This window comes from Pelmatolapia mariae, linkage group LG22 (genome assembly GCF_036321145.2).
Source record: "Pelmatolapia mariae isolate MD_Pm_ZW linkage group LG22, Pm_UMD_F_2, whole genome shotgun sequence".
NCBI classification, from domain to species: Eukaryota; Metazoa; Chordata; class Actinopteri; order Cichliformes; family Cichlidae; genus Pelmatolapia; species Pelmatolapia mariae.
In genome coordinates, this window is record NC_086245.2 from 9093799 (window position 1) to 9214763 (window position 120965).

At 40.6% G+C, this 120965-nt stretch overlaps 7 protein-coding genes across 9 annotated transcripts; 5 read left to right on the top strand and 2 right to left on the bottom strand.

Moving 5' to 3' along the window:
- The first annotated feature begins 6726 nt into the window (after positions 1-6726).
- Positions 6727-10229, top strand: LOC135933746 (plectin-like). Its single transcript, XM_065471912.1, has 2 exons — positions 6727-10116; positions 10221-10229. The coding sequence occupies exons 1-2, from the start codon at positions 6727-6729 to the stop codon at positions 10227-10229; spliced, it is 3399 nt and encodes a 1132-aa protein (XP_065327984.1).
- LOC135932810 (epiplakin-like) lies at positions 10162-20277 on the top strand. Its single transcript, XM_065470480.1, has one exon. It carries the CDS (start codon positions 10297-10299, stop codon positions 19549-19551), a length of 9255 nt encoding a protein of 3084 aa, XP_065326552.1. The 5' UTR covers positions 10162-10296; the 3' UTR covers positions 19552-20277.
- Positions 20278-20415: 138 nt separating this feature from the next.
- On the bottom strand, positions 20416-28158 carry fbxl6 (F-box and leucine-rich repeat protein 6). Its single transcript, XM_065471741.1, has 10 exons — positions 28104-28158; positions 24909-25508; positions 24141-24299; positions 23989-24052; positions 23172-23303; positions 22678-22785; positions 22465-22578; positions 21666-21897; positions 21210-21450; positions 20416-21081 (listed from the first exon to the last, which is right to left on the bottom strand). Exons 2-10 carry the CDS (start codon positions 25424-25426, stop codon positions 20952-20954), a joined length of 1698 nt encoding a protein of 565 aa, XP_065327813.1. The 5' UTR covers positions 25427-25508; positions 28104-28158; the 3' UTR covers positions 20416-20951.
- Positions 28159-28647: 489 nt separating this feature from the next.
- On the top strand, positions 28648-34736 carry LOC135933627 (uncharacterized). Of its 3 annotated transcripts, none has more exons than XM_065471743.1 (3): positions 28648-28692; positions 31721-31787; positions 31949-34736. In XM_065471743.1, the coding sequence occupies exons 2-3, from the start codon at positions 31727-31729 to the stop codon at positions 34504-34506; spliced, it is 2619 nt and encodes an 872-aa protein (XP_065327815.1). In that variant the 5' UTR covers positions 28648-28692; positions 31721-31726; the 3' UTR covers positions 34507-34736. The 3 variants fall into 3 exon arrangements, with proteins under 3 accessions (XP_065327815.1, XP_065327818.1, XP_065327820.1); XM_065471746.1 differs by having other exon boundaries at positions 28675-28786; XM_065471748.1 differs by lacking the exon at positions 28648-28692 and adding an exon at positions 29919-30020.
- A 1123-nt stretch (positions 34737-35859) lies between these two features.
- Positions 35860-43092, top strand: slc52a2 (solute carrier family 52 member 2). The gene is made up of 4 exons (XM_065471750.1): positions 35860-36061; positions 38812-39676; positions 39760-39883; positions 41693-43092. The coding sequence occupies exons 1-4, from the start codon at positions 35932-35934 to the stop codon at positions 41900-41902; spliced, it is 1329 nt and encodes a 442-aa protein (XP_065327822.1). The 5' UTR covers positions 35860-35931; the 3' UTR covers positions 41903-43092.
- A 1431-nt stretch (positions 43093-44523) lies between these two features.
- slc52a3-2a (solute carrier family 52 member 3-2a) lies at positions 44524-49877 on the top strand. The gene is made up of 4 exons (XM_065471751.1): positions 44524-44722; positions 46958-47983; positions 48098-48221; positions 48356-49877. The coding sequence occupies exons 2-4, from the start codon at positions 46974-46976 to the stop codon at positions 48563-48565; spliced, it is 1344 nt and encodes a 447-aa protein (XP_065327823.1). The 5' UTR covers positions 44524-44722; positions 46958-46973; the 3' UTR covers positions 48566-49877.
- Positions 49878-56464: 6587 nt separating this feature from the next.
- Positions 56465-104207, bottom strand: nfatc1 (nuclear factor of activated T cells 1). The gene is made up of 10 exons (XM_065470481.1): positions 103819-104207; positions 101342-102389; positions 100878-101037; positions 95643-95845; positions 93405-93577; positions 91076-91216; positions 80447-80502; positions 77041-77173; positions 72332-72949; positions 56465-59380 (listed from the first exon to the last, which is right to left on the bottom strand). The coding sequence occupies exons 1-10, from the start codon at positions 103835-103837 to the stop codon at positions 59325-59327; spliced, it is 2607 nt and encodes an 868-aa protein (XP_065326553.1). The 5' UTR covers positions 103838-104207; the 3' UTR covers positions 56465-59324.
- Between the last annotated feature and the right edge of the window lie 16758 nt (positions 104208-120965).

Below are 120965 nucleotides of genomic sequence, written 5' to 3' on the forward strand. Positions count from 1 at the left end.
AGGGTTAACACAGAGAGACAGACAACCATTCGCACTCACATTTACTCCCCCATTCACACCTATGTGGCAATTTAGACAAATCAATTAACCTATCTCCACAAGCTGCATGTCTTTGGACGGTGGGAGGAAGCCGGAGTACCCGGAGGGAACCCACGGGAATCATGCAACATAAATGACATATTACTCTGAAGGCCGAGATGACAGAAATAAGCTGTTAAAACAACAGTGACATAATTTTCATCTTGTATAGATAAAAGTTTTTTTAAATAGTTGCCTACTCACACATTCACCTGACACAAATCAACACTGGAACTAAACTTGGATTGTTTCTCCTCACCAGCTCAAGATTTACTCTTTTATGTCATTTTGGTTGCTTGTTATGACTTATTAAATGTCTGAGGGATACATATCTCTTTATCGCTTAATGCTCCACATTGTTTAACCTTATTTACCTCTCATTGTCCCTCCCATGTGTTGGACTCTGTCTTCTTTGGTTTTGGTCTTTAAATCCTTGTTTATTTGGCATTCTCTGTCTGTGCATTTCTCACTTTGTAGGTTTTCCTTCAGGCTGCTGGTTTTGGAGTAATAGCGTGAGGAATATATGGCTGTGGCGGGGCGTGGCTTGCGGTGCCGTGCAGGTAAGGGGGACGCACCTGCACGGCATTCACAATCATGCCCCGCCGACTTAAACATGGTACTGGGTCCTGCAGTAGGGGGTTGCTGTCAGTGTGTGTGACTGGCAGTGAGAGTGAGCTGCAGCCAACAGTGTGTGAACAAACAACCATTAATAAAGAGACGCTGCAAAGCATGAACGTGCACCCGGGTCTGCTGTGGGTTTGTTACAGTGGTGCCGAAACCCAGGATGGGGACACAGCAGACCTGCGACTGGGCCAGCCGGGGAAGGAGCTGACCCAAATGGCGGCCGAGATGGTGGCCACACAGCAGGAGCAGGCGGTAGTGATGCGGTGCCGGCAGGAAGAACTGGAGGGTCTGGTTAAGCGCCGCACATAGAGGATCGCGAGTCTGGCGGCTCACATCCAGTCCTGTCCAACATCGCCGCCACCCCCACCGGCATCCCTCGAATGCATGGGAGTGGCCGACGTCCGGCCCGTTCCGGCGTCCGTGCCGGCCCCCAGGTTGCGAGCGGCCAGGACGCAACCTGCCACCGCATTCATCCCCACTCCTCGGCTGGGAGCGGCTGGTACCCGGCCGGGGCCTGCGCCTGTCCCTGCTCCCTGGAGGATGGCCACTTAGCAACCACTGGGTCCACCAACAGCTCACCCACCTATTCACTAATTTGTATTTGCTTTGAATCCTTTACAAACATTATGTTGCTTGAACAAAGTTAAATAAATCTGTTTTGTAATTTCAGTAAATTGTTCTGACTAATTATGAATGACATTTTAATAACTGGGTGTCCCTGCCTGGCTCACAAACCAAGTTTCAAGCACATTCTTGTTGATATAACTGTGATTCTTTGCCAATCTAAATGTCAGCAAAGCAAAGCTATTATTATGTACTGATCTCTCTCTTAGCCTACGGCAGAAATTCCAATTTGTTCTACGACAACGTCAGTGTCTGAGATTTCAAGTCAGGCAGAGGGAGTCTGTAATCTTTAAATCCAACTTCTTGCACATTTTTGACACATCTTGATCTTGAGAAACTTGACCCCGCCACACCTGACTTTTGCCACTCGACAATGACAGTGATAAATGTGAGAACACTCAAAACATTTCATTTTAATCTTTGTTGTCTGTTTGTCAGGTTTTTGTTGGCCTGGAAAATCCATACAGCTTCCTTGTATACTCATTTGACATTAATTGGTAATTACATGTGAAACTTTGCACACAATGTTCCGTCCCTTTAAAAGATATGCAATATTTTCTCTTGTAGAAGCTAAGCTGTGTGTATTTGTTTTTTTTAAGGATATAGATAAGGTTAAAGTATAAACAGGGCAACACTGTAGTTTTAACAACAACCTTCTTTAAAACGCCCATAACACGGGACATGGAGTTTCCAAATTTATCAAATCATTTTGGAGCTTGCTTGTAAAATTTGTCAAACAAACCCATTTACTTACCCATAACATGATCTTACATACATTTGTGGAATTTGATTTATCGCAAGGTTTTCAGACAGTTAGTCATAAGATATTGACGTTATCATTTTTATGTGACTAATGTCTTTGCATCTGGTTTACAACAAACAACAGGTGTTTTCCGTACAGTCTGTTTTGTGACACACTTTTTTTGTTAGTAAGACAGAAAAGCCAATCACGCCTGTCGGGTTTCTGCTTTCCACACTTGAAAACCTGCCAAACCTGAGGGAAGCTGTAATACAAGGACAAAGCTCGGTGTAATCAGAGGCCATCCGGCTCTGCATGTCACAACCTGGCTGGCTTGATAAGAAAGATTCGCACCCAGTCAAGTTTATACATTGTGAAAAGTAAAAAATATTGACTATACATTAGTAAAGGACAAAGAAAGTGAATGAGACCTCTGTGAAGAATCTTCACAACACTTAAGAATTTGTACAGTCAACAAAGCTTACTTTATCTTATGCATACATTTAATAAATCTCCTTACCTTTTGTACAGTTAGGAAGAATCAATTTGCTTACCCTTATTGTTTTAGAGCACAATAGACATGCTCCGAGGAAGTGTGCAGGAATTCCTGGCATCCTGAGCTCAGTGCAAAGGATCCCCGGCTGTCTCACTCTCACAGCCCGAGGCGAGGAGGCTGAACCTCAACAGGGGAGGGGCTTAGTTGGGCCTGCCTTATATCTGACCACTGAGGAGTGAACACCTCTGAGATGCTGGGAGCACTTCAGGGTTGTGGTGTCTTTCATACCAGCTGAAGCTGAAAGCTCGCCAGTGCAGAGCTGGGATATCATCCAAGCACACTTGGGTAAGAGCAATCTTTTTTTAGTTTGGTTGTGTAAAAATCAGTAGTTTCTTTGGTTGTTTTTTTCTAAAGAAAAAAACTTTTCTTCGACTAGCATTTACATAAAACTAGAGCCATATATAGACAGTCTTTTCCTCAGAAAGTGGGAGTGAGACTGTGTTGCCAAATCAAAATGAGAGGAAACAGAAAGTGTCTCTATCCTGTGCTGTTAGCCAACACCCTGAGATAAAAAGGGAATGCACAAATTCCTCACTGATCACCTTTGACCGCCGCTGGTAAAATAAATATGCCCGTACGTTGCTAATGAGGCTTTCAACAAGTCTAAACACTGTGCTGACATCACCCTTGGATCTATTTACACAATGACTCCAAGATTTTCCGCAGTTACAGCTACAAAAACTGTTGTGCAACACCTGCATCAGTGATACTATATTGTCTCATTCATTCCTAGCCAATAAGTTGTATTTTATTGCTGGTGTGGCATCAAAAATGCACCACAAAGGCTGAAGTGTACATATGATGTAACTGGGCTTGTTGCTACAGAATATGTAACCCACAAGTGAGAGAAGTCGTGAGTAATTTGTAGTTAGGTGTCAATCTTAAAACTGCTTGACTGATTCTCCATAAAAGTATACTAAGTTTGCTGGTTATCAATGCCAACATCTTGTCATTCAGACAGATCCTTGGCTCAACCTAAAGATTTACAGTTAGAAGCATCATAACTCATTCATGTCATGTGATTATATATATATGTATGTAATCCGTGGGAAATCTTTGGTCCACTTTCTTACTAAACTGGTGCTATTTTATATCAGTTATTACTTGTGGTTCTTAAAGTTCTTGACTAGAGCTGCAGCGGTTAAGAGGCTTATTGTTAACTTTTCATTATTGAAGTCGGTTTTTGTGTAAAACTCGACTCTGTTTTTGCTCCTCTAATATAAGAGATTCACAAGTGACCAATTTAACTCCAAATAACAGTTTCGAACTGTTAATCTGACAAAATAAGATTTAAAAAAAGACATCATTTAGTGATACAAAGACCCTTTTTACTGTTTTCTGATTTTTAATGGACCATGAAGAATAAACAACATCAATACAACATTATATTTTAATCAGAGCCCCCAAAGTGGTTCCTTTTATACGGTACTACTGGATAATCTAATGTAAGCGAATGCTCTTTAGACTTTAGGTCTACATTTTTGATGCCTCTAATCAGTTCTCCTTAGCACCATCACACAACTGTGAAGTCCATTATGTGTTTTAGCACTAAGGTTATAGAGTTGTTTGCTGGACTCTGTTATGTTCAGGGGTGTGTCATGCATGCTGGTGGCCTCAATATAGCCCAGACACACCTCTGCACACCAGGTCTGAATAAGATCAACTGTAACTAAGAGTAGTGGATAATTTTATTACGCATAAAGTTCACTAAAAATGTAACTTTATGAGTAAATGCACATATGTGGCAGATGATACCTAATAAAGAAGCCACTGAATATACAGTTAGTTGTGCTTAGAGATCTTGTAAAGGTGAAAATGGAAGCAAAATGTAGTTTTTAAAATAAATTTCTTGTATATTTGGCTCTTGCATTTAACGGACAGTGCTTCCCTGTCCGTTAAACAGTGAAGCGGTGTTAGCCCAGTTAGGTAACTCTTTAACTTTGTGCAGGAAGTGTATTTGCCTTTATGATATGACAAGCAAATTCACATGGTGCCATAAATGTAAAGTGAATGCTTGAAAGCTTCAAAAACATTCAAATATTTACAAAGTGGGTGACAAACTCGAGATGTAAATTGAGCACTTGCAGGTAGAGATACTGAACTGCCACAGAGCTGCTGCTCTTATACAAATAGAAAGTTAAGCGGACTTCAGATCCACATCTGTTTGTGTTACTTTGCTTATCTATGCATCTTTCTGCCACTGACATTATCAATAACAGCTGCTTAATACACATCTCAGGTAGTGCAGCTCACACAGCCTAAACTCCTATTAACGTTTATCACAGTAAACATATGAAAACAATCATGCACACAGTAGAGCTCTATCTATGACTTAACACTTAACATGTTTCTGAGTAGATTGGCTGAGTTTCAGTTCACGCCCTGTTTTTCAGAGTCTTATTGTGTTGACTCCTACAGGTGTTATGACATCATTTGTGACAGTTAGAAACCCCCACAAGGCTGAAAGACCCACTGGTTCTCAGAAAATTGTGAAATCACTACATTTTTTTGTGATAGTAATTACTAACTGTAACAATAATTAACTGAGATGTGATCTTTGCAAAGCCTTTTCAGTACAGTAACTTCTCATGCACCATATAAAGAATATGCTTAAAAATTATGCATTTGCTTTTATTATTCCCTGTTTTTCGATGTTAAATTTAGTACCTTAAGTACAAGTGGATGTGTATAAATGTGGGTTAAGTTGTAGAATTTCTAAACAAAAAGCTCTTCATAAGCTTTAAATCATATTGGATTGGAGTGCAAATTGATTACATTTTTTAAAAAGTCAAATATTTTTTTTTCTTGAAGCTGATATTTTAATGCCATCGTGAATTTAGCTCTTTTGTGGCTTTTTCTGGCTAGACATAAAAAATGAGGGTCTAACAAGCAAACAAAACTCAGCCACAAGTTTATAAACCTTTCGATCTCCACTGGAACCCAAAATAAAGCTCTGCAAATTTAGACTTTGGTGCACAGGATTGCAATAGACATGAACTCTTGTATTTGCAGTTGTTGTTTTTTCCCTTGCATGTTATTACAAAACAGGGCATGTGGCTGTTCCAGTTTGACACGCTGTTATTACTGCCAAAAGCAAATGGGGGATGTGTGTGAAAAGTGCTCAGACACTGATACGTAATTAATCGTTTTTTTTTTTTTCTTGAATCTGTGCATGGACATGATGAAATGATAAGAAAAACTATTAGAAAAAACAAAAACAAAACAGTATTTCTGCAGTACAAACTTGCCCACATGGGCATCTGGGACATCTGTGAAGGACAGTAGCTGTTTGTAAAGGAGCCACACAGACTTGGATAATTGTCATGGTAACAGCAAGTGTTAATAACATAGTAGAAAAAAAAACTCTAAATGCTGTATGGACATTTTCACATTTTACCTACATTCTAGGTCAGTGATGAAATGGTGTGTATTTTACCCATATGTGATTTAGAAACTTCATGCGAAATGGCATAAAAAAGTTTCAATATCAAATCATAAACTAATAAAGTTTAAGCTCAAACTTATTACGACCATCTTATCTCTCCAGGGACGGAGTTTCAAAGCTCTGAGATCATAAAAATAAGGGAGCCATTGGCGTTGGATCTTGGATTTTGGAGCAACAGGAAGCATCCAAGGCTGTCCACGTACTCAAAAAGGAAATTGAAAGGTTTGATATTACAGTTGGAAGATAATAAATTCCAAAACTTAGAGTACAATTAATGGAAACAAAATCAATTACCATGTATTTCTATTTCAATTACTCCAGACTAGTTATTATGTTATTTAAGGAGTCAGAGTTATGTTGGATACTATAATGTGTTTATTTTACTTTCTTAAAAAAACCCTCTAGGAGCCAGACTTAAATACAATTTGTCATTGCAATCTGCAATGTCTATTCAGTCTGAATAATTTGCGTATGAGAAATAACTGTATAAAAACCTGCCAAGTTATTTTGTCCATCCAAATCAATACATGTGTATTTTATAATCAGTGTGTCCAAATGTGTCTCAGATCTGTGCTTTACTATTACTTATGAATCATAAGATACCACATACAAAACAAGCTCTGTAACGGTTTCTGTGTTAACACAGCCCTTTAGGTCAAGATGGACTCCAACCTTAAGGACGGCGATGCGAAGCAAAATGGCTACACAAAAGTCCATGAACCTGTGGCTGGTATATTTCTGGAAAAGACAAAAACAAAGATAACAATCTATGAAGCCATGAAGAAGCGTATGCTTAAGCCAGGAACAGCACTGGCTCTGCTTGAAGCACAAGCTGCCACAGTAGGTATTGTAGACCCAATAAACAACCGAAAGCTTCCTGTAGAGGATGCTGTTAAAGAGGGAATAGTTGGATCAGAGATGAAAGAGAAACTCCTTAAAGCAGGGAAAGCCATCACTGGGTATGTAGACCCCTACACCAACCAAATGATATCTGTATTCCAAGCTATGCAAAAAGATTTAGTTCCAAGAGATTATGGATTGAGGCTGCTGGAAGCACAGATAGCCACACAGGGCCTGTTTGATCCTGTCGATAAGACATATATTTCAGTTGACTCTGCAATTCAGAAGGGCTACTATCAAAAAGATTTGCTGAAGGACCAGATGTCAGAGCTCAAAGTGTTTTATCATCCAACTTTGCAACAAAATCTTAACTACAGAAGCCTCCAAGAGCAATGCATTGTGGAGCCCGATACAGGCCTGTTGCTTCTTCCTGTCTGCATCACCTTCAAAGGTCTGCGCAAAGGCATTTCCTCCACCCAGCTCCTTGAATCAAAGATCATTGACAAAGAAACATATGATGACCTGCAGAAGGGGAAAACCACAACACAGGATGTGATGTTGATTGAAACAGTGAAAGAATACCTGGAAGGCAAAGGCAGCATTGCAGGCATTGCTATACTCTCAACCAATCAGAGAATGAGCATTTATAAAGCCATGAAGCAAGGCATACTGATGCCTGGGACATCGCTTGTTCTCCTGGAGGCACAAGCTGCTACTGGATTCATGATTGATCCTGTAGAAAATAAGAGGTACACTGTGGATGACGCTGTCAAAAACAAACTTATTGGCCCAGAATATCATGCAAAGCTGCTCTCTGCTGAGCGGGCAGTGACCGGATACAAAGACCCATACAACGGTGAAACTATCTCCCTGTTTCAAGCACTCTCAAAAGACCTCATCGTCAAAGAACATGGAATCCGCCTGCTTGAAGCACAAATTGCTACAGGTGGAATAATTGATCCAATCAACAGTCATAGACTTCCTACAGAAGTGGCCTTCAAGAGAGGTTATTTTGATGAACAAATGAATGCAATATTGGAGGATTCAGGAGATGACACAAAAGGCTTTTTTGATCCAAACACAGAAGAAAATCTAACCTATCTTCAGTTGATGGAAAGGTGTGTCACTGATCCCACTACTGGACTGTGCCTCCTCCCTTTACGTGATAAATCAGACGGGGTAAATTTCAGTTTCATTGACTACCAAACTAAAACGGCTTTCAAGGCAGAGAAAGTGAAAGTGACATATGGCAAATACATGGGAATGACAGTATCTCTGTGGGAACTGCTGATGTCAGAATACTTTGATGAAAACCAGAGGCAAGACATCTTTAAAAAATACAGAGAGGGGAAGCTCACCATCAAGATGATCATTACAACAGTTCTGGAAGTGATAGAAAAGTCAGTGAAAACAACTGACGTCATCTTTGAAGGCATCAGAGACACTGTTACAGCCAAACAGCTTGTGGAAGCAGATATCATTAGTCAGGAGGTCTTAGAGGACCTCAAGAAGGGAAAGAAATCTGTGCAGGAAGTCATTGAAGATGAAAATGTAAATGTGTACTTAAAAGGGAAAGACAGCATTGCAGGTATTCTGCTTCCTGATTCTCAAATTATGACCATCTACCAGGCCAAACAGAAAGGAAAGCTGATGCCGGGAACTGCTCTGATTCTACTGGAGGCACAGGCAGCAACAGGGTTCATTATTGACCCTATTGGAAATAGAAAGTTTTCAGTGGATGATGCTGTCAAAGCAAAGATTGTGGGGCCTGATGTCTGTCAAAAGCTGCGATCAGCAGAGAAAGCAGTTACTGGATACAAAGATCCATACACTGGAGAAATAATTTCTTTGTTCCAAGCAATGCAAAAAGACCTGATCTTAAAAGACCATGGCATTAGGCTCCTGGAGGCACAGATTGCCACTGGTGGGATCATTGACCCAGTGAACAGCCATCGCATACCTGTCCATGTGGCCTATAAGAAGGGGTACTTTAATGAAGAAATGAATCAGATCCTGGATGATCCAAGTGATGACACCAAGGGATTCTTTGACCCCAACACCCACGAGAACCTGACATACTTGCAGCTCATGGCCAGATGTGTAACAGATCCTAGTACAGGCCTATGCCTCTTACCTCTCAAAGGCAAGAGCAACAAAATAAAGATAGATGACAACATTAGGGAACTGTTCAAAACAACAATAGTTACTGTCAAGTACGGTAGGTTCAAGGGCAAACATACAACACTGTGGGATCTTATCAACTCAGAATATCTTTCTGAAGACAAACGACAGGAGTTTTTCAAGCTCTTCAGGTCAAGGAAAATCACAATTCAGCAACTCACTGAGACCATTGTAGAGATCATTGAGAGCAAGGAGATACGACAGCAAGAAGGACTGAAGTTTGAAGGTCTCAGAGGAGAAGTCTCTGCTGTGGACCTTTTGGATCTTGAAATTGTGGATGAAAACACCTACAACAGTTTGCTTGCTGGGAACATGAACAGCACTGATGTGATGAAAATGGACAGTGTGAGAGCCTACCTACAAGGAAAAAGTTGTGTAGCTGGGTTGATACTACAACCCTCAAATAAAAAAATAAGTATTCATGAGGCACAGAGAATTGGGATTCTTGCACCTGGCACTGCCCTTTGCCTCCTCGAAGCACAAGCAGCTACAGGATTTGTTGTTGATCCTTTAAATAACAAAAAACTTACAGTTGAACAAGCTCTCAAAGAGAAGTTGATTAGTCCACAAATGTATGAAAAACTTTTGTCTGCAGAGAGAGCTGTCACTGGTTACAAAGATCCATACACAGGTCAAAAGATCTCTCTCTTCCAAGCATTGAAAAAAGATCTTATTGTCAAGCAGCATGGCATTCGTTTACTTGAGGCCCAGATTGCTACAGGTGGTATCATCGATCCCTTAAAGTGTCTCCACTTACCCCTTGAAGTTGCATACAAGAAGGGATATTTTGATGAAGAACTTAATCAAATCCTAACAGACCCAACTGATGACACAAAGGGCTTTTTTGACCCAAAGACAAAAGAAAATCTGACATACATGGAGATGTTGGGCAGATGTGTGAAAGATAAGGAAACTGGACTGTTTCTCCTACCACTGAATGACACACCAAAAGCTACAGCAACAAAGCAGAAGATTTATACTGACACGGAGATTAAGGAAGAGTTTGAAAAGACAAGTGTCAGCATATCTGTAGGACACTATTCTGGAAAATCAGTTACACTGTGGGACCTGATTCATTCTGGCTACTTTACTGAGGATCAGCGACTTGAACTGATTGAAAAATACCGAACAAGGCAGATTAGTGTCCAAACCATAATCACATTAGTGATTACCACAATAGAAAAACTGGAGAAGACTGAAACTCCCCAAATGATAATGGGTCTGAGAAAGCATGTCACTGCAAAACAACTACTGGATTCTGAAATCATTGATGCAGAAACATTCAAACGGGTGAAAGAAGGAAACCTCACCTTAGAAACAATAACGCAAGGTGAACCCGTGAGAGGATACCTGAAAGGAACTGGAAGCATTGCTGGAGTTAAGGTTTATCCATCCCAGAAAGTGATGAGCATATATGAAGCAAAAAATGAAGGCCTCTTGACACCTGGCATTGCACTTCTACTACTTGAAGCTCAAGCTGCAACAGGATGGATCATTGATCCCCTCAAAAACGAGTTCTATGCTGTGGAAGAGGCTGTAAAAGAGAGAGTGATTGGGCCAGATGTACGTGAGCAACTTCTTTCAGCTGAACGAGCTGTCACTGGGTATAAAGATCCATATACAGATGTGACAATATCACTGTTTGAAGCCATGCAAAAAAAGCTGAGAGAAAGAAGCTATGGCCTTCGGGTTCTTGATGTGCAGATAGCAACAGGAGGAATTATTGACCCAAATCAAAGTCACAGACTGCCAATTCATATTGCCATCAAAAAGGGATGTCTGGATGAAGAAACTCACAAAATTCTGTTGAACCCCAAAGATGATGCAAAAGGATTCTTTGACCCAAATACCAATGAAAAAATGTCATATGGTCAGCTGATGAATAGATGTGAGAAAGATGCTAAAACTGGGCTACTTCTCCTACCGCTGCATGAAGAAAAAGAGTTTCACACAGATGAGCAAATTGAACTTGCACTGAAAAACAAAATGATGACCTTGAATGTAGGAAAATTTAAAAACAAAACGGTCACACTGTGGGAAGTACTGTTATCTGAATACATATCAGAACAAAAAAGGGAACAGCTTATACAGCAATACCGGACAGGAGTGACCAAAATTGAGGAGATGATTGAAATACTCACAGTTATAATCACAGAGGTATCATCCAAGGAAAGAAAGTTCAAAGGATTACGAAAACAAGTCTCAGCCAGTGAATTATTTGAGTCAAAGATTATCTCAAAGGACCTTTTCACCCAAATTATACAAGGTGAAGTAACTGAAGAAAATGTTGTCAAAATGGAATCAATTCAAAAGTATCTTGGAGCTACAAACTGTATAGCAGGTGTCAGAGTTGAGTCCACAAAAAAGGTGATGAGCATCTATGAAGCAAAATGCAAAGGTCTGCTCACTCCTGGTACCTCTCTGGTTCTGTTGGAAGCCCAAGCTGCCACAGGCTTTGTAATTGACCCAGTCAACAACAAAAAGCTTTCTGTAGAGGAAGCTGTGGCTCAAGGAGTGGTTGGGAAAGAGTGGGGGAAAAAACTGCTGTCAGCAGAAAGGGCAGTGACAGGATACAAAGATCCTTACACTGGAGAAACAATTTCTTTGTTCCAGGCCTTGAAAAAAGATCTTATTGTCAAAGATCATGGCATCCGTCTCCTTGAAGCTCAAATTGCAACTGGAGGCATAATTGATCCAGTCCATAGCCATCGAGTTCCCATACAAGTGGCATATCAGAGAGGTTACTTTGATGAAGAAATGAACCAGATTTTATCTGATCCTGATGATGACACCAAGGGCTTCTTTGACCCCAACACTCAGGAGAACCTCACATATCTCCAGCTGATTGAGAGGTGCTTCAGAGATCCAAATACAGAGCTAAACTTTCTGTCTATTGTCAAGAAAGGAGAGTATTACTTCTTTGTCGATGAGGCAACTAAACTTATTCTGAAGTCTAAAACAACAACCAAAGCTGGAGGAAAATACAAAGGACAAACAGTGTCTCTGTGGGATCTGCTGTACTCCAAATATATCACTGAGGAGAAGCGGAGAGACCTTGTCCAACAGTACAAGGCTGGCTCAATCACAATAGAGCGCTTTTTGGAAATCATCCTGACAATCATTGAGCAGCATACACAAGACACAACTTCATCATCTTCATCAATCGTCATGTCCCAACCACCAGAAACTAAAGTGGACAGTAGCACAACAGAAACTACCATCACCACAACAATCACAGAGACTACTGAAGTTGAAAAGTTCCATGGAATCAGAAAGGATGTCTCTGCTACTGAGCTACTTGAGTCCAAAATCATTGATGAGAAACTCTACAAAGATCTTAGTGCTGGAAAAGTTACAGTAACAGAAGTAAGTGAAATGGACTCAGTGCGCAAATACCTTGAGGGGACCAACAGCATTGCAGGAGTTTATCTTCAGTCCACTCAAGAGACCTTGACTATCTATGAAGCAAAAAGCAAAGGTCTGTTGACTCCTGGTACCTCTCTGGTTCTGCTGGAGGCCCAAGCTGCCACAGGGTTCATCATTGACCCAATCAACAATAAAAAGCTTTCTGTAGAGGAAGCTGTGGCCCAAGGAGTTATTGGCAAAGACTGGGAAAAAAAATTAATTTCAGCAGAAAGGGCAGTGACAGGGTACAAAGATCCTTATACTGGACAAACAATTTCTTTGTTCCAGGCCTTGAAAAAAGATCTAATTGTGAAAGATCATGGAATTCGTCTGCTTGAAGCTCAAATTGCAACTGGAGGCATAATTGACCCAGTCCACAGTCACAGAGTGCCTGTACAGGTAGCATACAAAAGAGGTTACTTTGATGAAGAAATGAACCAGATTTTATCTGATCCTGATGATGACACCAAGGGCTTCTTTGACCCCAACACTCAGCAGAACCTCACATATCTCCAGTTGGTTGAGAGGTGCATTACAGATCCCATCACAGGTCTCAGTTTACTTGTCATTGTCAAGAAAGGAGAGTATTACTTCTTTGTCGATGAAGCAACTAAACTTATTCTGAAGTCTACAATAACAACCAAAGCTGGAGGAAAATACAGAGGACAAACAGTGTCTCTGTGGGATCTGCTGTACTCCAAATATATCACTGAGGAGAAGCGGAGAGACCTTGTCCAACAATACAAGGCTGGCTCAATCACAATAGAGCGCCTTTTGGAAATCATCCTGACAATCATTGAGCAGCATACACAAGACACAACTTCATCATCTTCATCAATCGTCATGTCCCAACCACCAGAAACTAAAGTGGACAGTAGCACAACAAAAAGTACCATCACCACAACAATCACAGAGACTACTGAAGTTGAAAAGTTCCATGGAATCAGAAAGGATGTCTCTGTAACTGAGCTGCTTGAGTCCAAAATCATTGATGAGAAACTCTACAAAGATCTTAGTGCTGGAAAAGTTACAGTAACAGAAGTAAGTGAAATGGACTCAGTGCGCAAGTACCTTGAGGGGACCAACAGCATTGCAGGAGTTTATCTTCAGTCCACCAAAAAGACAATGAGTATCTATGAAGCAAAAAGCAAAGGTCTGCTCACTCCTGGTACTTCTCTGGTTCTGCTGGAGGCCCAAGCTGCCACAGGCTTTGTAATTGACCCAATCAAGAACAAAAAGCTTTCTGTAGAGGAAGCTGTGGCTCAAGGAGTTATTGGCAAAGAGTGGAAAAACAAACTGATTTCAGCAGAAAGGGCAGTGACAGGGTACAAAGATCCTTATACTGGACAAACAATTTCTTTGTTCCAGGCCTTGAAAAAAGATCTAATTGTGAAAGATCATGGAATTCGTCTGCTTGAAGCTCAAATTGCAACTGGAGGCATAATTGACCCGGTGCACAGTCACAGAGTGCCTGTACAGGTAGCATACAAAAGAGGTTACTTTGATGAAGAAATGAACCAGATTTTATCTGATCCTGATGATGACACCAAGGGCTTCTTTGACCCCAACACTCAGGAGAACCTCACATATCTCCATTTGGTTGAGAGGTGCATTACAGATCCCATCACAGGCCTCAGTTTACTTGTCATTGTCAAGAAAGGAGAGTATTACTTCTTTGTCGATGAAGCAACTAAACTTATTCTGAAGTCTACAATAACAACCAAAGCTGGAGGAAAATACAGAGGACAAACAGTGTCTCTGTGGGATCTGCTGTACTCCAAATATATCACTGAGGAGAAGCGGAGAGACCTTGTCCAACAATACAAGGCTGGCTCAATCACAATAGAGCGCCTTTTGGAAATCATCCTGACAATCATTGAGCAGCATACACAAGACACAACTTCATCATCTTCATCAATCGTCATGTCCCAACCACCAGAAACTAAAGTGGACAGTAGCACAACAAAAAGTACCATCACCACAACAATCACAGAGACTACTGAAGTTGAAAAGTTCCATGGAATCAGAAAGGATGTCTCTGTAACTGAGCTGCTTGAGTCCAAAATCATTGATGAGAAACTCTACAAAGATCTTAGTGCTGGAAAAGTTACAGTAACAGAAGTAAGTGAAATGGACTCAGTGCGCAAGTACCTTGAGGGGACCAACAGCATTGCAGGGGTGTATCTCCAGTCCACCAAAAAGACAATGAGTATCTATGAAGCAAAAAGCAAAGGTCTGCTCACTCCTGGTACTTCTCTGGTTCTGCTGGAGGCCCAAGCTGCCACAGGCTTTGTAATTGACCCAATCAAGAACAAAAAGCTTTCTGTAGAGGAAGCTGTGGCTCAAGGAGTTATTGGCAAAGAGTGGAAAAACAAACTGATTTCAGCAGAAAGGGCAGTGACAGGGTACAAAGATCCTTATACTGGACAAACAATTTCTTTGTTCCAGGCCTTGAAAAAAGATCTAATTGTGAAAGATCATGGAATTCGTCTGCTTGAAGCTCAAATTGCAACTGGAGGCATAATTGACCCGGTGCACAGTCACAGAGTACCTGTACAGGTAGCATACAAAAGAGGTTACTTTGATGAAGAAATGAACCAGATTTTATCTGATCCTGATGATGACACCAAGGGCTTCTTTGACCCCAACACTCAGCAGAACCTCACATATCTCCAGTTGGTTGAGAGGTGCATTACAGATCCCATCACAGGTCTCAGTTTACTTGTCATTGTCAAGAAAGGAGAGTATTACTTCTTTGTTGATGAAGCAACTAAACTAATTCTGAAGTCTAAAACAACAACCAGAGCCGGAGGAAAATACAGAGGACAAACAGTGTCTCTGTGGGATCTGCTGTACTCCAAATATATCACTGAGGAGAAGCGGAGAGACCTTGTCCAACAGTACAAGGCTGGCTCAATCACAATAGAGCGCTTTTTGGAAATCATCCTGACAATCATTGAGCAGCATACACAAGACACAACTTCATCATCTTCATCAATCGTCATGTCCCAACCACCAGAAACTAAAGTGGACAGTAGCACAACAGAAACTACCATCACCACAACAATCACAGAGACTACTGAAGTTGAAAAGTTCCATGGAATCAGAAAGGATGTCTCTGTAACTGAGCTACTTGAGTCCAAAATCATTGATGAGAAACTCTACAAAGATCTTAGTGCTGGAAAAGTTACAGTAACAGAAGTAAGTGAAATGGACTCAGTGCGCAAATACCTTGAGGGGACCAACAGCATTGCAGGAGTTTATCTTCAGTCCACTCAAGAGACCTTGACTATCTATGAAGCAAAAAGCAAAGGTCTGTTGACTCCTGGTACCTCTCTGGTTCTGCTGGAGGCCCAAGCTGCCACAGGGTTCATCATTGACCCAATCAACAATAAAAAGCTTTCTGTAGAGGAAGCTGTGGCTCAAGGAGTTATTGGCAAAGACTGGGAAAAAAAATTAATTTCAGCAGAAAAGGCAGTGACAGGGTACAAAGATCCTTATACTGGACAAACAATTTCTTTGTTCCAGGCCTTGAAAAAAGATCTAATTGTGAAAGATCATGGAATTCGTCTGCTTGAAGCTCAAATTGCAACTGGAGGCATAATTGACCCGGTGCACAGTCACAGAGTGCCTGTACAGGTAGCATACAAAAGAGGTTACTTTGATGAAGAAATGAACCAGATTTTATCTGATCCTGATGATGACACCAAGGGCTTCTTTGACCCCAACACTCAGGAGAACCTCACATATCTCCATTTGGTTGAGAGGTGCATTACAGATCCCATCACAGGCCTCAGTTTACTTGTCATTGTCAAGAAAGGAGAGTATTACTTCTTTGTCGATGAAGCAACTAAACTTATTCTGAAGTCTACAATAACAACCAAAGCTGGAGGAAAATACAGAGGACAAACAGTGTCTCTGTGGGATCTGCTGTACTCCAAATATATCACTGAGGAGAAGCGGAGAGACCTTGTCCAACAGTACAAGGCTGGCTCAATCACAATAGAGCGCCTTTTGGAAATCATCCTGACAATCATTGAGCAGCATACACAAGACACAACTTCATCATCTTCATCAATCGTCATGTCCCAACCACCAGAAACTAAAGTGGACAGTAGCACAACAGAAACTACCATCACCACAACAATCACAGAGACTACTGAAGTTGAAAAGTTCCATGGAATCAGAAAGGATGTCTCTGCTACTGAGCTACTTGAGTCCAAAATTATTGATGAGAAACTCTACAAAGATCTTAGTGCTGGAAAAGTTACAGTAACAGAAGTAAGTGAAATGGACTCAGTGCGCAAATACCTTGAGGGGACCAACAGCATTGCAGGAGTGTATCTCCAGTCCACCAAAAAGACAATGAGTATCTATGAAGCAAAAAGCAAACGTCTGCTCACTCCTGGTACTTCTCTGGTTCTGCTGGAGGCCCAAGCTGCCACAGGCTTTATCATTGACCCAATCAAGAACAAAAAGCTTTCTGTAGAAGAAGCTGTGGCTCAAGGAGTTATTGGCAAAGAGTGGAAAAACAAACTGATTTCAGCAGAAAGGGCAGTGACAGGGTACAAAGATCCATACACTGGGCAAACAATTTCTTTGTTCCAGGCCTTGAAAAAAGATCTAATTGTGAAAGATCATGGAATTCGTCTGCTTGAAGCTCAAATTGCAACTGGAGGCATAATTGACCCGGTGCACAGTCACAGAGTGCCTGTACAGGTAGCATACAAAAGAGGTTACTTTGATGAAGAAATGAACCAGATTTTATCTGATCCTGATGATGACACCAAGGGCTTCTTTGACCCCAACACTCAGGAGAACCTCACATATCTCCATTTGGTTGAGAGGTGCATTACAGATCCCATCACAGGCCTCAGTTTACTTGTCATTGTCAAGAAAGGAGAGTATTACTTCTTTGTCGATGAAGCAACTAAACTTATTCTGAAGTCTAAAACAACAACCAGAGCTGGAGGAAAATACAGAGGACAAACAGTGTCTCTGTGGGATCTGCTGTACTCCAAATATATCACTGAGGAGAAGCGGAGAGACCTTGTCCAACAGTACAAGGCTGGCTCAATCACAATAGAGCGCCTTTTGGAAATCATCCTGACAATCATTGAGCAGCATACACAAGACACAACTTCATCATCTTCATCAATCGTCATGTCCCAACCACCAGAAACTAAAGTGGACAGTAGCACAACAAAAAGTACCATCACCACAACAATCACAGAGACTACTGAAGTTGAAAAGTTCCATGGAATCAGAAAGGATGTCTCTGTAACTGAGCTGCTTGAGTCCAAAATCATTGATGAGAAACTCTACAAAGATCTTAGTGCTGGAAAAGTTACAGTAACAGAAGTAAGTGAAATGGACTCAGTGCGGAAGTACCTTGAGGGGACCAACAGCATTGCAGGAGTTTATCTTCAGTCCACTCAAGAGACCTTGACTATCTATGAAGCAAAAAGCAAAGGTCTGTTGACTCCTGGTACCTCTCTGGTTCTGCTGGAGGCCCAAGCTGCCACAGGGTTCATCATTGACCCAATCAACAATAAAAAGCTTTCTGTAGAGGAAGCTGTGGCCCAAGGAGTTATTGGCAAAGACTGGGAAAAAAAATTAATTTCAGCAGAAAAGGCAGTGACAGGGTACAAAGATCCTTATACTGGACAAACAATTTCTTTGTTCCAGGCCTTGAAAAAAGATCTAATTGTCAAAGATCATGGAATTCGTCTGCTTGAAGCTCAAATTGCAACTGGAGGCATAATTGACCCGGTGCACAGTCACAGAGTACCTGTACAGGTAGCATACAAAAGAGGTTACTTTGATGAAGAAATGAACCAGATTTTATCTGATCCTGATGATGACACCAAGGGCTTCTTTGACCCCAACACTCAGGAGAACCTCACATATCTCCATTTGGTTGAGAGGTGCATTACAGATCCCATCACAGGCCTCAGTTTACTTGTCATTGTCAAGAAAGGAGAGTATTACTTCTTTGTCGATGAAGCAACTAAACTTATTCTGAAGTCTACAATAACAACCAAAGCTGGAGGAAAATACAAAGGACAAACAGTGTCTCTGTGGGATCTGCTGTACTCCAAATACATCACTGAGGAGAAGCGGAGAGACCTTGTCCAACAGTACAAGGCTGGCTCAATCACAATAGAGCGCCTTTTGGAAATCATCCTGACAATCATTGAGCAGCATACACAAGACACAACTTCATCATCTTCATCAATCGTCATGTCCCAACCACCAGAAACTAAAGTGGACAGTAGCACAGCAAAAACTACCATCACCACAACAATCACAGAGACTACTGAAGTTGAAAAGTTCCATGGAATCAGAAAGGATGTCTCTGCTACTGAGCTGCTTGAGTCCAAAATTATTGATGAGAAACTCTACAAAGATCTTAGTGCTGGAAAAGTTACAGTAACAGAAGTAAGTGAAATGGACTCAGTGCGCAAATACCTTGAGGGGACCAACAGCATTGCAGGAGTGTATCTCCAGTCCACCAAAAAGACAATGAGTATCTATGAAGCAAAAAGCAAACGTCTGCTCACTCCTGGTACTTCTCTGGTTCTGTTGGAAGCCCAAGCTGCCACAGGCTTTATCATTGACCCAATCAAGAACAAAAAGCTTTCTGTAGAGGAAGCTGTGGCTCAAGGAGTTATTGGCAAAGAGTGGAAAAACAAACTGATCTCAGCAGAAAGGGCAGTGACAGGATACAAAGATCCTTATACTGGACAAACAATTTCTTTGTTCCAGGCCTTGAAAAAAGATCTAATTGTGAAAGATCATGGAATTCGTCTGCTTGAAGCTCAAATTGCAACCGGAGGCATAATTGACCCGGTGCACAGTCACAGAGTACCTGTACAGGTAGCATACGAAAGAGGTTACTTTGATGAAGAAATGAACCAGATTTTATCTGATCCTGATGATGACACCAAGGGCTTCTTTGACCCCAACACTCAGGAGAACCTCACATATCTCCATTTGGTTGAGAGGTGCATTACAGATCCCATCACAGGCCTCAGTTTACTCCCACTGCAGAAGTGAATGCTATTTCAATTTTACTGTATTAACTGAGTACAACATAAAATAATACCTTCATTGTTGATTACAAAATACTTTGCAAGCTGTGCTGAAAGAAATGTGGAGAAAACATAGTGTAATCTTATCATAACTAAAAAACGAGCCATTAGATTGATTACACAACACCTTTGCTAATTGCTTTTATTGTACAATGTTGGCATGTTTGTTTTGTTGAAAACCTATTTTATTACTAAAGAAAATTTAAGAATTGGTTTTATTGTAGAATGAGGTCATAGTATTGACATACTCAACTGGAATGTATACATTTTTATTCCAAAGATATAAACCGAAAAATATGTTGAAAACCACTAAAAACCAAATACAACCTAATGTCAGCATTTACACTCAATTTGCACTTAATAAAGGTGAAAAATCATTTAAAACCCTCTCTTTTATATGCATCAAAACATATAGCAAATGTTGCCAGAAGTTGCCCCATGTCTTTGTTTTTTAACATTTTGGATTTTTAATGTTGTTTCTATGGTTTACCATTTTTCCTGCTGGATATTTGAGTTTCTCTTTTTTACGCTCTTGTAAGTAGCTTTAGCTGAGCCAGACTCAAGTCTTAATTTACCTAAATGGGCAGTGCTGTTTCACATTTGGGCAAAGGTTGAATGTGGGTACATGTAATATACCTTTGCTGTCTTTTTTCTCCGTTTTTTTGCTTACTTTGCCATTTGGACCAATAAACAAGTGAGTTATGAACACTATATTGTGTCTTTTATTATCAAACACTCTTGTTGGAACATGTTTACATTTTTGGAAAAATCATATACGCATTTATATCCATTCATTTGTTTACATTTATTTGCTATATTTAAACATGTTACTACAAGCAAGGTATGAATCCAGTATGACCAGTCCCAGTAGATAAAATTTATCTTGACAGGACAGCACTCTCTAGTGGAAATAAAGACAAATACAACCCTAACTTTATCGTGACATGTTGAACATTTATTTTTGATCAAAAAATGATTTTTTGACACGATTGTTATGATTGTTAAAAAAGTGTACAAAAAGAGGCAGGAATAACAGAAATGAATCGACAAATAAGATGATCTATTTACAGTACTAGGTGTCACACATAGTGTGAGTTGGTCATTGTTTAAAAAAAAAAAACGACAACAAAAAAAAAAAACAACCCACCTGACATTAATACAGTAATTTTTCTTTTCTTTTTCCAAACAACTGCTTTTTGCATTCAAACATGGAAACAGCCAGAAAAAATGTCTACCAAAAAAATCCTGAGGGCAAACTATCCACAACAATTAGACAATATAATCCACAAAGAGGCCTGCATTAAGATATTCAAGTCTGCCTTGTAAATTTGGTTTCTGATTTCTGGAAACACATGAATGTGAGAGCTACTCCAGTTTGTCCAGCAGCTGGCGGATGTCTTCTTGGCCACGATAAATCCTCTTCACTCCTCTTGGAAGATAGCGGCAGGACGAAAGGTTGAGGTAGTCTAGAGCAGTCATTTGTCCAATGACTGGCCTGCAAAACAAAGCACAGATGTGAACGGGAACGGCTGACTAATTCTTGGTTCTTTTTGCTTGCACTTTGTCTCATAAAGAAGTTATTTAGGATTGGTGGTGTTAATGAGGAAACTACAAACTAACTACCTGAGTGCACGTGGTGTAATTCTGGTCCCACTCAAGTTTAGTGAGCGCAGTGTGTCTGCCTCAGTTTGACAAAGGTAACTCATTGCTAACTCCAAGTCTTCCTCAGTGAAGAGCTGATGTGCAATGTCCAGCTGTTGCAAAGTTCGACTCCATTTTTGGGTCACCATGTGAAGTCCTTTCTTAAGCGATGACAACCCAACATGGCTGCTGAAATATTGTCCCCAGAACAAACACTCAAGCTCTGCCAAATACAAGATAGTAACATAAAGCAAATTAATGTTTGAAATGGTTTTAAAATGTGAAGTCTTCAAATAATTCTGATACATTTTGTGTACAGTCTAAACATTTTCCGACTCCGACTTCCAGGTCATCATGGATTCATTCTGAAAAAGCCAAACTGAGCTTCTCGGTATTGGTGACATAAAGCAAAAAGCATTAATTTCCTGACGAACATACCAAGACAGGGTAAAGCTGCAAGACCAGACGCTGTGATTCGAGAACAGCCTCGCAGGTCCAGCACTCGCAGTTTGGTGGAATCAAAGAGAATGTCCCTCAAATCTCTGTCGGTCAAGTAGGAAAAAGATGTGGTTGCGATACAAAGCTCCTCCAGTAACGGGAAGCCCGATGTTGAGTCGACACCGGTACGCATTGTCTTATGAAGAGGTCGGACGTTGAGCATTCGGAAGGTCTGATGGGAAGCAGTACATAAGCCTCACAGGAGAACAAGTAATGGATAGCAAAGTGCAACCTGAATCAGTAGATAAGAAATTACAGCTACTGGCTTTAGTGCTACTTGGACTTTTCCTTATTTTCTGTCACATAAATGCTGCACAGTAGCCAAGTATAAGAGGAATAAGAATTACTTTAGACTGTCAATGACATAAAGTCATTCTAGTAGAGTCCAAGAATAAAAGGTGGGGCAGGAATTCCACAGAACATGTTCACTTAAATAACTGTTCTTTAGCATTTCAAAAAATACAAAAAAAATCTAATTATATACAACCAGGGTTCGTGATAACATTTTCAAACGTCTTGTTTTTGTTTTTTCAACCAGCAGTTAAGAACCAGGAGATCCAAAAAGGCTTTGAAAAGCTGGAATTTAAATATTAACATTAAACAACCAAACAATAATCAATAAAACATCTGCTTTCCTGGATCTTCTTGATTAGAGTTTCAACTTTAATGTATACATTTTGAGCAGCTATAACAAAAAGCTAATGTAGTCACTTTAAAACAAAGAAGACCTTTGTTTTACCTTGAGTTTAGGGCATGCCATCTGTAGTGCTTGGATGCAAACAGGAAGTTCACAGTCTTTACTGTCAAGCTTGGTGTTGACCTCCAGCATCTCCAAATCGGGACAGCATCCCCGCTGGAAAAACAAAAAGCAATGCTTTGCATTTATTAAGTCCATTTGTAGTGTTGACTTTGTGTAGCATGTGTTTCACAAACAAGGACACAAAAGTCTTACAGTGATTGCAGCCAGAAGTCTGTCATTCTTTAGTCCATGAGTGAACAATATTTGCCTGATCTGGCTCCCATGGTTTTCAAGATACTCAAGGAGTCCTTCAACCTGGAACTACAGCAAAAGCAAGTTATCCTGCAAATTCTCTACAATGCAATCATGCCTGGATGAAAAAAGGTCTCCTTATGATATATCACCTATATAAAGTGGATGAAAAAAATGGTAATCTGCATTGAGAAAATATCCCTTAAAGATCATACAGATAAATATAAGACAAGTAAAAACAGTTGACATATTTTTAATCATAAATACCTGTTTATCTTGTTTAAAGTGCTTAACATGAAATCCTTAACAAACCCTTAAAGTTGTACTGTAAACCCAGTACTGTAAATCACTGCACATTCATTGCACTGTGTAACCTCATTACGGAGTGAAGCTCAAATAAAGCAAAAGATCTTTGCATGGCTTCTATTAGAAAATCTCTACACAAGTCCACGTACCTCTGAATACTGGAGATTTAAGCTGTGCAGGGAGCGGCTGTGCAGACCGAGGCTGCGGAAGGCCGCAGCTGTCACTCCTGTGCAGTAAGAAAGCTTGAGGGAGCAAAGATGATGGCAGTACTGCGACACAACCTGATGATGATTTCAAAACAAGTCACATAATAAGTATTACATAAACCAAAATTTAATTCAAATATTTATATATTTCTTTTAAGTGAACTGTAATTTATGTATGAGCAGGATCCAAAATGAACAAACACCAGTGTGTGAAGGGGAGTTTTCAGGTTAAGACATATTTTGTATTCAGGCTTGTTAAATTTTGCCTGGTCTTGTCAGGCTGGGAAGAAAATATTTGTGACCGGTGTAATTTTTTAATGTATCAGATCAATATGCTGGAAAATCAAAAATACACTCTGGACAAAAAAAAATAAAATAGAAATTTGTCCTATTGGGATATGGGGCTTATGGGATCATATTATATGTAATGATGGATCTTTTAGTTCATTTTTAACTACAGGTTTTCATCAATATGTTCACCATAAAATATAAAAGCCAAAGGGAGTAACTTCAAATTGCCTCCAACAGACACCAGAAATATTCTTTAACTTTACACTCTCTAAGCTTGAGAAGCTGAAACCAGCAATTACTAAGTAAAGAAAAATAATCAATGATTATCAAAACACTTGCCAAGAAAACTTGTATCTTTTCTTTGAACTTGTATGAGGAGAGCTTGTTTGTGGATTTGTATGTGTATGAATGTACTAATCATTTCAGATGAGAAGAGCTTTCAAATAATGTTTAATTCTTGATGACTTACCTCTAATGCATAGTCAACATTCTTTGTCCAGTGACACAAAGAAAAGTCTCGGAGCTGAGAGAATCTAGAAAACAACGCAGTTTAGAATTCGTTTACATGAATAATATTTTGAATACATAATAGTTAAGTAAAAAACTAAATAAAGCACAAACCTGCTGTGTGCCAGCCAGTCCAAAGTGTCCTTAATCTTCTTCTCCGTTTTTGGTAACTGGCTCCTCCCTGGTGCAATCCAGCAGTGACCGACAGTCACTCTGCGCCACAGGATCGGACTGGAGGCAGCAGCGTTCCACAGACGACAAACTCTCCCCACCCTACACCGAAAACACACCAGGAAGAATTAAGCGGTGCGGTGCTTAAGACTGTCACTTCACTTCGAGAAGGTCCTTTCTGGGTTCTCTGGGTCGGTATGCTGGCTTCCTCACACTGAGTCACTGGGCTATATGTTAGCCCAGTGACTCACTATTGACACTTCTAGGGTGTGCCCTGCCTCTCACCCTATCATTTGTGAATTGAATTAAATGGAAGAAGATGGATTCACTGACTTTTACTTCCCTAAGTAGAGCTGAAAAAAATGCATATCCAACACAGCTTCAGTTTAGTCAACTCAGCTTTTTAAATATGAGTACCTGCTTGTGAATGCTTTAAACTGTTCAATCACATAAATTTCCGTGAAGGGAGTTTTTTCAGTTTTCCTAAATGTTATACATAAAATTAAATAGTTTACAGTCTTAATAATAATAATAATAAAGGTTATGTAGAGAGTTTCAGACTTCAAGTTATGAGATTGATATCCAAGGTAATGAAGTAAGTGAAAGATGATTAACTTGCTTGCAATGATTTTGATTAAAATAGTTTATGCAACATTTCAGTCTTAATCTCATAAGTTTAATTACAAATAAATCACATGTACGATACAATACCTGCATAAAAAGGGCACTGCTCCCTCTTGAATGACCACAATCTGAAAAATATTAATTAGCACCTCCTCAGGCAGGCTTTGGCCCCATCTGTGGTCGTCTTCTTCCTGAGTTATAAACAAATTTGCGACTTTTTCTTCTTTTTCAATAACTGGTTTACTTTCCAGTTTGGGCTTGGCATTGACTGTCTTCTTTTTCTTGACCTGACTGGCTTTTCCTTTTCCTTTTGCCAACGTCTTCTTTTTGCTCCCCTTCTTTTTTTTAAGAGTCCACACTGACCCGTCATACTGAGAGGTGGAACTCGATATAACGAGAAGCATATCTTCCCCTTGATGGACAGTATAACCAGGCCGGGCAGGTCTGGACACTCGAGCCTTTTTGTGCTTCTTTTTTGCTTTGGCATCTGCAGCTCTTTTCAAAGATGCCTTTTTTGGTTTTGCTCCAGCATCTCCTTGACCTGATGATGCACCTTCCTCTTTTCCCTGATTCTGCGTTAAGGCTTCTGCTTCAGATGCATCCATAGTTGCTGCTATCTTGAGTTTACAGTAAGATTAAATCCAGGAAAACCAGATATCAGCATGGTAGCCTCATAGGTGGTAATGTCTGGAATGAGAAGCAGATCAAGATAAGTCTGTGAGAGTAATCTGATCTCCACTGGGGGTAAAACAAAACGCACATAGTGAAGTGAGCAAAGTGGACACAAAAACAAAACTGTAAAAGTCGCGTCTAAATTATGGTTAGATAAAGTGAACGACGATGTATCAACATGACTTTAAATTGACCTCCCTATTTGCATATTGTAGACTGCTCATAAATACGCAGATTGCTTAAGAATTGATTGTTCAGAACTCCCAATATTTAGGCACAAAATTCCCAATCAGCTGTACAGATGCAAAACATCCTGCACCAGGTCTTTATCTGCAAATAAGTAATGAGGAGTTTTGATACACAGAAATTAAAAGGGAAAATTGTCTCCTAATACAGAACATTTGTAACTATTCACAATAGGTAATCTCATTAAAGTAAAAGTTAGAATAACTACACAGTTGGCATGCTCAGAGTTTAACAGGTTTGTTGATAAAAGTCTTTCTTGAAGAGCTTGGGTGTGTCAGTAGATTGGGAAAGAGATTTGGTGTGAAAATATGTTGCTTTCCTCTGCAGAGGATACATTTTTGTGACATACTGCTCCATCTGTGAACTTTATTTAGACAGACTACAGACATCTTTTTTTAAACTAAGACATTTGATGTATTTCGATAACAAAGGCTAAGCAAATCACAGCTGCAGGGTTCAAAATAACTAGTGGCCCACTGGGGCCAGTTTCCATGTATCAATTCACTGGCCAAAATGAACCCACAAATTAGTATTTTTTCATGCAGGTAGTATTTACAAAGCGCGACTAAATAAAGCAGAGCTGTCTGTATGCAGTTGGTTTATTCAGTTTGAAATGGCCATTAAAAAAGGCAGATTTTGTAGCCGAAGGCTAACAGCTGTGGTTCCTGCAGGGAAAGAGGGGTAGATAATGTTATACATGACAATTATTTTACAGCTTTAGCTACCATTTATTTGGGAGATGTAACTTTATAAAATATAAGTCTACTATTAGTGTATACTACATTATTAAAGATAGAGCTTCCAGTATTGAAAACAATTAAATTGGCTTTTTTGGGTCATTAAAAATACTGTAGAGGTCAGTGAAAGTTTGTTATACAGGCCAGTAAGTCAAAACGTGGTATTGTGAACAGTGAACATTAAGAGGCTTTTTTTCTGATTTTTTAATTAATTCTACACCAGCTGAAATATTCAAATCCAATATATGATAGTTAGAACTGGGATAACATATAAATACAAAAATCTACTGTGGTATGACCAAACATCCAGAAAATTGCTATTTTTGTTAGTCACCTTCTTTACCTGCTTCCATCTGCCTCCATCTCACCCTCTCCCTACCATCGTCTGTCACACCCACCCTTCAGTATGCCCTACTTCAATACATCCATGGATCTCTGCAGTCTTCCTCCTGTCTGGCATTTCCATATTCAGCATCCCTTGTAAAATATATTCACTATCCCTCCGCTGCACATGCCCAAACCATTTTTAGCTTTGCCTATCAAACTTGTTCTCCAAATGACTGTCCCTCTGATATATATCTGATATATATCCTAGTCCCTTCCAAAGAAAATCTTCAACTCTAACACCTTCAGCTCCAACATCTTCAAACCATAAATCCTAGGTCTCACTACCATCTTGTAGACCTTCCATTTAAGTCTTGCTGCTATGCTTCTGTTACAAATCACCCCGTCTCCACCCACTCCATCTTCTTCATCTCTCTTGTGCACTGTCCTTCGGATGATTGACCCCAGGTATTTAAACTGCCTACCTTCACTAACTCTATGCCTTGCAGCTTCTCTATCACACCAGTCTCCATCTCATTCACAAACGTGCATATGTCTCGCATCTACTGACTTTTATTTTTCTTCTCTTAAGAGCATACCTCCACCTCTCCAAACTCACTTACACCTTCTACCTACCTTCACTACATCTCACATTGTCCTCTGCAAATATCAGAGTCCACGGAGACTTCTGCATGACCACATCTATAACAATGCCGAGTTGCACAGCCACATGAAGCCAAGGATCCAATATTTCGCTGCAGAACTGTAATTTATTTAATTTGTCCCTGTTTTCTATTGTTTGGGGTTTCAATGTGGAGTAAAGTAACTGCTGAAAGAGGCTATTGTGGATTTTACTGAATGCATTTGTAGTTTTGTTGATTCACTTTATGTAAAGATATGAGGCATATTAACAGAAATTTGTTGCTCACGTTTGCTAACAAGCCGTTTTCCACTTCAAAGCTGCGCGCGCATGTTCATTGTTTGCAAACAGAAAACGGCTCTACCGACGACTTTATGTGAAGTACGAGAAATGACGATCAAATACTTTACAAACGCAATATATTAACATTTTATTATTACTAAGCTCTTACCTACCTAGCCATCGTTTAGAGAGTTAGCTAACGCTAGCTGGCACCAGTTAACTGAGCTAGTTCCCACAAATCGCCCTGGAGCATAATATGACAAAATACGGCATGGAAATCGTTGCATTAAGCATTATCAGAGCCTGTCGATAATTAAACAAATGTTATTAACAGAAATGCTTTTTAAAACAATACATTTATACATTGCTGTTTTACATTACCTGTCGCTAGATCACGAAGACAACTGCAATAAATGGACCCATAATGCACTTCGCATTGTTGGTATTTTTTTTTTTTACAAAAAACTTTATTAAATGTCTTCAAGTAACAAAATATTACCGTCGTTATAACACATTCAGCTGCAATTCCACGCAGACTAAATATAAATATATATTTAAAAAAAACTTTAAATCATTTATTTACTTTTAGAGTTGCATTTCCCACAAAACTGAGAGCATTTAAAAAATCCACCTACTCATTATGAAAAAATAAATAAAAATTTAAAATCATTCATTTGCATAGAAACACGCAATTTAACAATAAATATATAAAAGTGCAGTCTTTAAATGAAAACTAACATCTTATAAGATAAAACGTTAACCTACAACACAGTTAAAGTTGAAAATCTGTCGTTCCCAGTTTCTTCTTCTGTGGGGCTTCACGGCCGTTTCGCAGCAATGATTCGTTGAGACCTCGACAAATGCCCGCCTTCTGTAAAACCAGCCAATCGTTGCAGCGCACGGTCTCCACCCCTTCATGGTGTATTCTGAGAGGGAGCGTGTCCCAGGCGCCTGGTGTTTTTGTTTCTGGGTAAGAACTTGTACTACTAAATCATAAATTTACAGCGCATACAGTTCAAATTATTTGGGAACGCTACAGAACCCAGCACATCTTTTCTGCTCAGGTATTAATCACGGATTATTGCACTTTTGCATGTTTAGTTTTGTGCTAGTAAAGTAGGTGCTAATAGTAGCATGTTGCTCAGAAGGCTAGCATTAGCATGTAGATTTAGTCCAGCATTAGCATTCACTTAGAGATGTAGCTACAATCCTTTTTTTCTGAAAAACCTGCTTATAACGCCATTAAATCACAGGAATAGTCACATATTTCGATGTATTTATACATGTTAGGAATTAATTATGCATGTTTACTGATAATAAAACACACATAGTATCCAATAAGGATTCTTTACATAGCTTAGCCCCTCTCACAAGATAAATTAGTATGTGATGTACATGTTCGTCATACAAGTGTACTTAAATATATTATTTCTGCAGAATGTTTAGTTGTCGTTTTGTACTTTTGATCTGCTATGACATGCACCCCTGTGGTATTTAACAGCCATAGATATGGTAATTTTATTTATTCATCTATTTTTTGACTAGTTATAATTACAGACCAACTTTTTAGAAATTCACTTTGATAAGTAACATCTATAATTAGATACCCAGAGATCTTTTTTTTTTTTTTAATTTGTCAACATGTTATTAATAAGTTTGTCTTTGCATAAGTTTAATAGCTAGTCAAAAACTTATAACTGACATGTATTCAAACACCATTGCAGGCATTTAGATTTAATATTTTTATTTTATAATTTACATGTTTGTTACCTACTTTAGACTAGTTGTAGTTCTCTTTAATTCAGTTTTAATCAGTTAAAAATAATTATGATGATCACTTAAGTTGCTCCTGAAAACAGTGTTTACTGTAGATCATTAAATGTTATTTGAGAAGTAAAAATTAAACTATGAATATGTCTTTTTGGAAGTTTGACTAGTTAGAATATATGTCACACACTTTTGTAACATTACATTTTTTTTACTAGTACCAGCTATATTTAGAAAAATGGGTAATGGGTACAACAAATCACTGTAACATATGTAAACATATGTGGAAATGTAATATACAAGGTAAAAACAGAGTTTCTACAATTCTAACAAGTTTGAAAGTCAATGTTTGATAGGACCATCTATATTCTTCAATGCAGCCTTGATTGTTTTAGACATGCTTTATTGTCATTTCTTTAAGAAATCTTCTCCAGGCTTCTTGAAGGGCATTCAAAGGTTTTCTTTGGAAGTTGCTTGCTCTTTGTTCCTTTCTCTGCCAATATCATCCCACACTGCTTCAGTGATGTTGAGGTCAGCCTGTGATTGATAGTGTTCAGTTGTGTGCTTTTCTATCCAGGTGTGCTTTTACTACATTGACAGGGATCATTGGGATCACTGTCATGCTGAAAAATGAAGTTGTAGTAAATCAGATGCTTTTCAAATTGTATTGCATTGTGGTAAAAATCTGTGTGCATTCTATCAGTTTTGACAAGATCCAGCTTCCTCAGATTTATTGAAGACACACCGCACACCATGCTGACATATACTATATCAGGTCTTTGGGAATCACCTTGTTCATCCAAAAATACTATTATATGTCTGTCAGACTGTGCTATCATTGGCATTTTTCATAAGCTCAAACAAACTAAAACTAAATGACAACACATGTGTTTTGTGACAGGCTGCTAATAAGTAGTCTGATATGTATAAACACAATGTTGTCATCGCTTGACTTAGGTTTGTTTTTATACTCAATTCAATAATTAAGCTAAATGGCTTAAAAACTCCACAAACAAAAATACTCTGAAAGTGGTACAGAAATGGATGAAAACACTCCCAGTGTCCAAAGAAACACTTTGAGAGAGCTTCAGAAAGCCTGGTAGTGTTGAAAACCACTTTAAAAATTACAGGAAAATCTGGCTGAGACAACATACAAAGAGATGGGAGGGTGGGGGATTGAATTACAGATGAACACATGAACTGGGCATATGCTTGATAAAATAGAGACATATTAGAAATATACTTGCTGATATATGCAATTCTTACAAGTGAAAAGTAAACTGTTTCTCTGTGTGAAAATGTAATTTTGTAAAAACAAAAAATTTAATGTGTTTTGTTTGAAAGTCAGATTGTTAGTAATCAGTCTGATTGATTAACTGAAAAGATTCAATTTAGTAACATGAAATTTTATTATAATGAGAATAAAATATAAACAACTTGTTTTCTTTTTTAGGGAATACAGAGTGTCAGTGTTGTTTCTTTGCAGATGCTTAAAGCAAAGTCTCACATTTGTCTGAAAAAACTCAGGCCAAATATTTTCATCTTTATGAGAGTTATGTCAAATTTCAGGTCCCTTCTGAAAAAATAGTTTTCTGAAAAAAGTATTTTAATGGATGAAGGTAGTGGTGTTGAGCCATAGTACTTTAAATATTTGAAGGGCCGTGCTCAAGTAGTTTTCCAGATAGTGAAATGTCAAATTCCCTCTGAAAAGATGAAAACTAATGACAGTAGGGACCTGAAATTTTTAACACTAATGTGATTTTTTTCAGAGAAATTTGAAGTGGTCAGGATCCAAGACATTTTATGAAAATACAAAACATAAAATAAAACGACATGACGCGATAAGGAAATGGTTGTTACTTGTTGTTTGTGCCATGATGCACTTTTTCTCACTGTGATGTATTAGAACTATTACTCTTTATGAGTTTTAGTAGGGGAAGATAAAAAATGTACAAGAAAAACAGCAATAATTATTATTAAGATCATAACATTTTGAAATATCAGCTACAGTTTTAACTGTTTAGTTTCACCCGTTCATCTTCATACAAATTTAAGACAAATTTGTCATTGTAAAAGCAGGTAAATGTTCTCGTCCACTGTTATTTTGTTTGGTCTGTCAGATCTTAATCATGCTGATTTGTCATGCATTATCCATCCAGTTTTTGTCTTGAAAGCGTCGTCTTCTGTAGGCTGAGGACTGAAGAATTTCATCTCTGTCTCTTTTAAAACAGCATACAATGGAGGAGGGTCAAGATTTTTCTCTTTGTGGGAAAGCAGCTGTGACTGAAGCCAATCTAAGTAAGTCTGAATGCATTGCAAGTAAACAGCTACTTAGTAAAGCTTGTCACTTTTGCTGATAAATCTTCACATAGTGACTGTGCCTAATACCAGTTCATTTAAAAAGCCTTACCTCTTCTTAAAGGATTACGTTTGTAATTACTTTGATTTCTATTTTTCAGGAGATGAGTACTACTGGAAGCTCGTTGCAGACTTCATTGGTCCTCAATCAGGAGAAGAATTAGAGCTTGAAAAGGGCCCCTGCAAGAACAGACTTATGATCCAAGTAGGACTTCTGAGAGAGGACAATAATTTTCCGTGGATCGCCATTGTGGATTGGCTCAAGAGGATCTTCCCCGCACATCAGTCAGCAGATTTTCGCCGTTTGATTGAAAGAGGCATTGCCACAACACTGAGTCTTGGATATGATGCAAGGCTGGTCTTCCTGGAATCAGATGTCAATTTTAATTTTGTTGGACCAATATGTGATAGCATTGGAGTCGAGCGGCAAGATCTTTTGGAAATGAGGGATTTTTCAGATCGGGCAACGTCGATCGAAGTCACAAACGGCTTGATTCTTGAACTGAGCAACTTTGTGAGCAGGGAGAAAATTTCCCCAATTGTTCTAGTAAGCTGGCTTAGAAACTTCAACTCACAGTACTGTAAGAATGGCAATGTTCAAAAGGCATATCAAGTCCTCAAAGCCAAAATAAAAAAGTTAAAGGCGTTTTGCTCCAATTCAGAAACAAGAAGTAACAGGAGGAATGCATTGGTTGAAAGTATGCTTCAAAGTCCGTTTGAACTGGTTCAGATAAAAGAGCCAAAGCTTATTGTAAAGAAACGCATGAGAAGAGATGAGAGCATAGATTATGAAAAAGTTATAATCAAAGAGGAAGACGAGATTTTTGAAATCATGGAAAGTGAGGAGCCTGAGATGGACAGAGATGAAATAAGAGGACAAAACGATCATGCTGCTGTACATAGAAATTATGAGGATATGGATGTTTCGAACAGTGGAGACGAAACCTCGGGTAACACAGCAGAGTCTATGACTGTGCTTGACATCGCAATGCTGACTGTCCATAAACTGTCCAGCGTGTACAGTGGGAAAACGGAAGTGTGCAAGCAGGTTTCCCTGGATCTCCTTAAAAATCAGTACGCTCTGACATTCAAAGACAATCCGGCTATGGCAGTGTTTGAGAAGAAGCTCGAGGCAATGCATGAACACATTTCCCTTGTCTCTCCTGTCATGTTTCTAAACTACAATGCCAATTTCCTCGTTGATGTGCACGATGTTGTTGAACAGCACATATTTGACTTTGAAAAGGAGATCATTGAGTCAGCGGGAGAGAAACTAGGCCGCGATAAGCTCCCTAAATTCAAGAACTTTGTCAATTTTCCAGAAAGCGCCACCTCACGCTACATTCACATGGCTTGTGATATCCTGAGCCCTCGCACCCCCGAGAAGAAAAACTACAGGAAATACTGGGTGGCTTTCTGTGAGGAAAAGAATAATCCCTCCAGACTTGCTGTAAATCAGTCAAACAGATTCAACACCTACTTTGAAGCTGCTGCGGGTCTTATTCACCACCATAAAGAGATCGCTCTCTTCTTCTCGGATTTGCTGTCGCTGAACAACGATAAATGCCCGAACATTATTCTGGAGAGTGTTGCCGCAGATGCGAACGACCCTGTGATTCAGAGCCTCGTATGTGTTCTGGCAATTGTGTACTGCAAAATCCTCGGTCCTTACTGGCAGCTTCTGAAGAGTGGAGGAGAGTACGCGCTCTACAGCCAGTACTTACTCTATCTCTACCAAAAATTTCTCGATTGGTCCAAAGATCCTTCAACTCTGCTGGAACCAGAGGAGGCTACGGATGTCTTTCTGCAGTACCCGCTGCAAGAGAAAACCTTTGACAGAGTGTTTCACTACTGTGGCCAGTGGCACACGAATCGAGATCTGATCAGAGCTTGCTTGAAGAGGACGATAAAGGTGATTGCTTCAGTCACTGAAGAACACCTCAAGGATTTTCTGCCAGGAGGAAAATTTTCCCAAATTCCTTCCACCAATTTGAGCTTGCAGTTGGTCAGTTGCACGTTCTCTGTTTTGATGGCGGAGTACCCCTTTGGCCACACATACCCCTACAAGAGGAAAAGGCCTGAGAAGTCATCAAAGTACTCTGTAGACGAGAACTTGTCATCAGGCAGCTCCCAAGAAGACAAATACCAATCTGTTTCATCTGATGAGAGCTCTGATGACTCTGACTCTTCCATTTTGGAAGTTAGAAGGAGGACCTCAAAAGAAACCCGCAGTCCACAGATGAGAAAAGGTTATGCCAGCAAAATAGAAAAGGCAATAAAGGTGTACGAGGAGATAGAGGAGAACATGGACAGGGATTACATAATAGCTCAAGTGAATAGAAACGGAGGGCCATGCAAAACTCAGCAGGATGTCGATAAAATGATGCTGCGTTTCGATGGAAAATCCCGAGTTGAGAAACGGGAGGCGCTGCGCTGCGAGATCGTGTATCAGAAAATGATTCTGAACAATGCAAACTCTCACCTGGATATGGTTTTCCACAACAGCACACAAATGGCACTGAAGCTGAAGCTTGCACTTCCGCGCGTAAAGCCTGGCTACTCTATCGTTTTGGCGCCTAGAAGGACAAAAAAGAAGCCGGTGCTCCAGGACACGACGGAAGCTGCGACCGGTCCGAGTCAAAGCAGCAGCGGCACATGAGTGCTTTAACTGTATGATATCTAGAGAAGAGGTCAAGAGGATGAAATCTTATCATGTGACTTCCTCATGTGACTGCGTGGCTTCGGACTAAGCAAAAATGCATACAGTAACCTCAACCTTTCAACACATTTAGCACATAATGTATTATTTTGTACATGCCATTAGTTGGGAAGACTGGATATTTTTATAAGTATTATTATTTTTTGTGATAATGTCAATCAGTTTGTAACTAATCCTCACATAAAAGATGTAAAATTGACCACTGTCAAATTATTTTACTTATCAACCAAACGAGAAAATGTCTGGATGTTGCTGTTGATGACCTCGTGTTTGTCAGATCTGAAGGGCATTTGTGGTTGTATCACAAGCCTCAGTGTGAGTGAGTTAATCAGCAATGTCAACGAGTTCATGATCTTAAACTCTTGCGCCTCCTTGTCCTTTAACCCTTGTGTGGTGTTTGGGTCTGCTGGATCCATTTTCTGAATTCACTATAAAGAAAATTATTGTGTTTATTGTTTTAACCTTAAACTCAGAACACAAAACAACATAAAGGGTTAAATTAATCTAAATTATTTAAAGCTAAATAAACACCACACAAAGGTAAAAAAAACAAAAATAGGGTGGCAGTGGGATTGCTGTAGTCATGGTATTGGGATCTTGTCTTTTTTTTTTTTAATTATTAAAATGCTAGAGAAGAGCAGCAAAGCCCATTGTTTGGCTATAATTAATCTAATTAGCTGTTAAAGTAGAGGGAGATAGTGTCGCAATTTAAGCAACAATCAGTGTTAACTTACCACAAAAACAAAAAAACAAGCAACCCCCCTTTAATTATTTTAAAGGTAACAGTTGTTTACAATGAGCCGTCTGTGAGTTGCCCGCTGGATCGCAAACGACAGAACTCCAAGGCTATTCAAGATGGTGCCTTCACTGTTGTCGGAATGTAGAGAATTCCTTTTCGAGTATGAAAACGCTCCAACTGAGTTAATGTCCAAACGTGTTATATTAAACGCTGCTTTAAAAATTTGGAGCTTGTATGTGTCAGAGAACCATTGTAAGAATAGGGAAAACACGCGGTGCTGTAGGAAATGGCAGCATACCAGAGAGCAGTAATTAAAACTGATTTAGAGGTCATAAACCGCCTTTACAATTCACGATACAACTTGGCAGCGAACCTAGTGCGTAATGTGTGCTTTGCTTAAGTAGAAAAAATGCAAAATTGAAACACGTAAAAGCCGAAATAAAATTTTTTAAACCGAGTATTAAAGTTCTGAGCGGTTTCGAAGGCAGCCGAAAGGGCGGAACTTTGCGTAAGCGTCCTCTGTTTCGAGTCCCAGATAGGGAGGTATGGAGGAACACGCTGGACACGAGCTGAGGCAAGCGTTTTATTAGCGTTTCTCTGTTGAATTAGCCGGACTAAGCGCGACCATGTCCGGTGGGTGGTGGAGCAGTGCCGCGGTGAGCCACGGGCTCATGGCTCTGTTCGCCATGGGTTCCTGGATTTCTGTCAACAGTCTGTGGGTCGAGCTCCCGGTGATTGTCGGCGTGCTGCCCGAAGGTAGGTTGTAGGAAGCTCCACCAACAACCCCACGCTTCCCCGCTTTGACCTTTCCCCTACTAATCCCTTGCGTGTATCACAGCGTTTTCACATTATTTGAGTTCATTGGTTTTATTTTATAGGCTATGGAGGCGGTGGTGAACAGTAACAGCTAGTTCCACCTTATTGTTACATTATCAGTCTTTGCATTCAAAATTGGTTAGGTGGAGCGTTCAGATGTAGTTGTGTTTTCGAGTTTTTTAAGAGATGGCGCTCTTACTTTGTTCCTGAGCTGTTGTTAATGGCAGGTTTAGACTTTACATACTAAACTGCTAAACCTGTCATCATTATCTGCAGTATAGTTTATAGGCTGTTATATCCGATGTTATGTAGTTATAACTCCTGCATTAACATTGAAATGCTTCAGTGTTATATATTTACAATATTATTTCTGAGGCCCAACATTTACTCCATGGTCTCTATAATTTCATTTGTTTTGGAACTTTTCACCACCAAAATTGAAAATTAACTATAACAGATGATCTGTACAACAGCTGTGGCCGTGCACAGTTACCAGTTTAGAGATTACTGTGCACATTTTAACTATGTTTTACCAAATTGCTTCTTTATACCTTTGTCAGGTAAATGATAAAATAATGATAGATTGAAAGGTAACCTTTATTATTCCATTGTTTTTCTGAAGCCACGCTGTACATATTTAGATGTTTGTTTACTTATAACTTCAATTTTGCATACTTTACTATTTTTTCACATTGCTTGGTGCAAACCAAATGCTTCCTATAGATTTACTCATTTACCTATGTACACTCAGTGGTTACTTTGTTAGGTACACCTGTTCAGCTGCCAGTTACATAGCAACAACTCATTGGATTCAGGTATGTAAACATGGCAAAAATTGATGTTGAAGTTCAAACTGAGAATCACAATGGAAGGAAAAAAGATGATTTAAGTGCCTTTGTTGGTGTCACTGAATTGAAACTGCTTATCTACTGGAAGTTTCCCCATGAACATCTCTGGAGTTTCCAGAGAATTGTTCAAAAGTGAAAAGCTGTCCACTGTGTAGCTCAGCAGCTGCACAACACTTGAAACCTTAGCAGCCAAAACAACATTGGATGACAGTCCTGTTGTCTAAGAACAGGAAACTTAGTCTACAGTTCACACAGGCTAAAAAAAAACCTGGACAACAGACGACTGGAAAATGTTTCTTCATCTGATGAGTCTCAATTTATGCTGCAAAATTTAGATGATAGGGTCTGACTTAGGCGTAAAAACATGACAGCATGGATCAATTCTGCCTTGCATCAATGAGGCTGCTGGTGTAATAAGGTTGGGGATATTTACTTGGCAAAGTTTGGGTCTCTTAGTACCAACTGAGCATCATTTAAATGCCACAGTCTGAGTATTGCTGCTCACCGTGTCCATCACTTTATGACCACAGTGTACCCATCTTCTGATGAGTCATGCGTCATGTCACAGTGCTTAAATGATCTCAAACTGGTTACTTGAACATGACAGTGAGTTCACTGTACTCTAATGGCCTCCAGTCACCAGATCCCAGTGCAATAGATTCCATCTGGGATGTGGTGGAGATTCTCATCATGGATGTGCAGCTGACAAATCTGCATTATCTGTGTGATCCTATCATGTCAATATGGACCAAAACTCTGAGAAATGTTTCCAGCATGTTGCTGAATCTATGCCATGAAGAATTAAAGTAATTCTGAGGGCAATAAGGGATCCAACCCAGTATTTGCATGGTGTACCAATTGAAGTTACTGGTGAATGTATAATATCAGTATTGATATACGATATACTGTCAGAATTAAGTGCTTCATCATGGGGTGATATTTATAGGAAAACTTGAGTGGGTGCATGGCATATTTATAGGGGTGTTATGACCCAATCATGACCAGTCATGATCAAGAGACAAGGTGTATGTTTGTTTAGGGTTGTTGTTTTTTTTTTTTAAACTATTTTTTTAATTATTCATCCACTCAAAGTCAAAACTGAGGTGTGAACATAACCGTGGTTTTCCATAAATGTTACACAGCTGCATATTAGTTATAACTAAACTTTATTACAGCCTAAGTGTCATCTTGATCTAAAACTCAAAGTTCTCAATCATCATTGGGTAAAATTTTTACTAAATGCATTCCTCTGTTTGACACATATTGGGGACAATCTGAAAAACAAACAGAAAAACACAAACTAAGAATTTCCTGTGTTGCAGTTGTGTTTGAAAATGGCTAATATTCTGTCAGACTGGCTCACATCCAGCTTTCTTACACTTTCACTGGTCAGAGGTTTGCTGTTTATAGGCATTTAATGTCTTTGTGGTTATCCAAAGGACACCTTTTATGCAGGTGAATAGTAGTCATTAACAAGAAACCACAGACAAACACAGTGAATACTAGTTATTTTATTATGAGTTTACTGCCTGATGAGGGCAGCAAACTCACAATATTGAACTTACTGTGTACTCAGGGAGTAGGTCGCAGCATCACTCTATAACAAAATAACTCTCTAAGCAATAAAAACAGATTAGCATTGTTTAATAAAAACATACATGCACAAAATTGTTTTTAAAAAGCACCTTAAGATCAACAGAATAATGTGGTATCCTTATTTTTTTTAAAGGAACACAAATGTAAATTCAAAAGAATCAAAACACATTTATTAAACAAAATTGTAAAAATGTGTTCTTATTGAGATCTTATTACTTTAACTTGTTTGTTTTGCTTCCCTTTTAGGCTGGAACCTGCCTGCTTACCTCTCAGTGCTTATAGCATTTGGGAACCTGGGACCAATAGCAGTGACCATCATACACCACTGTGCCCCTGGGCGCTTAAACGAACGCCTCGCCATCCACTGCATCCAGATACTGGCAGTGGTGGCGTCCGCTTTTCTGGCCGTCTTCTGGTGCCACACTGTCATGGTGGCAGGAGAGCAGAGATCCGTACCGTTCCTGGTCTTGACTTTCGTGTTATCGTTTGTTTGCTGTACGTCCAACGTGACCTTTCTGCCTTTCATGTTCCGGTACCCACCTCAGTATATCCGCACTTTCTTCATTGGTCAGGGTTTCAGCGCCTTGTTCCCTTGTATTGTGGCGTTGGGACAAGGTGTTGGCAAGCTGCAGTGTAAAACTGTGAACGGCACAGTGCAACCAGAGTATTTGAAAGAGAACTTTCCCGCCCAGAATTTCTTCTGGTTCTTGTTTGTGATGCTCTCGATCTCTGCTCTGAGTTTCCTGGCTTTGACGCGAAGACCGTCAGAGTCACAGCAGGGTTCACCGCCACCTCCACCGCAGGAGTCTGACAGTGGTGCAGCAGCAAAGGATGAAGAAGAGACGCACCGGCTGTACAACGGAGGGACGCCAGTGTCTGAGGAGCAGGTGCGGGTGGAGGAGCAGCCACCGGCTCAGACATTTTGGACACCACGAAACATCTTCCTGCTTGTGCTGCTCGCCGTCTCCAACGCCCTCACCAATGGAGTCCTCCCATCTGTGCAGAGCTTCTCCTGCCTGCCCTATGGCACCATGACCTTCCACCTCTCTGTGGTTCTTGGGAACATAGCGAATCCCGTAGCGTGTTTTCTGGCCATGTTCGTTGTCCTCAGGTGAGAACACAGAAATAAAGACTTATTTGTGAGATTTCATTGTTATATTTAGACTTCTTCTCATGAAAACTTGTCTTTTCCAGATCCTCTACACCTCTGGGATTTTTGGCTTTGGTGGGTGGCGTATTTGCTGCTTATCTCATGGCGTTAGCGGCCCTCAGCCCCTGCCCGCCGCTCCTAGGAAGCCATGCTGGTGTGGCTTTAGTGGTGAGTGGGTTCATTTATTTCTGGGCTGGGGTGTTACATCCCGTCAAGGAGGCTGAGACACATCCTGAAAATGTCGTACGCAGGCATAAAAACAACTTTGAACAAAGAGTAGATGTTGTGTTTATTATTTCAGCAGAAATAATCTGGCCTTTAAGCCAAGGCCAGAAATAACAAGCAAACAAAGCTGTTTATAGATGCAACAAATGTTGGTTGGGTGATGGGGAAGGGAATGATCCTCTGGATGTGGTGGCCATCTTGGCTCCTTACGTAGCTGTGGTTCTCAGTTAGGAGCTGTAAACTTTATTTATTTAAACATAAATAAATGAATCAAAATTACTATTTTTAAGATTGTTTAAATAAAATTAGTTAATATCTATAGTATAAAAACAATGGATAAATATTTCTAAATGGGCATGATAAATAAAAATAAAGCTGATTTTATATAAAGAAAGAAAACAAATTCCCACATTTATACTAGTATACAAGCTCTTCCTGATTCAACGCTCAAAGGGATTTGTGTCTCCTCCCTGAGGATCTTTTCCTTTTTAGGTGAATGTACAAAGTGCTACATCAGAGCAAACTAGGAACTAGAAATTTTAAGGTTAAAGAGTGCCTTCATAGAGCCTTTGATTATGCAGGTCTGCAAAAAAAAAAAAAAAAATTTCAGTTGCATGAGATATTTTTGTTAAATTTTATGTTTTTTTTATGGTGCTGAATCCAAAAATGATCTCCACTTCCCTCTATCATGTACAGTTTTGCAAAACATGAGGAGTTTACATTAAAAAAAAGCACAACAGCGATGAAAAAAATCAATATTTTATTTAAATTAACCATGCATAATTTTTCTGAGATTTCTTACCTTTCGCTATGAACAAAATAAACGTGTTGGGACGTGATCATCTGAGCTCCTTGCACCGCCAAACCCACCGTACCCTCCCCCTCCTACTGACCCCCCTCAATTCCTCACATTTTCTACTTGCATTTCTCTTGAGTCTCACGCTTAGAAATATTAAATTAATGTAAGAAATCATTATTGGATATGTTTTTTTGACTCAAGTATAAGACACCAGATTTCAGTTTAAAAAGGGAAATTGTACACGTGATTAAACTAAAAAACTGATGTGATGGAATTTTAAAGATATTTTTCCTGGTTTCAGTGAAAATCTATAAGAAACAGTCAAAAAATCCTATGCAGTTTTTTGGTTGCAGACCTGCATTATTTAGTACTGGATGATCAGTTGTCTTTGTGTTTAAGAATCAAAAATTCCAAGAGATTTTTTTCACTTCATATTTAACATTTCTGCATGTTTTTATTTATTTAAACATTTTTCCTATATATAGTCATCACATTGCATTTTTTGCTGTGATGCATCTTGTATAAAAATTGTTTTAAATTTTACCCCTGAACTTGTACTGAATACTTTTCTGACCTTTAATAATCATGATTAAGAAGTCTAAATATAGCCTGCTAGCTGCTTTAGTGTCATAAAACCTCACAATCAGTGAAATCTTGTTGCTTGCTCAGTAATGATACTTGGAGCAGGTTCTATTGATGTGCCGATTGGTTATTATAGGAGTGTAAATTACACTCACGTGCACCCAGTTCCTCAGTCAGTGTAATTTATGAAGCAAAACAGTACATTGGTATAACTTTACCTCTGAAAATGAATCCAAATGCCTTTATAAGCAGACAGAATTGCAGACAGGAGTCTACATGAGTTACAACGGACCTTGGTGGTCCACACGTTTTCTTCTGTTTTTAAATAATATCCTTCACTGATTTCACCTGCCCATTTGTGCCCCCTACAGGTCATCTCCTGGATTGTTTTCACTGGTGCCTTTTCCTATCTGAAGGTGGTGATCGGGACGTTGCTTCACGAGGCGGGTCACGCCGCTCTGCTGTGGTGCGGCATCTCCATCCAGGCCGGCTCTCTTATCGGAGCTCTCGTCATGTTTCCTCTGGTGAACGTCTACAACGTGTTCACCAGAGGCCAAGAATGTGTCCAAGAATGCAGTTAGCAGGAGTGAAATCAGTGCAGTTTTTCTGTAAGCACACACACCTCTCGTTCCTTCCCCATGGGAAATGGCCAAATGAATTCTGTTTTTGTGGTTCCTGAAAGATGTAATGTGTATTTCTTGCAGCTACTTCTTCTTGAGGATCATGCCTCACATGAGGCAACCTCTCCTGATTCAGAGGTCTCAAGTCTGTGGAAGTAAAAACATTCCCAAATAATGGGAGCATTGTGTTGCAGGATTGGCCATGGGGGATGTAAAATGCATATGATGCTGTAAAACCTCTAAAGTGCTTTGTGTTTTTTATAATGAACCTTTGTAGTTCAGGTTGTTTATCGCAGCAGAGGAGCTGCTGATGGACTTTTTCCATCACAAATATCACGTGAAAGGTTATTTGCATTCAGACACAACTGCTAACTTGTTCGTCCTCATGTACTGATGCTGAACCGAATGGTTCAATAACTACAGTCTTTCACTGTAGAAAGGCAGCATTAATTTTTTATTTTATATTCAGATGTGTTGCTACCTCCTTTTTATGCCATGAATTGATTTTTTTAAACAGATTCTGATTTTCTGTTAAGCTCCTCATGAAAATGGTAGAATTTATATTGAAGTAACTTTTTGCAGTCAGATCCATTCACAGTTCTTGATCTCTCGGCTGAACTGGGAACACCTTGGTGTTCTCCTGGGCAAGCTGGAGGCAGCGGCTGGGGAGAGGGAGGTCTGGGCTTCTCTGCTTAGGCGGCTGCCTCTGCAACCTGGCCCTGGATAAGTGGAAGAAATGGATGGAAAGTTTTCTTTAGATTTAAGTTTACTTGACATTTGGGATAATTTTATCTTAAGGGAACGGTACATGCCTGACAGTCACTAATCAGTGAACAAGGAATTTTTTTCTTAAAGTCCTTAAAGTAATGATTTTGCATCTTTGATATGCAGTTAATGTCATTTTACTAACCATGCTGCTACACTGCATCAGCTTTATTAAACTCTTCAGCTTACACAGGAAGAACATCTGTTAAGCTGCTTTGAGGATTTCGATGTAATACTGGGCTTTTTGTTTTAATACCAATGAAATGTTATTTGGTCATTTCAAATGGACTGAATTTGTCATTTATGTAATTCATGGATCTTGTTTTATTTTGTTTTTTTTCTTCTTTTTACATTGTCTTGTATAACACTGTTATGAATAAAACTGTTCATGGGTAAAACTGCTCTTTGTTGTTTTAAAATATCAGTATTGAGGATAGTTTGGTTTTTGTGTTTTGTATTTTTGAGCTTGCAGTTTATTCTGGAAAGGGTTTTTTTTAAACATAAGTCATCATATGTTGTGTGACTATGAAGCAGTCAACTTTTAAAATGTTAAATGTCTTTGTGCCATATATAAACATCATTTCCAAAATAATTTGCACATCTGGCATAGTTGTAGAGACAGTAGCTAACATTAGGCTTTAGTCACAAAGGGTTTGAGACAATCACCAGTTGCCAAGGGAAAAATGTGTGTATGTGTGTGAAAAAGGTGTGTAACCTCTTTGGCTGCTACAGATTTGCAGCGCTCGCCTGTGGAAGCTGCCATCCTGTCCGCAGATACTTGCAGAACAGTAGTGTAAACAAAAATACAAGACAGACTGTAAAGTAGAACACTGGATAACTGCAATGAAACATTTATTTTAACAATGTAAGAATACTAAAGTGACTTGAAATTTATTTCCATATTTTATAGGCACACAGCTGATGGCTTTGAGCTTTTATCCACATTCACTTTGCCAAATACGTTGGTCAAATTCAGTAAATTAGGTGTCCAGTTATACAATGTTGCATTTTGCTCCTTTGGTCAGTAAACTGCTGCAGTGGTGTGGAGGGATTATCCCTTTTCCCCACCAGGTTTGGACATATAACATCCATCCAGTGTCAATTCATGAACCTGCCACGCACTTAATTCACATGCAGCTTCTAGCTATCGTCTGACCATCCATCTTTAATAATTTATCTAATTCAACTCCTGTTGATGCCACCACCAGCTGCTTGGGAAAGATGAGAACCGTAACAATACTAACCACTGAAATGATTTCATTTCAAAATGTGAAATTAACCTGAAGCTACTAAAAAAGGCAGATTGTGGTTTTTACAGCTGAAGGATGAGAGGCATTCACGTTCGTGTGTGCAAATGTAAAGCCGTTCCTTTAAAGCAGGGTTTAAAGGCTCCCTTCTCATCCTCCAGTGCTTTGTAATGCATGACTTGTAGATAAATGAAATGAGTGTACAGTAGAGTGCATTCTTCCCTTGCTTTTGCCAAAGACCACATAAAGTGTTGCCATGGGCCACCTTTTTCTCATGGGCCCCACTTTGAGAACCCTGGCTTTATATTAATATCAGAAAACCAGCTGATGAATAAAATTAGCAAACACCGCCTTATTACATAAAGTTACAGCACTCGTTTTTCAAGCAGTTTTTGTAACTCAGCCGCGTAAACACCCATTTTCCTCTCTGCTCCCATGATCCCCTTAAGCAGAATTAATGAATTCTGTAGATTCTTGAGTGCCGACTCAATGATTGCTTCAAGGCAAAAGAAACAGTTGCTGTGACTTGAAATCCTAACATGTGATGATGCAAAAGCCCTGACAGTGAAGATATGTAAAGTTAGGACAATGATCAGTTAACCCAACGTGTGTTGTGGTTGGTTACATGCTCGCACACCCACTCGCCCCAAGCAGGATTTAATCCTTTGGCGCACACACACGCACACACACACAGTTTACTGAGCAGGACTTTGGCTTCTCCTTTCCTTTGTGTCTGCAGATTTCTTCAAACAACTTCACCAAACTGAATGTGAGTATCTGCAACGATGCATATTCTGAGTTTAACGATGAAAGTATTTAAAAATTGTTAAAAAATGGTTTTGTTTTTTTTTAAAAAAATTTTCATTATGCTCATAGCCATTTATTCAGAATAGTTTATTTTGAGACTATTTGACTTTTTTTTTATAATAATAATGTGTTCATAAGGTAAAGGAACAAATTCAGGGACTTGGAGAACTGTCTGTTGTAGCACTTAGCACTGGTTTCAAACTGTTATTTTACAGTTTCTTTGATCAGTGTCTCCACTGCATGAAGTTTCTGTTTAAATAAACAATGCGATGGTCAGATGTTTTCTCAGGTTATGTAATAGATCACAGTGCAGTAGGTGGTCGTGTTTTCTTTGCTGTATGTTTCATATCTGATGCAGATTTAAGCCAGACTATTTAAACATCTTATACGCTGCACTTTGCATGTAACTTGTTCCATCTCACAGAAGTGACTGTCTGAATAAAACAATGGCTTATACCACAGCATGATAAGATCCTTAAAATAGGAGTAAACATTAGCCCAGTAGTTAAGTGCTGGACCTTTACTGGGATGCTTCGTGATGGTGACACATTATCAGATCTGGGATCTTATGGTTTTATTCAGTTTAATTATTTCCAGTTCTTTGCAGATGGAATGACACATCTAAGCCAATAAAGTATTTTCTCCATGAGAGCTATCAGAACAGTCAAATAAACATAAAAGGCCATGCATTACTTTAACTGGAAGCACTGCTTGCCAAGTTTGATCCTAATCATAACCTTAAACCAAGTCTTAATACTTTATGGTTAAACTTTTTGTCCCCACCATATAATAAACTAATAATTGCCTCTGATGGTTTTAGACATCATCTGCACAACTGAGTTCAAATGCATTTAGTTTATGAACCTCAACACCTTAAAGCTTGCCTGTGAAAAACAGCAAAACCTCTTTTTCGCAAAGCCAGGCGACAAATAAAAGGAAATGTATGACATTTACAGTAAGACTTTATTGTAGCTCTGTTATGCTGAGGGAGGCATCTGCATCTTTAAATGTAAGGCAGGGGTTTATCCATGAGGGTGCATCACAAAGACCACAGAAGCCTACTAATTAGTGCTAAGTAACAAACTAAAATACAAGACTTACCAAAAAGGCATACATGTATTAGTCCATATTATATTAACTTAATGAAAAATGTTCTAAAAGACACAAAAACATTCAACAGGTCCAGCTCAATGAGCGCAATACACCAGTTCGGTCAAGAAAGCAAAGGTCCCAGTTTCAGACTTCATCAATCTCCAAATAAATAGGTTATTCAAAAATCACCACTGTTATAGTTGTTATGACGAGGAAAATTACGCACAGAGGCCAAAATCACTGTGTCTTTAAAAATAAAAAAAAGTCTTGGGTCATTTCTCTGTATTTTGCTTCCAAGCAGTCAGACTTGTAATTTTTAAAGTGGTCTTGAGCAACAATTCTCCAGGTTTTCTGCAGGTCTTTCAAAGTTTGTTTCTCTGGACATTGGCTGGTTTTACACTAATCTTCAGTACAGTCCTAGACCTATGATGCATTCATGCATTAAAAAAAAACACATCAAAGGATGAACCAGTGATTTGGCTTTGCAAAACAGCCAAGTTAGCAAAGGACCATTTTAGCTTGTATCTTTAGGCACTTTATTATTAGCCTGTCGCAAAAACACATCATCTGTTCTCGTTTCTTTACTTGAATCTATGAAATATCAACAACACAACAGAGATAAAATAGAATTATGGTACCAAAGAGCAATTAGATGATCAGTGCAACTTTGCCCATTTTTCAAGCAAAACTTTTGCACAATACTGCATGACACTGTATAAGAGCTATAGTTTAACATTAGAGGATATGGGGACAATTCTGAGCTAGGCTGAGGTGTCACTATGGTAACTCTAGTTTTTGAGAGGTTCCTTCCTTATTTTTTTTTCATTAATAATGTTCTTTGTGTAGAGTAAATCATCTATATATTATATGGTATCTATATAATTTATAATATGAGTGATCACAGATATCCTTACAAAATTTCAGAATTTTAGGTGCTGAACCCAGAAAACATTTAAGAGCAATTTGAGGTCTATTTGTTAAATAAGCTAGAATGAAACACAACAGCTAATGTTCTGTGTCATCAAATTTTATTGTTAAATATGAGATTTCATTATAAATAAAATAAGTAAGGTCTACTTTAAACATCTTGTTTGCCTCATTCTAGAAACCCACCTAGCAACATGTCCCTTCTCACTCACCTGTTGGCATGTTTGTTCGGTATGGGCTCCTGGGTCTCCATCAACGGTCTGTGGGTGGAGCTGCCTCTGATTGTCCCCCAGATCCCAGAGGCTTGGTACCTGCCCTCCTACCTCTCAGTCATCATCCAGATGGCCAACATCGGGCCTCTCTTCGTCACTCTGATGCATCGTTTCCGACCAGGTGCTCTGAACGAGACAGCTGTCATATATGTGATCATCGGCCTGGGCACTGTAGCAACTTTCCTGCTGGGATTCTTCTGGAAGGAGACTGTGGTTGTAGCAGGTGTGGCTCGCAGCGTGCCTCTGCTTGTTTTAACTTTCTTCCTCGCTGCTGTTGACTGCACTTCCTCCGTCACCTTCCTGCCCTTCATGATGCGTCTCAAATCTCAGTATCTGACCACCTACTACATCGGGGAGGGTGTGAGTGGCCTGCTGCCGTCTCTTGTGGCTTTGATCCAAGGTGTAGGGGTTGTCCACTGCATAAACAGCACACAGTCTGTGAACTACACCCTCAACATTTCCAACGGTTCTGTGACCTCTGACCTCCAGGCCCAGTATCAGTCTGCAAACTTCTCGACTGAGGTGTTTTTCTTCTTCCTCAGCGCAATGATGCTAGTGTGCCTGGGGGCTTTCCTGCTCCTGAACTACCATCCATCTGTGGCCAGGGAGCAGCCAAACAGCAGATACACCAACGGAGTGAAACAAAAAACAAAAAACAGGGAGTTGGTCGAGCAGAAGCCAATGATGGATCCTTACAGACCAGAAAACCAGAAGCCCAGAAGCAGCTTTGGCACCGGCTCTTACAGCTGGATGGAGGTATTTTATATCTTTGGGATTCTGGCCTGGGTGAACGCTCTGAGCAACACGGTTCTTCCCTCGGTGCAGTCCTACTCGTGCATGCCATACGGGAACAACGCCTACCACCTGTCGGCCAGTTTAGCTGCGTTGTCCAACCCTCTGGCATGCTTCATCGCCATGTTCTTACCAATCAGGTAAGTGTGCCATTGGCAATTTTAACAAGGTAAATGCTAAAATAATAATAAAGTTTCAGCACTCTTTCATATTCTCCATAGTTTTTAATGCAATTAATTTGTTTCATTTCACAGATCCCTGCTGTTCATGGGAGCCCTCACAGTGATTGGCACTGGAGTTGGAGTTTATATAATGATCATGGCAGTGCTGAGTCCATGCCCACTGCTGGTTAATGATACCTCAGGCGGTGTTATCATTGTGAGTGCACTGGTAGACTTCTGTTACTCAAACAACTCACAGTGTTTCCTGTTGGGAGACAAGTTGCACTTCTTTACCTTGTGATAAGCAGAAAAGTTTAAACACAGCAGCACTCACCTACTTCTGTTCCACAGGTGTTGGCCTGGGTCCTCTTTATTCTCTCTCTGTCCTATGTGAAGGTGATCATTGGGGTGATCCTCCGTGATGAAGGCCACAGCGCCCTCGTGTGGTGTGGAGCTGTAGTGCAGCTGGGCTCTCTGCTGGGAGCTGTGACCATGTTTCCTCTGGTCAGTGTGTACGACTACTTTTCATCCGGAGACCCATGCAACACAAAATGCTCCTGAAGTCACAAAGAAGACACTGGAAACAGACTCAGTAATGACTCGCATGTTTGTGAGTGAAATGAGGAAAATCAGTTTATACATTCCTGCTTTTGCTGTCCAACGAGTACAAGTATGCATGTATTGATCCAGATAAGTATGATGTTCATGTAATTTGAACAGCTTTAGGTCAACGTGGGACAGGTCAACAGTGCTAGTTAGTCCGAGTTAGTCTGAATGCCAGAATCTTATTTCAGTTAGTTTGGCTGATCTTCTGTCTGATAACAGTTTTGGGATTTTCACTGTTCTGGAGCATGAGCAGTGCACTATAAATGATGTTTAAAAGTGGGGATAATAACAAACTTTGAGCCATATTAAATGGGGCAACTTAGCCACAATCACACAGAAGTGCGTACGGGTGTTCTGCACGTGATCCATGCACTAATTTAAATAATAACCATTATTTTGCCGACTGCAGCGCAAATTAGCAACCAAAAGCCAGCAGACCTGATGTGTGAGCTACTTATCTGCGAACCATCTCGGTGAACTCTTCTGCTAGAAACTGCTGGGCCTGTGTGGTCCTGGCCGTGTGTACTGTAACAGCTGATCTGAATGCTGTGTACATACATCATGCAGATGACGTATGATCAGGTACTTATTAAAGTCACTGTTAGATACCGTAACCCACAGACAATCTATCACACTGACCCAGCTCTATTACCAGCAGCATTTTGAGAGACATTTCAATTTTGCATGTGAGCGGTGTGACACGAGAAAGAAGTCAAATAAAATGTGTGGGAAGTGCGGAAACAAGAAACACAGAGAATTTCTTATTGTACACTGATTTTTTTGTGGGTCAAAACCAAAAACATTGCAAATCCACTGGTTGTAAAGACCAACTTAGCTGTCTCTGAAACAAAATGCATCTGTTGTAGGTGTTTGGGATCCTCCTGTTTCCCCCTCTGACTCTCCACATTAAGTTCTGCTCTGTTTCATCAAAATACCAGCGTTTATTATGAAGCAGAAATGTGTGGGGCTCGGCATATACACTGAGGAGGACAGGGAAGAGTTACAGGGCAGAGCCAAACAGCTGTAAACCATTCAGTCATGCCAGTTATAAACACCTTTTAACAATGAAGGAGGGTTTTTTTGCAGGAGCAGAGCACCAATAGAACTGCTCCTGTGTAATTAAAGGAGGAAAGTTAGTCCCAAAGAGATGGAAGCACATTTACGGTTTCAGTTTGTGGTTTTAGTGTAGTGACTACTGTAATGATTAAGCAATGTAATATTTTTATTGGTTTTTAATAACATGTTTTAATCATGCTGTGTACAATATTACATAATAACATATAATTATTACATTAAAGCAATTTCTTTTTTTAAAACAACTTTGCTTTCACCTCTTTTCTCAGCAACCTGCACACGACCTGATTTTTATTTATTTTAAGTACACAACTTATAAATACAACATGATTCTGACAGCCTACACTTAAATATCGGCTCCTCTAAATTTACATGATATTCTCAAAACAGCAAGCAAAGCAGAAGGAATCTCAACACACACTTACTTGTGGCCATTTTCATGTGAATGTACAGGAACAGCACAATATTACTTCTGTCCTATTAAATATTATACTACTGAACAAAGTCATTTATGAATATAGATAGTACTGAAATCTGATCATTCAGCTTTCCCCCTCTACTTGTCAAAGTCAGCAACACAGGTGAGTATTAGTACAGATCAGACTGTGACATAATCAAATCAAAAAAAGAACATTTATGGTAAACAGCAACTCTGAAATTCATCCTGTGTTACTAACAGACAAAATATTTTACCCCACATGGTGTATTGTGTATTATAATATATAAAAAACAATTAAACAGCACACAGTTCATTAAATAGTTTAAAGAAGGCTTCCTATTGAAAACAAATCTCTGCATTTGCTAACAGACATTTCTAAATAAGGAGCTGAGACTATTTCTTACAGCTTCTTGCTTTAGCTAACCTCTGCCTTCATCTTACTCTATCCTTAGCATCCTCCTCTGTAACAGCCTTCTCCATGTCCTTTTTCAATACACTGAATCTTCAGAGGTCTTCCTATTTTTCTCCTGCCTGGAAGCTCCATACTCAACATCCTTTGGCCAGTATATCCACTCTCTCTCCTCTGATAGATAGATAGATAGATAGATAGATAGATAGATAGATAGATAGATAGATAGATAGATAGATAGATAGATAGATAGATAGATAGATAGATAGATAGATAGATAGATAGATAGATAGATAGACCTTTATTAATCCCTCGGGTAGGTTCCTCCGGGAAACAGCCTCTCTAACATTGTCTCCAAAGCACTCAAACTGAGTTGTCCCTCTGAAATAATTATTAATCTTTTCCATTCTGCTTACTCCTGTAAACCAAACCATAGCAGGTCTCACGACCATCTTTTAAACCTCTTTCACTCTTGAAAGATTCCTCTTTCACCCCTAACACTCATTTCCACCCACTCCACGCTACCTGCACTCCCATCTTCATCCATCTAGTGCCCATTGCTTTGGATGGTTGACCTCAGGTATTTAAATGTATCTACTTTCACTATTTCTGCTCCTTGCATCTTTACTGTTATACCTATCTCCCTCCCACACAGCTACCTGTCTATCAATCTATCTAAATGCCCTTAACTTGAGTTTAAATGACAAGAATGGACTGATAGACAGTCATCTGGCTTTCATTTCTTTCTTTAAGCAGAGACGCAGCTTCCTTTGGGTTGACAGGTAAAACAATGGATGTCCAAGACTTGCAATAGACAATAAAGTTATACACAGAGGTATTAGTGAACAGTCATATGCAGGTTGGTGCAGATAGATGAACATTTGCAATATGGTTGTTGGAATATAACATGACAAGTTGATGAATGTGGTAGCCCGGATGGTTAGGAAGGCTCTTTTCTTGGCAGGATGCAGCTCATCTTTTTGTGGTGCTGATTTCATCAGCGTTATCAAGATGTTTCTGTTGTAGTAGATCATCATTGTGCAACTGAGTAACATCAGAAAACGTGGGATAGCTCTTAATACCACATCTGTCCGAGAGGGGATATTAACTAGATTACTTATGAAAACAGTAACTGCAGTAAGGAGCCACACTGTCAGAGCACACATCTCCCTGAATTTGTATTTATTCAGCAGATGGTAAGATGTGGGGTAAACCACAGCAATGTATCTCTCCATGCATATGAAAACCAAACTTGATGCGCCTCCTGTTTGTGTGTAGGTAAGCAAAATCTTGAGCAGTATTATCTGGTACTGTGGCAGCAAAAACAGGAAAATTAAATGAACGAAGGATGTAAAATAATGCACAGTGTGGAAGATAGCTAAATTACAATTGAGGATATCTATAGCCTTCTTGGATGTGAAGATGATCCACAGCAGTTTCCCTACCACTGCTTCCCCGATGATAAAAGTAAAGATGTCAATCACTGAGAGAATCGCTATGTGAGTTGGTCCAAAAACACATTGGTCAGCTTTGCTGGAGTTGAATGTGGCATTGCTGGATAAATTCTCCATCTTACCAGACTGTAGTTGAAAACAGAGAGAAGAAAAATCAGTGAAAAGCTGCCAATAGAGGTTTAAAGATCCAAATGTTTTACATCTCCACTCACCAAACACTATTAGGTACACTATGCAGTTGAAACCTCCTCCCTCTTCTCCTTCCCTTTAGCACTGCCTTAATTATTATAACAATTATTATAACAAGGCATTTTTGCCCAGAGAACTGCCGCTCATTGGATATATTTTCATTTTCTAACCATTCTCTGTAAATTCCAGAAATGTTCATGGGGAAAGACCAGCAGACCAGCGTGTCTGGCACCAACAGCCATGCATTGTTCAGAGTCTTTTTAAATCACCTTTCTTCTCAACTTCAGCAGATGGTCTTGATCATTTCGACATGCCTAAATGTATTGAGTTGCTGGCATGTGATTGGCTGATTAGATATCTGCATCAAAGAACAGTTAAACAGGTGTACCTAATAAAGAGACCAATAAGTGTATATGTTGTAATATAAATGCTAGGGTTTTATATAAATACAGAAATGCCTACTGTATAATAAAATGTGTTTTAATCATTTAAATTTTTATATTTTTTGATAGCGTTTCAACTTAGTTGTCCTACCAGGAAATAAAAAAAAACATATGCAACTTTATTCATTGACTTTGATCTTCAAAAAGATTAAAAAAAAAGAGAATCTTCACTGAACTAACAGAGTTTTCAAAACACAAGCATTTTTGAGAATCAGGTGTAACATTGTGACCTTAAACATCTGTGTATTATTAACTTGACATGAAATGACATTTATGAATATAATCAGACAACAAAATAACACTGAAACTCAAAGTCTGTGCTTACCAGGTGTGTAAAGCTGCTGCTTGAAGGCCAACAAAAATGACAGACTTTACAGCGCACTCAGTACAAATGACACCTGATTTCCCTAAAAGGCGACAAGTAGGTTAAAGGCAGCCAAGCAAAACACGTCCTGATTTTCCTACTGGCAGAGTGTGAAGGATGTTCGTGACGGTACAGGCTGTGACATTTTCAAACATAAAGGAAAAACAAATTTAAAGAAACCAGCAGCTGAGCGCTGAGATGTATTGTGTTAGGCAAAGCAGAAATCCCACAGACCACAAGGTGTCAGTGTGGACCATAACTGAGAAAGAAATCCTCCGCTCACTGCAGTGAAAGCACTATAAGGAGCACACAGGTTATCACACAAGACTCAGAACAGTACTTTTATTTTTCTTTCTGAATATACATTTTATGTTGCTGCATCACAAATGTTTCAGAATGGTTATGTTATTTATTTATTTATTTATTTTTAGCTCCAATCAAACACATTTGTTAATGAAGAGCAGATACTGGTTAACACTGCAACGAGTCAGGGAGTTAATGGTTGCAGGATTGATTTCTGCTTCCATGCAATAGCTCTGATAATTCCAAGAACATTTAGTTGTTGTAAAAAGTATCAATATTTTTCTTTCCCTCCGCTGATATCCTCTTTTTTCTGGTTATATCATGTCACTTTATATTAATGACGTTTCTCTGTTAGTGCGATAAATGTAGCCTATATGAGAGACGTAGCCACTGTGATTTTAACATCGCTGTTTCCATATCAGACGAAATCATGTTTGGATGGTTATTCTAGTATTTTATGTCCCCATTACTTTGCAGGTATCTGTTAATGTGCATCGCAAACCAAGCTCACTAAAGTTAGGGGGTAATTTCCCTCTGGCTTCTCTTCTGCCTCCACAAAAATACCACACTCGCACACTTCCATTCACTACATGATTTGTTCTTTTATTGTGTACATGTGAAAAAAAGAGGAACACTGTGTATTTCACTGTCTTGGCTAGGTAGTGGAAAGAAAGGAGGCACTGGTTCATTTTGAGCCAGTAGGACACATCACAAAAGACACATAAAAGATGGTCACAGCCACCATAACATCAGTATTGGCATTTCAAAACTGGATGTCAATCAGTGAAGGTGGCATTGACTGTGAAACCATATATGAATAGCTTGTTAGCTGTGGATAATCCTCATTTTTGACACTTAGAATCACCATAATTCACAAAAGGGACTTATTGTTTTATTCACTGTCTTGAAGCTAGTCCATAAACTCATCGGGAAAGTGCTTGCTGGCCTCAGGGCAGTTTTCCCATAGACATATATAGGACTATAAGATTTTTGCAGCCACATTGGATTGTCCCTAATGGCCATTAAAAATGTGGGTTTTGGGTACTTTTAGACACCAAAGCTCCATATATCTTTAGTACTGTAAATGATCTCAGCACCAGCTAGCTATAGAGCTTCTTCAAGCTACACAGTTGTGTTGTGATGTTGTTAAAGTTCATGCATACTGAATTTTGTTTTTTACAGTTGAAGAATTCAGCAGCTAGAACAACAATCACAGTCAAATGGTGCAAATATGTCTGTGTGTTGAATTTAACACACCAAATTACATATATAATGTACATAGCATACTAGTGAACATGTCATGGTCACTTGTGGATCAAGAAAATGAATGAAGATACATCAGCTATAAACTGAAAGTTCAGACTTCAAAATGGACAAAGTAATGACTTCACAGTGCCAGCATCTACCTTTTTATACAGTCAATGGTCAGGTTTCCCAAAGTGTGGCTGAAGGACGAAGGAGCTTTTCTCTTTATTTTCACCTTTATTTCCATCTTTATAGTCCCTATAGCTGTTTAACCATTTTTGCCACCGCAAAAATGGTTAAACAGCTATGAACCACTACATCGATGATGCAGACATTAATCTGGAACATTTTCCTTGTGAAATAACAAAAAAAAAGGTCCTCAGTCATACGTTGGCTTCCTAAACTGGCACTCTCAAAACTTAAGAAGCCAAGGTCTAAATGTTAACTCACTGAGGGCTAAAATCATCCAGGCTTCCACCCCACACTACAAACACTTTCCCCCCCTGAATTTTGGATTCAGTATGTAAAATAAACATTGCATTTGGTTGTTAGAACTAAAATAAATACAATAAAAAATACTGCGAGTTGGCAAAAGTACTCGTTTGAATCACGAACGCCCCAATTTATATATAAGTGTGTGTTTATCACGAACGCGTAAAATAAACACACTGACAACTATAGTAAGACTCAGTATAAAGAACTTATAAACACTGTCACTCACTATTTCACTCCTTAAATTTAATTCTGACTTAGGAAAAAAACACACATGCAATCTATCAAGGTTTGAGAAGTCTTTTTTTTAACAGATATTTTTACTGAGAATTTTTCTTTAGAGTTCATATTTTACTTTTACCATAATAAAAGGCACCCTTTGCCCTCCATTCATTTCAATGCATTCATAACATACGTAAATGAATACACTCTTGGAAGCTGATTTGTATATGATGTGTAACATGGAACATGACTGACATGACCTAGTTACCTTCAACAACAACATTTGACCCAGTGCTTTAAAGCAAATATCAGCTGAGGTTGATCTTTATGCACAAACCGAGGTGAAGAGAGCAACACAAGTGGAGCCTGACTTGATCTTCTCACGATTCAGAGGATGTTTTAGAGCAAGGAAACTCTGATTACAGCCCCTCCCATGTAGATAACTCTGAGCCAGCAAGCGAGACATTTATCCTGAAGGCTTTTGTGACTCCTTGCATGCAAAAAGTGACACCACCTTCTTACAGCAGCTTTAACGACACTGGTAAAAGGATCACAGCGTGTGTCTGGCCTTAATCAAGAAGTCACAAAAGAAGCCAACATAAGAGGACAGGAAAGGTGGAGATGCAACTTCTGCTCTGCAGAAATACAGCAAAACAGGGACAAATGCGGGAAACACATGCAGAACTTCAAGGTTTCCTACCACTGCTATGAATCCACAAATTGACAATTGAAGTCGAGTTAGAATTGATAATTATAAATGACAGTTATGAAAAGTTTTCTAAAAAAGATATAGCAGTGAGGGCAGCATTTAATGGTTGCAATGATTATACACGGTTATCTAATGAATCCCAACAGCTGGCTGTTATGTTTTCATATCTTTGGTAAAAGAGGAGAGGATATTGTGTGCTGTGAAACCTAAAATAACACACTCTCTATGCTCTTTAAACATTAATTGAGGATTAATAATAAATGTATTTATGCCAGATATTATAAATTCTGAACAGATCTGTAGTTCAAAGTTCAGTATAACAAACTTATTACGAGGGAACTTTTGGTCCATTACCATTACCATATTACCACTATGTAAATTAATTATTTCTTTTAGTCTTTTTTCTAACCTAAGGCGATGAGACAAATTGCCGCCTTTGTTGTGACAACACACATAATGTACATATAAAACTGCTGATTTCATTCCTACAGTAAAACTGAGACAACGCAGATCAAAGAGATGAAGGCATATTTATTGACAAGTACACAAAATATGACAAAGGAGAGTTATGAGTTACTGACAAAGAGTAACCTTCTCCTCTGAAACATTTCAGTATGGCTTCTCTCATGCTCTTCAGTTACACAGATTAAGACTCATAAATACATATAAAACTGGGAACAAGTGTGCGAGCGCTGACAAATTAGCAGGTAAACCACATTATGCAGTATGTAATCGTCTAAAACAAGCTGTATGATAAACGTGAATAAACGTTGAGCTCATGCTAAGAGAATAAATATGAAAATACAAAAACAAAAACGTGTGTATATTCGTATTGCTGTTCACCGCTGCAAAGTAATCTTTGGATTAGAGATATGACGGTGAATGTTTACATTCTCTCAGAGATTAATGCTACCTGCATGTTGCATAGCTTCCAGGGAGTAATAAAAGTCAAGCTTCCTCAAAACTGAGATGATTTTTTTAAAAAGTCGAACCAGTATTACTGCAGCTAACAGTTTATTTGTTACTTTTCAAGTCTGTATGTATTCTTTTTTTTATTAAAAATGACTAAAAAAGGTGTAAAAAGCAGTTAACGGCTGGGTTGGGGGAACATCTGAACATTTTTTAGAAATGACTTGTCAACTTAATGCAGTGGCTGAGCCAGACAAGTTTATGGGGTGGCCAGGCTGAAACCATTATTTACACAGGGGTGCCAAAGTAACAGATGACTATTTATTTTTCCAGCTTAGCATTTTTTTTATGTCACTTATCATTTGCTTATGCAGGCATGTAGTAGCACATTATGAGGGCTCATTTAACACTCAGTTACAAGTAGAAAGTCTTATGCTGCTAAATTGAAGCTAAAGTTCATAAGATAATTACAATTTCAACTGATGGATGAGCTGTTAAAATGGTCATGGTGTTTACAAAAAAAGTTCTGCTAGAAAAATAGAGGTTACTAAATGTAACTCCAGTTCTGTGATTATTTGCATCCCTCTTAAACAAGCTGAGAGCCATTCAAAGAGAAGTATTCCACTTCCTATTAATGCTATTGCACAAAAACTGGATTTCAGCCGGGCTTGCAACAGATAGTCATCACTGATTAGGATTCAGTGGATGGCTAAGATAATTATTTATACAAGCTTTCTAGACAAAACCCCCATTTTTACTTTGCTTTTTGCTGATACAGTACCGATAATGGATGAAAGTATTGGGACACAGCTCTCAATCGTTCAGGTGTTTTCAGTCTCATTGCCACAGGTGTATAAAATTAAGCACCTAGCCATGCAGTCTGCCTTTGCAAACATTCGTGAATAATGCGTTGTTCTAAAGAGCTCACTGAATTTGAGTGTGGTACTATAAGGGGATGCCACTCTTACAAACAAGTCAGTTGCTTTCTTCCCTCCACGATCAACTATAAGTGTTATTACTGCAAAGCGGAGGTGTGTCAGACCACGTGAAGCTACAGAGCAGGTTTGCCGTGCATTCTGGGTACAAGTCGCCAATGCATAACTGCAGAGCTCCAAACCTCCTCTCACATTAACAGCACAAAAACTGTGTACCAGGAGTTTCGTGGTGTGGGTTTTAATGGCTGAGCAGCTCCTGTAAGTGTAATGTGTAGGTCCAGTGCTTTTGTGCATAAGGTGTATGCCCAAATTGAAATAAAATGACACTCATGCTAATTTTGCCCAAAACACTAGCCATTTGCTAGTTGTCTGTTAAGGATTTAAGTCAGGACACCGCTGCTGCCAACTTCATGGCTTGAAATAAATACAGCAGTTGCCATAATGTGCCAAATAGTGCTGACACACAGAAAGGTATTTAACTACAACATACAAACTGAACTACATCTATAGTCTGTCAGGAAAAGCTTTACCCCGCAAACTTTCATTTTTGGGATATGGCTTCAGTTCATCCTGGACTATGATGCTAGAGACATTTTTTTTTTTATAGTTTTTCGAAGTCCTGGTTGGCTTCACCTTTGGCTGTCCTTGGCTCCACCCCTGCATTAATGTAACATTGACAGGAAATGCCACTAGTTTAGTGGATAAGTGCTTGTTGTTGGTTCTCTGCAAGCAAATTATGTCTGAACAGTATGATGATGGGGAAAAACCCAACTTTCCATTTCCAAAATGAAAGGCTGAACTCCAGACAGACATCACAGTATAACAGACAACATAGTTTGCTGACTACATGCAAGTTACACTGCATGTACTCTATCTTCTTGCATTCGCCATAATCCCTTAATTGTCACTTTTGCCCACAGTATCCACTGTTCAGGAAAATGTAAGTTAAGTTGCCCCTAAAATATATTTAATTTGAAATTTTGAGGTTGAATATGTGAAGCCAAGGCCATGTCTTTTTGCTTCCAGTCAAAAAGGCACTTGTCTTTTAAATGGTTTCTCTGTAAAGCCAGATATGCAAACTGGAGCACTACACATCCAAATTTATATACAAATGACACAACTCATGGGCGCTGACTCATTTACAAACCGCAGCCATACAAACAAAAACCCCAAAACAACAAAAAAAACCCAAAGAAAACAACAACAACAAAGCAAATCTTGGTCCTCTAAAAGCACACTTTCTTGTAAAGGCTGGAAATGGCAGGTTTGGTTGCTACATACTTAACTTACATGTCAGTCATGTAATCTATACCTTGGATAGTTTCTATGTAACGTTATTATATATGAAAAACAAGGCACACGTTGGACCCTGGTCATCTGGACAATACATTTAGAATTGTTCTCCTTGCGTTTCCTTTTGCTGCTTCCTGCATGCCTTAGTCCAAACATGTGGAGCATAATGTCAAATTCATTTGGTGCTTCCCTTTTTAAAAAAAATTTCCTGTCACTTTTGGTGGTGACGGGAAACTACGCGTGGCTGTGGACGGAGATGCTCGACAGGTCGTTCCTGATGATCTCGTTTACTGCAAAAGGAAAAGAGAGAAAAGGACGATCAGTACTTCAGGTTTCCTCCAAAATACCTAAAAAGGCCCGTTCTAAGTCTCTTTTTCACTTCTTATTCAGTCCGAACTTGAAACATTGATGCAATGTTTTTTTCTGTCACTTTTCAGTTCTTTTCACAGTTTTGTCTCAGAGTGTTTTCATCAAAGTGGGCAGTGTGTCACCTTTATGCACACAGTGTTAATTTGGCAGGGTTACTGCTCCTGAAGGGAATTATTCTGAACCTGAACCTAACAAAGAGGTTATAGTGCATTGATTTAACCAGCAAATAAAAACCAAGAAAAACAGTTGGTGCAGTAAAGTTCAGCACAAAAATGTCGACTGATAAACATTCATGATAAAACCTGATAAAGTCTTTAAAACACACGGATTAATTAATTGCCGCACTCAGTGCATCAAGGATCACTGCCAAAGATCACCTCGTGATCATCTCACCAAACCTCCTCACGTGATGCCGTTAATGAGAGTGCAGCTCCATCTTAATGCACCAGTGAGGATTTGGACACATTTAAGTAAAATCCAACCTGAGCTTGTGCTTCTAAGACATGGCCAATCAAAATTTTATTAAGGCTTGATTACAAGTGTCCATCTGGGATTCCTCAGGTTCATTTTTATTGTTACTTTTGAATTTCTAATGTTCATTTAATTCTTGCAGCAAGTTTGCATAAGATGAGCCTGAAATTGTTTCAGCAATCACACAAAAACAAACACTGACATTTTATAACATCTAATACACACAGCGTTTTCATTCATCTCAATTCAAATTTATTTATATAGTGCCAAATCACACCAACAGCTTCCTAAAGGTGCTTTCTACTGCAACGTAAGAAGCTACGCAGTAATGGAGAAAACCCCCTACAACTAGACGATCTCCTTTAAGCAGCACTAGGAGACGCCTCTCAGGCTCAAAGGAGCACCTCCCCGAGCCTGGGTCTGCAGGAGGTTTTTTTCTGTTAGGAAGAAAATAAAGAGCATAGGGAGACAGGAAAAACACATGCAGCAGTGACATATAAACACCTGGGGAGCGAAAGGAGGATGAGGCGAGAGGAGAAGAAATGCTCAGTACATCACAGAGTATAACACGAAGCTCACCAGCAGTCTGAGCCTATAGGAGCAAAGCTTCAGGGTCACCTTTTCCAGCCCTATCTATAAGCTTTATGAAAAAAATGAAAATTTTAACAAAGTTTTCTTTTTTTAAAGTCTTGGTCTAACTTTGCCTGTTAGCTGTTGGGTTCATCAAATACATGCATTTTTAAAAATGATCCCCTTATAAGGATAACTAGAGAGCCCAGAAAAAGTAAATAGTAAAACTTTGCTTTTCTCATTGCACAAGGCTATTATACACTTGTTAGTACATCTATAAGGTGCTATTTCTGCCAGTGTGAGCAAAAATCCTCTGAGCCATACAGAACCTGTTATTTCCTCTGAGTCAGTCTGATAGAATCACTTTACACTGGAGGTCCCCAGGCATTTTTTATCAGGAGAGATGATGCAACATCCTGCTGCCTCCAGGTGCACTTGTTTATCTGTTTTTATCAGCTGTGTACAGATGGTGTGGCGTGTTCAAAGAGCAGCTACACAGTCTGAGTGACTGTAGCTGCTACACAAGAAAAACCTATACGTACATATGAATGCACCGACAACGGGGTGTCTCACAAATCTGTCATTTTTGGTTACTATAATTGATTGTGTTGTTTTTCGTCTGTCTTGATTTTTACTGTTCTTTAAACTGTGAATGTAAACACATTTATTACTTGGAAGTCAGTTTCTCGCTCATTAGTCTGCTGTTTACTGTTTAACCCAGTATCTAGGTTAAGCCCCCGTCCGCTCCCCTTTCATAATGATGAGAAATGTGAGAGGGGAAGGGGAACACCCCTGGATCTGGCCTCAAGAAACCAAGCCAGAGGGCTGAGAGAGGAATTCCCTCTGTCTGGCTGGTCAGAGCAGCCTGGAAACCTGAGCCCCCCCCCCCACACACACAATGGAAGATGTTTTTTTTTTTCTTTCTTAAAAACATCTATTTTCATTGCAGGCAACAGAGCAGCTCTTTCCTCAGTGACCCGGCACTGGCACGGACACTTCCTACCAGAAATACCCCGGACTTCCTATCGCAAAAATATAATGGGTTGCATGTGTTGCACAATGTCAGCATACACACCCACCCACACGCACACCAAAAAGGAATCAGTGTGCGTGGGAGGCTGTCATGGTGAAAAACAAAATAATAAAAGTGTGTCATAATCACCTAAATGTGTGGATGCAAAACTTTCGTACCAAAATGCCAAAATCATCTAAATTCTCACCGAAGCTGTTTACAATTACAGAGAGATACGTTACGCTCGTCTAGACATGAAGTAAATGTGCTTGGCTCGCTGACGGACTGCGATTAATAAAGGAACAATGAGATCTGTTTGGCATGTTTGATATCTACAGTACAGCAGCGGTAACTCCTGCTCGTACCACAGAAACACATGGACACACTGAAGCTATTATGCAAATATGAGGCTGAGATTCACAGCAATGTGTCCTCATAAGAAACAAAGTTGGGGAAAGGCAAGGAGGCAAGGAGGCAGGTGCTTTAAATCACTTCCTGTCGAAAAATCGGGGAGGACAAACCTCCCCGGCATTATTAAAACGTAAAATTAGAGGTAAAATCTTCACATTTCCTCTTCTTCTAGGTCTAAGGTATTTGATCTATTCTTTCACTTTTGTACCAAAATCATCTTGCAGACAATAACAGAAGAAACCTTTTAGGTTTTAGCTGCATGCTGATGAAGGGGGCTGAAATGATTTGCCAGTTAATGAATTAGCTGATCCATAAAAATGAAAATACACACACTTTATTAAGAACATCTGTTCTGCTGCTCATTAACACAAATAACTAATCAGCCAGTCAAACAGAGACTCAACTCAGTGCATTTAGGCGTGTGGTCAGGATGACCTGCTGAAGTTCAAATAATAAATCAAGGCATTTTTCTTCACTCAGAATATTGCTGACTACAACTTTTCAAATTTAAGGATTTTCTACTTATCCTTGAAAATTGAACCATTTGTCAGGCCTGCTTGGCATCGTGAAAATTATGACTACAGCAGCAATAATTTAAATCAGCGACATAGCTGAATATTGTGCAATAATAGCAGCACAGTTTTGGTGCTTAAACAACGTTGACAAGTTGATCACCTCAGCAAATGTAGGAAAAAGACTGGAAAATGAACCTGCAGCTAATCAACAGCTACTTTTATTCGTGCTTCATTTGAAATTCGTTGCAAAGCCTCTAATGTTTCATCATTGCAAACCGGCAGTGACTTCTTGTGCAGTGGCCTCCATCTTGCAGCTGAGGCCATGAAATCGTCTTGAAGGAGGCTTGACTTGGCTGCACGCAATTTAAACTCTCCAGAATTTAGCTTCAGGTTCTGTTGTTGTAACAGTAGAATCAGAACGGTCTGTTCTTGTGTGCATATGGTAAGGCGAGATGCTTTTGACGTGCGTCACCAGGACAGCGTACTGCCACCACTCATGCGAATGTGAGACCGGTGTTACCAGAAGACATACTTGAACCTGAAGAAATAAACTCCCAAACCTCATCTCCACCCTCCTACAGTCTGTCGCTCCACCGCCATGTGTGCTCTCCTGGCCCGACTGAACCGACTGACCTCCTCTCCTCTATTTGATCTGGCTTTGACCTTCTGTGCATCTGGAGGTGGAAGGATATAACAGCCGAGTTCAGGCCTCAGGGGCACGTTATTACACCGACTTCTCAACGCACACGTCGAGCCAGGCCGCCGGCTGTAAATTTAGGACATCAAGACATCGTCAGGCCTCCACATCATGTCATCACCTGTCCAGTAACTATCCAAATCATGGATGAATTATGCCGTGCAGATATTTTTCTTACGCATCATCATGCGCCACATCTGGCTCAATGGCTTTCACATGAGACTGAAACAGTAAAAAAGACATAATTCAGTTTATTCTGATATGAAACAAAGGAAGAGCAGGCAGTAAAAATTTATCTTTTGCCTCAGTGAGGCCACGGCATGTACTGTTTATGTGCCTGTTACCATGGCCTACTTTTCGTTGTGGTGTCACATTTGATGTGGAGGGTCTAATTGAAAGAAAAAATAAGGTCAATCTATCGATCTCTAAGTGTGTTTACAACAAAGCTCTAAAAATAGGCCCAGCACTAGTGTGACATCTGTGTCATGTGGGTCACATTGATTTGCTTAAGAGAGCTGAGCGACAGAGACGCTTCAAACAAGTCCACAAACACACAGAGACGCATAGTAACATCTGCCCTTATTTTATTTCACAAAAGGAAATAAATATGTGGTTTTGATCAAAACTTTGAGGGAAGTGAATTTGTTTTTACGCCATAATCTGGAAAGGGAGGTTGCTAAGCAAGATTTTTGTGGAAGAAATCAAAGAAATTGAATTGAAGCATTATAGTGGTTAATATATTTGATATGTTGGTCTATTAAAGATAGTATAGGCATATACTCATCAGTGCATTGACTGCGGGTTATATGCAGCAGTGTAGCTTAACAACGGGGCAGACAGGGTTACCGAGGGAAGCTCACGACAGTTTGTGAAATAAGTTTTCTCGGATGGAAAAGGTCAATTTGCTGCTCTGCATTGAAAGGAGGATTTCAAGTATCTTAGGGTTTTCTTTGTAAGGTGGGGGACACAAACTGATGGTTTGGTCACCTTTACCATTGTGGTAAAGGTGATCTGTGTTTATTCTTCCCTCACCTATGGCCTTAAACTGTGAATAGTGTACGACTAGACCCCAAGAGTGATTAAGGAGCAGCTGAAATGAGTGACTAATTCATTCATTCATTCACGAGGGGTTGTTCTCTAACAGAGTAAGTTGAGGTGGTTCAAGCATCTGACTAGGAGGAATCCTGGACGCCTCCTAGGTGAGATGTTTTGGGATTCTCCAACTAGGAGACGAGCCCAAGACAAATCCAGGACACGATGGACGGATTTTGTCTGCCAGCTGACTTTGAAAGGCCTCGATTTTCGCTGTAGCAGCTGAAGGAGGAGCCGTGGAGAGGAGCGTCTGGGTCCTAACAAATGCCAAAACATGCTCTGACTAACTGACAACAGCAGGCCCGGCTCGAGTGTCTAAAAAAAATATCAGCTGACATATTGATAGATCATTTTTAGGCTCCAAAAATCAATATAGGCACTAGCATCGGCCACAACTTGGAGTATTGGGCAGGCTCTAAAATAAACACAAGCTCTGTAGCTGCCTTGAGGCTTTCAGTCTTATCACATGTTCATTATCAGCAGATGCTGCTTTGGTTCAGTCGTCACTGAATTGCTCAAGTTTTCATTTTTCTAATTTTCACATGACAACAACTTAATCTTTTGATAAAGATCAGGAGTTTATTTTAAATAATAAATACTTTTACCGGCATGTTCATGCATCTAACTCTAACCCAAACTCAAAGATAATCATCAATATGAATATGATTTAACAGAAGATACTGAGGCAATCTTTATCAAGCGTTACATCTACTGTAGAGTGTGGATGTTGGGGTTTGATATGAAGTAATCCAGGAACTGGTTTCCTCTCCCATGGTGGCTGACTGCAGCTGGATCGGACTGATATAGCCTGGCTCTCCAACCAGGAAACCCCAAGGAACTCCCAAACAATTACCAGGACAGCGCTGTTTGCCTCATTAAAGGCTGGAAGCTGCCAACACGAACCAGCCTGTAATAATACAAGGCTACAGACGAGCCGATCCGGCAGCGAGATATCCAGCAGCCTCGCTGAATGAAGGGAATACGTCAGCTTGGAGAGTTGCGCTGATACAATGAGAGAAAAAAGCTGGGGGGCAGAAAACACCACGAACCCTCCCCCAGTTTACTGCCACGTCAAATCCAGGCCACAAGCCACAAGATGTTCTTGGCCCACATTATGAGGCTCCTACTGGGTTACTGCAAGTCAGTCCCACAGAGCGGTTCTGTAGTTCACCACAGATTCAGCCAAGTTTTTCTTTTAAACTCAGGTATTATTTAAAAATGTCTGAACAATAGATTACTGGAAACTTTTTATGTCTAAATAAAATAGAATTACAGAAAGGGAGAGGAAACCGTGATCTTGTATTTATAACCTTTGTCAAATTTTGGATGTCGACATTTTCTCCAAATGTTGTTAGTTCAAATGTGGAATCGTCTTTAGCCATGCCAGCAGCAGCCTCGGAGGACGCCAAAGCCGCTCTGTCGGTCTGTCCAGACTGAAATATCTCAAGAGCTCTTGGACAGATCGCCTGTAGATTTCTTGCAGGCAGTTATGGCCCTCGTAGGATGAGTCTAACAGACTCCGGTGACGGCCTAACTTTTTATCTAGTGTCACCGTGAGGTTGATATTTTTGTTTTTTAGTGAAAATGTCTCAGGAACGAGGAGATGGATGCTATCGGGGTAAATTTTAATAACATGTTGATCCAGCAAAGTCACAAAGATTCGTTTGTCTGGTATCTAAATCCAAGTATCTGTAAAACTAATAACATTCCTCTAAACCTCAGCTGCACTTTGCATTTAGTGCCGATCAATAAATGTTAGTTTGTCTCTGCACACGCTATGAGACAGAAAAAAGGTTGGATTCATCTTTCACTATAACTTAGGCAAAGGAGAGAAAAAGCAATTACAGCAGCAAATAGACTGCATTCATAGAGTGCTTTAACCTAAAAACTACACTCATCAAAGGACACATATGTAAATCCAGTGTCTTTTAAACTGTAGCTTCAATGCTTCTTCTGTCACACACACTGATTCCCTGCAACTTTTTATACCTTAAAGACCGCCTCTTCAAATACAACTGCCCTAGCAAATTCGTAAAGTAGTCTCTACATCTATTTTCACTCGTCTCCATCACCTCAGGCAGGTATTCAGTGCATAGAATCACCTGGTAATCTAATAAACTGTTTCTGGACTGCAGAAGGACACCAGGGCACCCACTCCACACGACGAGGAAAGGTGCAGTTTTGCAGGCGACAGTATTAACTGCTGCACCAAACTTTACATTTTAATTAAGATAAATCTTTACCCTAGGACTTTTCCACTGCATTACAACATATTTTGTGTGTGCTTTTTATTGAGTTTAATGATGCACCAGTAAATGAGCAATGAGTAACACATGGCAGATGTGAATATTGGTGAATAGAGTACAAACAAATAAAAAGAAAGCTAACAATTCCTTCTAAACATAATAAAATTTGTAAAACTGCCTTTTACTGTATAAAATCTGAGTGATTTAATAGAGTCAGGTATGACTCACAGATTTATTCCAAAATACTTTTCCTCTGATAGTCTAAATCTCTGGTCATCAATTGTACATTTCTGACATCTAACAAGCCACAACACGCCATAAAAAAGCATTTCATAATGCGCTGGCTCACATCGGGCTCAAATGCTTTGCTCGTGTTACCTCACCACTGACAAAAGTGTTGGACACACTACTGTGCAGTATAACGTATGGCTTTCGCCACCTCATCCAGACTCATTCTGAGCTAAAGGGAAGCATGCAAACCTCTCCAGTCAGCAAGTTTTATAGCAGTGTGGCAGACCTCCATCTCCCTCAGCAGCACCCTGCAGCCTATACTGTACCTTTGGCTCCAGACTACGCGAGTCAGACTTTCCACGAACAGACATGTTTGTGGCCTCTCGGGGGACGGTGTAAAAAAATGCGCAGCAGAGGGGGGTCCTGATGAATATTAGAGGCTGTGCAAACACGGATAATAAGACAAAAACAGTACCAGTGGAAGAGGGAGACGAAAACCACCTGTGCCACTTTCAGTTAAAAATGAAGCATACTGTGGCTGTTTAACAGGATAAGTGTTTAAATTTCTGTGAAATTAAATCAAATTGGGCAAAGACTACTCGTTATATAGTAAAAAAAAAATAAAATCTACCCGCAATCATATTTCAGAAAGGACTCTGTATGAGCAAAAAAGCCTCAGATATGGATGTCTGTGGTTTAACAAGCACGCTCGACATCACACCTGAGCGAGGCCGTAAAGCTGTATCAAACCATGCCAAAGGTTTAATGAAGTGAGAAGCCACAATAACGAAGGAATGTTTAGCAAAATTTCCCTCAATTTGCCAGCGAAAACACGTCTAACGAGGATGCCAACCCTTCAGGAATATCCATTATGGCTGTGATGGCGTAGTTAAATACTTTGATTTCATTAACTACACCTGGTTGGAACGTTAGAACCTGAAAAAAGCACATTAACAAATCAAATCTGGAGCTAAAGCCTGCCAAATATTACCGCAGACAGGGCAAAGAAGTGTTAATGTATTTATCCAGACTGTTCGGAGGAAGTGGCATGAGAACAGTCTGAGTGCCGCGATCTGAGGCCCAACAACAGCATCTCACTCTCCATCATCACAAAGCTCGGCCAGACGATTCAGCGGGGGCTCTGGTGATGGATCAAAGCTGCGCTGCTCCGTCTGCTGATAGCTGCTGGTTAGTGTTTCTTCATCTACTGAACTCTTTCCGCTGTGGACCTTACACACAGCCACAAACTGGGTTTTTTTCTGCCCCGAGGAAGATCACTTATCCAATTTATTTCCAATCACCACAATGCAGCGCACAAAGCCCCCAAAACCTCAGTGGTGAGCGCAGAGGGCCAGAGCAGTGAGATCATAGAGTTAGTGCTACTAAAATCCTGCCTTCTGTGACATAAATAAAGGCCGATGCAAAAAGGGCATTTATTTTTTCAGTGAGGTTTGAGCCGAATCGTCTTATTCTGTGTTTAAAGTCAATTATATCAAATTCTAGACCACCAGAGCTTAGGCAGCGAAGAAAGAAACACTCTAAAGCATCGCAACAGCAGTGATAAACATCTTGGCACACCGTCTCGTCACTCCCACTACCATCTACTCCTTCAGCAGGCTGTAACTGACACAAGCTGTAACAGTGCGGAAGTACTGCCCAAAGCGAGAATTTAAATATTTCTTTCATAATTTCGACACTGATACGTGGATCTGAAATTTGGATTTCTTTTTTTTGTAGACATATAAGCAGGATGTTTTGTAGTGGACATAAAAACTTATTACACTTCAGTTTTGTACTGATTACCCAAAGAAAAATAGCTGGGTTTGGCTAAATGTATCTTTGGGGCCATTGGTGGATGTTTTTTGGGCTGTACTGAGGATTGACAAAGTGCAGTTTTACACCACGTGAGGGGATCTTGAGAAGAAGTCAGCGCAGGTCAGTGCTTGCATGCAGTAGCACGCTGCTGCAGTGGACAGCTCTACTGCCTATCTGTGTTGACTATACATGCTGTCTGTGTGGCTGTATGGATTTCCTCTGGGGTAGACGTGTCCTGTGATGGACTAACAACCTGTCTGGGGTGTACCCTATATCAGCTGTGATTGACTCAAACACCCCTGCCACCATAAGTTGGCTAATCGGTTAAGTAAATGAATGTAAGAATGTCACTCTGAATATACTCCCAGATAAGTGGGGACTTCCACTTCAGTGCAGTTCAGAGCACATTACAAAATTAAGCTCGTGTAACAGAAACGTGGTTATAGAGGCCACGTGCCGAAAAGGCTTAAGTGCATTTTTACTGTGATGTGAACTAATAATAGAAGATTTTTGTCCTGATTTTGTCTGTTGCAAAGCTCTTTGGTTGAGAAATAAGGGATTACAGGAATTCACGCAACAGAGGCTAACAGAGACGGTCTTGTAAGTCAGCTGTGTGTAGACCATCAAATGCAGATTTGGCTTAAACAGAGATCAATATAGTTAATCATGAAGAGGAAGAAGCATAAAAAATCCATCAAAGATTAAAAAAAGCACTAACAATGGCTGCTGTTGATCCTTGTCATTATTTTTAACACTGTTTCACTTCGCTACAAAAAAGTTCTTTGTCTCGTATGACTTCTACCTTCTCTGCAGCTAAGCTAAGGAACCAGTCACACTAGAGGAAAAACAGGTCAGCAAAATAACAATAATACAAATAAACAAATAAACATCAATAAAATAAAATGCTTCCAATCATGTGGGACTGATTGGAAATAGCTGCACTGACAACCCGGTCGCCCAGATATTAAGCGTGCAGCATCATTGTCCTCTGGTTGACCATTTTTTTGTCACAAGGCGATTGCATGCAAGGTTGTGTGGAGGGAGGCAACCTGTCTCACTCTGACTCATTCCGACTGCAATCAAATGCAGGCAAAGGTCTGCAATTAATCGCCATCAACTCTATAAATGGCAGACAAAATGCCAACTCACTGACTCAGTCGGAGTCAATCTGTGGCTGTGAGAAACTACTCTGCGCCATCATTTATTTCTCCAAGTGAGGACACAAGGTAATGAATCACAAAAGCCTAAGTTACTGAGGTTTGTGGCAGGAAATTTACTGTAAATTGTGCTAAATTTAACACCGAAAAGCAGGCTTTATTTTGCCCCCGATATGTGTGTGAGAGTTACCGGTGGTTATTTATTTGGAATAAAAGACGGAGATGTTATCAGAACAAGTACGTAATTGGCACGGCTGGATGGTTCAAAGTTGCGAGCGCAGCTCCAAAACTCTTTACTCAGTGCTGACTCGGAGTGTTTAGAGCCGAGGCACACGTATTCCTGCTCTGCAGTAATGCTGGGATTTTACTGAAATAGAGCAGAACTGAGCTGAACTTAACGGAGCATTGAAAGGAGGCAGGAACAAGGATACATCTGGTTTTCCTTTTTATACTGAACAGAGGAGGTTTCCACACTGAGATCCGCACACACAGCAGCGTTCGTGTTTCTTTCTCTTACTATACTTGATAGGCGGTATTACAGATGTCAGAAAAAACACAGTTATTAATTGATCTGTGTTAGAATATTGTCTGAATGTTACAGTGTGCTAAGTTCGTTAAATTAATATGCACAATATTCCCAATCTCACAGTTTCCTCTTCAACAACTCAAAGTTAAAAGCTGAATGAAACCTCCTATCTACTGCTGAACTATGCCCCTTAACCTAAATACTTAATTTGAAATAATGTCAAAATGCAACAGCACAAAATGCTGCCAGTTTACGAAATATTACACTGAGAAAATTCCTCCGAAAACGGTTTGCTTTGATGAGGGATTTGTTTCTGTTTACCCTGTACAGGAAAGGAGGCATCTTGTTCCATTTACTGAAATCAGCAGCAGACTTTCTGACTTTTAGACCTAACAAATATGTGAAAATCACTCGGCTCTGTAACATGTTTTAAGCTGCTCTAAATGTGAGTGATGCGGTGGTGAGGTTAGGGTTGATCTTTTCATTCAGGGGTGGGACTGCTCCTCTCCATCGGCCAGTGACAGGAGCTAGCCAGCAAATATATGCGTAACATATTAAGGCTTTGTAATAAAGCACCTTATCTCTGGATAAATCCCGCGCTCCACCTGAGTCTCAGTTCTCAGGACCTCACATGGCCTCCAACAATTTCTAACAGAAGATTTCACCCTTATATCATAAACATTCATTCTCCAGCCTCACTCTTGTCAGAGAGAGAAACAGGAGTAACACCTGCGCTTACAGCAAGTACAACATTCACTCCCTCATTTGTGAGCTGCTGGTAGAGTGCTGGTCATTAATGAAATTAACTTACAGCATCTGCTTGTTTACGAGTTTATAAATGTGCCTCATTTGGATCAGGCCCGGGTTGTTACTGAGAGAGTCATGACTGATATTTGGATTCTGCTCAGTCTGCAACAAATTTTTCTAGCAAAACTTCACCTACTTCCAAGGTGCATGGAGAAGACAAAGATCTGATGACATGAAGACTCCACGACACTTAAAGTATTAGGGAACAGCTTTATTAAGTGACTTAATAAAGCTGTTCCCTTTGAGTCCACCTCGGCAGTGTCGCAACAGATTTGAGATTTACCACAGTTAATTGTAAACAGATTGCATGCAAGTGCCAACTTGACCCTGTTAATTAAAAAACTGATTGAAGCAGACTGTCACCGCCTTATTGCCAATTTATCCCCATTTTATCGCTGTTCTGATACACCAATGCTGCTTTGAAGAGGGAAACTGACTGGGAGTCATCTCAGACCAGTTCCCCATCCCTGACCACTTCAAGCAGGGCCATTACAAGTTGATTGCACATGGTCACTATAATTTTGATCGCGTTGCGGTTTCAACCACTGTTCTTGCTAGTGCGACTGTAGCTTAAGCTAATAGAATAAAAGCAAAGCTAAACGAGCACACACACACATGTTGCTGGTTGTGCCACATATTTTTGACTGCATACATCTTAGGCATGTAGATCTGAGTCTGAAAAGCTCTAATTAACACATAGAGACTACCAGTCATTTTTTGAAACACATTTTGGATCTTGGGTGTAGTGCTACACTACAAGTTTTATTACTGAAGCGCAAATGTTTTATTTCAACAAACTATATGACAAAGAAGGTGTAGTCAGTGCACTTTAGATGTGCTTGGAGGATTTTGTGCTTCCGGGTTTCCAGGCTAGTAGTTTCCCACGCTTCCCCTCTCCTTACTATGATAAAACCCTAAATCCTCCACTTGCTATGACTTCGTATTTACCAAAGACAAATGAGATCAATCTTATCTCTTAAGTCTCAGCAACAAAGCAAACAAACATTTTCCACAAATGCTTAACTGTTCTTTTAAATGACTATGAGTCAGAGGATTTCCACACAAAAAAAGAGGAAAAAAATTCTAAGTTGTGATTTGATGGCCAAAAATTTCCTGGCAAAAGTGATAAGTGAGTCATATGATAATCAAAAATGCTATCAGCGCCTGGAGATGTATTACGGTCATTTTGTGCTGGAGGGTAATAAAAACCGTATTGTTTCATCAATTAGGGGGCTCGATGGGAATTTCGCTCTATAATTTTTTCCATGCAGTGGATTAGAAGTATTTAAATTCTGTCTTGTAAAAGTAAAAAAAAGTCTCACCATCATCAAGGTACATCTGGTCCAGCTCTTGTGGTTCTTGTTTGATGCTGACAGCCAGTGCCGAGGGACTGCCATCCTCCTGCAGGGAAGAGCGAGCCCTCTCTGGCACTTTGGGGTGCTGCTGAGCGGCTGGGCTTGTGCTGCCGCTCACCGGCTGCGCTGGTGTCATGCAGTGGGTTGGAGAAAAGGGGGCGTCAGTCGGGGTGGAGGCCTGCGAGGTTGGGGAGGAGGAGCAGCTGCTGGGTGAGTAGAGGTTCGGTGGCTGGTAGCGCCCGGGAGTCTCCTGAATGATAGAGACGTGCGGGATCGGGGACTGCGAGCCCGGCTGTTGGACGGCCGGGCCCGCAGGGAGGCATTTTGAGAAGGGTGAGGGTGGGAGATCGTGCTGTTTAGGGCTGGTGCTCGGAGGTGAGGAGGAGGAGGGCTTGGCTGCAAGTTTCTGCTGGCTGGCTGAATAAGGCCCGCCAACAACACATGGCCTGAGGTCAGAGGTCATCATCGGGGCCATGACTTGTGAGGGGTAATATGGCTTTGGGAGTAAGGACAAGCCAGGGCCATGCTGGGTGCACATCAGAGGAGCATCATAGTCATCGCGAGGCTCCGTCTTTATTGTTGGAACTGAAGGAAAACAGAAGGAAAAGCTAAATGAGTAAACACATATTCCAACCATCCTGCAAGTGTGAGTGAGCGAGTGAGTTAGTGAGTGGGTTTGTGGCTAGGATACACACTGCCAAACAAACACTCTCATCAATGAGTCTCTGTGTTAGGGCCTGAGCTCCCCCACCCAACAGAAAACATTCACAAAAGTAGAAAAAAGAAGTAAAAAAAGGATGAGTCATCAACACGAGAAAAATCTGGCTGCTTCTATAATAAAAGCCCTGTTTTCTTTGGATCCTGTTCTGGTGCTAATATCCACTACAGTACATGTGCGATATGATATATGCTGCTGCAGCAGCAGCAGCAGCTTCGTGCTCAGCAGGGTTCAGTAATTTCAAAGAAAATTACTGCCTCCTCACCGAGACAAAGGAAGAGTTTAACTGAACACAAACACCTGAAATTGGGTCTTTGGGGTGTCGGAGGATTGCGCCGATAGCGTGAGCGAGGACCAACGCTGAGTTCAAATGAGCCACGTCTTGTTTTCAGTCGCTGTCATCTTGGCCATCCGTCCAGATTTCACAGCGAAACATGTTGGACACCAAGTTTCAAAATGCGGGCCATCAATCAGCTGCAGCCAATGACACCACATCAATCTTATATAACAAGCGTTTCAGTGCGGTTACAAGCACACGACAGCACAGCTCTGACCCTGAACTGCATCACCAAACTGGATCTATTTCTTCTACTTTTTTTATGCCGAGCATATTTTCGATCATAATATGAAGCATGTGCTTGAAATAGAAGCTGAAATACTTAATAACCCATGCTTTATTCTCCTTATTCTTGTCACGCTTGTTTGATTTGCCGACTGTCTGCTGATTTTATGTTATTCTGCATCTTTCTCGGGGATGTCTCTTTAAAAAGATATTTTTAATCTTAGAGGGAGTTCCCGAGCTAAATAAAAAGGCTAATTAGATTAAAAGGAGTGAAACTAGGACGTGTCATGCCTGGTGAAGCCTCGCCTGTCAACAACTGTAAAAGAGGAACTGCAATGAGATAGTTACACAAACCGCACGACTAAAATAGCAAACGCACCCCTATTTTGGGTCTGTTTGGAGGAAGTGTGTCTGCCTGCTTGTGGAGGGTAGATGCATGCATGTGCAAAGAAGGGTGCAGAAGAAGTGCAAATAGTTTGTTTTGCCAGAAAAGAGAGCCTGCCCTTGGGTTTCCGGAGTGAGAAGATCAACCATGTGTACTACGTGTCCCAAAATAAATCTGTTGTTTTTGTGTGAGCTGTTGAAACACCTGCTGTTGATGAAAAAAAGAGAAAAAGGTACAGATGTGATTTCTTCAAAACAAAAGCAAAAAAAATGAGGCGCCGCGTAAAACGTAAATCAGAGCGGAACAAAACGATTTACAGATTTCTTTAATTGATTATTTCGCTTAAACACATCAAATTTAGAATTGTGATTGAAAATAGGTGCACAAGTTTGAATTTGACGTCAGCAATGCATTTAAAAATGTTGGGGGACGACAAAAGACTGGAAAAGCGTTGTAATGCTAAAAAAAGCTCTACACAGCCCACAACATGGTAGTGATGTGTAAAAACAGTTTTCAAAATATAGATACTGTGAAAGACTACATGAGAATAAGTTTCTCAATCTAGACTTTTCATCATCTACGTTCATACTAACATCAAATGATCCAAAGAATCTGCAGAAAACGAGGCTGAAAACAAAGCCAAATAGTGAATGGTTGTGAGCTTTAGGTCAGATGTGAAGAACAGATATAAAAAAGAATCATAAATGCTGCTGCCTTCTTTTAGATTGACTTGGGTGAAGGGGAAAACGTCAAAATTTTAAGTTGTTTTTGGAAATCACTGACACCACACTCTTCAAGGATCAGTGATGACATCGGGATTCCATCTTACTCGCACATCTGTGAAGGCTTCATTAATGCTACATCATTTAACTGTCAGCCTGCTCACGTTACAATGGCACAACTCCATAGCAAAAGAGTACGGGTGCTAAACTGGTCGTCATCCAGTCCCGGTTTGGCATTTGGAGCTTTATCAAACAAAAAACAATGACAAAGAAAACACCTGAGGTGAAAATCCCATATTTAGTAAAAATGGGGAACTTTTACTTTCAAAAGTGCAGCAAAGACCTCCCTCGGTCCTCCTTTTCTTAAACAAATTGCTGTAATCAAATTCAAAATGAGTATTTTTTTTTTAGCAAACAATAAAACATTTGAGCCTCAACATCTGAAAGGTTGTCTTTGTATTATTTTCAATTAACCATCAGGCTGAAAAGATTGGGAAATGACTGCATTCTGTCCAGACATCTCATTGAGGAACTGAGGCCTTGATCATTTTTTCCAGCTGTGTTTTTACTCAGTCTGTCCATTTGTTTAAACTTTCTCAATGATTTTCTCCCTTTCCAGAAGACTGGCAGATTATATTGTTCAGCCTGCTGGCTTGTTGCCTTAAAAGCTTTCACCTTCTAGGAGACACTGACCACACTTGCTGTCCCACAGTCTGTCCACTCCCTTACACTCTGCAGCCCGAGGACAATGCTCCACTTTCACGGCGGGGCACTCCGTCGCCCATGTACAGGGCCGGGCCAGTTCAGCTGAATCGCAGCTTTGAACCACCCACTGGATTTTCACTCCAAGCCTGGAGTGCAATTAGCAGTGGTTTTTACATTTCAGTTGGTGGGTCAATGTTTATATTTAGCTTGGCAAAAGGCTCTCTATTCAAATAACATGTTTTTCCCATGCCCCTTTCCCCACCCTCGTGTGTCCAGTTGCCTCAGCATTCATGCAGCAACAGGTATGGAAAAGAACAGATTTTATGGATTTCTTTTTACAATGAAGGAATAATAGCGTTGCTTTGTTCCTCCCTAGCAAACCACCAGACAAGGGGGGAATACAAACTGTTTGTTCTCGTCTTCAGAAGTAAAATCCCAGCGAAAATGTTTCTAATTAGTCTGGGATGTGGAAGGCGAAGAGCAGACTGAGAGTAGTGAGCGGCTGGCATCATGACAAAAAAGTCAAAAACAAAAAATTAACCAAAAGTCTGGAGATTAATGGAGGGTTATATATGTATATTTTATTTTACTTTGTGACCAAAATGGTTTGACTATTTGGGTTTCAAGCTGACTGGACTGTTTTGTTAAATTAGCAAAAACTCAACTCTTCACTAAACGATAATGAAAGCAGCTGTTTTTTTTTTTAAATTTTTTTTATAATTATTAAAACATGAACAACACTAAATGGTGAGTGATACTATTGACCCCCAGCTTAACATATATCTGAAGACAGTTTTTACCTTATTCACACTATATTTTCCCTTTTTTTTGTAGCTTCATCACATTAAAATTTGCTGAAAAAGAAGTTACCACATAAAGTGGATCCACTATGCTAATGTCCATTCACAGAGAATATTTTGCTGATTCAAAATAAATTCATCCAGAGTTCATGTTCAGGCTAAAACAAGTTGCTTTAGATCCCTTCCCCCTCCCTTTAAGATGGTAGTTCTCATGATTTGGACCTCATTTGTGAGGTATAGAGCCACTACAAAAAATATGTTTAATGAATCAAAAAAACTTAACATTTTTTCTAATGCTGTGGTGCTCACACTTTTGATTGTTAGTAATTGACTAAAAAAAGTGTGGTGTGGGTCCGGAAAAGCTTTCAGATAAATGTTTTAAGTGACTTTCTTCTGATTGGCTGCCCCTCTAAACATTGACAGCAGGTGGGTGGGGCTTGTGTGCTCACAACCAGATTCAGGAGTAGAAAAAGGCAACTTGAAACAAAGCTTTTGGCTAAGAGTGAACATAGACTGACAGACTATTTTGAACTTTAGCCATTTTTATATGAGCATCCCCCACTGTAAGAGCATATGTAGGTGGCTTGATTTGGCTGTTAGGAGCCCACAGGGATTTGGAGCTCCCCCTAAAATTGAACCAGAGAACTTTTTGTATGGTAAAAAAATGTGTAAGCCACCACACTACGGACTCACTGTAAGAGCAAACATATGAAAGGAGTTTAACATCTTATTAAGGACAGCGGTGACCAAACCTATAAATAGGGGACTATAAAGACAAGTTTACCGGTGGCAGGGACGTAGGTGAAGCGCTGGTACTGGCTTCTTTTCCTCTTGCCGTTGCAGATGTAGAAGTTCACGTGGACAGGAGTGGACAGTCTTTGGTTTCGATAGGGAGGGATTTCAACAAGAAGCGAATTCTGCAACACAGAAAAAGTTCTGTCATTAAAAACACACCATTTACTTAAATATCCATTTAATTAGCTTATAGCTTCGCATTTGCACTTAAACTTCTTAATAAGTACATATAAAAGGGGGAAGTAGTCACTGTGGCTTTACTTCTCTTGTTTGTCATCTTGAAGAGGTAGTTGTGACAAAGAAACTGAGAACACTACATACCCGTCTGTGCCAATTTGTCAATCACATGTAAACCCTGACCTCTACACAATCTGATTATTTTGGCAACATATGTGTCACCCCCTGTTGGCCATTAGAAGGGAGAAAGGGGAACACAAAAGCCAGGCTGCAGTCCCTTCCATTATATCGTAGCTTAAATTTAAGGGGCGGCAGATACAATGTAAAAATCTGGTTGTCATCCGAAAGCCACAAAGAGGCCATGAAGTAAGGCTAGAGGGAGCCCTGGTTGTTTGCACAATGAATAACTCAGTCAAAGTGAATAAATTGAACCTGGGAGTGTCCAGATAGTTTATTTCCCCAGCAGAGCTTCCTGCTGAGAGTGAAGGCCAGAAGTGACCACACTCCTGGGTTCAGCCTGTGGACACATGAGCCCCACGTGTGTGTTTCCGTGCATGTGTGTGGGAATATATATGACCGAGTGTTTTGGAGGCGCTGCTCAGTAGTCAGGGAGGAAGTCATCCGTCTGCAAAACTGAGCTTCGGAGGACGGCCGGGCCTGACATGTACAGGTGAGAGCTGACACACGTTATATTAAATCACTACAACCGTAAAGCTAAGTAGAGCCAGATGAGGCTTTTCTACTTTTCTTACTCCCTGAAATCCATCGGCCCTTCAGAGAAATAGCAATTCAATTTCAGGAAAGGGTTCCTCATTTGGACTGTGTAAACTGTGTCCCGGTTAGGCAGCTGTATTTGCAGGATTTCACTGGTGTCACATGTAATTGAAGTCATTCAAATATTTCTGAAAGTTTTATGCCTGCATATTGTGTGTTAAATCATAAAATTGCAAATTGAGTTAAAACAAACAAAAAAAAACAAAAGAAAATCTCAAGACAAAGTCTGGGAGGTTTAATATAATAAAACTGGTTCCTATCATGCAAACAGTGGGAAGAAAAAAATGTGACAAATTGAGCATAGAGGAGCATTTTTGGACTCCCTAAGTGAGTGCGTCAAGACCATCTATCTAGGTTTATATGAAAAATCTGTATCTAATTATAAGTAATTCTTAAAAAGAAAACGTAATCATCCCTCGTCTTCCCAGATCTGCGCTCATTGGGGCAGGTCAGTCTGTTCAGGTGACCTGAACAGACTGATTTGTTGCTTGGTCTGAGATTAAACTTGGCCAAAGCAGCGTCAGTGTTTGAAATGGGACCAATCCAGCAGACTGGGTTGAGTGGGGAGGGACGGAGAGAGGGAGGCCCTTTGTCTATTCAAGCAGACAGATGTGCCCCAGCAGTCACTCTAAGTGAGTGTGTGTCTGTGTTTTGCAGAGGGAAGACACTGGGAGCAGGTGCAGAGCTTCACATTTATACACGCTCTAATCCCCTCGTCTATCTCCCAGACTCCCACCACGTCTCTGGCTCTGTCTTTCCCTCAGCTGTCTGAGCGCAAGACAGGATACGCTGCCAGGCTCAAACCCCCACAGGTGGAGGGCTGAACTTTTGAACACCTTTTCCACACATTTCAAACACAACACTGAAGCTTCTGTCCTGGGCTGAGGAAATCAGCGGTGTTGTTGCAGTCACAATTAGGGTTGTTTTGTTCGCTTGTTTGCTGAAGGCAACACTGGAATTGATACTTCATTAGGTACACCTGTTTGGCTGCTCGTTAATCAGCCAATCACATGCCACCAGCTCAATTAGACATGTAGACATGGTCAAGGTGATCTGCTGAGGTTCAAACTGAGCATCAGAAAGGTGATTTAAGTGACTCTGAACATCGCATCATTGTTGGTGCCATTTGAGAAACTGCTGATCTACTGCATCTAGTGCTGAGAATGGCTTGAAAACCAGACAATATCTAATGAGCAGCAGTTCTCTGGGTGAAAAAATGCCTTCTGGTTGATGCCAGAAGTCAGAGGAGAATTGCCAGACTGCTTTGAGATCTCAGGAAGGCAAAAGTAACTCAAATAACCACTCGTTACATCCAAAGTAAGCAGAAGATCATCTCTGAATGTGAAACCTTGCAGCAGATGGGCTACAGCAGCAGAAGACCACACCGGCTGCCACTTCTGTCAGCTAAGAATAGAAAGCCAAGGCTGCACTTCACACGGACTCATCACACCTGGCATCAGCAACATGAAAGCATGGATCCATCCTGTCTGGTAACAATCATCAGGCTGGCGTAATGATGTGGGGGATGTTTTCTTGACACACTTTGGGAGTGTCGTATAAACACCTGAACATTGTTGCTGGTCATGTCAATCTTTTTACGACCACAGTGTATCCAACTTCTGATGGCTGCTTTGAGCAGGATAACAAACCATGTCACAAAACTCAAATAATCTCAAACTGGTGTCTTGAACATGACATTGAGTTTACTGCACTCAAATGGCCTCCACAGTCATCAGATCTCAATCCAATAGAGCACCCTTGGGACGTGGTGGAACAACAGATTCATGTCGTGAATGTGCAGGAACTGTGTGATGCTGTCGTGTCAATATGGACCGAGAATACATGAGGAATGTTTTCAGCCCCTTGTTAAATCTATGCTATGAAAAACTGAGGAATTAAGGCAGTTGTGAAGGCAAAAGTGTGTCCAGTACAAAAACAGGAAGTGTTTGGTAAGTGCCCTCTTAGTTTCTTCCAGCACTGTAAAATATTTCTTGTAAATAAATAAGAGATCAGATATAAAAAGTATAACAGTTGAATAATGAACACATTATTTTTGTAGTATTAGCTAAGAGGTTGGGTTATTTTGCCTTTCCTTACAGGTTTATGCTAAGCTAGTAGATGAATAACTAGAATAGTTTACAAATTTTAACGTCTTCTTGAGCTTCCCATCTGATTATGTATAAGTTTACAGCAGATTTGTGATTCAATAAAAAAACAAATGCGTTGTTGTTGCTAAGGCAGGTTGTTCTTCATCACACTGAGTGGGACTCCAGTCGCTCTCGGCTCTCTTAATTTAGACGTTAGTTTGTTTTTCAGATGCGAAGACTAAACATTTTGGCATCGAGTTCAGATAAATGATTGGGAACAGCTGCTCTTTACACAGCGCTTTAATCCTGAAATGAGATCAGCTTTGTCACGATCACTGTGTCACATGTATCACTTACAGGCTTCGAGGCGTCTCTCTCAACCTTGGCCTCAGTCTCCCAGATGTGGTGACCGTCTAAAAGAAAGGACAGGAAAGAGAGAAAGACTTAGCAATGACGATTCAGAAAATAACCCACCTACTTGGCTCCCAGCAGAAATGAAGAAATGCAATGAGTGTTGTTATTATTATCGGTTACATCAGTGATGTATAAAACAGCTCCGGAGAGCGGAGGATATCACGAACGTCACACTGTCTGACCCACGGCTCATGAGCTCATATCCTTGGTCTAACAAACCGGGGACAGACTTCGAGACAGCAAAATTGCACAGAGAGAAATCTGATGCAATCCTGAAAAAAAAGAAAAGCAGTCATACCAAAGAGATGAGCGACATCTTTGGTGGATGAGAGAAAGCTTGACTTCATTGCTGTGTGGAATCCCAACATGCTCGAGCAGCTGGTTGGCTCGTTAATGCGCGGCGACTGGAAACTGACAACTCGCCTCGACTTTCAAACCTCTCATTTCTTCTGTTCTCATAGGAATCTTTCTGCTATCCCCATATAATGATTGTTAAACGGTACTGGTACTTTTTTCTCTTCTTTTCTGGTAATGTGCTTTTTCTTCTGTTTAGTTGCCACAATAAAAAAGGTTTTCCCATCAGGCAATAAAACGAGGCATCATGTGAACTGCTGGAAACACAGGCCTGCTAAAAAAAGCTCGGGTTTGATTTGTCATTTTGCCCAATGAAGTGTGAGTAAAACTATAATTTTCAACCAATTTATTAGACACAGAGGGAAACCACTGTGATTTCTTTAGACCCCTGACTCATTAACAAGGCTCTAAATTGACATTAAAGGGCTGTGAAATTGAAAACTGCACTTTAAAAGAAAGAAAAAGTCAGCCATGGCCAAATTTTTTGAAGAAAATTGACTCAGTGTCGCTCAACATGATGCCTGCAGTTTGACAAGTGGAGCGTTTGAATGGAGCAGCTCAGTGGAGACGGACGGGACGCTCGGTGTTTGAGTAGACGGGAGTTGTGAGGTGGCACAGATGGAGGAGGTGCAGCTTGGCACTGACTGGAGAGCCGGAGACCTCTCTCTGCTCTGTTTGATCTCACTTTAATTTTTCTTATAGCTGCTGCACATGCCTGGCACTTAGGATTAGTTTCAGGGTTGCTGATCTCCACGAAGAAGCGATAACATTCGTTTTGAATGAGTAATAGGGCTACAAATTCCTCTCAGACGATTTGAATCTTCGAGTGTCAAGTTTATGCTCATTATTTCAACTTTAACTCTAAACACAAAATAAAAGTCTTTTTTTTAAACCTAATGTTTCCACAGAACTCCTTCATATAAAACAGACGGACTATCATCCAAGAAAAACCAACAAAAAAGGCTGAGATAGGGTGCGCTGTCACTTTAGTAATAACTCGAGGGAAACCTGAGAGGGGCTCAACTGAGAGCTGAGCTGTCACTTCTGGAGACATATTTTCAAACTCCTCAACAATCAGAAGCCTGTCTCAAATACTGTTTTTACAATACAGGCTCTGCTTGTACTAATTTAGTCAATTTTTCAGTGCACCTGCTGTAAGTAAGAATGTGGAACTGGGGCCGAGCTATTAGAGCAACGTTTTCTTTGTAAGCCTGCTCTGTTAGACATTTAAAAGATCACTTATTATTTCTGCTAAATATCAAACATCTGACATGGTTTCTGCTGCCATTAGCCACACAGTGCTTAATAATGCATAATGTTTATGCTACAGTCAATATACACATGTAAATGTGAGTGGTTGAAATGACTTCAAAGTAATGGAAAGAACATTTCTGACGAGCTGCAAACCAGAAAAGAAAAAAAGGAAACAATGCAATGCAGCCTGTGAACTCTGCAGATACATCAACAGGTTCGACTTGTCTTCCAGATGACACTTAATACGTCTCTTCTAGCAGTGCGTGCAACTCAACATATATTATAAAACCTTGCTATTCTCTTTTTTCACTGGTAAAAAAAACATTTTAATTCCTTTTCAAGTCAGTTTTCCCTACACGATCTCTTTAGTACTTTAAAAAACTAGTGTAAATATTACATTATCATAGAAAGAAAGCCCACAATACAATAATTAGTTTAAGTAAGCACTTATACAAAAAACAAAATGAAAAAAAAACAAAACGACTTCATCATTCAAATCTTCGTCCTTGTGACCGTTCTAGATGAAACATGAAGGTATGAGAGGAAGACAGAAGGGGAGTATACGACAACCTCCTACGTGAAATATTTATGACTTACTGACAGGAACACTATGAAACTTCTGAGAAAAAAGTGACAGCTTATGACAATAAATTTTTCGTTACCTAAATTTTTCAGACGCTCATTATGCTCATGTCTGGCTCCACATTTTTCTTCTTGGACTCTACTAGAGATGCTTTGCATGATTCACAGTTCAAAATAATCATCAATCATCTCAAACTGGGCCTCCCCTAAGCTCATCCTCTGCCTGAAACAACACGCGTTAGCTCATCTCCCTTTAAAATAACTTCTTCTGATTGGTTGCCCCTCAAAAGAGTTGTGGGCGGGGCCACTGTGCTCACAGCCCGAGCTGTGTGCTACTGACATCATAAAGATCCAAAAGTAAGAAAGACTGTCTGAAATGAAGCTTTAGCTTTAGCCTCGAGGGGATTACATCTACATATAGTTAGTTAATTATTCAATTTTGGATATGTTCAGTATGAGCATTCGCCACTGTAAAGATACAGGTATGAGAGAAATGAAGGGAAGCATAAATGGTCTACTTTCATTCTAAAACCAAAATGAAATCTCAGAGATAATAAATGTAAACAGCATTCTGCAAGCTTCAAGATAATCTGGTACAGATGCAAGGTGTAGAGTTATGGGAAGTGCACACACACACACAGACTGGTGTGTGGTATTATGATTCAAACATAAGATTTATAAACAATATGGCAAAGAAACCTCCCTATAAACAGAAAAGAGAAGAAAAACAGCTTGTCATACAGGAAGTTCTCAGTGAAAAGAATATCTTTACGTAAGCAGCGCTGACTAACGTTAAAAATAGTTAACATGACTAACACTAAAATCTGCGCGTTTGTCTGTCTTTCCTCAACCCCACTCTGTCTCCTCACTTCAGGAAGCTCTCCAGAAGGGAAGCCTTTCCAGTCGATGTCAATCCACAGGAGATGAACATGTTTTTTAGATCTCCCTCAACGTCTGTCTGTTTCTCCCCGTCTGCTTTTGCCCTCGCTCTCTCTGACTCACGCACATCATTTTTCACATCATCACAGAGATAGAAAATTTGAATTGAGCAATTTGTTCTCGGTGCCCAGCTACCTACTGCCAGGAAACTTCTCAAGAGCTACAAAAAAAAGAGAGAGAAAGAGCTTTGAAAAGTTGAATGCGTGGGATGCCTTTGTTTGAAAAGACTGTACCGGATAATTGATAACCACAGAATGTAATTGATAACCACAGAATGTTCCAGAGTTATAGGGCAACATCTGCGCAAAGCCTGCACCGATCCAATGAAAAACTTCGGCAGCAGTTTCTCTCCAGCTCCCCTCCCACCAAATTTCAGCGAGCACAATTTGGTTTCTAACTCTCTGGCCCACTGTGCTGGATAATATCCAATATTATCTAAGTTAAACAACTCAGCCTAAAACCACCTCGACCATATAAACCCAGCACCCCTCCCCAGCTCTCACAACGCCCAAGCTCCACCGGCCTTGGCACCGTCCCAGCCTCTCAGAAGTCGTACAATTCACATTTTGTTAGCAATGGTCTACACAAATCATTACTTTCTCAGAGCAGACATAACACAGAGCAGTCAATGACACAGCGGTGGTGTGCTGCACAGAGTCATGGCAGCCGAGGGGGATCAAACAATATACAATACAGTTATTTGTCATGTTGTGTTTAGAAAGAGATTCAAACAGCTCCTTGTGTGTCTTAATTGAGGCTGGGTGGAGTAAAACTTTGGTGCCCAGAGTGAAACAGCGGGGTGGCATGTGCCCAAGCCCTCATAACGTACAGTAAATATAAACACATGCTCTACCCAAGTGCATGTGGCACACTGAAAGAGTTCCCTTGTCCTCTGACTGACGACTGAGACCTCTTCCTTACCACCCTGAAAACATTAGATTTTGGACGCTGCTTGCAAACTGAGGCGAGCTCAAATCTGATAAATGGCAGCAGATACTGACATCCAGCCCTCAAGAGCACCACTTAAAGCTACAGCGGCGCCTGCCACTACACAACTTCACCCATTTCATAGAGAAATCAATCTCTGGAGTTTCTCAAAAAAAGCTGGCTTTTTTTTTCTTTTTTAAGAAATCATACCCTATAATTTATGAAAACATCATCTCATCTGTTTATGTGACTGTAATTGATTTGTTTATGAAAAATAGCCATTGTTCTCAAAAGTGTCCGAAGCAGCCAAACCACTGAACAGCCATTGTTCTGTTAATGTAATGAAAGTGAAGTGCGCCGACCATGCGCGCCACCAAAGCAAAGGAACCCTCCCTCCAAACCAAACCACTGCTCAAAAGATAGCACAGCTAACAGAGTGTGCAAGTTAAAACAAACTCATTCGCCCCAAGGTACATTACTGTCATTATGCTACTGTCATCTCGCTCACAGCTCTCATTAGTTTAAAGAAGGATGGCTGTCTGCAGTTTTCTACCGGTAATTTTAGAAACCATCTCACAGCAACGCAGCGCGGTCAAGTTCAATTTTCAGCTCGTCTTACTTGCTGCTCTGACCAAGAACGATTAGACAAAATTGTTTGGGTGTTCCCGTCAGACAAGGAAAGCTCGGCTTTTCTACCTGCTCAGAGCTCCAACTCGTCGGCTCACAGAAAGAGCGACGGGTGAGGAAGATGGTTCAAGGAAAACATAGCTGTAGGTTTGATGGATCAGGGAAATTGTTATTCGCGGCGATGCTGATTGCAGTCGACCAGGCAGCTCTCCAGAATACCAGGCCAGATGTGAAAGTGCTCTTTTCATTTGGGGTTTTTCCTCTGAAAGGATTTCCTCCAGGATCTCTCGCTATTATCAATCATTGAAGGGAAACACTGTGCAGAACCACACTTGATTAAAAATACTGCAGCAAATAAAAAGAGGGACCCGGTGAAAGTGCATTATTTTCAGATAACTGCACTGTTGTGAAACAGCCCAGTTGTTATCGTTCCAAATGGACGCTTTCTGAACTATACAGTTATCATCAAATTTGGGGGGAAAATGTCAGCATCCAGGTGACGCAGCAGGCCTTGCTAAAATCTAATATTGAAGACAGAAAAAACCCCAAGAAGATCCTTTTTTAGCTCCATTAGTCAACACCATTTACTAAATGAAGACCATGTGATGCAGCTGGAAACTAGTAAGTGGGTCTGAGAGGTTTGTTTATCATGTTAGTCATATAGTCCAAGCATGATTAAAACAGATTTTTAAAAAAACAGTTGGGAGAATAAAATCAAACCAGCTTCTTAAACCAAAACCAAAACAGCAACAACAAAAACAAGACTAGAACAAAACTTAGAACTTGGTCATAAAGGGGGGTAACTCTCCACATCGCAGGATCCCAAACATTAAAAGAGAAGAGACAGCAACAGCAGTTCTCATTCAAATTCAAATACTCAACCCTAGCATGCTATTGGAGAACTTATGTTTAACTTTAATAACTTTTTTCTATTTTCTTTTTCATTGTTCTGATGCAATAGGGTAACATATATGGTTCCTTGGCCAATAAAGGGTTAAGAGGAAGAAATGTTCAGCAGAATCAAGCTCAGCGAGGGCGTATCTCCAATGACTGGTTGGGATTAAACATGAAGGTTTAAGAGAGAAAGAGAAAGATCCTAGCTGGTTATGAGGTTATGAGGTAAGGTTATGAAACATCTTATAACTTCACAACAAACTTGTCACATTTTGTAACCTTACATTGGACTTGCGATGCTCACTTCTAGCTCCATTTTCTTTGAGTCACAGCTCAGAATAATCCTTGTTTATCTTTAGCTGGGCTTCGGTGCAGAGCCTCAGATCATCGCCCTTAAAGATAGCTTTCTCCTTTAAGGGTATCCAATCTTCTGATTAGCAGCCCTTCACAAACAGAAGTTTTGAGCACAGGTGGGTGGAGCTTCTGACAAAACCACATTAGAGATATCGGCTCTCTTTGACATCATCCAGAGCCAAGAGTAGAAAAATCTGTCCGAGCCTAAGCTTTTAGAGTAGCCTGAAACCCAAAGCCTTGTTTCACAGGGATTATTTGTACATACGCTGACTCCAATATGTCTACGTTTGCCCACGTTTAACATAAGCATCCACCACTACAACAGCATAAACGGAACATAATATGTCTACTTTTATCGGTGCATATCTATTTTTTTAAATAACCAAGGTACAGTTTGTACTCCTGCTGACAACAAATGAAGTCTTCCAGTACTAATCAACACAAAGAGGTGACTAGAGGACAGCAGGGCCTAATTTCCTACATGGAGTGGCTGCGACTTATCACAGAAAGCATCTCCTGGGCAGTAATTTTGCAAATGAAAGCAAGGTGAGATCGAGTTAGGTTTAGATTACAGGCTGATGTCTGCAGCACCAAAGCCATACAGTAATCTCTTATGACTGATTGGCTGTAGTCACGAGTGGCAGCTGAACCGATGTTATCTTGGCCATTTCTGCTAAAGGCGGGACATGTGGGCAAGATAAAGCAAAGCCAGTTTGTGTTTTCAGACTGTGTGTTAAAGAGCAGGTGACAGAGTGTGCATGTCTCTATGGGAAACAGGGATTTCCTTCACGAGCGTGAGTCACGGGCAGCAACAAAAACAAACTGAAAAACATGAAACTGCACATGCACAAAAAACACGAGGTCTCAAGGTCACCATCTCTTGTCACGTTCACACTCCAGAAGTTTTTCATTATTTACCGCAAGAGGGAAAAAAAATCCATCGGACACTAAAACAAAAACCAAAACAAATTGATTTTTTTTTAGCAAGTTGGCATCTTAAGGCAGGGTCACTCATCCTGGCTATAATTGCAGGGGAAATTCTGACTAAAACACACACACACACACAGTCGTATTCACTTGTAAGTACAGGACGGATGCAAATACACAACTCTCAGGAATATTTGCATCTGTCAGCGTCCGCATGTTCTGTTACCGCAGCTTTGTGAAAGTTATTTTGTGAGAGCGCTTTATTGGAAGATTTGCAGGAAAATTGTCCATCGGTAAAAATAAATGCTTAAGCCCTTTATGGCAACAAAATCCACCACTCCGGATTTATGAGTTTGATTGTTAAATGGTTTCTCAGAGCTCCGCTTTGGCACGAGTAAAAAAACAATAAAAGTCTATAACTTTTCCAGAGCGTACATGTTCTACATGAAGATTTGAAAACAGAGATGAGTTGTATATTTTTTTAAATATGCAGATTTGAGCCTTTAGTCCTTGGCCTTATTAGTTAGTATCTTATTATATCAGTGATGCCATTTCACCCCAGAGAGTAATGACGTCTCTACTAGTCTACTGTTTCTATTTATCTGTGTGTTTATACAGAGAGCAGCTGTAAAGAAGAACCAGTTTGATCCACAGGGAGCCCGCAGCTCATAGAGTTAATGAACTGAGAGCTGGTGGCAAAGAAGCAGCTTGGATAAAGAGGTGGAAGGATGGAGGGAAGTGGAGGGGGGGCAGTGTTGTGGAAGCCTGGCTCAAGGGTGTTTCCATGGTAGGATTGCCCAGGAATCTGATGCTGGTGCCAGACGCAGGGAAACCCTCATCAAAAACAAGGGAGCACACCCATAAGCATCAGTCCACGAGGCCCTAAAGACGGCCAGATTCAAAGCTCAAGGAGAACCAGAGTAGCTAAAGACCCAAACATGTTGGACGTTTCTGTTTTGTTTCCTTTGTAAATGAACCAAATGAATGTATTTACAATGAGCTCAGAGTTTGGGTCAAACAGAAACACACAATTCAGTCAGATCCGCTTCAGCCAAATTGTTATTAATTTATATTCGGCAACATGGTTCTGTTCTGGGACCTCTCCACCCTTTCGAAAGGATACGTGGAAAGCATAAGGCGTGGTCACTGCATCTTCCTGCTCTTTCATACATGGAAAACAGGAGGCAGCAGAAACAGCAGCAAACCAGCCATTCAAAGCAGAGCGGGCATCAGAGATGACACATGCATTTAATGAGTCAGAGACAGCATGGAAATGAAGAGCTGGGCTGGAGATGGGTTGCCAAGTTGCTTATAGATGTCCAGCAACTGAAGGCAGGTTAAAGCAGATAAAATAGTCCACTCTGAAGTTTATCTTAAATATCAGTTCAATATCAATTGAACGATCAGCTACTGTGGAGCAGCTCATCTGGCGAGTTTACAGCTGAGGCAGATTTCACGGCTTGTTCGAACTAATGCTTTGCTCAATTTAGGGTCAAAAATATGTGGTTTGCTAAGCAGGACACACTGATTGGATGAAACGCCAGGAGGCAGACTAAAAAGGTTACATATATAGAGATAATTGGTATCTATGAAAAAGGCAGTTTTGTAGTAGACAGTAGTTTGACAGCACTTTCACACTTGTGTCTGAAGCTTTCAACCACATTTCATATCTACCTGCAATGTGGTTTATCTAAATATTCAACAAATTGATTTAAATAATTTAAAAAAATAATCACAAATGAAAAATACGTAATGTACAGAGCCAATATCAGATTTAAAAACAGGAGGACTTAATGTAAACATTACATTTCAAGTTTATCAAGCGCTCTTCTTCCTGTCTTTCTTATCTTTCTCCATCTCTGAGTGAAGTTAGCTCTCTTTCTCTTCTCTCCCTGTGAAATACAGGAGCTGGACCTTTAGCTAGCAACACACTGTGCGACAAACTGCACATAAATTCAGTTCTGGTTTTAACAATGAGCCAGTGAAGAGAAGCTAATATGGGAGCAACATGAACTTTATTTTCTAGTTCTTCTTAGTACTCTAAGTGCAGGGATTTAATCAACTGAAGGCTTTTCGGGGAAATTTTATGTTAGCCTGATAATAATGAATTACAATAGTTCAGTCTAGAAATGGAAAAATGCATGAATTGGTTTTTCAGCATGACAGGATGGCAGAGGATGTTTCTATTTTAGTAGATGAAAAAAAGCAGTCCTAATGTTAGTTTAATGTCCACATAGAAACATACATCCTGGTGAAAAACAAGTCCTAGGTTCTTCACAACAGTAGGACACCATTTTTATGAGGTTGTTTGGGGTTATTAGGCAGCACGGTAGCATGGTGTGGTTGCGTGGGTTCTCCCCGGGTACTCCGGCTTCCTCCCACAGTCCAAAGACATGCACTTTGTGGGGATAAGTTAATTGAAAAATCTAAATTGCCCATAGGTGTGAATGTGAGTGCAAATGATTGTCTGTCCCTGTGTGTTAGCCATGTGACAGACTGGCGACCTGCCCTGTGACAGCTGGGATAGGCTCCAGCACCCCCGCAACCCTGAAAAGGATAAGCGGAAGCGAATGGATGGATGTTTGGGGTCATTACAAACCTTTATGTCTTCAAGAAATGCAGAAACTAATTTGTGTTATCAGGTCTCATTAGTAAATATAGCTAGGTATCATCTGCATAACAATGAAAACGTATCCACTGTTGTTTTTAATCACATTATATAGGGGAAGCGTGTATAGGTATAGGTGTCAGGACAATTCCTATGAGACTCCAAGGCTAACTTCAGTTTGTGAGAAAGACTCCTTATTTACAAAGTGGATATTGCATATTTTTCATTTCTGTTCAACCCAGAGCTTCATGTCGTGCTCCAAGAAATGGTTCTGGTGTCAGGTCTAATTCATCACATGACATTAGTTCTGCCTCTGATCTGCCCTTTTCACCTCATGAGATCAGCCTTAAACAAAGAGTTTGCGCAGAAAGGAAAAGATTTTTCTTCCTAGAGTTAATAAACAATCTCACTACTCCATCGTACAGTGCTGGAGGTGGGCTGCCTGTGTGCCCGTGCAGCCTTGAATTCCTTCTTCCACAGGTGGAACAATGAAAAGGCTTCCTTTCTTTTTCTTTTTTTTTGAATGAGTCACCGTCCTGATAGGATCACACGTGTTTACATTGCTCAGCCTTGGCCCAAACTGTACCTCACGTTGCTTTGCTAAAGCTAATCAAGGAAATTGCTGTTTGTAAACCTTGTCGTATCAACATCTGGGAGCAGTCCCCGCTCCCTCCTAACCAAAACGGCTTAACGTAAGAAAAAGAGAAACAAATACTGACGCAAGGCGCGCACACACACACACACACACAAAAGTGTCCAGACCACGTGCACAGCCACCCACCTACATGCGCACGCACACACATACGCAACACATGCTGCATTTGTGATCCATTCCTCTGCTGAACAGGCAATGGAAACTTCTGCAAAAGTAAATCTGCTGGGTTAAAAATACAGCGCATTAATGTGCACCACATGTGGCACTCTGGCAGAATGGAGGATATTTTGACGGCGGGGGGGGAAGAGGAGCTGGGAGGGGAGGAGCAGTCCTGGGGTTTCTCCAACAGCAGAGAAAGGGAGACACACACTCACACACACACGCACACACATACACACACTGCCGCACTGAGATGAAACAGCGCAAACTCCCAAATCTCCTCCGGCTTTACCTTGAGCCTTTTCCACGAACACCACCTTGGAGTCGTGCTGGAAGTTGTGTCCATCGAGGAGCATCCTCTCCCCTCCGGGGGCGGGACACGTCTCCAGGCTCTGCTTATCCACCAGCGGCAACTCTTGGGCTGATCTCTGAGCTGTGGGAGGGAAAAAACAAACCGGGCCTCATCGCTCAGCTAATACACACCCACTCCCCATGCAGACCTGAGCATCCAGACCGAGGCTGAATCACTACCTAGACAGCTTTCACAGAGCTGTAAACCTCAACTTCTCCATGTTAAAATTAAGATCCCTGTTTGGCAGTAAGCATAGAGAGGCTTCATGTTGTGTTTATTTGTGTTTCCCTTAAATTATAGAGGATGTTTCCTCTCAAATATTTCCTCTCCTGATCCTCCTTACGCCTCACTCTTACCTTTTGGCCTGTCTTTCTCATTCCTTGTTTGCCTTCATTTTTTCCCCCTCTCCAAAACGATCTATCACACGCCACAAAATACTCGCAAACCTTGTTCTGTCTTCAGCTAGATGTAAAGCTGATGTCTTAGCCAAGTTTAGCCCGTGTAATTTCATTCTGATTGACCTGGATACATAAACAGAGGCTGAATATTTGCCTCACATGAGAATCATCTTTTTGTAATTTGATGCTGCTGTTTTCTGATTTTGATAAAACTCTAATTCCCTGTCTTTGGAAACGATCAATCTCTCCCACATCTCTCTGCTGCTCTTCGCCTGTGTGTCATTTTCAGCTTCGCTCACACACCAGGCGAATTTTGGTCAAAAACAATTGCTTTGTGGCAGTCGTTCAAAAACTAACAATGGTCTATTTGAAGGGGTTGAGCTCATGGTTTAACTACTGTCTTTCATTTACCTCATAAGACTTAATCTGTGTGGCAGCCCTTGGTGCCAGAACCACATGAAGTGGCTGATCTGCCTGAATGTAGCCCGGTCCATTGAAAGGTCAACTCCAGTGCAGTGCAGTCAATGGGGTTTATTGAGCCAGGCTTAAAAAGCTTTTACAGGGTTAATACTATTACATTAAAGTGTAGTTCACTATCACATGAACCACATTCAGTGGCTCTCGTTACATGGCTGCATCTTTTTCTTTTATCTTTATCAGAGAATCTACAGCTGTTCTCTTCTTTCATAATTTTGATTCAGTCCAACGTTGCTTATTAATATTCTCTGATCTGGTCGAGAAATGGATAACGAAATTTGATTCGCAAAGAAAAAACTGAAATTTTCAGATTTGAGAAGCTTACGTCAATTTGGTTAATCAATTAAGGATTAATCAGTTCTCATCGTTTCTGATTAATCTACTGCCCAGTCCTTCGGTCTTGTGATCTTTTTAAATCGAGCGGCATCCACTTACAACCACCAGTCACATGGACTTTTGTTGTCTTTCTAATCTCACTCCATTTGATTTGAGGAATTATTAAAAGTCTAAAACTGGAACACGATACAGTATTTCACAAAAACAAGCCTGTCTGCGTCCCCGTCAGCAGCTGTGTGAGTGTCTGTCTATCCAATAAATGTTGAGATATTCGTCTGGTACAAAGCACCCATTCACACGGAAGAGTTGTCTCACACTGATTAAGTTAAATATAGTGGATACTTCTGATCCTTTAGAGGGGTGTGACAGCCATTTAGGCAGCACAAGGCTCAGTGGTTAGCACTGTGCCTTGCGGTAAAAGGGTGCTAGGCTGTATGAGTTCCCTATGATTTCTCCTGCCATCACAAAAATATTAGGTAAATTTGCCTATCAAAGGCACTTAAACAAATAACTGGTCTAATTGTTATCGTTATATTTATCACATAATCCAGATAATTTTTCAAGAAATTTAAAAAAATCACTGATTTTGCATCTCTTAAATCATATTTCTACTTGTAGTGCTTTTATTTTGAAGGTCAAGTTTGTTTAGATGTCTTGTTGCACTGCAGGTATGTGAGGAGATTCTTACACCATACCTGTGAGCCAGCAAGTCACAGTTAGAAGGAAACCTCTGGAGACTGTAGTCTATTTTCTTTATTTACTTCTTTTTGCTAGAATTCGGTGCTCAGCTGGGATAAAGTCTTCAAATGAACCAGTATTAACAAAATGACTTTTCAGCAAATTACAAGTGGAAGTGACGCATCATGGTGGATGCTCATTCCTCGTAATACTTAGAGTCTGTTAAATGCACAGAATGAGTTTCCCTGCTGGGAACAGTGACACTATCTTACGCTTTTACCCGTGTCCAAGCTAATCGAGCCCTTTAAACGACTGTAGAAGGCTGATGAGTTCAAGTTTGGCATTTTCAAAGCAGAACAAATATGAGTCGATGTACTTACAGCACTCGATGGGGTTTGATGCCACCTGCAAAGACACCGTTCTCCCCGTGGCTTGGTTGATGTGAACCCTGAACACCATCCGCACACGCGTGTTCTTGCGTCCGATGTCGGTCTCCCCCTTCCTCAGCTCTATGTCCGAGTTACGCAGCTTCAAGATTCCCGCGCAGTCGATTCTGTGTTTGCAAAGACACAAGACAAAGAGTCTGCTGGGTCCGTTTATGACATATATAATCTCACACTTAATCAGGATTTATGTAGCAAAGACTTTCACTCTGGACTTCATCACTGTAGCCCTGAAGAAGGCTGTCAACAGAAGATTAACATCACCACTCCCAGCAGAGCTTTTACACCTCAGTGGACCTGCTCTGGGGTAAAACTGAAGCTCTACAGAAAAAAAAAGCCTGGAAGCATTCAATTTTTCATGAATCTGTTTGTTATAATCCACATGAGCTGGCTCCTTAAATATTGTTGCCCCTGCACAAATCTCACCACCAGGAATTGGCTATAAGATGTATTTTGAGGAGTCAAAGTCTTCATCGGACACTTAATAAGCCCCCCCCCTCTTCACTGAACTCCTCTAACTTTTTCATACTTCAGTACTTCAGGCCTTTCCAAACGGTTTCTGGCTTTTCCATCGCTCTGCTACTTGATGCCGCATTCCTCAAAGCCTACTTAATGTCAACTTTTACACACACTCGGACACTCCCTTACATTCTTCTGGGCAGACACCAGGGTCTGCTTCACTGGTGAAGTAATCAGGTGTTGATGCTAAGGACCCCAGCTGTTCTGCTCTCTGCCTACACAAACAGACTGACTGCAAAAAAAAAAAAAATCACATACTGAGGGATCTCGTTAGTGAGTTTTGGGTTGGTTTTTTTTTTTCATTTTTTTTAGAAGAAGGGGACAAAAAATGAAACTTTTTTTCTTTTAAGGCACTCATTTATGAAGAGTTAATTGAATTCATACCAACTCGACTCTTGTGGCTTCATTAGCAGCAAAAAACAAATCTGTGTTGGTGTTGCTTAACAATTTAATTTGAAACTTTTCCTCCTAAATCATCATGATTAACTATTCCAGGGATATAATAACGCCTGTATCCTATACCGCATTATGAAACATATATACGTAACACTGGACTGGAGCACATGTCAAATCCACCACAAATCCCTTCGCGTACTCTGTCAGTACTGTGAAGAAACCATACCCCGAGGTGAAGTCGTTGTATAAGTGGAGCTTATGTGTTACATCCATTAAAAAGCAGGGAAAGTGCTGATGGTAGCAGGATGTTACTACCTGCAGCACAGACAGAGACCCCGGGTCCCCTGTTAGCAGCCCCAAGCCTTCCCAGTAATCTGATCTCTGAAGCTCATAAAATGGGAAAAGCCACCCGTCTGTGTGCAGAGAGTAACACTTCAAGAGCAAAACTAAAGCCCTGAAGGAGACATGCAAGCTCAAAGACTTGCACAGATAAATCAAAAGCAGCAATCTAACATGCTTTGATGAGGCTTTAGAAGCCCGAGAGGAGTAAAATTCCCCTCTCACCAGACCAGACTGATGCCTCTGTTGAAATAAATTCCCTTGATTTTAGTATCCCTTTAATATGATAACAGTGAAGATGCATTTTTACAGCTACCACAGCAGCTGGTGTTTACTGGCTGCACTGAACTTCATCATAGCAAGAATTATTATTTCAAGTCTTTTGGACTCATTGTGTATTTGCTGTGAAATCTAAGTCATTCATTTAAGATTTAAACGTTAAAATATTCAAGTCGAATGTTGACTTGAAAGCAAAATCAAACAAGTCAAAGGACTTGATTGCGAGAGCTTTGAAGGAACATTGACGAAATGGTCCGCTCTTGACTTGCGCTTGCTCGTGGACAATTAAAAGATTTGACTTGGACTTGTTTCAGCTGACTCAAAACATGGCATGACTTTTCTTGATGGACTTGAAGGACATTTCTCAAGGGACAGGAGATTTCACTTGGATTTCCTGTCAGTGACCAAACGTGACATGGGCTTGTACAAAATGTGCTTTCTTGGTTAATGACTTGAGACTGGCATTGCTATTGTCTCAAATGACTCTTTAAAAGGTTTCACTGCCAATCAGATTCATCCCAGTTTAAAACCAGTGCTTCAGGGAAAATCACAGTCATTCTAGTGCACGCCAGTTCTTAAACAATTTGAGACTGGATGTCCAAGTCAAGTCTTGAGCTGTTTTTTTAGTCGGGCGATACTCACATGGCCCGCATGTTGTTCTCTGGTAGCAGTGGGATCTCCAAAACCTTGGTGTTGTTATGCATGGCCTCGTGGCTCGGGGTGGACACCGTCTTGCCTGTGATGCGGTGGACCTGGTAGAAGGCGTGTGGCCTCAGCAGCCTGTCATCAGCTGTGCCGATGAACAGCTGCAAAGTCAGGGGTTCGCTCTCCATGTAGCCGTGAAGCTAAGAGACAAAGAAACGACAGACGTGCGGTCAAGCTTACAAACTGTCAGAACGAAACGCAGGTCTTTCAGAGGTCAGGTTTTCCAACAAAGTAGCCTTTTAGGACCGTGTAATCATCACCCTTTTCATCTTTAATTTACTACCAACAGCCTGTGTCCACTTCCTCTACGAGTTCATGTCAGGTCTGCCAAGATGTTGATCCAACAGTGGCTCAATCTCATGGGGCCAAAGAGCGGTAAAATACACCTACAGTCTGCAGCTTTGTGATTTGTGAGCACCATGCTCGCCTTGTGACAAGACTGAGGCAGTGTTTTGGAAAAGTCAAGGTCGAGCCGTTTAGACCCAAACAGGGACAATCAGGGTCAAGTTAAACTCTCGGAATTGACTCTGCTCTGATGTTTATCAGCAAAACGATTGCAGGCGTAACAGAGGCGGCGCGGCAGCGCTGCTTGCTACAGTTGGTGGGCTCGTCCCAGAGCATCTAAAGTAATCCCAGACCTTCATAGGTGTTGCCTGACAAGAGGCCTCCTGCCAGGATGACCTCAACCTCCCAGACTGCAGAGTGCAGGCATGAGGCCCAAACCCGCAGGCTGAAATTTGAGAACAGCGGCTACTATTGACACCCTGTCAGAGAGTTATGTATGTTATCCATACAGAAGAATTACAGCAGAATATTTAACATTAGTTTTATGTTTACATCTAAGTAAATATGAGTGAGGCTCGACATTTTACACCACTGTCAATTTAAACTGAGGAAACTAAACAGAGAAAAGCAACATTTTTTTATTTTTAAACCATGATTAATATGTTTCAGCAAACATCAACATGTGGATTAATATAAAAATGAACTTTAAAAAAAAAGGTGCTCTTTTTTTTCCAATCCGTAATTTTTTAGGCTCTTAAATTTCCTCCATCTTTAACCAAAACATCCCAGCTGGACTTGCTCCTGTTTGGCTAAACAGTCTTAAAGTTTTTCCATCTTTTAAATTACATTAAGCAATTCTGCTTCACTTGAAATGCCTCCAGTTATCAGGTTTGGATTAGTGTTGGCCATTCAGGGTCAAGTATTGGGACGTTTTTTTCCTCTCTCTATGGGCTATTAGTATTCAAATGTATTCAAAAATACAGTTTAACTAAGTAGACTTTATTGCATGCTATCACGCAGAACAGCACTTTATCTTGACTGATTAAGAGCTTCTAAGAGTCAAACTGGTCTGAGTCTGCAAGCAAAGTGTTATAAAATGAGCACTATACGCACATCGTCATCCACAGACCCGTCAAAGCGTAATAGAGGCCGACACTCAACCCCGACTAATTATAAGGCACTTTGGAAAAGAGTGTCGGCTGAAACAATCAGTGTGGAAATGTTGAAATGAAGACCGCACTTTTCACTTACATAAGGGGAGCACTCGAGGCGAGCAGCGCCCACAATGAGAGTGAAAGCCTCAGACTGGGGAGGCATAACATGTGATTTGGAGGAGGATCCCTGTCAGGGTTAAGAGCCTGCGAAAGCCCCGTATATTTGTGTAAGGAAATGGGTTGCTGCCTAGCAATGCTGTTTATTCAGGCAGCAGGAAGGAGTGTGATGAAGTGAGGTAGTCTGCTCGCGAGGTTAGTTACTCTCAAACTGTAATTACTTACAGATTACTGATTATCTGCTTTGAATTATTATCAGCAACAAAGTCTAGACAAATAGAAATAATCAAACTTGATAATATCATCTGACTGCTTTCAGCTGTTTTTGGTTTCTTTGCTTCCAAACCTTCACAAAGCATCCATTTAGAAATGCTCGTAATTTATGTCAGCATCATCATCCATCATTTTAAGACACAAGCAGCAATCATGAAATTAAGAAACCTTTCCCTTTTAGTTTTTCTGCTCCGTGATCTGAATCATATGTTTTTACAAAGCAATTCGAGCAGACAACAGTTATGATTTGTTGATGCAATTAAAATCACTGAGATACAGCTTCATGTAAATCCACTGCTCTTTCACTCTGGCAGTTTGACGCTGGCGAAGCAGCCAAGCCTCCCCAGTTCACATTATCACCCACAAGAGGAATGCCGAGACTCCGGCCGGGTGAGGGCGACCAGCGCTTCCTTTCCATTCCTGTGATGCCCCAGCAACTCTAAAATGGTTATAAAAGGGAATCCTCCATCTTTATTTTCAAAGAGAGATAACCCAGTATGTCTCACACGACATTTACTAATTACACAGGCCAAGAAAAAGCACATGACGCCAAAATAACAGCATCTAAATCTACAAAAACATACTTCAAAAGAGCATGTTGGGTACTTTTTGGTCAGATCATAAAAGCTTACTTCAGACAGGGTGAAAAAGAGGACCTCACAGACATGAATACAGAGCATTTCCTCTCCACCAAAGTACAGCTTGAAACCCTGAGCATAAGCTGCGGTGAGGACTGGACGCAGCACTTCAGAGGGGCATACTTCAGTCTGCTGCTGGTGCAAGGGCGGGTGTGGTTGAGGCAGGCAGCAGTGATGGCATTGAAAAAGAACAGAAAACAGCCAGTTTAACTGTGCTGATGCTAGAGGTGGAGAAAACGTGTACCACACTGAACAGGACCTTCCAGAATAAACTCTGTAAAGTCTGGGCAGGGTTTGAGTCAGAAAAGCGACGGGACGAGCCGCAGAGGCTTCGTCAGCCAGCGTCCGCGGCAGAGGCTGCGCGCACCGTGTAATCAGGAAGTCGCAGAGATGGAGCTGCCTTGTCTGAGGCTCCCTCCAATATCTCCATCACAGCCTGCCAGAAACGTGTGTGGTTTAGCTTGCTGCCGCCTCCGCAGGACGCAGGGCGCGATGATGTCAGCCGTACAGAGAGGAACTTTCCTAAACAAAGGGAAGTCTGTGTGGTTGGGGTGGTAGCTGGCAGAAAAAGTTGGGGGGGAGGTTTAAAGAGAACACACACTCTCTATTTCAGTTGAGGTGAACCCAGACCCCTGTCATTAAATCATTAGCACCTTCTCATGGTGAGCCTCACACAGATGTGCGGCTGTAGTTGCGACACTATGGCTAATACAACGTGTTTTGCTTTCCAGATTTTTCTATTCCAACGCTGCATACAAATATAATATTTCTGTCCAACAAACAGAGGACTTCCATTCAAACACTATTACTTTTAACCTTTTAGTAAGATCACTCCAGGAAAAAAGACGTCACTACATCCTATTTTTAATACCAACTGTGACGAATGCTGTTTGCAATTAGTTACACGAAATCAATCACAGGAAAACTTTTTCAAATGCAAAATTAGCAACAAAAATAGAGTATATGTGTTTGTTTCCTGGTGCTCCTCCATCCTCAACATCACTAGCCACAGCTATGAGCTGCCCCTCCTCATCCATGACGCACTCAAAGGTCAAGAGTTTTAACTTGTGTTGACAGACTTTTTGTCACTATTGCGCAGTTTGTGCACTCAACAAAAATGCCAAATTCTCTCTCAGATAAATACACAGTTGTATAAGCTCTTTGTTAAGTAGATTTAAGGGCTCTTTGACTAGCATGCTGCTGGTTCTTTCCCTTTCATGATACAAAATCAAACTTTATATCATATAGTTATCAATATCCAGTCCATCTTATTTGATTATCACTTATTTTAATGCACTTAAGTCCAAATGTGTTGAGAGTGAACATGTTGCATGGATATGAAACCAAACAGCAACCTCAGCAGCAGAAAAATCCAAGTAAATTTGAAATATCAAAAACTGCAGTTCTTCTAATGGCCACTTGAGGCTGATGAGTTAATACACTAGATTAAATGGCCAAGTTTGGAGATGGGATTTTTTTTATAACCAGTTTAAATTGTATTAATGTTACGTGTTAGTAAAGGCTGCTTTGAGTAATGGGCACGGTATCATATTGTTCAGTATTTGGTTGGATTAAAACAGACAAAGGAGTCAGAGTCAGTTTGCGAGGGAAGTAAACTTTCATGCCCCAGTTTTCATCTAATTCTATCCCAGTGAAATACAGATACACCTTGCTAACCAAGGTAGTAGTTAGCACTCCCTGACAACTAATCTAAACATGGGCATGTCTTCATCACAACAAAACAAACAAAAAACAACAAAGCAATGCCCCATATACCAACGTCAGGGCTTCAAAACAGCAGTTCACAAACTGGGTACATTAAAATCACTCTATAGCAATGTAAGAATTCCCTCATGCCCGAAGAAACATGCAAAACTGCTTAGTCTAAAAAAATATTTTATCAAAAGCGAAGGAAAAACACAAGAGTGTCTAGTAAATTTGTTGACTTTTTGTAACGTGTTAATAAAAAGCCAGAAGGTGTTAATAAAACCAACAGAACTCCTTACACTCGCTTTGTCTAACGCCTCTCTGCAGACCCTTTATTTATTCAAACACTGAGGTCAGCGGTGTGGCGTAATGGTTGGGGGACCAGATGGGTTTATAACCAAAACATCTGCAGATGTCCACATTTTTTCTTCTTGGACTCGACCACCACAGCTACTGTGGTTAAAGCTCATGACTAAGCTCTTACTGGCCATGCTACATTAGTTCGTAACTGTCTGCGTTGCACTTGAAAACGCAATGGAAAAATCTGAGTCACCCTCGTCTGGACAGGAACTGACTGACTGAGTGGACTGGTCTGTCTAATAGCATACCTATGGTATTCCATTCAGAAATGTGACATCTTTAAATAACATAAGAGGCAGGTCATGAAACACATGTCGCTCTAATCTTTTTTAACACATGAGGTAAAAGACTAGAGGAGGGAGGTGTTGAGGTGAGAAGTGACGAGGTAAGGAGCCGGAGTAAAAATGAGCCTAATGGCCGAACCATGTGTTGCTCCGATTACCGCAGGAAACCGAAGCTTCGTTCCCAGTCAGGAGATGATAAATGTGAATCTCTTTGTTTTTTTAAGCCACCTTCTTTTGAAATTCTAGATTGCGTTGCTTATTAAAATGCTCATATGAGACAAAGGAAAAACATTATTCTTCACATAAAGTCACTGTAAGTCAAAATACAAATAAGAAGCACTGGTTCTAGCAGACCTGAATGACTGGGTGTCCTCCCGCCAGAGCCTTCACTGCTCCCCTGCTGCCCTCTGTCTCGTAATGGGCTCGGTGGTGGGACTTGGGCTGCACTTCGATCTGCAGGCTGTACGGCCCGGAGCTGGATGGCAGCTGCCAGTCGAGAGCTGGCAAAGATGGGCTGTAGTGGCAAAAAAAAATACATGTTCAACATGTCACCTTAACAAGAGGAGGGCTTATTTTAGATGGGCTTATCAAGGTAAAATGTGCAGAATGTGGACACTGCAATACGCCAGAGCATGTGATAAAGCCAGTAGCTTAAAGATACTTAAACACACTAATCCTTACTCAAAATTCACTCCAGTTCCAGGCATAGTGAAAGAATAACGGTCTTTGAACAACACATCTCATCTAATGCCAGAAATACTAGAAGAATTTTACATTTAATTGCATTTTTTCATGCTTGAGTAAACCGCCTTCCTTACCTGACATACTGCTTTGGCTTTGACCAGGAATATGGGTGTTGTGGTACATCCAGAAACCCACCACAGTAACCCTCCTTCTTCAGGGACATGCGATTTGCTGGGTGCTCATCCTGACACAGCTCCCCAGGGCTCAGCTCCTCACCTCTAGGCTCCACCTTCAGGTTGATGGTGGGGCTGGGCTCCAGGCTGGTTTTTCGGGCCTTCATGGGGATTCCCTCTCCGAGGTCAGTCATTCCATCTGTGGTCAAGGCATTGATGGCTGCCAGGATGGCTGAGTTGGTGTACTGGTTGGTGTTTGGCAGCCAGGTCTCCTCTGTGACACTGAGGCGAGGAGATGTCTGTGGGGACAGACCTGGGGAGTGGTTGGGTGAATAAGGGAAGTGCTTTTGTGGCGCTCCGCTGCCATTTAAGCTGTACTTCCTCTTTGCACCACAGGGGGAATTGGGCCTGGAGCCACGCTGTCCCATCCAGGTGTCGTCCGTTATACTCGTGCGAGGGGACGTGGAGGGGGAGTGACGAGGAGAGCCACCGGAGGCGCAGCCGTCGCTGGGGAGGGTGAGGGTGGAGCCCTTGGGGGACACAGAGGGAGACTGCCAGGGGGAGTTCTGGGGTGAGTTGTCGTAATTGTAGGAGAAGCTTGACTCATAGGAGGATGCATCGGACAGGTTGCTACGTGATGAGACGCTGCTGGCCGGACTCAGGCAGCTGGGGTCACGATAGCCATCTGCACTAGGGATGGTCAGTGTCACTATGGAGTTGACTCGCTTAGCAACAGGAAGGTTGCTTTCTTCCACCTCATCCTCAGGAAACTGACCATAGGCTGTGATCTCGATACGAGGGCTCTCCAAGGTCGGGGCTCCGTTTGGGCGGATGCTTGTGGGTGAAAAGTATCCGGCCGCTCTCATGTCATCCTGGGAGTCATAACTGTGAGGCTCGGTGACAGAGACAGATATGGCAGGGCTGGACTGCAGGCTGTGGTACTGGGAGGGAAGACAAGGGTTGCCCAGTGGGAGAGAGAGACTGACGTTTGGCGTGTAGCCATATGCATCTGGAAAGCAAACAGATTGAGTTTGTTACCATGATAATCAAACACACATTCACTGGCTGCACTCACTGTGAGGGAGACCGATGCCAAAGTTAAGTCTTATGAGAGCTGTTGCAGAGGCGTTGGCTGTAATGGCAAAAGAACAGCTTGCCTACTGGATCTGGCCTTGACCATTTCCTGAGGCAGAAGGTATGCAAGTTGAAAAGGTATCGCCTCATCTGAAAAGGATCTCAAAACACGCCAGTCAGGCCAGTGATACAAACTCTTTCTGAATGGCCCAAATTGTTTAATAGCAAATTGGGTGGGAAATCCGAATAAAGGAGCCAAAAATAACTCCAGTCTAAATATAACCAAAGGCAAAACCAGGTAATTTTTTTCCACTCCACATTTGCCAGATTTATACCACTTAATGCACACGGTGCCCATAAACTGTAACATTATGAAAACACACTGATGCTTTTGTTGGCCCGTTTCATGTTCTAGCAGCCATCGAAAATAAACACAGGAGGGACATGACTCGTTTATTTGCATGCCGTAAAGGTGCACGCTGTACCAAGCCAGGAGAAGCTTGTGGTGTTGTGCCAGTGCTCCCGCAGTGTCCCGTGGGACACATGAAACTCTGCCCATCTGTGGTGATGGCTGAGGTCACAATTAGGTGCAGAGGACGGGGGGGGGGGAGGGGGGGTTGACATGGGAAAGGCAGTTGTGGTTATATGGTGCATGAAGCCGGCTGAGTGTGACCACAGCAGGGCACATTGATACGCATGGAGACGGCGGCTGCAGACAGACATATGCAGTCACCGCAGCTCCTGTCTGCTGTAAATTAGAGAGAATTAGGGGCCCCGCCATAAAGACTATGACATCAATGCAGCACCATATGACTCCTTGTAATAAAAGAAAATTATGCCTACATTTAAAATCCTGCTTGTGGTGAGTGATACAGTAGCACTGAAGTGTCTGTTTTCTAAAATTAGCTGACATCCTGATAGTTTGCCTTGCGGGGGGGTGAGCAGCACCATCAAACGACTCTACTCAATACTGTCCTCTGAAGCACTTGCACACTGTTACCCACAATGCCCTGTCAGTCCTCAACGACTAACATTATTGGGCGCACTTTTTAGTCATGAGGGATTCACAGCAACCGAACCACGCCCACCTCGTCCAAATCAGCAGGGAGGGGCACTAAATAGCTACACCGCTGCTTTAATACTGTAATTAACAACAATATACTGAGATAGTGTAGATAAGACCCACGGTTCAACAACACGTCCCAGTTTAATGCATCGCATGCGGGTGTAAAGTGTCAGGCACTGACAAGAAGCTAAAAAAAAATGCCACGTTAATAGCCGCACCTCGCTGTGATTAAAAATAAATAAATAAAATATAAACTAAACTTTCTGATGGGGAAGCCTAGACAAAAAGTCAAACTCACCCTCTTCAGCAGATTTCATTTTCCCCTTTGAGCAGAGCAACTTCTGAGATCAAACTCTGAGTACAGCTGCAGGCGGATACGATTCCTTATCCATATAGTGGAGCGGATAAATTCCCCCAGCTGTTGCTCAGGATCCTCTCTCGCTGTTTCACCACGATCAGAAATCACAAATTATTTCGGTGGAAGGGAAAAACGATGGTTCTCTATTCTTTCAGATACAGGAGGGGGGAAATGCATTCAAAGTGTGGGGAAGAAAAATAAGCGACGAAATGTTAAAACACGTGGAATAAGGTCATGACTGGGATGCAGACGTTTGCGCTAAGAAAGGCTATCTTCGTCGCTGTGCTGAGATATCTGACTCTTTGTTGGGGGATCCTGCCTCTGTTGGGTCTCCGTGACGCACTGCTTCGGCGCACAGAGAACTTGTGCGCTTTTAAAGCTGGGGATCACCTCAGCACCGACGCGCCGCCCTTCCTTCGGTCTGACGCATCTGCGCGTCCGACCACCGCACGGGTCCAGCGGAGATCCTCTCTCTCACTGGGGGTTTCCAGAGGCAAAAGAGGCCAATTAGAGAAGCTGGCAGAGAACCTCGAAAGATCCGAGAGAGTAAAACAAGCCACGCCAAACTGGCAAATGAAACATCCTATGCAAAAGCTAATCCTGCACAATATGAGCCAGGGCGAACATCCTGTTGAATATAAACAGTGGAATAACTTGAGTTGGAATGACACAGCACAGCACAACACGCTATGAACTGTTAAGGTAACAGATCTTAAAAGTAAACGTGCAACTCAAACCATGCCCTTGTCATCTATTACTGACTAAATGAGCATGAACAGCGTTAATCTGCAGTTTCCACCCACTTTATCTGCTGAATCTGTTCCTCTTGGCGTCACTTTCAAAGGAGTGATCAGCGCGCTGCTGTAAGACACTGCACATGGAATCTCCTAAATCAAGATTTATGTGCAGTCTAATCCTCACGAGCATTTTACATTAAACTGCTGCCATTTTCACCCTGAAAGAGCCATTCATCATCTGGTTAGCGTAGGATGTTAAGTTAAAGGCTGCCTGCTTGTGAAATTTCAGATGGCACTGCAGAAGCAGCAGAGCAGGTAAGCTGGTACATGCAAGAACATATAGTGACCACCTTGTGCTGTTTCATGACTAACATATAAAGCATGAGAATTCCTTGAGATCTTGTTTAGGCCTCTCGTGGGTTTTTGAAGTTATTGCAAAGGCAAATAATTGTTTTTCCATTTCCCCCTCCCTGACAGAATGCAGGTCTGCGGGGCACAAACACATATAATTATGTGTTTGCATAGGACTTGCATAGGAGCACTATATAAAAATCAAGTGCTATACCCAGTCATTTGACACGCTGAACTGAGAATCTTCATAGAGTTTTCCACAGGCCGCTCCGTGGTCGGTGTAGACTTATTCGGCTTCCCTATCCTCAGCACTCGCAGGCTGGGTTGTTGCTATCTTTGGAAGGTCTGGACCTTCCAGCAGCTGGCAGCAGGCCCGAGGTTTCTGTGATGACAACAGTCACATGAGGCTCTCTAACGGTCTGTCCATCCCTGGAGGTGGGACACTATTTTACAGAATCATATCAGCAGGCCCTGTTTGGTGTGATACTGGTGGTGTCAGGCTAAGGCCACTCTCAGTTTGGACGTGTTATGGTGCACCTTTATTTAAAGGTCACTCTTTTATCTTTTCATTTTAACTCGAGTGTCTGAAGCATTATCTTTCCAGGAACACTTTACCCATCTCTCAGGTAATCCTGGAGTGTGCTTTGCTGAAAGATTTCTCACAGCGACGACGAGTAACACATCTAATATGTTGGTATGTAGAAAAGGGGACTTTTGCAGAACACTTTTGCATTCAAGACATTGTTCTATCAGACTGATTCTACTCTTTAGTCCTGTGTGCAAGAGCAAAACTGCAGCTCAACCAAGCTACATTCCACCATTTTTAAAAGTTTGTTCACAAATATACCGTATTAACATAAATAAGGCAACTGGTTCCAAAATTTGGGAGACAAAGCATTTTAAATACACAGTTAGATATGGTAACTGATGCCAATAGTAACTCTGGTATCAGATAACTTTGTCTGATATTTGCTTTTTGCTTTTGCTGACTGCAAAGGTGAAAAATTAAAAATTTTTTATAATACCATCCTGCAGACTCTCCTCAGAGTGGAAATCTTTTTTAAAAGGAATAGAGATTTCACCAAAGCACTGTCTGAATATTTACCAACCAGATTTCATGGCAATAGTCATGCCATTTCACTCAAAACCACAAATGAGGTTTTAGGCTGTTCTAAAGGAAAATCCCACCACCAAAATAAAAAAAAGCCTCCCCCCTAGTTTTTGCTAAAATTAGTTTGTTTATCCGATGTTGAGAACTAAAGCATAGTTTCCTATCAGACAAGGTAACACAAACTTGCTACCTTTACTGTACATGGACTGTTTGTACTAACATGCATACACAGCCGCCTGTCTAAAGGCTTGCTCTAAGCCAGGAAAAACTCAGATATGGTAATCGCATGGCAGTACTGCGGGAAATGTGAGAGGATCAACAGAGTCAACAGGTTTCATCCCGTGAGAAACATGAGCATTCAATAGAAATCCATTTGACAACTGTTTAGATATGTCGGTCTGGACTAACTGAGCTGACTAACACTAGTGGGAGTAAAAAGCCTCAATTTCACCAGAGAGAAATATTTAGAATAAAAATAGGCCAATTAATATATTTAGCAGCTCATTTCCTAAATTAAATGCAGAAGGTGCAAACTCCACTACTTCTGTGTGCGTGTTCCGCACCCATTACTTTATCTGTGTCAAGGTGCAAACTACATCATGCACAATTTTCTTCACAGTACGACTCCTTCCCAGCACTTTGTGGGACTTTGTGCGACTGGCTGTTAGAGAAACAGTTTTAGAAATCAGCTCTTAATCCACATTTATCTCCATTATGCAACATCATGGCATGCATGCCCCCACATCCAAAGCAATATTCCCTCCTCACCCACTGGGATCTCATTTTGGCCGAGCTTTCTCTCCTCACCAGAATATCTGCGGGAGTGACGGCACTTGTGAAACCCTAGCCGTCTGTTTCATCACGGGGACGTGGCTCGGTGGCTCTCCAGTCATTTAAAGAGCCCCACTCGTTTCTTTGACCTCATGGAAAGCTCTCGTGGGGCTGTGGGGGGGGGCCTAACTGGGGCAAAAAAGGGGGGCCGGGTTGCCACTCCACAACTATGTGTAACTGAAACATGTGCTGCAGTAAACACTTCCACCACTCCGCAGTTAATAAATAGCTCTGCTGCTGATTGACTCGTGGACTCTCCTACGTCAGCGAGGTGCTGGGGCTCGTAGTTTTTCCAGCGATGCCTGTTGTTGGTTTGTGGACCAGCCTTAGTAACAGGCCACTAAAGACCGGATGGGTCCAAAGCCACAACTGAAAAAAGAATACAGCAGATAATGAGAAACAACGCCAGCATCCTGCCCTGATAATGTAGGCAGAGCATGGCAAACAGAAGAACTGCTTTGATACCAGCAAAGCTACTTGTCACTATTGATGCAAAGTGACACAACATATGTTGACCGGATGGACTCATAGAGCTGTTTTAGCTCTATGGGATGGCTCCGAATTAAGCTTCAAATATGTTAAGACACCATCAAAGTCCACATCAGATCTTGGGATTTGAAACATTTGTAAAAAACAGGTCTCAAACACAGATCTGATTCTAAATAAAATCTCTGCTCGCAAGTTTGGGGTTGTTTTGTTATTATGACAAGGCATTTGTTTCGTCTGAAGCCCTTTTCAAGTTCTCTGATTTAAGGTGGAGCTTCCTTTCTGGCATGTGGACAAAATTTTATATTTAAGGTGGGTATCTGCTCATGTGCTCCTTGTGACTGTCAAAATCTCAAGCCATACATTACTTTTAAGTATGGATTAATGCATTTCTTCAGCCATTGGCAAGGCTTAGATTATTGTTGTGATATGCAGACATACTCATCAAACATTTTTTCTTTACTATTAGTTAGTTTAGTGTAGTGGCGAAGGCCTTACTGGTAAAGCAGAACCAAGCAGCAACCCCCCAGGCTAAAAATATTATTGGAACCAACATAGAGGGGCCGATGAGTGCAGTTCCTCAAATGGCCACTTTGAGCAGGGTCAGTCCCAATAGACTCCCATGTTAAAAACCTGCTAAAGTCATGTCATGAAAGATGCAATTATTAGGAATCTAGCCACAATATTATTATTATTATTATTATTATTATTATTATTATTATTATTATTATTATTATTATTATTATTACAGAGTGATTACAGTCTTGTAATTTGTAATTAGTCTTCATTTTGACTTAAAAAAAAAAAATCTGTTTAGTTACTGTTAATTCCCAGAGTGGATTTCTTGTTTCTTGTTTAATTTGAGTTTTTATTGTTTGAAAATGTTTAGATTTAGTTTATTTTTTATTAGTTTCATGTCTTTTGTCCTTCCTCCCCTCACCCCAATTGATCACGGCAGATGGCCCCGCCCCTCCCTGAGCCTGGTTCTGCTGGAGGTTTCTTCCTGTTAAAAGGGAGTTTTTCCTTCCCACTGTTGCCAAAGCGCTTGCCTATAGGGAGTCATATAATTGTTGGGGTTTTCTCTGTTTTCTTTGCATTATTGTAGGGTCTTTACCTTGAGGCAACTGTTGTTGTGATTCCAGTTGTGAAAATCAGTACAGGTCTTACTGGTCTAAATAAATACATCTATCAAACTCTCATGAAGCAATTTTTGATGAAAATATTTTTACCAAACTAACAAACACTAAAATTAAGGATATTTCCTAATTTCAGTTAGTTTTTATTTTCTACAAAAGTCTAGTTTTTATTTTTACTTTTAATATGTTTTTTTCACATTTAGTTTTTAGTTTAAGTTAACTATAATAACCGTGGTGTCAACATATGGCCAGATTTGCTAACGCAAACCAAACTGGGTTTTGGCGTAAAAAAGAGCACTTTTGGTGTTTACAAAGAGAGCGCAGCAATAAGATTATATGTAAGAGGAGGGAACTCAGAGTAACTGAACCTGTTGCATATGTATTTCTGGGAGTTGATGCACCAATGCTTCCAGCACGCAATCTACTGTTAATTACATCAATATTTAACGCCAAGAAAAAAGCATGTCTTATTTTTTACGCTTGATGTTGAAATGAACTTGAACTCTAAACTGCGTTTAGAAAACAGCACAACTTTTGTAAATCACCCATAAAACTAACCACACCTATTAACACTATTTGTGAATTGCCCTTACTCAGACAATTCAAATCACCAATTTAGACCTGCTGACTTTACATTTAGTAGCTTTTTTTTTAAATGTTATCACTGATCAATGATATGTCGTGATGTGTGCTCAACTGCACTAACAAACTGTCGATGGATGCATAACTCAGGATCCACCCATCAACCATCCACCCACACAACCAAACATGGTTACTTCAGGCTAAAAACAAACTAACAAAAACATCATACCAACAGCCAAAATCTTACAATCCAGGAGGTCAAAAACCAGTGGGTCATGTCACGGTGTCTGTGTCCATCATTTATCTAAGGTCTACGGGTGTTTCATTAACCACACTTATTTGCTGTGTCACAATGCACTGACACTGACTGCAGCAACATAAGAAGGGAGCAAAACACAGTAGGTGAGTTAAAAACAGATATTCAGCTGCAGTTAAGCTGCTCTTTAATGTAAAGATTGACTTTGTAATACAGTAGCATATTGAGGGTTAAGAGCAGTAAAACACAGGGCACTTGTTGGGCAATAAAGATTGGCAGCAAGCAGCTGGCTCAAACTTTAATCCCAAATGAACATCTTGTAACAAGGGAACAGTCCCTGTGGCACACTTGAGTTGTTTGCCAAAGAGCATCCAGCCAGTTAAAAGTCTTAAGGTGGCGTACATGTGATATCACGACATGACTGCAGCAGGTTTGAATCCCTGGACTCAGTGCATTTAAAGGGAGGCCTTCGCACTGCACGGTTGTGTGACCTTCGCTGTGAGCCAGCAGCGTGACTTCGTTTGGACAGCACAAACACAAACACAAAGCAGCGCGCTGAACATTTTCTTTATGGTGCAATCTCTCGGCTAATGAGTGACACAATCACATTGCTAATTTAATCAGGCTGTAAATCATGTTTGTGTCCAGGAAACTTTTAAATACATGTTTGACCCCACGTCTCCCTGTGTTCCCTGCTGGGAGCGCTGCCGAGCTGCTTTTCCCAGAGTTTCATGTGGTATATCATTTTAAGGGTCTAAGAGGGAGGGGTAAATCCGATCAGGGGGTTGGGGGTGGTCTCCCTATCACAAACCCACAGATTTTTGTCGTCTGCCATCCCGTGTGCGGCCGCTGCCAAATTTTTGCGAGCGCTCTGCCTGGTATGACGTGGTTTGGACACAGCGAGGTGGAAAAGACCTCGACTGGATTTTCTTTCCACAGTTCTAACCCTCAAAATCCAGAGCCCGGCTTTATTTGGGTCTGAACAAAAACATGATGGAACATTGGGCGGCATTGTAAGTTATACAAAAACCGAGAAACAACTGGCCCAAAATACCAGCTTTCCCACTGCTCAATCACCTGTTTGTTTTGGAAAAATAATTTGGAAGGAAAGTGAAAAATTAATACTGTAGGTCTTTGTGTTTTTAAGCTTCCTCACACACCCCTGTCACCATATGTGCTCTCATAACTGCTATTTTATAAAGTGTTTCTTGATGTAGAATAATAAAACATTAAAAATAGTCCCTGTGACCAAGAGTTGAGTTCAGACTGTGACCAGAAAACTGGTTTCAAGGGACATGAAGTAATCTGGTACTGGCGCAGCTTTACAGTGGCCTGAAAAGACACGAGAGTGATGAAAAGAAAGGTATTCAGAGCTGAGATCAAACAAAAATGTGAGAGTGTAAAAGTATTATATCACCACGAAAACACTTTATGAACAATTCTGCTTTATAACTGCTTAAGAATGAAGCATTGGAAGCCAGATGTCTCACCACCTGGTTGAATCATTGGTACTGAGTGAACCCTGTACTCTTATTATCACCTGTTTGAGCTATAAGGGAGTAAAAAAAGAAACATTTTTGGAGTTTTTGGACCATAAAAACTTTGCTATTTTGTCTCGGGGGAGGTTAAACATTCACCCTGTCAGAGGAGTGGTGACCCCTCACCACACCCCACCACCATGCCTGCTCTTTCTTACAGTCAGACTTCCTGTCTCCCGTCAATGTTCTCCTTTTTTCTCGACCGCCGTGACGGAATCCCCTGCTCTGTTTCCTGTTTTGAAGGCCTGTTGCTTAGTTACATGCGAGGGAGGAGTTTTTAGAGCTGAGGGAGCGTTTGCAGCAGAAGGCCGGGAGGTTCGTTCTCCCTCTCTCTCTCTAACGGTCCCAGAGCTGGCATGAGGCTCAGGCATAACAAGGATTGAGCAACAGCTCCCTGAGGCACACAGCAGGTTACTGTCTCTTAACTGTTGGTCATGGTTGCAGGGACACCGTGTCCGAAGGTCATTTACATAAGTGAAGAATGGCGATAGTGTAACTGCAGGGGAGTGTGGTTACCAACAGACTAGTTTGTAACTGTGGTACAAACCGAGGTGGGAAGGAGAAGAAGCTTATTGGCCCAAGAGGAAGTTTGCACTCGGATGATTCTGGTCTGCAAATTCTTCAGTTAGTGCAACAACCTCAACGCATATCTGTGCTCTCATCACAAGAAACAAGTTTTTATTGCAGCAGTACAAAAAGTATTAAAAGTAGATACTGTATTCATTATGATTATCACAGAAAGTCTAAGTGAAAATCTAAGTACAACCTTACTGCCTCCATAAGAATTAAGAGGGTAAGCAGCAGCCAGGTGCTGCTAATCAAATGCACTTAACTGCTCATCAGCAAGTGTGAGCGCCTCTATAAAAGACGTTTTGGCAGTTTGCTGGAGCATTCAGGTGCCAAGGAGGAATAACATTAGCAATGATCATACAGAAGTACTTGTTGCTGCCCATCAATCTGGGAAGGATTATAAGGCCATTTCCAAACAGTCTGACATCCATCATTCTGCCGTGAGGAAGATTATTTACACGTGGAAAACATTTGCCAATCTTCCCGGATGTCCCGGCAAATTCAGTCCAACGTCACTCAGAGAAATTGCAAAAAAAAACCCGAAAAACGCTGAGAGCTACATCTCAGACACTAAGGGGGTCAGTTAGCATGTTAAATGTTAAAGTTCATGACAATACAATTAGAATAAGACTGAACAGGCATGGCTTATTTGGAGGGCTTGCTCTAAAAAAAAACCAAACAAACCTGGCAACCCTACTTACGTTTGGAAAATGTTTGCATCAAAGTATTTTAAACTCAAATGTGAGACCACCTGTCCAACAACTGAAGCTTAGCTGAAACTGGTCATGCAGCAGGACGTCTCGAGCACAAAAGCAAATCAACAGAATGGCAGAAAAAGAAAATAATCAATATGTTGCAATGATCCAGTCAAAGTTCAGACCTCAGCTTGATTGAAATGTTGTGTACCTTTGATTAAATGAGTTGTGCATACAGGTGATAATAATTTGTATGTAGAATCTCCAATAAATACATCAAGAAATGCTGCACTTGCTCCCACCAAAAAGCAGCATATAAAGTCAATATTGTTTCTTTAAGGTGCCAAATGGAGTTAAAGCATTTTAAATGCTAGCTGACAATGAAGCTCTAAATGGGTTTGAGTATCTCTAGTAGCAGTTTTAAAGAATATAATTAATTACAATGTAAAGTTTAAACACTTCAGGTTCTGGCACTGACAGTTTGTATATAAGTAATGAAAATAGTTGAAGAATGCATGGAGCATTTGTGCCTAACATTGTATGATCTTTACCTTATATTTTAAATGACCTTATGGGACCTGTTGTTATGAATTTGCACTACATAAACAAAACTGAATTGGCATTCAGACAAGAGGAAGAGGAAAGAGATGAAATGTTGGCAGAAGCTAGAGATGGAAAAAAAATCACGTGAAATTTAAGCTGATCAACAAATAATGACAGAAACTCAAATTTAAGGTGGAGCTTGAAGTGCCAGAAATAGTTGAAGGGGTTAAAATATTGTGAAATATTTACAACCGAGATGGTTTATAAAAGAGCCAGAGTCAAAGCAGTCATTTTATTCTAGTCTTAATGAGTGAGCTCTGAAAAAAATAATTTAACACATCAGTTTACATGAAAGTTAAACTGTTTCAATAGCACAAACTCAGCGTGACCACTGTTGGTATTTAAGGAGTGAACAACAGTTAAAACACCAGCTGGTCTATCTCACATCTTGACATCTGAAAACTCAGAGTTTAGCTGAAATTCCAGCTGAATATTTGAACTGGTGTTTGAAGGTTGAATGCAGGTGAAATGCCACCTGATGTCAGTGCACCAAAAACAGCTGCCAAGAAAAACAAGCAAACAATTTAACAGCAAAACAGTGTGTGTATGGAGGTGTGATACCACCTGACGTGTGAGCTTTCCCTTATTGTCTGTCATACATAAATTTAAAATGTTGGACACTCATGTCAAACAATGGCCAAAGTTTTGCATAACAAGGTGAGTGTATGTGAGTCAAATCTTTAGGGTTCAGACAGATCTAAAAAGTCCGTTTTGCACAGTTTTTTTCTATTCTTGATTCTGAGTGATGTCAAAGAGCAGTGACTTTGTAAATCAGCAGCCGTGCTGTTTAAACCTTCTCTTTGTAAGGAGCAGCCAATCAAAGGAAAGTTGTCTGAGAGCCTGCACTAAGGCCCGGTGTACTAATCTAGCCCAAGAGCCCAAAGATACAAAAACATGATATGGAGAAAACAGATAATCTTTAAAGTGTTGATGTGTTAATGATGAGATTTTCTCTGTATGACTCCTTCCACTCTTTTTTTCCTGCCTCTCAACCAACCTATATTGGTGATTGGCTGCCTCTCCTTGAGCCTGGTTCTTCCTGTTATAAAGGGAGTTCTTCCTTCCCACTGTTGCCAAGTGGTTGTTCATAGAGGGTCATGTGATTGGGGGGTTTCTTTCTAATACTGTAAGGTCTTTACCTTAGAATATAAAGCACATTGAGGTGACTGTTATTGTGATTTGGCGCTATATACATAAAACTGATTGAACTGAACTGAAATGACTGTTTTTTTTTTAAATATAAATTTCCTAGAAACAACATCCCACAGTTATACAGTGACTGATTCTCAGTACAGCTAAAGTCTGATGAGCTGCTCTGCTGGGTGCATTTCGGAGTTTGTGGCTTTATTAATGATTATTCCTGCTGGTCCTGGGATTGAACCAGCAATCCCCAGCATCACCCAAAAAAACAATATCTGAAAAGCTGGAGTGCCTTTCTGGCAAGGATGCAGATTCTGTAATTTCAGCAGTTAATAATGCATTTTTTAACGTATGGATAAATAATTAAACGTTGGACCCCTGGAATGAAAAATAGTCTCGTCTTCCTTAAGGCACTTTAAAGTCTTCTCCCCCATTAAGCAAGTCAGGGAATATCATTAACAGTAACTTTATCTCTGCTCGTTGCTGTTTCTTAATTCAAACAGGGTGCTGTGGAATTTTATAATAAGCCCAGTCGGAGGGAATATGGCTACAGAAGCCACTTAGCCGCTTAGTAACAAGATAGCATAATGGCATAATGGCAGGGCTCTCCCTCCAGCAAATAAAAAAAGCTGCAAAAATGTGAAAAAATGTACTAATTTGACAAATGCTCCATGCGTCTGAACTTTCTGCTGTGTAAGTGTTTTGTATTCCACTTACGGGTTGGCTAAAATCGAGTTAGGTCAAGAAGTGTTTTGCGAAAACGTCTCATCCTGGAGGGCTTCAAATTAAGTTATGGAGTCATTTTTTTATGACATGACACAATTTGTTGTATACGAGAGACGAAACATTAGATTATTAACTTCCACTCCGACAGTGTAACAGCTTCACTGTTGTGTTTCTGCACTCACACTATTAAATCTGAGCTTGCAGCGGTTTCAGCAGCTAAAACAAAAAACGGCTCGGGGATGTTGAAGTTGCAGTCCACGTGTGAACTCTCATGTCTATGGGTTTTACATAAAGTTTACTGAGTGCATGTAAACCACATTTGACTATCAAAGTGTTGCAGGGACTGAAAACAGAAAATGCATGCTTGGTTGTACGCTATACGACTGATTCTAAACCCCAACAGCCAGAAATATTGTCAATTCACTGAGTAAAATTAATAGTGATCGCTTAATTTTAATTAAATTCAGTTAAATATACCTGCAAAAGGTTCTAGCATACTCCAAACCTTTCATTTACTTGCCAGAAGAGTCATTGCCACCAAAATGGTGAATGGACTGGTTCTTACATAGTGCTTTTCTGCTCTAATTCAGCACTCAGAACGCATGCCTCATTCACACCCACATTCATGCCAGCACTTTGGTGACATTTGGAAGGAAAAACTTCCTTTTAACAGGAAGAAACCTCCAGTAGAACCAGGTTCAGAGAGGGGCGGCCATCTGCCATGACCGGTTGACATGAGGGGAGGAAGGCGGGACAAACGACACGCTGTGGAAGAGAGCAATCTAATGACAAACCTCTCACAGCATGGTCAAAATGTTTGGATACTTTGTTAAAATGACTTTACAACTGTGTTTCTCATTCTTTCCCTTTATGTTTTCAGTGCCTACTTTACTGTACCAGACTACAGATTCTTCACAGGATACCTAAATATTGAGTTTAAAATCTATGTGGACAATCTGTACCAAAAACAAGCACTGTGGAAAAAAAAACAATGGGTCTACTACACGCAACACTATATAATAATAAAAAGATGTTGCTGGGTTTCCTGTTGCTTCAATTTGTGGACAAAGAGACAATATGCTGTATCCATACTCTTTGCTCTTCTCCATATCATCTCAGCTGTCACAGGGTGAGAGGCAAGGTACACCGTGGACAGATTGCCGGTCTGTCACAGACATTCACGCTCACAAGTCGCACCTATTTAACCTAACATATATGTGTCTGGACAGCAGGACGAAGCCTAACCAGAGAGAACCCACGCAGGCACAGGGAGGACACAGAAAGACCCCAGCTAGCTGGTGGATCATATCCAGAAGCTTCTGGCTGTGCCATCAGCATCTCCCTATATCCATCCATCCATTCATTCTCTGCTGCTTATCCTTTTCAGGGTCGTGGGGGGGCAGGAGCCTATCCCAGCTGTCTTAGGGCGAGAGGCAGGGTACACCTGGACAGTCTGTCGCAGGAGACACAGACACAGACATTCACACCTATGGGCAATTTAGAGTTTCCAATTAACCTATCCCCACTAACTGCATGTCTTTGGACTGTGGGAGGAAGCTGGAGTACCCGGAGTGAACCCATGCAAACTCCACACAGAAAGACCCCAGCCTGATGGTGGAATTGAATATAAATATTCCGACTCCTTTTCCTCTCTTCCTCCACTTTTTCCCTTGCAAAATATTTATATGAGCAGCTTCTACCATCTTCACAAATGGTTGTACCTCAGTTGTTCTAAAATGTTTTGCAGTACTTACAGTGGGATGCAAAAGTTTGGGCAACCTTGTTAATAGTCATTATTTTCCTGTATAAATTGTTGGTTGTTACAATAAAAAATGTCAGTTAAATATATCATATAGGACACACACACACACACACACACACACACACACACACACACACACACAGTGATATTTGAGAAGTGAAATGAAGTTTATTGGATTTACAGAAAGTGTGCAATAATTGTTTAAACAAAATCAGGCAGGTGCATAAATTTGGGCACCGCAAAAGAAGAAATGAAATCAATATTTAGTAGATCCGCCTTTTGCAGAAATTACAGCTCTAAACGCTTCCTGTAGGTTCCAATGAGAGTCTGGATTGTGGTTGAAGGTATTTTGGACCATTCCTCTTTACAAAACATCTCTAGTTCATTCAGGTTTGATGGCTTCTGAGCATGGACAGCTCTCTTTAACTCACACCACAGATTTTCAATAATATTCAGGTCTGGGGACTGAGATGGCCATTCCAGAACGTTGTACTTGTTCCTCTGCATGAATGCCTTTGTGGATTTTGAGAAGTGTTTCAGGTCGTTGTCTTGTTGAAAGATCCAGCCCCGGCGCAGCTTCAGCTTTGTCACTGATTCCTGGACATTTCTTGATGCATTCTCAATCATCCAGGAAAGTAAATCTCCAAAAGTTGATTCTGTTCATCTGGACGTAGCGTTTTGTGGGAGAAACGTTTCGTCACTCATCCAAGTGACTTCTTCAGTCCGGTTTCAGTCATTATGCAAATGTACTGTTTATAAGATTTGGGGAAACCTGCAGTCAGCTGAGAATGAAGAAGTCACTTGGATGAGTGACGAAACGTTTCTCCCACAAAATGCTACGTCCAGATGAACAGAATCAACTTTTGGAGATTCCTGGACATTGGTCTCCAGAATCTGCTGATACTGAGTGGAATCCATGTGTCCCTCAACTTTGACAAGATTCCCAGTCCCTGCACTGGCCACACAGCCCCACAGCATGATGGAACCACCACCATATTTTACTGTAGGTAGCAGGTGTTTTTCTTGGAATGCTGTGTTCTTTTTCCTCCATGCATAACGCCCCTTGTTATGTCCAAATAACTCAGTTTTTGTTTCATCAGTCCCCAGCACCTTATTCCAGAATGAAGCTGGCTTGTCCAAATGTGCTTTAGCATACCTCAAGCGGCTCTGTTTGTGCTGTGGGCGGAGAAAAGGCTTCCTCTGCATCACTCTCGCATACAGCATCTCCTTGTATAAAGTGCGCCGAATGGTTGAAAGATGCACAGTGACTCCATCTGCTGCAAGATGATGTTGTAGGTCTTTGGTGCTGGTCTGTGGGTTGACTCTGACTGTTCTCACCATTCGTCGCTTCTGTCTATCCGAGATTTTTCTTGGTCTGCCACTTCGAGCCTTAACTTGAACTGAGCCTGTGGTCTTCCATTTTCTCAATATGTTCCTAACTGTGGAAACAGACAGCTTAAATCTCTGAGACAGCTTTCTGTATCCTTCCCCTAAACCATGATGGTGAACAATCTTTGTCTTCAGGTCATTTGAGAGTTGCTTTGCGACCCATGTTGCTACTCCTGAGAGAAAATTAAAAGAGGAGGGAAACTTACAATTGACCCCCTTAAATACTTTCTCATCATTGGATTCACCTGTGTATGTAGGTCAGGGGTCACTGAGCTTACCAAGCCAATTTGAGTTCCAATAATTAATTCTAAAGGTTTTGGAATCAATAAAATGACAACAGTGTCCAAATTTATGCATTTTTATTTTTTTAAACAATTATTGCACACTTTCTGTAAATCCAATAAACTTCATTTCACATCTCAAATATCACTGTGTGTGTCTCCTATATGATATATTTAACTGACATTTTTTATTGTAACAACCAACGATTTATACAGGAAAATAATAACTATTAACAAGGTTGCCCAAACTTTTGCATCCCACTGTATATTCATGACTTACAGCTGTGTTCTCATCAGATCTGAACTATCAGATGGACTGTTCTGCATGCGATGAGTCACACAATGGAATAATGCCAGCGTAGTTTGGAAAATGAAACAATTTAATTGATATAAATTTTAGTTATTTTGCTCGCAGAGACATTTTTAGACAATATTTTTTCAATTTGTAGACACCTGTCTTAGTTATTTGTATAAATATCCTAAAACGTTTTCAAATGCTAACAAAGAATGAGAAGTGCTCTTTCTGATGTGCACAATAACAAACTAAACCCAAGTAAATGAGAAAAACTGAAAAGAACTATTTGATGAAAGTGCACCAGACATGATTTGTGTGGCCAGTAGTTTAAAGAGAAAATCAATATTCTCACATTAATGTGATCATTTCTAAACACATTCTTTTCCCTGACCGCTTTTTTTTAACCTTCAGAAGCACTTTAATGTTTTCTGTGCTTACTTCTGTACATTTGAACAGAGCGGAGCACTTAGGCTCTTCTGTCTCCGTTTATATAAGGAGATGTTTATTTATCAACCAATGACTTAGAGCACTTCAGCTCTCTTGTTTCTGCCTCACTCGGGAGCAAATTTTGAGCTTCTGGGTGAACGTCGTCTGCTGCACGGCCAACTCATCCTTGACGCTAATACGCTTCTAATCTAGGTGTTTAGCTGATGCTTACTACTGTCACTGTGCTAAAAGGGCTCTCCGTTTTTTGTTTCTCTTTTCTTTTTGCATAACTGGTCATGTGTCATCTAGCAGTGTTAAATATTACTCAGTGCTAGGCAACTAATAACTTACCCAAGTTACATAGCAGTAGTTTTGTTGTACCTCGATTGAAGTGACTGATATTGAAACAGATTGATCTGATGTGTCGTTGGAGTTTTTCTAAAAGAAAAAAAGGCATTGGATGATTACCTGTATGCTCAAACTATGCTTGTTTTATTGGTGAACCTGTGCCTTTGGACCGTGATTAACAAACCCCTGGTGGTCTGAAGCCAACACACAAGTGCATTAAACCTGCAGTCTTTCTAATGGCCACTAGGGGATGAAGCCTCTGGTTGCTAAAGGAAGTTTACTTAATAACAGACTATGAGGAAGATCTTCTCATTCATTCATTCGATACACATTTTTCTGATGAGTTCATGGTCTCGGTTGTTAGTTTCAGGGCTTGGTGAATACAACGTGTTGTTAATTTTACGTGAAGGTGAGTGTTCATGTGTCTTAGTCATATTCAGTTTAAAAACACAGTGCTGCTTTGCTTGAGGCTTCACAACACGACCTCAGTAACCAAGTGATGGCACGCTGTCCGTCTTTTATATACAGTCTAATTCCAGTTAAGTCAAAGTCACAGTTTCTGCAATGCAAATACATTTAAAAACATTTAAAATCTTCTGGTTTGTTTTTTAAGAAACAAAAATTCTAATTCTTTTATTTTTTTCCCATAAAACAAACAAACAGTGACTGCACCATTACTCAGTTTCATCAAGAACACAAAGAAATCTGCAGCGGTTCTCCTTTTAGTACAATAAATCATTAGTCCCACGAGCATTATCCGGTCCATCAAAGCTCCTTGTGCAGCACATTAACTCTATGCTTTTGCTGGTCTGGGAAACAAACCACAATAACTCTTTCATAAATGTTACAAGAAGAGTAAAACACAACCAGCACTCCTTCCCCTCCCCACAAAGTGAAAAGCGTGAGATGAAAGAACTTTTCTTAACATGTCGAAGCCATCGGACCATCACATTCATCACTGGGTCACCCTCCATCAGCAAAGTACTTCCTGCTCCATGGGGAGAAAAATTGATAGCACATTGTCTGTTTGCTCAATGGCTGCCTTAGATTACATGGTAAAACATATAGTTTCTTTTAAACAGTCATTAAAGCTTCCTCCACGCGGCTCACATTTAAAAGCACCGACTGCACTTTTGTTTCCTCTTGTTGTACATACAGTATAGAGTAGATATTTCTCAGGTGAGGGATATTTTAATACAAAAATGGAAACGTGGGCCAATTACAGGTCTGGGTGCTTGAAGTGATTTAAAACATGCACGTAATTCATCTTAGGTAGTCTGAAACTTGTTGCTCTTGCCAGTTTTAGCATCAACACTGATGAAAAGGGTATTTTTAATTTCTTTGTCATATACAAGTTAAATAATTGCTAAAACTCCAATGCATAAAATGTTTTGCTGGTTTGAAAAGATTCATAAATGATCTACCACTACATGCGGCGACATAAGTGAAGGGTTCCAAACTTTACACTTAATTTTTCTAAATAATTTATTTAACATGAACATTTCTTAGCAGTGAGGCGAATCACTTAATTGTTTAAACTTTAATTATATAGAAAGGGACTGGAGCATTTAGTTAATGGACAGGCGTTTAATTTTGCAAACAGACCAACATTTCAACACTACTGTGTCTTCATCAGTCTTCAGATGATTGAAATGTTGCACAATTAAAAAGCTGTGACCTCATATGCGTGCCCTAGTCCCTTCTTTCCTTAAGTTTGGTAATATCCAGCTGAGATGCACCTCATATACTTTGGTGGAATACGGCTTTAGTTTAATAATAATTTGATTAGATATGAGTTTTTGAAAATTCTGGTCACAGATTTTA

What these genes read in the sequence shown, in the direction of transcription:
- LOC135933627 (XM_065471743.1), top strand. Translation starts at nt 31,727, where the DNA reads ATGGAGGAGGGTCAAGATTTTTCTCTTTGTGGGAAAGCAGCTGTGACT. An exon ending in TGTGACTGAAGCCAATCTAA is followed by an intron (nt 31,788 to 31,948) that starts GTAAGTCTGAAT and finishes TCTATTTTTCAG; the next exon opens with GAGATGAGTACTACTGGAAG.
- LOC135933746 (XM_065471912.1), top strand. Translation starts at nt 6,727, where the DNA reads ATGGACTCCAACCTTAAGGACGGCGATGCGAAGCAAAATGGCTACACA.
- slc52a2 (XM_065471750.1), top strand. Translation starts at nt 35,932, where the DNA reads ATGTCCGGTGGGTGGTGGAGCAGTGCCGCGGTGAGCCACGGGCTCATG. An exon ending in TGTCGGCGTGCTGCCCGAAG is followed by an intron (nt 36,062 to 38,811) that starts GTAGGTTGTAGG and finishes CTTCCCTTTTAG; the next exon opens with GCTGGAACCTGCCTGCTTAC. An exon ending in GCCATGTTCGTTGTCCTCAG is followed by an intron (nt 39,677 to 39,759) that starts GTGAGAACACAG and finishes TGTCTTTTCCAG; the next exon opens with ATCCTCTACACCTCTGGGAT.
- LOC135932810 (XM_065470480.1), top strand. Translation starts at nt 10,297, where the DNA reads ATGATAATGGGTCTGAGAAAGCATGTCACTGCAAAACAACTACTGGAT.
- fbxl6 (XM_065471741.1), bottom strand. Translation starts at nt 25,426, where the DNA reads ATGGATGCATCTGAAGCAGAAGCCTTAACGCAGAATCAGGGAAAAGAG. An exon ending in GACTGGCTGGCACACAGCAG is followed by an intron (nt 24,053 to 24,140) that starts GTTTGTGCTTTA and finishes GTTGTTTTCTAG; the next exon opens with ATTCTCTCAGCTCCGAGACT. An exon ending in TAAATCTCCAGTATTCAGAG is followed by an intron (nt 22,786 to 23,171) that starts GTACGTGGACTT and finishes CTTTTGCTGTAG; the next exon opens with TTCCAGGTTGAAGGACTCCT.
- nfatc1 (XM_065470481.1), bottom strand. An exon ending in GAGAACAACATGCGGGCCAT is followed by an intron (nt 93,578 to 95,642) that starts GTGAGTATCGCC and finishes TTGCAAACACAG; the next exon opens with AATCGACTGCGCGGGAATCT. An exon ending in CCAGATGTACCTTGATGATG is followed by an intron (nt 59,381 to 72,331) that starts GTGAGACTTTTT and finishes TTCCTTTTGCAG; the next exon opens with TAAACGAGATCATCAGGAAC.
- slc52a3-2a (XM_065471751.1), top strand. Translation starts at nt 46,974, where the DNA reads ATGTCCCTTCTCACTCACCTGTTGGCATGTTTGTTCGGTATGGGCTCC. An exon ending in GCCATGTTCTTACCAATCAG is followed by an intron (nt 47,984 to 48,097) that starts GTAAGTGTGCCA and finishes TTCATTTCACAG; the next exon opens with ATCCCTGCTGTTCATGGGAG. An exon ending in CCTCAGGCGGTGTTATCATT is followed by an intron (nt 48,222 to 48,355) that starts GTGAGTGCACTG and finishes TCTGTTCCACAG; the next exon opens with GTGTTGGCCTGGGTCCTCTT.